The sequence below is a fragment of the Hypanus sabinus genome, chromosome 17 (genome assembly GCF_030144855.1).
Source record: "Hypanus sabinus isolate sHypSab1 chromosome 17, sHypSab1.hap1, whole genome shotgun sequence".
NCBI lineage: Eukaryota > Metazoa > Chordata > Chondrichthyes > Myliobatiformes > Dasyatidae > Hypanus > Hypanus sabinus.
The window spans coordinates 44,441,811-44,585,989 of record NC_082722.1 but is presented as its reverse complement, the minus strand read 5'-3'; the positions used below and the strand labels follow the sequence as shown (position 1 = coordinate 44,585,989).

The window sequence follows — 144,179 nt, the reverse complement described above, 5'->3', positions numbered from 1 at the left end:
TTTATGCCAACCTACCAATACTGACATCATGACTACCCAAATTTGCATGACTATCAGACAAACCTCATCATAAGGTGAGGTGTTCCTGTCTACCTGAAGTTGTTTGAAACCATTTTGTTCCAATAGTTATTTTATATTGGCAGTAATTTTGTTTTATTCATTCATGCTTACATCTGATTGCATCTTTTTACAGCTGGCAGGGGTATTCAAAGACATTCTCAATTTCTCATTGCTTCAGTTGAAGTTCCCACTAGCTTCAAAAGTGCAATGTTTATACTAGTGCCCAAGAAGGGTAGTGTGAGCTGCTTTAATGACTATTGTCCAGCAACTCTCACATCTACGGTGATGAAATGCTTTGAGAGGTTGATCATGGCTAGAATCAACTGTCTCGGTAAGGACCTGGACCCACTGCAATTTGCCTATTGTCACAATAGGTCTATGGCACATGCAATCTCAATGGCTATCCATGGGGTCTTCGATCATCTGGACATTACAAATACCTACGTCAGGATGCTGCTTATTGACTATAGCTCAGTGCTTAACATCATTATTCTTACAGTCCTGATTAAAAAGCTCCAGAACCTGGATCTCTGTACCTCCTTCTGCAACTGGATCTTTGCCTTCCTAACATGAAGATCGCAATTTGTGTGGATTGGAAATAACATCTCTACCTCTCTGACAATCAACACTGGCACACAACAGGGATGTGTGCTTAGCCCACTGCTCTACTCTCTCTCTCTATACCCATGACTGTGTGGCTAGGTACAGCTCAAATGCCATCTATAAGTTTGTTGATGATATATCCGCTGGCAGAATCTCATATGGTGACTAGAGGACGTACAGAAGCGAGATATACCAGCTAATTGAGTGGTATCACAGCAACAACCTTGCACTCGACATCAGTAAGACCAAAGAGCTGACTGTAGACTTCAGAAAGGGTAGGATGAGGGAACATGAACCAATTCTTATAGAGGTATCAGAAGCAGAGAGAGTGAGCAATTTCAAGTTCCTGGGTGTCAATATCTCTGAGGACTTAACTGAGTCACGGCAAATCGATGCAACTAAGAAGAAGGCAGGACAGTGGCTATATTTCAATAGGAGATTGAGGAGATATGGTTTGTCATCTAAGACATTGAGAAACTTCTACAAATGTACTGTGGAGAGCATTCTGACTAGCTGCATCAACATCTCATATGGGGGGGGGCGCTACTGCACAAGATCTAAGTAAGTTGCAGAAAGTTATTTAAAAATTATTCAGTTCCATCATGGGTACCAGCCTCTGTACTATCCAAGTTATCTTCTAGGAGTGGTGTCCATCATTAAGGACCCCCAGGCACACATTCAGTGATTCAGGAAATTTCCCTTCTGCCATTTGATTTAGATTAGATTAGATTATGAGGACACTCAGTCTTCATTTATTGTCATTTAGTAATGCATGCATTAAGAAGTGATACAATGTTCCTCCAGTATGATATCACAGAAACACAAGACAGACCAAGGCTAACTGAAAAAAACCACATAACTATAACATATAGTTACAACAGTGCAAAGCAATATAGTAATTTGATAAAGAGCAGACCATGGGCATGGTAAAAAAAAGTCTCAAAGTCCTCGACAGCCCATCATCTCACGCAGACGGTAGAAGGAAGAAAAACTCTTCCTGCCTTGATCCTCCAGCACCACAAAGCTTCCCGATGCAGCCTCTGGAAGCCCCGACAGCCATCTCTGAGTCCATCTGAAAACTTCAAGCCTCCAACCAGCCCTCCGACACTGAGCACCGAGCACCATCTCTGCCGAGCGCTTCGACCCCAGCACCGGCCGCCAAACGACAGGCAAAGCCGAGGATTCGGGGCCTTCCTCCCGGAGATTTCTCTGATCGCACAGTAGCAGCGGCAGTGAAACAGACATTTCAAAAGTTCCACCAGATGTTCCTCCGTGCTTCACACGTCCGTTTCCATCAAATCAGGATTGTGCATGGCATCCTACTTAACAGGTAACAGATATTCATCCTGAAGTGGCCGCTGTGCGCTGCTGTCGTGCCGCCATCCTATTTTGTAATACTTTCCCTGACATCTTCCTTTCTCTTTGATCCTTCCCTTACTGACCTGGTGCTTCAGTCCCCAGCCCCTGCAAAACTTGTTTAAACTTTCCTGAGTAGCTTCATAAAAGCTTCCTGCCAGGATATTGTCTCTTTTCCAATTCAGGTGTAACCTGTCCCTATTCTACAGGTCACCCCTTCCCCAGAAAAGGTTCCAATGATCCAAGAAATCGAAACCCTGTCTCCTGCACCATCTCCTCAGCCACTCTTTCACCTGTGCTCTTGGATTAATGAGTGGTGATGATTAAGCATGGTGATTAAATCCAAAAACCATTGATCAAAGATAGGAGTTTGATTTCTTCCAAAGCAGCCAGGATTGGATAACCATGAAAATAACAAGGAAGTTTCCGAGTGTCCTTCAGGGACGGAAATCTGCCATCCTTGCCTGGTCGGATCTGTGTGTTTGACTTTGCATTGTCCCACAGTAATTAGTTATTACGATAAGTACTCAGTCTTTGGGTTCAGATGGAAAGGTCTTTAAATGAAGTAGAACTTTGATCTTAAATACAGCGCAGACAGTGATTTGAACAGACTCCTTGGCTGTGAATATTCTGTGATTCTATAATTCTGCTGTAATGTAAAATGAATCTACAGACACTGAAGAACAGTAACAATTGTTTTTATTTTCCAGGTTCATTGTTGCTAAATCCAATGTTGCGCCTCCACTATGCCCTTAGATGAACTCGATTTTGAATCAGGCAACATCCCAAACCATATCATTCAGAAGTGCTTTCTTGGATTCAGTTCAGCATTAAACACTATTGTCCCACAGACCTTGGTGAACAAACTCCTACTCCTTGGTCGAAATACACCACTGTTCAGCTGAGTGTTGGACTTCCCAACCAACCGACCTCAGATAGTGAGGAGGCACAAATGCTCCTTCCTCCCCATCATCCTCAACATAGGTGCTCCCCAGGGCTGTGAGCTGAGCCCATTGCTGTATACTCTGTTCACACATGACTCCATGGGCAAAAACCCGAGTAATCACAGTGTCAAGTTCACTGAAGACATGACAATAGTGGAGCTCATCACCAACAAGGATGAGGCAGCCTGCAGAGAGGTGGTGGAAGAGTTTCAGGCCTGGGTCCTAGGCAAATAACCTTTTCCTCAATGTCAGTAAGCTTCAGGAGAACTCGTATCACCCACAGTTTCGTTTCCATTGGTGGCATAGCAGTGGAAACTGCAAGCGGCGTCAATCCCCTGGGAGAGCACATCTCACACAATTGCTCATGGTCCTAAAGCATTGCCAGCTCCAGCCCACCCAGCATCAAGGAGTAAGGTGCAGGGAATGGGTCAGTAACATCATGAAGGATCCCACCCACTCTGCTCATGGGCTGTTTGTCCCACTCCCATTAGGGAGGAGGCTACATAGCATCCACGCCAGGACCACCAGGCTCAAAAGCCATTACTTTCCCCAAGTAGTAAGGACAGTCAACACCTCCAACTGCTAACCTATCTCTCAACACCCCCACCGCCACTTTATCATTTCTTTATGTACAGACACTCTTGTGCCTAGCATCAATTTATGCATGTAAGCTATTTTATGTATTTAAATTTAGTGTTTTTTATTATTGGGTTCTTGAAATTATTGTGTTTTTTCATGCAGCATCAGATCAGAGTAACAATTATTTCATTCTCCTTTCCACTTGTACACTGGAAATGACTTTAAACAATCTTGAATCTTGAAATATACACAGCATCAAAATTACTTAAGTATTCACATAATTTTGTTCATCTTGGAAGATTTAAGGTGTGAATAAGCAACTTATCAAATTAATCATGTCTCTAGTCCACAGATTCTCAATTAGTAAATAAAAACATTCTTTGCCATGTAAAGCTCAGGATTACTTCTACTCAGGTTAGCATACATTGAAACTATAGTTTTAAGTTCAGTATTTTTCTGTAAAATTACTTAAAGCAAATTTCTTAACCTTTTGCTTTGAGCTTATGAAGCTGATTGTCTCTGATCAGGATTAAGTGTGGAAAGAGGACCAAGAGCAACCGGATGAGAAGAACTGCTCCTGCTCCTGCCATTGCTCTGTTTTCTCATCATCGCTGGATTTCTCACTATCTTCGTCATTGCTGGCCACCATAGCTCTCTGACCATTCACGCCATCTGCTTTTCTGCATTCCTTGCTCTTCTCTTCCATTAACTGATGGTAACATAGTGTGCATACCCTTAAAGGCTTTGAGGACTGCTGAGGCATAAGAAATTTGTTCTTCGAGCAGGAATGACACACCACAAAGCCACATTTCCGGCAGTGATGTCTCCGGATCACGGTACTGAATTTCTTTTGAGTGCACCGCATACAGATTTCAGTCATCTTGTCCGGTATCCAAGGAGCTGCATGATCAGTAGGTGGTGTCTTTCCAGTCTGTTCCAATAGCTGTTTCACACAGTTGCCAATATGCCTCATCCAGTCTTCTTTTTCAAGAGGTGTTGCAGCACTCACCACAAATGATTTCCGTGATGTTTTTATCAGCCATTGGTTTTTTTGCTCATAACTATCTTCAAGGTTTTGAACAGTAACATTCTCCAGAGGTATTATCTGCTGGCCTGCATATTTTGTTTTATGGATGATGACAGTTCCATACACCAGGATGTCATTAAACAAGAAAAACACTCGGGCCTTTGGTTTCTTGCGACAGACTTTTGTCAATAATCCCTCACCTACAAGCACCCGCCCAGGCAGGGCTAGAGGTTGGCCGTTTGCTCCGAAGCAATTTTCAACTGCAGCAATTCGTTGTGCATTTACCTCTGTATTTACCAGGTGATCTGCCATACTATTTCCAAGCCCTTGTTAAAAGCCTAATCCTGTTGTTTAAGAAAAGAAAAGATAAACAGCTTTTGGTTAAATATTTTCCAAAATGTGTGGGTTTCCTGTGGGTGCTCTGGTTTCCTCCCACATTCCAAATACGTACTGGTTAGTAGGTCAAGTCGTCACATAGGTGTCATTTGGCAGCACAGGCTTGTTGGGCTGGAAGGGCCTCTTACCGAGCTGTATCTCTAGATGAAAATAAAAATAAAAATTGTGAAAGTTCTTAGTGTTTGATTTACAACCGTATTACATTGACAAAAATATATTCAGCTGTTGCTCCCAAATTAATGAAGCTCTTTTGAAAAATCTATGCTAGAAGCAAAAAGATAGTCTTTTGACACTTTAAAGCTCCCACCTTCCCATAAGTCTGATTATTGTGGTGATGCTCGGCTGCCAAATTTTAGTGCACAGTTTTTTTGCTTTTTTTTGGTTCTACTTCCTTTTCTCTTAGACAGCATCCATCTCCATTTATTTGCTTTGTGATAAAGCGGTTGAGATTAACATCCTAATGTATTGGCTGTTATTTCCCAACAGGTACTGTGCTAATGGACTCTTTCCTGAAGGGATTTCTTGAAATGTCAAATGGTAATCATGTTCGAAGGCAAAAATAAAGAAACAAAAGATATCTTTGGCTTTGATATGAGCCAAGATTCGTGATCCTGAAAAAATTGATAAAATAGGTTTAAGAATAAATTATTCGTTTGACAAATGTTATATTTAATACGTTTTCAGATCTTTAGGTCAACTACAAGAAAGTGGCATGCATTGTAGCGCCTTCACTAATGGATTCATGTCTATAATGCCACTACTGAGGCAGTTACTGAATGAATTTCTCAAAAGTGAAATGCTGAACAAAATCTCCCTGTTGATTTTAAAGCGTATGAGATTATTGTCCCTTTCAGCTAGTGAAGCAAGGAATAAGTTACACCCAGTCTGAGTGAGATAGCTTTGTGGCAATTGTAGAGAGGAAATGTGAGATCTTATTTTACTGGTAAAGACTATGATGGATATTGCACTTGAGTGACTGGGAAAATATCTGTGGAATATGGCCAGGGTGCTTGTTCCAATTTTGCAATTTCATCCAGAAATAATTACCAGCACTGTCTATTCCAGGTAAAATCAAACTCTGATTATGCAGCTAATTGAGATCCTGAGACAGTTGGCCATCTGCCCTTGGATTGAGGTATGGCTTCCAGTTTGATCACAGGGGAGTTCTTCTACTGGGCTGTTTCATCCCATCTTATGAGCATGGTTCACAGAATAGGGCACCACAACCTCCTCCCAGTGCACATGACCAACTGCAGTCACCCAAAGAGGTTGATCATCCATGGCATCTTACTTCCAGTGTTCCTGTCAAAACTACCAACAAACGTGATTCTTTTTTCTGAATGTCATTAGTATTTTGCAAAAATCCCAAGTGGTAGAAAAGTAGAATCCATGAGCTGCAAAGATTTTAAAGCTGGTTCAATGAGATAAAACAAATGAGAATAATAGGTGTATATTGGTATAACTGAAAACTGTAGGGTATTTTTTTATCATAGCCTGCTCTGTCTGTAGTTCATATCAATGATTTAGATTTAGATGTAGAAGCTCTGATCAAGAATATTGCTGATGAATTGTTGCACCACCATTGATAGTGTGTTTGACAGTGACAAAGCTATAGGCCATGGGAAGATGTTGAAGTTCCTGAAGACTGCAAGGTGACTAAAGTCATTCCATTGTTTATGAAATGCAGCAAGGATAAGCCAGTGAACTACAGGCCAGTCAGCCTGATATCAGTAGTGGGTAGGTTACTAGGAAGAATTCTGAGGGAGAGGATCTACCAGCATTTGAATAGACAATGACTAATTAGTAGGAGTCGATATGGTTTTCTGTGTGGAAAGCTGTGCTTGAGAAATCTTTCAGAATTTTTTGAAGGAAACCAAAAATATAGGTGAGGGTAGGGCAGTGGATATGAATTTGTCTTTTACAAGGCTTTTAACAAGGTCTCACACAGTAGGCTGATCTGGAAGGGTAAAATGGAGGGACAGCTGGTTAGGTAGACTCAAAACCGGCTCAGAGGTAGGAAGAAGAGGGTAGTATTTGAAACTTGAATTTTGGAGTAGAGGCCAAAAACTAGTTGTGTGCCACAGGAGTCAGTGTTTGGGCTCTTGAAGGGAGTCAAGGCAAAATCACTTGAATCAAAATATACTCGTTCTCTAGAACTCTCTGCCTGAGAGGATGGAAAGAGTCATAAAACATTTAATCTTTGACTGGATGTGCACATTCAGGGACCAAAAGATGGGAAATAGGATTAAAACTCACCATGCCTATTTTGGTCAGTGTGCCCCACTGTCTTTATTTCTGTTATATATTTCATCATGGCTGATCCATTTCCCTCTCAGCCCCAATCCATTGCCTTCTTCCAATATCCCTTCATGCCCTGACTGATCAAAAATCTATCAATCTCTGCCTTAAATATAACCAATGACCCGGCCTCCTCATCTGTCTGTGGCAACAAATTCCATAGGTTCAACACACTCTGGCTAAAGAACTTCCTTTTCATCTCTGTTCGGATGGATGTCCCTCTATTCTGAGGCTGTGTCCTCTGGTCTCAGACTGTCCTAACATAGGAAACATTCTCTCCACATCCACTCTGTCGAGGCCTTTCAACATTCAATGTTTCATTAAGATCCCCCTTGATTCTTCTGAATTCCAGTGAGTACAGGTCTAGAGCCATCAAAAGTTCCTCATACGATAAGCCTTTCAATCCCGGAATCATTTTCGTGAACGTACTTTGAACCCTCTCCAAAGTCAGCACACCCTTTACTAGATAAGGGGCCCAAAACTGCTCACAGTGCTCCAAGTGTGACCACACCAATGCCTTATAAAGTTTCAGCATTACACTTTTTCTTTTATACTCTCATCCTCTTGAATGAATGCTAATAACAGATTTGCCTTCCTCACCACCGACTCACCCTGCAAATGATTTTTTAGGGAAGCCCGCCCAAGGATTACCAAGCTCTTTCAGACTCAACTTGCAAATTGACTTACAGTGAATCCTGCACAAGGACTCCCATGTCTCTTTGCACCTCAGTGTCCCTTTGCACCTCATTTTTGAATGTTTCTCTCCATTTAGAAAATAGTCTACACTTTTATTTTTTCTATCGAAGTGCATAGCCATACATTCCCTGACACTGTATTCCATCTGCCACTTCCTTACTCATTCTCCTAATCTGTCCAAATCTTTGTGTAGCCTCTCTGCTTCCTCAACACCATCTGCCCCTCTACCTATCTTTGTATTGTCCACAAACTTGGCCACAACGCCATCAATTATGTCATCCAAATCATTGACATATATCATAAAAAGAAGCGGTCCCAACACAGAACCCTGTGGAACACTACTAGTCACTGGCAGTCAACCAAAAAAGGCTCCTTTATTCCCAATCTTTGCCTTCTGCTATTAAGCCAATACTCTATCTATGTTGGAATCTTTCCTGCAATACCTTGGGCCCTTAACATGTTAAGCAGTCTCATGTGTGGTGCTGATGCACCATCAATAACTCTCTCTGAGACGTAAAGGCGAGATATTGGCTTTTATTGACTGGAAGAAGGAACAAGCAGTGGCTGACCACCATACTACATCCTGGAGACAGAGAGGCCGGGCTCAGACCTCAATCGCCTTTATACAGGGGTCTGTGGGAGGAGCTACAGGAGCAGCCAGCGGGGGGGGGGGCATGTCCAGACAGGGATATGTAGTTCACCACATTCACCCCCCACTTTGTTTTAAAAGAGAGTCCCCATGTGGCGAAGTTTCTTACAAGTATATTTACAGGTTAAGTCTATCAGGTGATCGAATCTGTTGCTGCGATCTACGTAGCACCGGCTGTGATTGCACAGATGCCCGTTTGCACCAGAGATGGAGATTGTGAGATTGTGCTGGTTCCGGCCTAACTGGAGGTGTCAGCCCACTAGGCGCCAGTGATCCCTCACGCGTGTGCGAGGCGCCTGGAACATACGCGTACGAGACGCCCAGTATATGAGTGTCGTGAGGAGTCTGTGTAGGGCTTGGTGTGCGCGGTGTCACCTCGGGTACAGGGTTCATAGTTACCGGGGAGTGTTCAGGGTAGTGGTCTGCTGCTCCTGCGGGTGACAGGTCGCGGACAGAGACCGTGTCCTCCCGCCCATCAGGTAAGACCACGTAGGCATACTGGGGGTTCACATGTAGAAGGTGAACCCTCTCGACCAGCGGGGAGTATTTATTGCACCTTGCATGTTTCCGGAGCAGCACTGGCCCTGAGGACGTCAGCCAAACTGGTAGGGTGGTCCCAGTGACAGACTTGCTGGGAAAAGAGAATAGACGCTTGTGAGGGGTGGCATTGGTGGACGTACATAACAGGGAGCGGATAGAGTGGAGTGCCTTGGGGAGGACCTCCTGCCATCAAGAGATCAGCAACCCTTTTGACTTAGGGGCAAAAGTGTGGCCTTCCACACTGTGGCATTCTCCCTCGCCACCTGTCCATTTCCCCGGGGATTATAACTCGTGGTCCGACTAGTAGCAATGCCCCTAGCTAGCAGGTACCGGCGCAGCTCGTCACTCATAAAGGAGGACCCTCTATCACTGTGGATATAGCAGGGATATCAGAACCGAGTGAAGAGCTGGCGCAGGGCTTTTATGACGGACATGGTAGTGGTGTCGGGGCAGGGGATGGCAAATGGGAACCATGAGTACTCGTCGATAATATTGAGAAAATAGACATTGTGGTCGGTGGAGGGAAGGGGGCCCTTAAAGTCAACACTCAGTCGCTCAAAGGGGCGGGTGGCCTTGACAAGTTGTGCCGTTTCAGGACGGTAGAAGTGCGGTTTGCACTCAGCACAGATTTGGCAGTCCCTGGTCATCGTCCTGATGTCCTCCAGGGAGTATGGCAGATTCCGGGCTTTCATGAAATGGTAAAATCGGGTGACCCCCGGATGGCAAAGATGTGCATGAAGGGTGTATAGCTGGTCAAGCTGTGTGCTAGCACATGTTCCCCTGGATAAGGCATCAGGGGGCTCATTGAGTCTGCCAGGCCGGTACAGGATGTCAGGCGAGATATCGGCTTTTATTGACTGAAAGAAGGAACAAGCAGTGGTTGACCACCATACTACATCCTGGAGACAGAGAGGCCGGGCTCAGACCTCAATCGCCTTTATACAGGTGTCTGTGGGAGGAGCCACAGGAGCAGTCAGCAGGGGGTGTGTCCAGACAGGTATATGTAGTTCACCACAGGTACTTTGTCAAAGGCTTTCTGAAAATCCAAATTCACAACATCCACTAATCTTTGTCTATCCTACTTGTTATTTCTTCAAAAAATTCCAACAGATTTGTCAGGGAATATTTTCCTTTAAGGCCTATGTGCTGACTATGGCCTATTTTATTATGTGCCTCCAAGCACCCCAAAACTACATCATTAACAATTGACTCCACCATCTACCACCATCTTCCCGACCACTGAGTTCAGACTAATTGGCCTATAATTTCCTTTCTTCTGCCCCTTTCCCATCTTGAAGAGTGGAGTGACATTTGCAATTTTCCAGTCCTTTGGAACCATGCTGAAGGAAAGATCATTATTAATGCCTCCACAATCTCCTCAGCCCCCTCTTTCAGAACCCTGGGGTGTAGACCATCTGGCCCAGGTGACTTATCTAACTTCAGACTTCTAAGTTTTCCAAGCACCTTCTCTCAAGTAAAGAAAACCTCACTCACTTCTGGTCCCTACCACTGTCGATCTTCCAGCACACCACTAGTGCTTTCCATAGTGAAGACTGATGCAAAATACCTACTCTGTTCATCTGCCATTTCGTTGTCCTCTGTTACCACGTCTCCAGCATAATTATCCAGCAGTCCGCTATCACTGGACAACAAAAATTTTGGTTTCTGGATACTTTGAGATGTATTTTATGGATTTTGGTTTGCTGATCATGAAAAATCACCATGAAATTTCCCTCTCACCCACCATCTTTTTTGAATCTGCCTGTATTGGCTATTTCAGTTCATAGATGAAGTCAATTAAAATACTGTCCACAACGTAAGCTGAAACCATGAAGTGCAACATGTCACTAAAGATTCATTTTCCACATTCCCATTTACACTTCTTTCCTGCAAATCGTGATGTTGTTAGTGACGGTACAAGGTCATGGCAGTCATGCAGAAACAGTACCAGGGTAACTGGAATCCATCAATGCTGGTTGATTATTGTTGGACACTTAAGCAAGAAGATTAATGAAAATTATCAACAAAACATTTTAGTTTAGTAGAACTATTGCACAGTTAAGCAATTAAACACATTATATTCAATAAAAGTTAATTTCTTGTTTCTCCAAATTCCTATGTGATACAAGTAGTCTGAAATTATAGTTGTGTTCAGCTTCAAGCGGTCTATCATAAACAAAAAATTGGTTTCTGAGGAACAAAACTTTCAAAAATATCTGTTGTCCAATGCATTTACTCCACCTCACTTGTACAGTATGTCTGAGGTAACTTTTGGTATTCTCTTTAATATTATTGGTTAGCTTTGTATTTGATCTTTTCCTTCATGACATTTTTAGTTGCCTTCTGTTGGTTTTTAAAAGCTTCCCAATCTTCTAACTTCCCACTAATTTTTACTCTATTATAGCTTTTATGTTGGCTTTGACTTCTTGTCACCCACGGTTGACGCATCTGCCTTTAGAATACTTCTTCTTTGGGATGTATCTATCCTGTGCCTTTTGATTTGCTCCCACAAACTCTAGCAATTGCTGCTCAGCCATCATCCCTGCTAATGTTCCCTTCCAATCAATTTTTGGCCAGTTCCTCTCTTATGCCTCTGTAAAACCCCTTTATTCCACTGTAATACTGAAACATCTGACTTTAGCTTCTCCTTCTCAAAATGCACAATGAATTCTGTCATATGATGATCACTGTCTCCTAAGGGTTCCTTTACCCTAATCAACTTCTGATCTTTTGTCACCTCTTTCTAATGATTTCATTTGGTTTTTTTTAAACCACAGAACCACCCCACTCCTCTGCTTACCTGCTGGTCCTTTTGATACAATGTGTATCCCTGGACATTAAGCTCCCAGCTACATATAATATGTGCCAATCTGTAACTGTGCTGTAAATTCATCTGCCTTACTCTGTGTACTGTGTGTCTTCAATCCTGTATTCATTATGCTTTTCAATCTTGTTCCTATTTTACATTACGACTCATCCTATTCACTGCAATTTTGCTGTATCATCAGCCTCTCCTTACTAACAATCTCACTACACCCTACCTCTGTTTGTAAACTAACTACACCATCTTCAGCCCTGTCACTGCAGTTCCCAACCCCCTGCCAAGTTAGTTTAGTCTCCCAAACAGCTTTAGCAAACCTGCTCACAAGGATAGTGGCCCCCCCTCGGGTTCAAGTGTAACCCACCCTTTTGTGCAGGTCGGACCATCCCCAGAAGAGATCCCAGATCCAGAGATCTGAAACCCTGCCCCCTGCACCAGTTCCTCAGCCACACATACCTCTGCCAAGTCATCTTATTCTTAACTCTCATTGGCATATGGTACAGGCAGCAATACAGAGATTACTATCCTGGAGGTCCTGTTTCTCAGCTTTCTACCTTGCTCCCTAAAATTTCTCTTCAGGACCTCCTCCCCTTTCCTACCTATATCATTTGTGTCAATATGTACCAAGACTTCTGGCTGCTCACCCTCCTGCTTTAGAATGCTGTGGACCAGATTGAAGACATCTAGGACCCAGGTAACACACCCTCTAGGTGTCTTTACTGCGTCCACAGGATCTCATCTCCATTCCTCTAACCATCAAATCTCCTTTTACTAAAGCAGATCTCCTCATCTCTCTTCTGTTCTCAGCCACAGCACCAACTTCTGTGGCGTAGACCCAGTCGCTGCATCTCTCCCCGGTAGGTGTCCCCCTCAACAGTATGCAAAGTGGAATACTTGTTACTGAGGGAAACGGCCACAGGGTTTCTCTGCTCCGGGTGCTCGTTTCCCTTCCTTCTCCTGACAGTCGCCCAGTTGCCCAGCACCTGCAACCAAGTGGTGGCCACTTCCCTGTAGCTCTTGTTTATCACTTCCTCAATCTCCCGTACCAGCCGAAAATCATCAAGCTGCAGCTCCAGTTCCTCAATACGTTCTTTGATTATAAGATAAGATGATTTATTGACGGTTGTTAAACTATAAACTTTTTTTCAGAATGCCAATGTAATGCTTGAAGGTGAAGTGTTTACCTGGTGTGCAAGAATTTAGAGATAGTTTATACAATAAGTCTTAATCACTGTCAAACCATAGTGAAATCTCATGGCTTCAGTGCTTAATCAGTTTTGGAATGACTACTTATAATTAACACCTTTTATTGCTTTCTCTCTTTCACTTTTCTTTTCTATTTCATTTTGTTTTTACCCTTCACTTCCTGCTTTAGATTCAGGGTCCTAAACAACAGACAATGTACTAAGCTACACACCCAAAATGCTGGAGGAACTCAGACGAGTCTGCATCTATAGAAAGGAATAAACCATCGTCATTTCGGATTGAGACCCTTCTTCAGGACTGGAACGGAAAAGAGAAGATGCCAGAAAGGGAAAAGTTAGAGAGAGGGGAAGGAGGACCAGCTAGAAGGCAATAGGTGAAGCCAAGTGGATACGAGAGGCAAAAGGCTGGAGAGAAAAGAATTTGATGGGAGAGGAGAGTGGACCATAGGAGTAAGGGAAGGAGCAGGTGGACCCAGGGGAAGGTGATAGGCAGGTGAGAAGAGTAAAGAGTCCAGAGTGGGGGATAGAAGAGGGGGAAGGAGTGAGTTTTGTTTACCTTAAGGAGAAATCGGTATTCATGCCACCAGGCTGCAGGCTACACAGATGGAATAGCTACTTATCTTCTGAGTCATGCTGTCAGTTAGTGCATATTGGACTATGTAGATTAAACAGTGTGAGGTCATGGGGCATATAATGATGATCCATTGCCAAGGATTGCCAAAATCGAGCTCAGTAATGTAGCTAAGTCCATTTGTTGAGCACACACAGAAGTCCAAGAAATGTATGTTAGGAAAGACTACCATACAAACTCTATCCCGTTAACTACGCAGTAAGAAAATACTTAATCAATTTCCAAGCTGACTGATGATCAATTTCCATTGCGTGCAAGCCTGAGTCAGTTAGTTTGGGGCTGGTATAATTTTAAACTGCTAAAGTTACAGGTAGCAACGTTCTGTGAGCTGACCTTGGGACTTTTCTGCGATAGATTTTGCTTCCAGATGTGAGTGCTTCAGGAGCTCTTCGTTTTTGAATGCAGCTCAACAGGCGGAACAAAGACTTAGCTGTATCTGCCCACTGCCCCTTCACCAGCTCTTTGGCCATACCCCAACCCTTTCTGCAGTTAAAGGATATCTCTTTCTATCTAGGCTTCAAGCATTGTGTTCCAAAGTCATAGAATCTGCTCTCCTGTGGGTGTAATTACTTCCAAAATACCACCTGCCATCTGCCGCAGCCAACTGCACATCTCCTTCAGAAGCAACAGATTGACTTGAACTGGAACAAGCTCCTTACAGAGTTGTGACAAGGCAGCTGATGGTGTGATTAGTGCTGGCTGGGTGCTAAAGTATGATAATTGCTGTGCAGAGTGAGTGCGGACAGCTGTAGCTTGTCTCAGCACTCACCATCCTACAATCATTTTCAGCTACAGTCCAATGGAGCCCAGGCAGCTCACGTGCAAGTCGAGGATGCCTCTGTTTCATTACTGAAGCCAAAATCAAAAGAAGCCTTATCATTTTGCATTAGTACTCCCTCTGCAAAGCCATTGGTGGTAACGCAGTAATCTGGGCTACAGGAAATCATAGACTAGCTTCAAATGATTGGGAAATGAACCTTTTATAAGCACCTCACTCCTTTGATAATGCACAAAGGTTAATAAGTTTGTTTGCTCTGTAAACAGGAAAGGAATTGACTCTTACCTCTGCTATTTTCTCAGTTGCCTAGAATGTACCGACCAGCTTCAGTATAATTTTTCAGATCTCACTGCCTTCTGAAAAAAAGTGTCAATACACAAGCATATATAAACTTGTTTACCTTACAGGGTTGATGAAGTAGCATGATAAATTTTGGAAAAACCTACCCTTGACCAAATTTCAACAGACTGGTTATTCCAGTTATGTTCTGCATACTTTGGACAGTTGCTTAGGTGAGCTATGCAAATTTTGAATGCCTTGCTCGAGAATCTGGTTTTGAATTTGAATATTGATTAAACTAACCAGGAAGGGACATGGGCAGCCAGTGCAGAATACCCCTGTGGCTGATCCCCTTAATAATAAGTATACTACTTTGGATACAGTTGAGGGACATGACTTAACATAGGGAGATGCAGTGAGAGGGTCCCTGACACTGACTCTAGCGTTGGGGGTCAGAATAGAAGAGAGGTGAAGAGGGCTACAGTAGTGATCGGAGATTTCATAGTTAGAGGAACAGAGATGAGATCCTGTGAATGTGCTAGAAACACTTGGATGGTATGTAGGAAAATAGAGGGCTATGGGTAACCCTAGTAATTTCTAAGGTAGGGACATGTTAGGCACAACTTTGTGGGCCGAAGGTCCTGTATTATGCTGTGGGTTTTCTATGTGTGTTGCCTCCCAGGTGCCGTGGTCAGAGATGTCTCAGACTGGGTCCACAGCATTCTAAAGGAGAGCGAGAAGCCTTGGTACATATTGGCACTAATAGGTAGGAAGTCTTGAAGAGAGATTTTAGAGAACTAGGTAGAAAGCTGAAAGCAGGACCTCCAGGGTAGTAATCTCTGGATTGCCTGTGCCACCCATCAGTAAGAGTAAGAATAGGATGATCTGGCAGGTGAATGATTGGCTGAGGAACTGTTGCAGGGGCAGGGCTTCAGATTTCTGGATCATTGGAATCTCTTCTGGGGAATGTATGACCTGTACAAAAGGAAAGGGTTACATCCCGACCCCAGGGGGACCAATATCCTTATGGGCAGGCTTTCTAGAGCCGTTTAGGAGAATTTAAACTAATTTGGTAGGGAGATGGGAACTGAAGTGATAGGGCTGAGGGTGGGGTAGCTGGCTTACAACAGAGGCTATCTGTAGTGAGACTGTAAGCAAGGAAAGGCTGATGATAGGGCAAAATGGCAGTCAATGGGGTGAGTTGCAATGTTAAAAAAAAACATAATAGAACATAGAATAGTACAGCACATTACAGGCCTTTCGGCCCACAATGTTGTGCCGACCATCAAACCCTGCCTCCCATATAACCCCACACCTTAAATTCCTCCATATACCTGTCTGGTAGTCTCTTAAACTTCACTAGTGCATCTGCCTCCACCACAGACTCAGGCAGTGCATTCCACGCACCAACCACTCTCTGAGTGAAAAACCTTCGTCTAATATCCCCCTTGAACTTCCCTCCCCTTACCTTAAAGCCTTAAAGGAGGACAAAATTGAAAAGGGTGATGAATATATGACTGAAGGCTTAATTTATGAATGCATAAAGTACACAGAAAAGGTTGGGAGATACAGGGAAGAGAAATCAGAATAGATAGCCGTAGGATTCAATCTGAAGCCCCGAAGAGCTGCCAGAGAGCTGAGTTTTGTATAAACAGTGGGTAAAGTTAGGTTGATTGAATGGCGGTTTGATCAATTGGCAGGTAAAGATGTCATGTTAGTCCTGACTAGCAGTGTTATGACTGAAGTTGTGTTGCCTGATAGGGTAGGGGCACCTATAGAGGCCATGGGCAGTCCATATTTTTAGAGAAGTGGGGCAAGTAGCTAAGGATGAGGACGTTACAGACTAGTTTTCATTTCTGTGATGTGAGGGGAAGGAGTTCTCTCATGTGAAAGGTCTAATGGATCCTTCAGTGGATGACGGAAACTGAGCTGGATTCAGCAATTACATCACTGGCAGATAAATGCCCAAATGTACTCATGGAGAGCCAAAGTTATTGTAGGCTGAGAACATTCTTTGGAGTCGCGGCCATCCCCGATGGGGAAGAGGAATATGAGACCTGGGTGGAGCAGACTTCTCAGTTACTGGATGAGTGGCAGTACTCAGATCAAATGAAAACACAGCAGCTGGTAGAGAATCTAAAACGTCAAGCTGCTGAGGTCCTTAAAGGCAGAGAACTCATCAGTCACGTCCATGGGCCACATGCAAGCATCAGGAAAAGTTTTTCGTTCAACAGACAGCCCAACAGAGCTTATAAGACCATAAGACCATAAGACATAGGATCAGAAGTAGGAAATTTGGCCCATCGACTCTGCTCCACCTTTCAATCCTGGGCTGATCCAATTCCTCCAGTCATCCCCACTCCTCTGCCTTCTCTCCATACCCTTTGATACCCTGGCTAATCAAGAACCTATCTATCTCTGCCAATGACTTGGCCTCCACAGCAACTCATGGCAACAAATTCCACAGATTTACCACCCCCTGACTAAAGTAATTCCTCCACATCTCAGTTCTAAAAGGATGTCCTTCAATCCTGGAGTCAAGTCCTCTTGTCCTAGAATCCCCTACCAAGGGAAATAACTTTGCCATTTCTAATCTGTTCAGGCCTTTTAACATGCGGAATGTTTCTATGAGATCCCCCTCATTCTCCTGAGCTTCAGGGAATACAGCCCAAGAGCTGCCAGATGTTCCTCATACAGTAACCCTTTCATTTCTGGAATAATTCTTGTGAATCTTCTCTGAACCCCTCCAATGTCAGTATATCCTTTCTAAACTAAGGCGCCCCAAACTACACACAATACTCCAAGTGTGGTCTCACAAGTGCCTTATAAAGCCTCAACATCACATTCTTGCTCTTATATTCTATAGCTCTAGAAATGAATGCCAACAATGCATTTGCCTTCTTAACCACTGACTCAACCTGTAGGTTAACCTTTAGGGTATCCTGCACAAAGTCCCTTTGCATCTCTGCATTCCCCCCATCTATAATAGTCTGCCCATTTATTTCTTCCATCAAAGTGCATGACCATACACTTTCCAACATTGTATTTCATTTGCCATTTCTTTGCCCATCCCCCTAAACTATCTAAGTCTATCTGCAGGCTCTCTGTTTCCTCAACACTACCCACTCCTCCACCTATCTTTGTATCATCAGCAAATTTTGCCAGAAATCCATTAATCCCATAGTCCAAATCATTGACATACATCTAAAAAGCAGCCGTCCCAACACAGACCCCTGTGGAACTACACTGATAACCGGCAGCCAGCCAGAGTAGGATCCCTTTATTCCCACTCTCTGCCTTCTGCCAATGCTCCATGCATGCTAGTAACTCCCCTGTAATTTCATGGGCTCTTATCTTGCTAAGCAGCCTCATGTGCAGCACCTTCTTAAATGTCTTCTGAAAATCCAAGTACACCACATCTACTGCATCTCCTCTGTCTACCCTACTTGAAAGTTCCTCAAAGAATTGAGTAAGTTTGTCAGGCAGGATTTTCCTTTCAGGAAACCATGCTGGCTTTGGCCTATCTTGTCATGTGCCTCCAGTACTCTGTAATCTCATGCCTAACAATCAATTCCAACAACTTCCCAGCTACTGATGTCAGGCTAACAGGTCTATAGTTTCCTTCCCGCTGCCTCCCACCCTTCTTAAATAGCAGAGTAGCATTTGCAATTTTCCAGTCATCTGGTACAATGCCAGAATCTACTGATTCTTGAAAAATCATCGGTAATGCCTCTGCAATCTCTCCAGCTACTTCCTTCAGAACCTTATGATGAGGTTCAGGCACATATTCCAGGAGTAAGGGGAGAAAATACCAACCTAAATTTTCAGGCTACAAAGACAGCTGCATTGCTTCTGCTCTAAAGGGACCACTCTTTGGGCTGGGATAAATCGATTAAGGATGGAAAGAGTTGTGGAGGGTGTGCTGTCATGCGACAAGATTGCTTTAAGCATTTGAATGTCTCATTAGACGCATCCCCCTCCCTCATTTGTTGAGCTGATCGGAGAAGTAAGAGTGGAGGAACTTACAATGGAGGAGTGGGAGGCTACCAACTGCAGGGTCAAGTCCTCAGCTGTAGCCTCTGTCGCTAAAGTGTCCTCTGATGCCACTCAAGTGTTCTCTGATGATGTAGTGAAAAATCTGCAAGCCAAGGTGTTTTGGTTGATGTCGGTTAGTGCTGCCACCAAACATAACAGGCCCAATAGGAAAGCTGACACACCTGTAGGACGTATTAAACATGGGCTGCTACTGACAGGGGTCACTTGATGAGAGAAGTGACTAGTACTTTGTTACAACTGTGGTGAGGAAGGAGTGTGAAGGACAGGAAAACCTTTGGTAAGTAACCCAATGGTTATTTAAACAGAAAAGGAATTTGGGAAACTTTGGAGAGAGCCAGTAAGAGGAATGGTTTGACATCTCAGAGAAAACACATTCCAATTAATGTATCAAGGAAAACACTAAAGTGCAGAACACTTTTCCTGAAAGCTTAGTGGGACCAAGCTTGACTGTATCCAAATGGGTTGAGACTGTTTATGCTAGAGCCATAATTGACACAGGTTCTTAGGTTACTACTCTACAGATCACTTTACAACCGATATTTGACGCATTTACCATTGATGCCCTAGAAATCTGGGGCCTTAGTACTGATGATTACCCATATGAATAGTTACTTGTCATTGCAGCTGGAGTTCTCAGAAGCAGATGTTGGAGTAGCTAAAGCCCTTGATAATCTAGGGTTCGTCTGTCCAGATCCAGCTGAAAATCATGAAGCTTCCATTATTGTGGAAATCATTGTGAGAAGGCTCAGGGGAGCCTGCAAGGAGAGAAACGGAGGGAATTTTTTGAAAACCTTGTCCATTCACTAAGAGTTCAGAGCTGTTTTTGACAAGGGGCAAGTTCCTTCTAAGCAGGATGATGAGCATAAATAAGGAACTATGTGGTATATTCAGCCAAAACTGGTGTGTTAGGTCCTGGGGAAGTAGCTAGAGTGACGGGAATCCCCAAAATTCCCCAGTATGCCTGATGACAAGGATTTCTTGGTGGATCCAGAGGATCATGAAGAGGAGTCACGCTTACTTGCTTGGGTGCTGGTGAGACCTGAGCTGCAGAAACCATTGGCTGTACATGTAAACAGGATGACAGTGATTGTCAGGAACACCTTGGAAAGAGAGGTCACTGTCAGAGATGGGATGCCAATGGCACATCTTTTCCCAGTGGCCGTAATGCCCAGTTTCCAGTGAGAAAACTGGGAGAGAGACAATCTCCTGGATTAGAAAGTTTAAAAGCCAAGTCAGTCAACTTTGGTAACTCCTCGGTATCCAGGGGATGGAAAAGGAGACTAATGGAGAAGATGCTGGGTTTGAAGATGTCTTTTCCACTGACGAGTTTGATGTGGGTTACTCCAAGCATACTTGTCACAACATCTGAGTGACAGTGTACATCCCTTTCAGAGAAAGGTCTCGATGATTAGCACCAGTGGAGGTGGAAGATGTTCGGCAGCTTCTGCTGAAACTGAAGGAAACTCGAATTAACACTGAGTCAAGGAGTCCCTATGTGTCATCCATAGTGGTGGTGAGGAAGAAGAATGGGAAGGTACAAAGGTGTGTTGAGGATCGGACACTGAATCCACATACGGTCCCTGACCAATATACTGTTCCTCAGATCAAGGATGTATTGGCCTGCCTGAGTGGAGCAAAGTGGTTCAGTGTGCTGGACCTCAACAGTGAGTATTATCAGATACACATGAATGAAGCCAATAAAGAGAAGACAGCATTTATATGTTCATTTGGATTCTTTCAGTTTGAAAGAATGCCCCAGGTCATATCAGGAGCATAGGCTACTTTCCAACTTGTCATGGAGAAGATAGTTATGGACATGAATTTGCATGAGGTACTGGTGTACTTGGATGATGTCATAGCGTTCAGGTCCATACTGGAGGAGCATGAGTCGAGACTACTGAATGTGCTAAACCACTTAGACACTGAAGTGTTAAAACTGTCACTGGACAAGGGCCAATTCCGTGAGACATCAGTCTACTAAGTCAGGCACATAGTCTCAGGGAATGGAGTAGTTACTGATCTGTCAAAGATAGATGTGGTGACCACATGGACAAGGCCCAAAACAAGTGAGAGTCCTATGCTCATTCCTTGGATTCTGTGGGTCCTACTGGAGAGTTGTGAAGGACTACTCCAAAGTAAGCCACCTTTGAATCAGCTTCTGTCTGGTTACCCTGCCATAGGGAAGAAAGTGAGAACGAAAGGGGAAGAAGATAAAGTTCATCTTTGCCCTTCGGAGCCTTTCGGAGAAAGATGGGATGCAAAATGTGAAAAGGCCTTTCTGATACTGAAAGAATTGCTGACTAAAGCACCTACGTTGGCCTCGGCAAACCGCTCATTGCTGTATGTACTGCATACCGACACCAGCCGTGAGGGTTTAGGGAGTGTTCTATATCAGGACCTGGGCAAAGGGTTGAAACCTATTGTATTTGTCAGAAAGAGTCTGACACCCTCCAAACGAAACTACCCTATGCACAAACTGGAGTTTCTGGCATTGAAGTGGGCTGTGATGGTGATTATCTACAGGTGGCCCTGCTTTTGGAACATTATCTTTACGACAACTTGCTGTTACGAAAGACTTACATTAGTACCTGTTTTCGCTAACCAAAGAGGATTTTCACTTTTACGAAAAAAAGACACCCGCTTTATACGTGTGTTTACTCTGAGAAAGACTACAATGGCTGTGAAGCCTTGTGCGGGCAGTTGTTTGCGCACGCGTGTACGTGCACACACATGGGCATAAGTATGCATGTACGTGCTGATATTTTTTCTCCAAATCGATTTTGGCTCACTGCCTTCCCGAGTTTGATAAGTGAAACTACCTACCTACCATATTTCTACTTTATATAGGGTGTAAATTTATCATATAATTCCTGCTTTTACTATATGTTAGTGTTATTTTTAGGTTTTATGTGTTATTTGCTTTGATTTGGTAGGTTTTTTTTGGGTCTGGGAACGCTCAACAATTTTTCCCTTATAAATTAATGGTAATTGCTTCTTCGCTTTATGACATTTCGGATTACAAACGGTTTCATTGGAACACTCTACCTTCGGATTGCGGGGGAAACCTGTATATGGTGCCAAGTTCGAAGTGAGGATGGACAACAATTCATTGGCTTATATCCTGACCTCGGTGAGGTTGAATGCCATAGGTCATCATTGGTCTGCTTATGATTTCAGCCTGAAGTATCGGCCGGAGGGCCGGAACATTGGTGTAGATGTGTTGTCCCGACATTTGTATGAGGTGCTGGATATGGATGGAGAGTGGGAGTGTTCTTGCCTCTGGTGTTAAAGCAATGTGCCAGTTTTCGACAGTGGGGAAATCAGTGGCAAGGCTTGGGCATGATAGAGCTGTGGATCATTTGGGAGCTTCTGGTTGTGCCATTCCACAAGCTTATTGCAACTTGACCGCTTTGGATACAAAGCAGTTGCCCACCTTGAGCCCTGCAGAATTGGCAGCAGCCCAGTGAAACAATACTTGTATAGATGCTATTTGGTCATCTGTTGCAGAAGGGGAGATGGCCCAAGCTGAAAAGATGAAACAGCCTTCCATACCCCTATTGATAAGAGAATGGGACAAACTGGAGTTGAGGAACCAAGTTTTATACAGGGCCACATCTCTTCCTGACAGACCACGGTGTTCCCAGTTGGTTTTGCATGAGAAACATCGGAGGATTGTGTTGAAATCACTTCATGATGATTCAGGTCATTTGTGGTTTGATCTGAGACCTACAGATTGATCCGAGATTGGTTCTATTGGCTCCGAATGAAGCCTGAGGTTCAAGAGTACTGTAAGTCGTGCATCTGATGTATTTGGAGGAAGGCACAGCCTACGAGTGTTGCTCCATTATCTTATTTAGTGCAGGACCACTTGATTTAGTGTGTATGGATTTCCTTTCCATAGAACCTGATTCCAGCAACACTGCGAATGTCTTGGTCATCACTGATCACTACACCAGATATGCTCAAGCCTTCCCCACAAAGGATTAGAGGGCATCCACAGTTGTCAAGCTGTTATGGGAGAAGTATTTTGTTCATTATGGTCTTCCAAGAGGAGTACAGAGTGACCAGAGAAGGGCTTGTGAGAGTTGGGTCAAACATGAGTTACTGAGCATGCTCAGAGTCGAGAAATTGAGGACCACACCCTATCACCCTTTGGGAAATCCCCAGCCTAAAAAGTTCAATTGGACATTGTTAAGACATACTTGGAACTCTTGATATCAACAAAAAAGAACAAATGGACTCAGCATATTGAGCTTTTTTCTCCACTGCTACAACTGTACACAGAATGAAGTTATCGGATACTCACCATACTATTTGATGTTCGGGTGTGAAGTGAGATTATCTGTAGATCTCTGTTTTGGAGCTAGAAGTGAAGCCTTGCCACAGAAGATGTGTCTCAAGTATGTGCCTGACATAAGAACTGCAAAAGGCTTATGAGCTAGCAGCAGTTTCTGCTACCAAGCAGAATCAAAGAAACAAAAGGAGATATGACAAAGGGTCTCGGCCCGAAACGTCAACAGCGCTTCTCCCTATAGATGCTGCCTGGCCTGCTGTGTCCACCAGCATTTTGTGTGTGTTGTTGTTTGAATTTCCAGCATTCACAGATTTCCTCGTACATGATCAAAGGATTAGGTTCTCTGAACTGATGCCTGGAGACAGAGTTTTAATAAGAAATTTGGTGCTACCAGCGAAGCATAAGTTGGCCGACTGTCGGGTGTCTATGCCTTATACTGTATAATAGGGAGCCAGATGCTATATGTGCCAGTTTTCCAGGTGAAGCCAGAATATGGAAATGGTCTGATCAAAATTCTCCATCAGAATCACCTTTTTCCCCTAGAGCAGGAGATAAGTATAGACCCAGATCCTGACATGGAGCCTACACTTAGGAGGAGAACTCTGCACAGGAGGAGGAGAATAGAAAAGCAATCAGTGGAAAGAACCAAAATGGACGGAACCACTGAATGCTTTGTGGACTCAGGATGAGGAACTAGGTTTGTGGTTTATGTTACCTTACGCAAACTCCCTAAGAATTGATGAAGAGATTCTTGAATCTCCCAACACTGACTCAGATGTAATAGGGAGCACTAGTAGTGGACGGGGAGAGGCATCTCAAAGTAGACAGAAAAGGTCACAAAGAGTGGCTGAAGCTGAAGTTGAGATGAGGAACTCAGAGAGTCAGGAAACCCCCGGATAGGCTGCCATATGACACACCAGGGAAACAGAGCGTTCTCACCCCCTAGTGAGATATGTTATTGCCATTTACAATTAGGCTGAGGGTTTTGAAATCATGGAATTTATTTGAATACTGTGTTATTAATAATGGTTTGATAACTTCCAAAGTCACGAGGACATGGCTATTTTTGATAGTGGTGGGGGGTGGGGTGGTAGAATGTTACGCCCTGGCTAAGATTCTACTACTAGTGCTGTGGTATGTTTCATTTAAAAGGTTTCTGTAAAAGCAGTGTGTCTTGCTGGTAGAATGTTTTGGCTTCGGCTAAAGATAAGGAGCTATGATGTTCAATTTAGGAATGTTGTGTCAGTCAATCAGGATGGTGGATTTGAGAGAAGGTGTGAGATATGTTACTGCCATTTATAAATGGGCTGAGGGTTTTGAAATCACGGAATTCATTTGAATATTATCACCATTACCCACAGCACTGAATTATCATCACCAATCACAGGTAAAATTTTCTATCATTGATTCCTTTTTCTTGCAAAACGTGCTGTGAGTAATGGTGATACCCAGCTTTTGGAAAATATGAGATCCGACGCCATGTGTACGTTTAGACTGTTTTTATCTGTAATGGGCCCTTTCTTCACTTTTAAAATTTTCTTTCTTTTAATAATTGTTTGATAAGCTGAAATTAGTAAATCAACTTTTAAAATAAATGTATGCGGTGTATATTCTATTATTTCTTGTCGACTGATAATTGTGTATGGGCAGTATGTACAGCGCATTCGCTCAAATTGAGATTTCTTTAATTGGAAAATCACGACGTTCCTGTTTGGTTGTGCCCCAAATCGTACCAATCCTAGACGTATATTGTTTGTGAAAGGTAGCCTTCACACCGCTAAGTCATGTGGCTGTTAACAGAGCCAGCTAATGAGCCAAATCTGCATACAAACCCAGTGAGGGACTACATACAAACTTCCAAACAGTCATAAAGATGCGATCTACAAATTACAAAAGGAGATAGAAAATACTTGTAAAAGGGCAATGTAAAATGTAAAATTTTACCATTGTAAAATGGTTGTGGGTGATTTCAATATTCAGGTAGAGTAGGGAAATCAGTTTGGTGCTGGATCCCAAGTGGGGGAATTTCTAGAATGCCTTTGAGATGGCTCTTAAGAGCAGCTCATGGTTGAGCCCACTAGGGGATCAGCTACTCTGGATTGGGTGTTGTGCAATGAACTGGAATTGATTAGAGAGCTCAAAGTAAAGGAACTCTTTGGGGACAGTGGTTACATATAATTGAAATCACCCTGCAATTTGAGAAGGAGCAGCTAAAGTAGGATGCATCAGCATTACAGGGGAGTGAGGAGAACAACAGAGGCATGAGACAGGAACTGTAAAAGATTGATTGGAAGGGGACACGGACAGTAGAGCAGCAACGGCTGGAATTTCTGGGAGCAATTTGGAAACACAGGATAGATACATCCCAAAGAAAAAGGACTCTAAAGGCAGGATGACAAAACCGTGGCTGACAATAGAAGTCAAGGTCAACATAAAAGATAAAGAGGGCATATAATAGAATAAATATTAGTGGGGTTAGAGGATTGGTAAGTTTTTTAAAACCAACAGAAAGAAAAGATGGAATACAAAGGTAAGCTAGCCAGTAATATTAAAGAGCATACAAAAGTTTCTTCACGTACAAGAAGTGTAAAAGAGAGGCAAGAGTAAATACTGGACTGCTGGAAAATGATACTGGAGAGGTAGGAATGTGGGACAAGGAAATGGTGGATGAACTGAATAAGTATTTTACATCAGTCTTCACTATGGAAGACACTAACAGTAAGCCTGAAGTTTGAAGAATGTCAGGAGGCAGAAGTGACTGAAGTTGCCATTACTAGGGAGAAGATGCTTGGCAAACTGAAAGGTCTGAAGGTAGATAAATTACCTGAACCAGATGCTCTACACCCCAGGGTTCTGAAAGAGGTGGCTGAGAAGCATTAGTAATGACCTTTCAAGAATCAATGGATTCTGGCTTGGTTCTGGAAGACTGGAAAATTGAAAATGTCACTCCATTCTTCAAAAAGTAGGTGGGTCAGAAGAAAGGTAATTATAGACCAATTAGCCTGACCTCAAATGTGGAAGATAGTGCAGTCGAGCGTTAAGGATGTGGTTTTGGGGCACTTGGTAGCACATGAAAAAATAGGCCATTGTCAGCATGGTTTCTCACGGGAAAATCTTGCCTGACAAAACTGTTGGAATTATTTGAAGAAATAACAAGTAGTATAGGCAAAGGAGAATCAATGGATGTTGTGTACTTGCATTTTCAGAAGGTGTTTTACAAGCTGCCGCACATGTTAACAGGTTAAGAGGCCATGGTTATACAGGAAAGATACCAGCATGGATCGACCAATGGTTGATTGGCCTTTTAAAGGGAGCCTTTTCTGACTGGTTGCTGGTGTCTGGTAGTGTTCCACAGAGGTCTGTGTTGGGACTACTTCTTTTTACGTCAATGATTTGGATGGTGGAATTGATGACTTTGTGGCCAGGTTTGTTGATGATACAAAGATAGGTGGAGGTGCAAGTAGATTTGAGGAAGCAGAGAGGCTACAGACGGATTTAGATTAGAAGAACAGGCAAAGACGTGGCAGATGGAATACAAAGTCAGGGCAAATATAGTCATGCACATTGATAGAAGAAATAAAAGCACTGGCTATTTCCTAAATAGAGAGAAAATTCAAAAATCTGAGGCACAAAGGGATTTGGGAGTCCTCATGCAGTATCCCCTAAAGGTTAATTGGCAGGTGAGTCGGTGGTGAGGAAGGAAAATGCAATGTTAGTCTTCATTTCGAGAGGACTAGAATATAAAAATAAGGATGTAATGTTTGGCTTTATAAAGCACTGGCTCGACCTCACAGAGTATTGTGAGCAGTTTTCGGCCCTTATCTAAGAAAGGATGTGCTGACATTGGAGGGGGTTCAAAGGAGGTTCATGAAAATGATTCTGGAATTGAAAGGCTCATCAAATGTGTAGTGTTTGATGGCTCTGGACCTGTATTCACTGGAATCCAGAAGAATGAGGAAGACATAGAAACCTATCGAATGGTGAAAGACTAAACAGAGGGATATAAAGAGGATGTTTCCTGTGATAGGGGAGTCCAAGACCTGAGGACACATCCTCACAATAGAATGACATTTAGAACGGAGATAAGGAGGAATTTTTTTAGCCAGAGAGTGATGAATCTGTGGAATTTGTGCCACATGGAGCTGTGGAGGCCAAGTGTTGGGTATAGTTAAGGCAGAGATTGATATATTCTTGATTAGTTAGGACATGAAGGGATACAAGGAGAAGGCAGGAGATTGGGGTTGGAAGGGAAATGGGTCAGCCATGATGGAATTGTGGAGCAGGCTCAATGGGCCAAATGACCTAATTCTGTTCCTGAATCTTATGGTCTTATATGCAGTCAGTAGCTGCTTTATTATGGAGGAGCAATTCAATGAATAAAAGCATGCAAACATAGTCAACAAGCATCAGAATGTGAAAGAAATGTGATCTAAGTGACTGTCACCGTAGAATGATTGTTGGTGCCAGATGGGGTGATTTGTGTATCTCAGAATCACTAATCTCCTGGGATTTTCATACACAACAGTCTCTAGAGTTTACAGAGATTGGTGCAACAAACAAAACAGTGAGTGGCCGTTCTGTGAGCAAAAACGCCTTGTTAATGAGAGGGGTCAGGGAGTACGGCCAGACCGGTTCAAGTTGACAGGAAAGCGAGATTAACTCAAATAACCATGTGGTGTGCAGAAGACCATCCCTGAATGCACATGTCAAACTTTTAAGTGGATGTGCTACAGCAGCAAAAGACCACACTAGGTTCCATTCCTGTACCGAATAAAATTGCCACTGAGTGTGATGAAATGAATATTTGTTACAAGTAATTTTAACCAAAAATAGTTCTGCAGTCTATGACTTTAGGGAAGGTCAGCTGTTAGACTTAGTACTAGGCATATTTACTTTCAGCTTTTGGAAATGATCTGATTATATTTTTATGCTTCTATACTACATCCATGGACAACACCAGAACTGACCTTGGATCGCTGGAGCTGGAGCTATCAAATAGCCGCCCAACCTGCCACTTGGATCAAGGATCTGGTAAAACCAAACTGATTACAGTCCAACTACAACACTGACATTCACCAGATCGTACTGGCCACATCTGGAGCACAAACTTACAGTCCTACAGATGGGATGTTGTCAGATCTTATAACTTGAGCTATGGCCAGAATTTTAAGTCATTTCTTGATATCATGTAGAATGAATCAAGTTGGGTGAAGTTGGGTTTATGTGACAGTGCGGATCCCAGGAAGTAGACAAAATGGATCATTGAATTGATGTCTCTGGTGGCAAGCAATTGGGTTGTTGGTAGAACAATAATAGGCAATGCATCCAAATTATTGCTAACCCAAGCTCCACATGTCTAGTTGCAGTTCATGTGACCTCTGCACTGGAAACTAAGATAGACAGACCAAGAATTTTCCATTCTTCATTCTTAATGTTCATTGAGATACCAACTATTCACAATAGCTCAGCATCAGTGGTTTAGGATAGAAAGGGAGATCATTCCTAGGTTATAGCAGAATTAAGAGGCATTAGGTAGAAACAAGTAAAAGTAGACAGTGGAGGGATATGGACCATGCATGGAAAGATAAGTTTTTTCGAAGTTTGTGCAGATTTGGCATGTCATCAAAAACATTGACAGTTCTCTATATAGTCACTGTGGAGAGTATCCTGACTGGTTGTATCAGAGCCTCATATGAATGCACCAATGCCTAGGAATGGAAAATTCTACAATAGTAATGGATACAGGCCAGTCCATCACAAGCAACATCTCCCCCTCCACCCCCATTCTTTGAGCACATTTACAGGGAGCACTGCCACACGAAAGCAGCATCCATTATCAAGGGCACCTATCATCCGAGCCATGCTCTCTTCTCACTATTTCCATTGGGCAGGAGGTACAGAGGCCTTAGGTCCCACACCACCAAATCCAGGAACAGCTATTACTCTACAACCATCAGGCTCCAGAACCCACTGAACTGATCTGCCTCCACAACCTATCGAGTCACTTTCAAGGATTCTTCAACTCTTGTTCTCAGTATTATTGATTTACTTCTTTTTATTATTGCATGACTAATCTTCTTTTGCACATTGGTTGTTTTCAGCATTTGTTATTTACAGTTTTTCATAAATTCAATTGCATTTCTTTATTTTCCCATGAATGCCTGCAAGAAAGTGAATCTCATTCAGCATCACCCAACAGGTCAGGCAGCATCTATGGCGATGACTGAACAGTCAATGATTCAGGCGGAGTTGCTTCATCAGAACTGGAGGGTGGTGGGGATGGGGAAGGGGAAGGAGTACAAGCTAGACCTGTTGAGATCCTCTGGCATTTTGTGTGTGATTTTGTTTGGATTTCCAGCACCTGCAGAATTTCTCATGTTTATTACTGTATCTGCAAATCTGTCGTGGGGTGGGGTGGGCGTCTATTGTACCTGGCTTCATTTTTCTCCTTCTAGCTTGTACTGCTTTTCCTCCATCCCCCTCCCAAACTTCTTATTCTTGCTTCTCCCCTTCCTTTCCAGTCTTGATGAATGCTCTCTGCCCAAAGCATTGAATATTCATTTCCATAGATGCAGCCTGACCTGCTGAGTTCCTCCAGCATCTTGTGTGTGTTGCATTTAATTCTCCCTACTTCTGCACCTGGTTTCAATCATTTTTCTCTGTCACAGAATCATAGATTTGCCATAGCAGTTGGCTCTCTGCCATTCCTCTCCTTTCGCACTCATTAGTCTTATTTGTTAAGGGGATAAATGGTTGTTTCCATTATTCACGACAGTCCCAGATGACTGAATCGCCTTGCTACATTCTTAAAAGCCATGACATCCAGTACATTACTGCGCAACAAGGGTGTAGAAAGAAGTCTAAACAAGAACATTTACTATGAAATTCAACACTCAAAGAGGATATGTCCCATAACATCAAAATGAAGATTAATTTAATCCTTTTAATTGTTGCATGAACAAATAATACATTCTCTGAAATAATCTCTAATCATGAAGTTTGTCCAAATATTGTCCCAGTTCTATATTGCCAAGTATGAAAGCAAACCAAACTATTTCTTACTGAGTGCTTACTGGTCATAGAGTCATAGATCACTACAGCACAGAAACAGACCCTTCGGCCCATCTAGACCACGCCAAATTGTTATTCTGTCTTGCCATGTCAAACCGCATGTGGATCACAGCCCCCATGCTTACCCAGACTGTTGCAAGTGAACTTGTGTCCACCACACCACTTCTGTTGGCAACACAACCTTCTGAGTGAAGAAGCTCTCCCTCAGGTTCCCTTAAATATTTCACCTTTCACCCTTAACCTATAACTTCTAGTTCTAGTCTCAGTTAAAAAAAAGCTTGTGTGCATTTATCCTACTTATGCCTCTTATAATTTTGCAGACCTATATCAAATTTCCCCTCACTTTCAAGGGGAAAAATGTCATAACATATTCAACCTTCCCCTACAACTTAGGTCCCAGCAACATCCTTGTAAATTTCTCTCTACTTTTTCAATCTTACTGATATTTTTCTTGTAGCTAGGTAACCCAAACTGCACATAATACTCCAAATTGGCCTTACTAATGTCTCATACAACTTCAACATAGCATCGCAACTCAATACTCTGATTTTATGCCAAAAGCTCTCCATACAACCCTGTCTACCTGTGACACCCTTTTCATGGAATTATGGAACTTTATGCCCAGATCCCTCTGTTCTGCCACACTCTTCAGTGCCTTTCTGATCACTAAGTCCTAACCCTGGTTTATCCTGCCAAAGTGCAACACCTCACACTTGCCTGCATTAAATTCCATCTTCAGTTTTTCCAGACTATTTTTCCAGTTGGTCCAGATTCTGCTGCAAGCTATGGCAGCTTTTCTCACTGTCCACTACACCGGCAATCTTGGTGTAATCCGCAAATTTGCTGATCTAGTTTTCTACATTATCAACCAGATCGTTGCTATAGATGACAAACAAGGGCCCCAGCTCTGATCCCTGTGGCACATCACTAGTCACAAGCCTCCAGTCAGAGAGGCAACCATCTGCTACAAATTTTTGACTACTCCCGCAAAGTTAGTCTTGAATTCAATTTACTATGTCATCCTCAATGGCAAGCAACTGAACCTTCTTGATCAGCCTCCCATGCAGGACCTTGTCAAAGCCTTGCTAAAGTCCATGCACACAATGTCTTCTTTTCCATGCCTTGTTGTCATAAATTTTCCTGGGAACCACCTCAAAAACACTCTGTAAGATTGGTTAGACACAACCTATCATACACAAAGCCATGTTAATTATCCCTAATCAGAACCTATCTATCCAAATACTTATATATCTAGTCACTTAGAATACCTTTCACTAATTTACCCACTAATGGGTAAAGCTCAAGCTCAGCACTATACAATTTCCCACCTGATTCTTAAGAGCCTTTTATAAAACAGTGGAACAACTTTAGATATCCTCTGGTGTTCCAGCACCTCACCCATGCTTAAAATGTTTTAAATACCTCTGCCAGGCCCCCTGCAATTTCTGTATGAGGTCCAAAGGGGATTTTGTTAGGCCCTGTGGGTTTATCCATCCTAATTTGCCCCACCCTAAAGATTATTTTCACTTAAGTGAAGTGCAAAAGAATGGAATTTTTTATTTCCCCATTGCAGCCTTGCCTGAAAGGCCACAAAGCACCACGGCTATTTCTGTTTCAAATCAATTTAATATGCTAGAGGGGAACATTCCCAGGTTCAAGGTGCTGCAAGCCGGGTATTTAATCTGTGTGAGTCCAGCCAAGCACTAATATGAAATACTAAGCTGACTAATTTCAGCAATACTTAAAAATTGAATGAAATGTTTAAAAAGAAACACGTACCTGTTTTGTGATGAAAATATTCTGCTTGTTCCTGCAATCAGCCTTCACGCTATTGCACAGAGCAGAAAGGTTGGTTGAGTAATGTTTGTTTTACTGCGTTTCTGTTAACACAAGAGTGCTCAGGAAGGAAGGAAGGAAATGCAAAGCTGGATTTAAAAAAAATAAGCCATACACTTTTCCCCTCCCGTTTGTATCTTACAATACAAGAAATCTGCAATGCCATAAGATCTATTTGATAATCAGGATTTTGGTTCTGTAAGTTTGAGTTTTTTATCGACTGCAACTGATCTTTTGCCAGGATTATTAAATCAGCTCTATAACAAGTGTCAGAAAAATTATTAAACAGGCAGACTGCTGAACATAAAAGGACTTGGGTAAGGTAGGGATGAATAACCTAAAAAGAGTAACAATCATTCATGCAACTTCGAAAAAGCCATCTTTGCCTTTTATTTCCTCCAATGCCTCCTTCATTGCAAAACCTTTGTAGCGTTTCACTGTAGAAATGATGTCTCCACTCCAACTACTACGAAATCCAAAGCCCACAAGCAGGTCTTACTTACTTCGGTTGGAATGTTGCTCAAGTAAATTGCTTGCATTAGATCTTTAGCGCGGGAACACTTACATGGTTTTCTCTGAAAGAGGGAAACATGAACTCAAGAAGGCTGGGTAAGGTTAAAATATCTATATTTGTACCTCTAACAAACAGTGTTTTACCAGTAAAATTCAGACAGTAACACCCAGTTTAGTAAATAAGGCCAAGCAGCTGACCTGCATATTTGACTTCTTTTCAATACTTAGGCATACAAATTTAAAAAAACATTTCCTGAGGAAACTTAAATAACAGATGGTCAAATGCTTCAATAACCATAGTGGTGACACATTGAATGATTTCAGAAGTTAAAATTATAATCAAAGTCCTGATATGTGTATTTCAAAAACCACATCTCTTGAAAGATTTTGTTGCTTGGGTATATGAAAAGCTTGTTTCCAAGTTCTCAGACTAAGGGACAGAAAAAGACAAAAAAATGCTATGATAAAAAAATGCACACAGATAAATAAAATGATTAAAATAGCACTAAAGATAACAGATATCTTTTTTTTAGAAATTAAAATAGATCACTGTACTGGGGAGAATATTTACATCAGTGAGACATTTATTTAAACAATGCCAATTTGATCAATAAAAGTTAAAAAGAGATGCAAACAAAAGTACTCAAGAAATGATCAATTAAAGTGACCTTAGGAGAATTTATTGAAGATGTTAGCTAGAAACCATTAGAGAAAAGAATCAACCGGAACTTGAGGTCTTAACATTGCCTGACAATGTTCTATAAAAGATTTTTCTGACATCACTGATGCAAGAGACCACATCAGGGCTGTTTTATATAGAAGATGAGCTACAAAGTCTTAGCATTGTTATCATTGAACCTTGGAGGACAGACTAAGCTTAACATAGAAAACATAGAAGCATAGAAAACCTACAGCAAAATACAGGCCCTTTGGCCCATAAAGCTATGTTGAACAAGTCCTTACCAGAGAAATTATCAAGGGTTACCCATATCCCTCTATATTTCTGAGCTCCATATATCTGTCCAGAAGTCTCCTAAAAGACCCTATCGTATCTACCTCCACCACTGTCATCAGCAGCCCATTCCACGCACTCACCACTATCTGCGTAAAAAACTTACCCTTGACATCTCCTTTGTACCTACTTCCAAGCACCTTAAAACTGTTCCCTCTAGTGTTAGCCATTTCAGCCCTGGGAAAAAGCCTCTGACTATCCACATGATCAATGCCTCTCATCATCTTATACACCTCTATCAGGTCACCACTCATCCTCTGTCACTCCAAGGAAAAAATGCTGTTCACTCAACCTATTCAAATAAGGCATGATACCCAATCCGGGCAACATCCTTGTAAATCTCCTCTGCACACTTTCTATAGTTTCCTGTAGTGAGGCGACCAGAACTGAGCTTAGTATTCCAAGTGGATTCTGACCAGGGTCCTATATAGCTGCAACATTACCTCTCAGCTCCTAAACTCAATCCCATGGTTGATGAAGGCCAATGCCCCTTATGCTTTCTTAAACACAGAGTCAAACTGTGCAGCAGCTTTGAGTGTCCTATGGTTCCGGACCCCAAGATCCTCCACACTGTCAAGAGTCTTACCATTAATACTATATTCTGTCACCATATCTGACCTACCAAAATGAACCACCTCACATTTATCTGGGTTGAACTCCATCTGCCACTTCTGAGCCAGTTTTGCATCCTGTCAATGTCTCACTGTAACCTCTGACAGCCCTCCACACTATCCACAACACCTCCAACCTTTATGTCATCAGCAAATTTACTAACCCATCCTTCCACTTCTTCATCAAGGTCATTCATAAAAATCACGGAGTAGGGGTCCCAGAACAGATCCCTGAGGCACTCCACTCATGACCGACCTCCATGTAGAATATAATCCGTCTACAACCACACTTTGCCTTCTGTGAGCAAGCCAGTTCTGGATCCACAAAGCAATGTCCCCTTGGATCCCAAGCCTCCTTACTTTCTCAATAAGCCTTGCAAGGGGTACCTTGTCAAATGCCTTGCTGAAATCCACATCTACTACTCTACCTTCTTCAATGTGTTCAGTCACATCCTCAAGAAACTCAATCAGGCTTGTAAGGCACGACACGCCTTTCACAAAGTTATGCTGACTATTCCTAATCGTATTATGCCTCTCCAAATGTTAATAAATCCTGCCTCTCAGGATCTTCTCCATCAACTTACCAAGCACTGAAGTATGACTCACTGGTCTATAATTTCCTGGGCTATCTCTACTCCCTTTCTTGAATAAAGGAACAACATCCACAACCCTCCAATCCTTCAGAACCTTTCCCATCCCCATTGATGATGCAGAGATCATCACCAGAGGGTCAACAATCTCCTCCCTCACCTCCCACAGTAGCCTGGGGTACATCTCGTCCGGTCCTGGTGACTTATCCAACTTGATGCTTTCCAAAAGCTTCTTTTTCTTAATATCTACATGCTGAAGCTTTTCAGTCCACTGTAAGTCATTCGGAGAATCACCAAGATCCTTTTCTGTTGTCAATACTGAAGCAAAGTACTCATTAAGTACCTCTGCTATCTCCTCCAGTTCCATACACACTTTTCCACTATCTTGGTAACTGATTTCACTTGTTCTAAATTTTCCCTCATGTGATATTAAAATGAGCTCTAAAATATTAAAATATGTTAATATTTTAAAATTTTTCTCTGTGATATTGAAATAACTATGACTCCCTTGACTTGTATCACTGATGTCTAGGGTTATAGCTGAATTCAGCACAGTGATGCTCTTGTGACTGACATGTTACTGTACGAAGATAGCTTCAATTTTATATTATTTTGTAAAGGATATGGATTAGAAAATACAGTGACTATGACACTAATGCTTTCCTTTACATTTCGAATTAAATTTATTTTGAATTTGAATTTTGGTTTATGTCATTTAGAAACCACAACTGCAGTGCAGTTAAAAAATGAAACAACGTTCCTCCAGAATGTTATCACAAAAGCACATGACAAAACAGACTACACCAGAAAGTCCACATAACGTTTGGCAATCCCCAAATCCAGAGTCCGGAGAGGCTGCAGTGTATTAATATCACGCTATCATCTTAGTGCGTTTCCTGGAAAGGAGCTCCAAACCCACCAGGCAACATAAGACTACCCAGACTCACCAAGTCAGGAGACCAACTCTACCACTCAACAAAGCAAAAACTAAAGCTGCAAGACCTACACAAAACCACATGGTTACCACAGTGCAAACAATACCAGTGTTACTATATACCACCTGCTGCATTTACAGAGAAAAAAAGAGATACCATAGAATTTTACAAAAATATACATAAACAGACAAAGCCTAACAAACACCAGTGTGCTGAAGGAGACAAAGTGTGTAAACAGAATAATACTGAGAATATGATTTGTAAAGGGTCCTTGAAAGTGAGTCTGTAGATCCTTCAGAGTTGTAGTGAATGGAATTATCTATGCCGGTTCAGGAGCCTGATGACTGTGGGTAATAACTGTTCCTGAACCTGCTGGTGTGGGACAGAAAAGATTTCTGTACCTCCTGCCTGATTGTAATAGCAAGAAAAGGGAATGTTTTCAGTATTTGTCTAGCCATGGTAGAAGAGGTTGATAATTCATGTTGGTTTATTACAGGACAACTATAAACAAATATGGCATTGTTTCTAAAACTTCTAATAAATAGAAGATTTCTTTCCAGTATTGTTATAACATTAGTCTGGGCCTTGTAACATCATGCATTTAAGCTTCGTGCGACAGTACTTGGATCTCTAAACTCAGGTTTGAAGCACACTTCAATTATTCTTATAGACCATCTGTTAAATTTGAATGAATGGGGAGATTTAGGTGTAACCCCCCGGTAAGCCTTAGGCTTGTTCAGCTCGCTTCCATCTCGGGGGAGCAGTCTTCGGCCCCACCAGACTGGGTAATTAGCTTGTGTAGACGCTGTGTGATGTCCCCACCGCGCCAAATAACAGACAGTACACAATAGGTGATTAAATGATTACACTTTATGGATCGTACTTGAACTATATACTTAATAGAGATACAATAGGAAAGTAAAAGGCGGCAAACTTAACAAAATTCAACCACTTCGTGCACAACCGTTGGAGCTCAGTTAACAAAGTCTTCTGGCCACCATTCGATCCCCTCTGATCTCCTTGACCTGCCGCCTGGGACCAACAACAATGGTCGACCAGACGTTCCACACGAATCTGTCCTCGTCTCCTCTCCTCGCCGAAACCCTGGACCTCGGACCCCCGCTCGGGGTCCATTCCATCGCCCAGCTTACAGCATCACGTCTCCTTCTCTCTCTAACCCCCTCGCGCCTTCTCCCCAAAAGTCCGCGCAACACTAGCTTACAGACCTACAAGAAAAAATAAGAGCTCTCCCAATTGGTTAACAAATAAATACAATCCTCGTTATCAGTAATTATAACCCAAACAAACTGCGAGAGAAAGTCCTCTCTCACCAGTTAACATAACAAAAGCCATTTTATTAGCCTTAGCAGTAACATAGAAGAAGAAACCCCTTACATAGGTAAGCAGAATAAGCATACACTATTGAAGGAAATCTCCCAAGCATTCCCCATGACTAGCATGCAATACATTTGTGAGGTTCAGCTGCCAAAGTGGTGTTTGTGTATCTTCTGAAGGGAAGTACTGAATGGGTCAATGTTAATATATTCGTTCAAGGCCAATTTCATTGTTTATTCATCGGTAAATACATAATCTTCCCATTATTAGGTTTCATAGACTACTGCATTCACAGAAAGTAGGTATAAAATACAGGTCCATAATCCCTTATCCGAAATCCTTGGGGTCAGTTTCATTTCGGAATTCAGAACTTTTTCAGATTTCAGAATCCCTCCTTATCAGTTCTGAGACCCCCCCCCCCCCCCCCGCAGATACAAAAAAAACACGTATGCTCAAGTCCCAGTCCCTTATTTAACCTGTCTCAGTGCAGGTGGACTTTAGAACCCGGCAGATCTCCAGACCTATGCACATCCTCCCGTATACTTTAAATTACCTGTAGATTACTTATAATACCTAACACAATGTAAATGTTATGTAAATAGTTGATATACTGTATTGTTTAGGGAATAATGACAAGAACATTTTTTATTTCCAACAAAAACATTCAATAAAACATAAAAATATACAGCTTCAAACAAACCGAATCAAACACATGGTAAATGACTTATTGGAATAAATGTACAACGTTACTGTCACTGTAAAACTTCAGTAACTTGTCTTTCTGTTTCTTTAAATCATATACAGTGGTAGTTCCGACACCATATTCTTCAGTAAGACACCACACAGACACACCACGATCAGGCTTCTGCAATAACTCCACTTTCTGCGTTATTGATAATGATAGCTGCTTCCTTCTCTTTTTCTCATTGTTACCCATAGGGGTATCTGCAGCTCTTTTTAACATTTTCACAGTGAAATTAAACACAAAGTCAACAGTGAACACAAAATATCAGCGAACAGCAAATGTTCATGTAACCAGTACGAGTGCTGAGCCACAACTGAAGTCTGGCGGCCTCTGCGAGTGCTGCCACGTCACACCTGAGTGACGTCAGCTGTTGGTGAAAAAAACTTTGGTTTTCAGAGCTTTTTGGATTTCAGAATTTCGGATAAGGGATTGTGGATATGTACCCCTTTTGTTTACTGAGGACATTTTTAAAAAGAAGTGCCAAGTGGGTCAAATGACAGTTGCAGTGAGTATGATTGAGACAGTTTTGGGTGTGGACTCTGCCTGTCTCACCCCAAAGTGAGATATGGTGAATGTAGTTGCTTGATGAGTAGATTCTTTAAGGCAAATTTCTGTAGCACAAGTATACTTTTGAATAATTAGCCTTAATTGTAGCAGTTGCTGATTTATATATAAAATGCTCATTAAGATCTATAAACACAACTAATAATTCTTCATTTAAATGAATACAAATTGTAGGCTGTTAAATTTCTCTTGGGAGCTTACCAACATGAGAACATAGACCAGTACAGCACATAAGGGTGCTTCGGTTGTGCCAACCATGAACCTACTTCGAGGTCAGTCAAGCACTTCCTTCCCACATAGCACACCATTTTTCTTGCATCCAAGTTGCTATCTAAGAGTCTCATAAATATCCCTAATGTATCTGTCTCTACCACCACTCTTGGTAGCATGTTCCATGCCCTGATCACTCACTGTGTAAAAAAAGCTTACCTCTGACATAATCACCTATTCTTTTATCTAAACATCTTAAATGTATACCTCCTCTCAACCCCACCCCTGCCTCATATTATCCATTTCAACCCTAGGAAAAAGTCTTGGGCTCTCTACTCAATGCATACCTCTTATCATCTTGTACACCTCTATCAAGTCTCTTTTCATCCTCCTTCTAGCCAAAGGTACGTGCTTTTGTTCGCTCAATTTAGCCTCATAAGACATTCTTTCTAATCCTGGCATCTTCCTGGTAAATCTCCTCTGGGCCCTTTAAATATTCCACAGAGATCCCACCTCTCCCAGAAGCCTCCCGCATGTTGATAGCGGCTCCCTGATGCCCGCAAATTATAAACAATATCCTGGAAATTGATTTTTTTGAGAGGGTGAGGGAGAGGAAGAGGAAGAGCAAGAGCGAGAGGGAGCTTCCTGATTGGTCTCTCTTTGTGCTAAGTAGAACTATTGGTTGTCTCTTTGGGCGGGCTTTACAGTCAACCCCTCTCTCTCTCTTTCATTGTCCATCAGTTCAGTTTAGTGTCCTGCTGTGCCATGGCCGGGTATTCCAAAGAAAGAAAAAAAAACGTACCTTACCCCAGACTACACTAAAGTGTACCCCTGCCTAATAGGGGTCAAAATAATGACAGCGTTGCTCACTGCACTGTTTGCAACAGTGACTTTTCTATTGCCCATGATGGGTTAAATGACTGTAAAAGACATGTTGAGGTGAACTTAACAGGTGTCATTCATTCACTAGCATAGCTAATATTATTTATACTAGCTGGCCAGCTGCTAAGGAGCTACTCTATTGATGTCCTACATGATGAGGCCAAACTCCCAGTAGACTTGCTTAAAGTTGTAATAGAATAAAAAACGACTCCATGATAATATAAGTACATATTTTAATGTCACATTTTGTGCACATACCCAATTTGGGTTACAGATTAGACAAAATCACTGAAGGAAGTGTTACAAGTGTTACATACACCCTTGGAGGTTGACTGGGGGGGGGGGGTAGGGGTGCTACTGACTGAAATGAGTTTTTGCAGGGTGGGATGTCTGCTTCCGCATTCTTCCTGTAACAAGGTGACCGGAATTGAACAGAATACTCCACGTGTGGCCTCGCTAGAGTTTTATAGAGCTGCAACATCATCTTGCGATTTTTGATCTCAATCCCCTGATTATTGAACCAGTAGGACTCGAGTCATAAGGAAAGATTGACTAGGTTAGGGACTATATTCCTTAGAAAGTAGATGATTGAGAGGAGATTTGATAGAGGGTCTTAGGTAGGGTAAATGCAAGCAGGCTTTTTCCACTTAGGTGGGTAGAACTACAACCAGAGGTTATGGGTTAAGGGTGAAAGGTGAAAAGTTGAAGGGGAACATGAGGGAAAACTTCTTCACTCAGAGGGTTGTGAGAATGTGGAATTTGCTGCCAGCACAAGTGGTGCATGTGAGCTCGATTTCAACATTTAAGAGAATAGGTATGGAGTGCTACTCTCCCGGTGGGAGAAGGCAGTATAAGTGGCTTTGGCAAGCACTAGATGGGCCAAAGGGCCTGTTTCTGTGCTGTACTTCTCTAAGACTCTTGAAGATTATGGAGTTGTTACAGGAAAGAGGCCTTGAAATAAATGAACAGATGACTGAATGCAGAACAGTCTCATGGGACAAAATGTTCTACTTCTGCCTTTATTTCCAATATTTTTATAACAAACCTTATGCTAGATTATTTTAACTAATCACAATGCCTTGGAACATAATAACTTTAAAAAGTAGTGATTTACTCTTTAATTGTATATTCTTCAAAGGATGGGGTTGAGATTATAAATTTTCCCAAAGGATTTGGATCAGCTATTCATCTAGTAAAGTGCATTTTTTAACATGCTGTTAAAAAAATTATTCCTTTGATGAAGAGACATGTTTGGCACAATTTCTGTAACTCAATAATACAGCTGAAAAGCAAAAGGTCCTTACAGTCCTTTCAGCATGAGATTCTCATGGCAGAACTCCCTGGCAGTTTCAACAACACTAGAGGCCCTTAATGCACTATATTAATTTTGGCAGTGTAATATCTGGTTTAAAATAGATAATGCATTGATAACTAAGTGAAAATTTTCTTGGACGAACAACACTGATGAAACTTTCCACTTATTGTATACTCACTGGCCACTTCCTGGTCATGATCTTCTAATGCAATAGCCCATCCACTTCAAGGTTTGACATGTTGTAGACCCAGAGATGCTCTTCTGCACACCACAAGAAGAAGAAGGCCATTTGGCCCATCGAGTCTGCTCCCCCACTCCACCATGAGCTAATCTATTCTCCCATCTAGTTCTAATTTCCGGCTTTTTCCCCATATATCTTGATACCTTGACTAATCAGATACCTCTCAAACTCCTCCTTAAAAAGCCTCAATGATCGGGCCTCCACAGCTGCATGTGGCAACGAATTCCATAAATTCACAACCCTCTGGCTAAAAAAAATTCTCTTCATCTCTATTTAAAATGGGTACCCTCTAATTCTAAGACTGTGGCCTCTTGTCCTGGGCTCACCAACCAAGAGAAACAAACAGCCTTTCCACATCTACCCTGTTTAACCCTTTCAACATTCAAAATGTTTCTACGAGATTCCCCCCTCATTCTTCTATACTCTAATGAATATAGTCCAAGAGCTGACAAACGCTCCTCATATGTTAGTCCCTGCATTCCAGGAATCATCCTCATAAACCTTCTCTGAACTCTCTCCAACATCAGTACACCCCTTCTAAGACAGGGGGCCCAAATCTGCGCACAGTATTCCAAATGAGGTCTCACCAGTGCCCATAGAGCCTCATCAGCACCTCCTTACTCTTATACACTATTCCTCTTGAAATAAATGCCAACATAGCATTCGCTTTCCTTACTGCCGATCCAACCTGGTGGATAACCTTTAGGGTATCCTGCACGAAGACCTTCAAGTCCCTTTGCACTTCCGATTTTTGAATTTTCTCTCCATCTAACTAATAATCTGCCCGATTATTTATTTTTCCAAAATCTACAACCATACATTTCTCAACATTGTATCTCATCTGCCATTTCTTTGCCCACTCTCCTAAACTGACCAAGTCTCCTGCAACCTTTCCGTTTCTTCAACACTTCCTGCTCCTCCACCTATCTTGGTGTCATCTGCAAACATAGCCACAAAACCATTTAATCCATCATCTAAGTCATTGATATACAGTGTAAAAAGAAGCGGCCCCAACACTGACCCCGGCAGACCACCACTAGTAACCAGCAACCAACCAGAATAGGATCCCTTTATTCCCACCCTTTGCTTTCTGCCTATCAGCCAATGCTCCACCCATTCCAATATCTTTCCTGTAATTCCATGGGCTCTCATCTTATTAAGCAGCCTCTCATGCAGCACCTTATCAAAGGCCTTTTGAAAATCCAAATACACAACATCCACAGCCTCTCCCTTGTCAATCTTATTTGAGATTACCTCAAAGTATTCCAATAGGTTGGTGAAGCAGGATTTTTCTCTTCATGAAACCATGCTGGCTTGGGCCTATCTTGTCATGCACCTCAAGGCATTTCATAACCTTGAGGATTGACTCCAATAACTTTCCAACTATTGATGTCAGACTAATAGGTCTGTAATTTTCTTTTTGCTGCCTCTTAAACAGCGGAACTACATTTGCAACCTTCCAGTCCTCTGGAACCATGCCAGAGACTATTGATTCCTGGAAGATCATTTCCAATGCCTCCACAAACTCCAGAGCCACCTCCTTCAGAACCTGTGGGTGCACCTCATCCGGTCCAGGAGACTTATCTATCCTTAGTCCATTTAGCTTCCCAAGCATTTTCTCTCTAGTAATCTTGACTGTACCTAATTCTTTCACAGTTACATCAGAGGAAACATAGCAAATAAATACTGCCAGTTGTGGGTTGTCTTGTATGTCTGTAGATTCATCAAGAGCTAAACTGAATGAAAGGGAATTCTTTACATCATTTTGCCTGCAACATCAGCACTGATCCGGGAGACAGTACTGTGGCGTGAAACTGGTGTTTGTGCCGTTAGTCGTTGAAGTTTTGTGTTATTTGGATCTAACACTGCACCAACTTCAGCTATATTCTTCTTATTTGCCATCAGAATATGGGCGTTTAGCATGAGCAATATTCCATGACATTAGGAAACTAGCTTCAGTCATTGTATCAGCTTCCTTACTGAATGTTGTCAACAGTGTCTGCTGGCTATTTAGAGATGATTTTAACAGTTAATTTGTTTTTCTGTAATTCGGATTTATGTGGATAATCAGTCGAAGAGTTTTTGTGATTTGTTTCATAGTGGCATTTCAAATTATTGGCTTTGTAATGACTGAGTGACACATTGCAGATAAGACACAAAGGTTTACCTCCTTTAACGGTGAATGCAAAATCTTCCTCCCACTGTGACTTAAAATGTCTGTTTTCATCTTCATATCTTCATTTCTTACAATTTGATGATGCCATCTTCCTTCACAAAATTTTCAGACACTTGTAAACAGAACTTTTATCCGCAGTGTACCAACTAGGTCTGCACAATTCAGCGTCCTGTGTTACACTGTGTTAATGTACATGACGTGAGTGAGGTCCAGCCTCGACTCACTAACACTTTGAGTGCCAAATGAAGTAGATCTACGTCTGCGCTACTTTCGCCTTCTGCGCCCAACGACATAGATCTACGTCGTGTATTTTGAAACACACGCATCTGTCTTCAGCGCCACGTAGCGATTCTCACCAACTCTTGAGTGATGGAATTAAGTCTCAAGGAATTTCCCACGGTTCTATTTATCGCCAAAATGCTTTCCCATTCATTTCTATGAAATGGCAGCATGTGGTAAAAAGGAGATCAACCAACCTATTTCCATGAGCCGCAGGTGGCTCGCGAGCCGCTGTTTGGCCATCCCTGCATTATAACTTCTTCAGCATCATATTCATTTGGTCCTATATCTACCCATGTCACTCTTTTACTCTTCATATATTTAAAAAAAACTTCTAGTATCCTTTTTTATGTTAATTGCTAACTTCTTTTCATAATTCATCTTTTCTTTCCTAATGACATTCTTAGTTTCCTTCTGTAAGTTTTTAAAAGTCATCCAGTCCTCAGTTTTCCCACTAATTTTTGCTTCCTTGTTGTAACACATGAGTATTTGAGTTACTGTCACCTTACTGTCAGCCTGAACTAGTCTGGCCGTTCTCCTCTGACCTCTCTCATTAACAAAGTATTTTCACCCACAGAACAGCTGCTCACTGGATGTTTTTTGACTTACACATTGTTCTCTGTACACTCTGGAGACTGTTGTGTGTGGAAATCCCAGGAGATCAGCAGTTTCTGAGATACACAAACCACCCCACCTGGCACCAACATGGTGACAATCACTTAGATCACACTTCTTCCCTATTCTGATGTTTGATCTGAACAACAACTGAACCTCTTTACCATGCCATAATAAAACAGAGCTTTCGCTGTTCTTCTATGAAAAACCCAACAGATTCACTCAGACAAGAACTTGGGAGTAAGGAGCTTTGAGTACATCATGGTATGTCTTTCTCACCTAATCGTACTTTTATACTTTTTGGGGTGTATGGGGTGTCTAGGGAGGGGCAGCACCTCTGGTGGGGGAGCCTGCCGTGCCTTTTTCAGGACAGCTCGTCCACCTTTGGTCCCCATCCGGCACTCAGCTCTCACCTGTGGCTCCAAGTAGCTGTAAGACGCGCAGCGGCCACACCCCGCTAAACCGTCTCGGCAGACGGGCCAAACCAGGTGAGGGTAGCCGACGTGTCTTCCACCCTCGGTGAGGTAGGGGGTCTGTCTATCCCAGCGCGTGACATCTGGCCCTGGCAGATTGAGTGGAGGAGACCAATTAATGGTCCAACGGCCAAGAAGGCGGGCCAGCAGGTGTTGTGGAGCGCTAAGAGCACGACAAGACACTTAGACGTCCTGGTCATCCACTGCAGCAGGAGAGGTCTCCGGCCGTAACGGTTGTCCGTGCTACTGGATCAAGGCTTCTTCTGCCGAGCAAGTGTTGTGGAGCGCTAAGAGCACGACAAGACACTTAGATGTCCTGGTCATCCACTGCAGCAGGAGAGGTCTCCGGCCGTAACGGTTGTCCGTGCTACTGGATCAAGGCTTCTTCTGCTGAGAGAGTGGGATTGCCCGTTCAATGGCTGTTCCACTTAAAACTCCATCGCACACAGGTTTCAATGTGTCTTCTTCGAATCTGAAGGACTACCATTATACTTTTATATCATTGTATTGACCTTTGACATGCAATATAATAAAAATCTCTTAAATATGTTTTTATCTTCCACATTAACCATATAAGTCCAGAATTAAGCTGCTGAAGAGAGTACTCTTCAAGCGAAACAGGCCAGCCTGAACAAGCAAGCTTGCTTCTGGAGATTTCGATAAAAGCACGCAAGTGCTTCATGGGCTGTTCTGTGCACCTTTCAGTGGAACCAAGTGGCAGGTTTGCACAATAGATACTGCTACGCATTTTAATCTATAAAATTAATTCAATCGAAGATTTGGATTTTTATGCCAGGCATTTTTCAATCTTTCCTTTCCAGCACTTGATATGTTATTCACCAAAATCCTAAAAGATAAAAGAAAATTAAAGAATTTCAGAAGAATACAATACTTATATCCACATTCTTGAGTTGCAAACCCATCAACTCCGGGTTATTTTTTAATAAGAGTATTTGAAGTTCTTACTTCCGCCATAGAGGCACTGATTTTGTTAATTTTTGTCTGCTGATATTGGGCAAGTAAGATACTTACATCTTATTCACCCAATTATAAGCAGAGAAAATTTTATTAGATTTTATTGTAACCATTAGCTTAGTGGTTAGTGCAATTGCTTTCCAGCACCAGTGCTCACTGATAGGGGTTCAATTCCAGCCACTGTCTGTAAGGAGTATGTATGTTCTTCCCATGAATGCGTGGGTTTCCTCTGCATGCTTCCTACCACATACGGTTAGGGTTATTGAGTTGCGGGCATGCTATGGTGACACTTGGCTGCCCCCAGCACCATCCTCGCTGATTTGATTGGATGCAAAATGATTGCAGTTCACTGTATGCTTCAATGTACATGTGACAAATAAAGTTAATCTCTAATCTTTAATCTTTCGATGCAGTTTCTAAAGAAAAATCAGAGAATTCCCATGCTCAATACAATACATCCAATTCTTTATTCAACTAAAATGAAGGAGAAGGAACAATTAGCCCATTGCATCATGGGTATTTATTATTTCCATTTCCTTCATGTGGTATATAATTGCTTTCAATGTCACACTGACCACAAATAAACAATATAATGACTAATATGAGAGGGCACAGTTTTAAGGTGCTTGGGAGTAGGTACAGAGGAGATGTCAGGGGTAAGTTTTTTATACAGAGAGAGGTGAGTGCATGGAATGGGCAGCCGGCAACAGTGGTGTAGGCAGATATGTTAGAGTCTTTTAAGAGACTCCTGGATAGGTACATGGAGCTTAAAAAAATAGAGGGCTATGGGTATCCCTAGGTAATTTCTATAGTAAGGGCATGTTCAGCAAAGCTTTGAGGGCTGAAGGGCCTGTATTGTGCTGTAGGCTTTCTGTGTTCCTTGGGCACTGTGTGCAAAACCATGGGAGACATTAAAAATAATATTTAAAAAAAATATACCTATCTATTTTATAGGTATTTAAGATGATTTTTTTTTTAAAAAAGAAGTGCATAACCCAAATGCATTTTGCTTGGTAACATTACAAGTTTTCAATGCAGGTTGGGTTATTAGATTTTTTTGTTGGCTGAAGGTAATAATCTTCCTTCAAATACCACTCAAGAGAAACGTTTAAATTTGCAGTGTTAAACAAGATATCTGGTTATTCAATAATTTAAAATTATTTTTGTATGTAATTCCACAATATTTTTCATAAAGAGCTTTTAGTACTCTTCACATTGCATAGCATTTCTTTCTTAGTAATGAGCAATAGGGACAAATTCAATTTATCTTTATTTAAACATATGATCTCCATCATAAATAGCAAACATCATAACACTGAAATCTGCCTATCTGTTGGATTGTTTTGTTCCAAGAAAATAAAAGCCCTGTGCATATGATCCCAAAGTGCAATTACATTATAAAAAATAAACTTTCAAATACATGGAAAAACAAAACATTTTTACCACAATTCTTCAAGTGCATCATTCACTTCTAAAGCACTTCTAAAGTAATCACTCCCCTTGTCAGTGATGTCATTATCTCCAAGTCTGCAAATGAGATACACCTATTTTATTAATCAGATCTTGTCTTAGAATTATACTGATAATATATATATATAAATAAAGGTCAAAATGTGAATTATAGAGAAAAAGACACAAAATACATATTGGTTAATGAATTTGTTACTGTGTTTTTTTTTTAACTTATTCACCTTTTGGAATATGCATGGTACTGACAAAACCAGCATTTAATGAACAAAAAGCAATGATTCAGTGAAAATGTTACAGATGTGAAAATAAGTCTTAAAGGTTTGATTAAGATTTTTAAAAATGAGATTGAAATGCAGTACTTAATTTTCTGTCTTAAACTTTTTTCTGAAGGGATTTTACACAATATAAACTATGTTAAACCTGCTAACCAAAGTAGTCATATTCAATTGAACTTAAAACAAAAACTGCTCATGCTGGAAATCTAAAATAAAACATAACATGCAGGAAATACTCAGCAGGTCACACTGCATAGAAAAATGGAATTCATGCTACAGGTCAAAACCCTTTGCCAGAACAGAGTTCTGAAGTTTTGATGAATGGCCCCCTCAGCCTGAAAAATTTTCATGTTTCTTTTCCCAAGGCTTGACCTGCTGATTATTTCCAGCTTTTCCTGTTTCTATTACAGTCAACAGTAATTATTTACACAATAATTACAGATACAAAATTTGACAATAAAAGCAATGATTTCTCAATCATATCTCTTGTGGAATTGAGTGGGTATAAGTAATGTTCATGATTATATTTGAATCTTATTAAAAGTATATTAAGCTACAAATGAATTATGAAATGAGTCACAGTGTAGGACATTTCCAAGTTGAAAAGAATAAATGAGCTAAAGCACTTCAATGTTTGTAGATCTGATCAGCTAGCCTTTAAGTTCTTCTGGCTGGACACCAAGGACAGACCTTATTTTTTTTGTGAATGAAACAGAGTACTTACCATGAAAGTGGAGAGCAAATTGCAGGGAGGTATCCAGGATTGGACCAGCAGGATAAAGTCATTTGCTGTTAGAGGTGTATCATAGCTACGAATTCTTATAACTGAGGACATGTAATATATAGCAACTATTCTGAATTACAAGGGAGCTGTCAGCGGAAGAGTGGATATGACAGCTGAAGTCTGTAAAATATTTCAAAGAAACAGAGTACTTGAGAGGTCTAAGCCTTGAGAAGAAGAATATGGCAACTAAAAGGCAGTAGGTTAAAATTGTTATAAAGTTGAGTGTGCCTGAGCAGTTGGTGTGGGATAGGATTTAATATGTGAGTTTAGATTTAATCTATACCGTAATTCAACCAAGCTGCGATTTCTTTCAACTGCTTGGGCCATGTACTTTGCACCTTCATCTCCAATCTTGTTACACTGCAAGCTGAGTTAAGACAAAGATACAAATATGTTAATGCTCATTTTTAAATTAAAGTTTTAAAAATTTTAAACTCTATAGAAACAGGCATAGGTATTGATAGGGAGGAATCAAAGTGATAAGACAATTTGTTCTTCTTGTTCCATGTTCTAATCAGAATCCACCGAGTCAGCTTCCAGTGGATCTTTATAAGTATCAAAAAGGCACACAACAGCTTAATGAACATGGAGCTTTTTGGGAACATAAAACTACGAGTCTAGCAATTCTCAGTTCAGTTCCACACCACTAGCCGACTGCATGCTGCAGAGCTTGTCTTCACCAAAGCGCCCCAGTCCACACTGAAGCACCCCGATCAATCTGCTCAAAAACAGTAAAAGAAGAGTAGCCAGAATCCAGAAAGACTTGCAACATCACACTCAAAATTTCTGAGAAAGGGTCCGTAACCACAAGCCTCGCCAATCAATCCTTGCGAATAGCTCCTGTGCCTTTCTCTGAGAGAAAGCAGCCAGCGAGAGGAAGAGGAAGACCAGTCAAATGCAGGCAGACAGCACTGAATACCCGCCCACCCTCGGCTCTCATCCTCACTGGCTTCAACCTTGCTTGAATTCCTGCCAATGAGAGCCCACTAATGTAGTTTGCTCAATCAGAAGTTCTGTCCCATATGAAATGAGCAAATGGTGAAGATTTGGCATAGTATCCATGCTCTTTAGATCACACAGATAAGCAATTCTAATGCTCTGTTCTAGCATTGTTTGAATGATGATAAAGCTGTGAGTACAGACACTTACTTTTTGACCTCTTGTTTTTAAAGATCTTGTATAATTACCGTAATGATATATGACAAGTTGAAAACATTTTTACATAAAGAGCATGAGCTGCAATGAGAGAATGTCAATCGAGTTTTCAAAATAAGCAGTAAACAGTGCTGCTCTGAAATCACACAAGCACAAGTGGAAGAGAAATGACAACATACCCCAAAACTCTCAGTGTGCTGTTGACTTCCAGGGCCTCGGCTATTAACTGAGCACCTTCGGCTTTGACAACATTTGCTCTCAACCTAATGAAGGCAAAGTTATTCAGTTAATATCTGAGATCTATCAGCAATACAGCTACTAAAACAACAATGTATTTAAGTCACTTGTTTGAGTCCTTGAAAGCTTCTAATCAGTAATGGTACCCAAGTGAACATAACAAAGGTAATTTTGTCTTCATCTTATTCTACCAAATTACAGCCTTTAGGACAGTTAGTTACATCATTGCCCAGTATCTTTTCATTGTTCTGATGGGTGGGACTTAGATTATCGGTTTCAGATATCACTTTTCCAGTCATGGTCACAGCATGAGCAGTGGTAGCTTGTCTGATGTTCTCCAACGATCTGTACTGGCCCCTTCTATTCCCCATCTACAACTGCTCCTAACCAACGGTATTTGAAACCCAGTAACTTACTCCATATCCATAATGACAGCACCTAGCTCCATGGTTTCTAAGTCATACTACTTGCTTGACATCAGTATTGTAAGAAACACACTTCCTCTAATTTAATATTGAGAAGCATTTGTTTTTGGTGTACTACAAATTCTCTTCTTTTATCATCATCCCCATGTCCCTCCTTTGCAAACATATTAAGTTAAATCAGACTTTACGTATTAGATGCCAAAATATATTTTGCACCAATGCACTGCTATTGTTCAGAATGCTTAGTTCTGCCTCTGTACAGTGGCTTTCTCAGTGAAGTTACTTGTAATGCTCTCATCTCTTCTATGGTATTGTACTTAAATTCCTCTACAAGAATTCCTTCTATTTTTGTGAGATATTATAAACAGCCCGTTTTTTTTCCCTTCTTTTTTGTTTTTTTTCCTTTTATATTACTTATTAGTTATAGTTATTAGATTAGATTAGCTAGTTCTGCATTATATAAATTTTTTTTTGTTGTTTTTTTTTTCTTTCTTTTTTGTTTTTTTATATTATACATTATGAAATATTTAGATTTACTATGTCCATACATATATCTTATGGCTTATGTCTTGGTAAACTCATTTATATTGTAACTATTATGTATGTTTTTTTTTCATATGTAATGGAATGTCTATGTTGGTAATTTCTTTATCAATATATCATTTGTATTCTGTCCATATTACTAATATTAATAAAAAGATTTAGAAAGAAAGAAAGAAAGAATTCCTTCTTCTCCACCTCTCTTACCCTTTCCCACTTTAAAAACTGCACCTTAAAATCCACCTTTCTGATTAAGATTCTACATAATTTCTCCCTTTGTGGTTCAGTTTAAGGTTCTTGCTCATTAGTGAAGTTAAGTGCTTTGAAGTGTTCTGATACATTGAATAGAACATTGTTCCTTACAAACGATCCAGAGGTTGTCAAGTGTTGAATCCAGTAGGTTCAATACATACCCCAATACTTTCAGGCTGCTGTTTGTTTTCATAGCTTCTGCAATTTGTGCCGCTCCTTTCTCCCCTATGGAGTTGTGCTTCAACCTGCAAAAATTCCAACTATTGAGTTACCAATTGATAAAATCCTGCTGGCTCCATGATGACCGAGACCTACTGTAATGATTTGGGTAGAAAGTAATGATGAGGATCTATTCGAAGAACGTAACGGAGGAATAATAAATAACTCAGAACACTAGTTCCTTCCTACTCCAAATGCAAGACTCAGTGATGAACACTATTCGTGACTAACTTAAATAATGCATATCAAAACCAAAACTCAACAAACTAAAAGCAGGATGCATGAGGAACCCCGCATTCAAAAAAACAAGTGGCATGAAAGCACAAAGAAAACTTAGTCACTAAACCAATTACTGAACAAGTCCTAGTTAAAACAAATCACTGATGCTTAGGTGGTTTGGAGCACTGAGGCTTGATGTTCTCTGATGCCCTGCGCCGGTTCTAAGAGTTCATGACAGTAATATACGATATGTGTGCACAATCTATACATTATATAGCTCAGAATTAATTACCAGATAGATTTACAGAATTAATTGCAAAGGAGATTCACCAGGATGATCCCTGTCATGGAGCAGAGGAGGTTAAGAGGAGACGTGACTAAAATGCGTATAATTGAACGGGAAACGGATAGGGTAGACTGCAGAAAACTTCTCTCTATATCACAGTAGATAAACCAGATAACGCAGGTTGAGGGTAAAGGGAAGAGATGGTAAAGTGCCTGAAATGCACTGGAAGTGGTTAATGCTGGTTTGCTGAGAGCATCTAAGAAATGTCCCAATGAATGTCTGGATGCATCACCTAAGCACAGAAGAGTGATGGACCGAGAGCAGGGTGATGGGTTAACACAAAAAGGTGCCAACTGGTTAGAGTGAATGAATTGTGCCCTTTCAGGTTTCTAAGAAATATAAAGTAAAAGATTTTAAATCCATGTTTACAAGGCCACATAATGCACAAGTGACCTTGTTAGAATGAAGCTGAGAAACTTTAACCTTATTGGTTTTCATTCCACATTCATTCAATTAATACCTCTGAAATTACTTGCTTAATCTTAATTTTACTAGTGTACAGCTCCTTCAAATAAAACAATACTTTTCGATATTGTGCATAAACGTGTAAGGAATTGGAGGTTTTACCTTAAGGTTTCTATTCTACATGTTTCATTTTTGAGAGCATCAGCAATAATCTCTGCTCCTTCATCTTCTAGCATGTTTCCCTCTAAACTGTAAAAACAAAGCAATAATTATCTTTTGCCCTGATGAAGGGTCTCGGCCCGAAACGTCAACTGTTTACTCTTCCTACAACGCTTCCAGGCCTGCTGAGATCCTCCAGCATCTAGTGTGTGCTGCAATAATATTTTGCTCTCTTTGTAAACAGTAACCGCATTTTTCAAGCAATGAATTATTCATTTACTGAGTTATAATCATGCTATTGATGTTTTGCTAGTATCTTCCCATAAACTAAATATGATAATTTATTTCTTCTTGCTCATTATTCATCTTCCTGGAGCGGAGGAGGTTAAAAGGAGACTTGATTGAGTTTTTATTTAAATTCTGAAGAGTGTAGATAAGGTAATTTTTATAACTAGGGGCATAAGGTATATGAGGGTTTTTAGGACATAGAAGATTTAGGGTATGGGAGAAAGGTTTTGGAGGGGATATGAAGGGACTGCCTTCACCCAAGGAGTGGTAAGTATCTGGAAAGCAGAGCATGAGAGAGTGCATGAAGCTGGGCCACTGACATTATTTAACAATTGTCTCGAGGAGCAAAGGAAATATCTAGGCATATCAGGATAAGCAAACCAACTTCACTGGATGATTTTAACTTTCCTAATACTGACTGGCATCTCCTTAGTGCAAGGGGTTTAGATAGGGTGGAGTTTGTTAGGTGTGGTCAGGAAGGTTTCTTGACACAATATGTAGATAAGTCACCTAGAGCAGAGGCTGTAATTGATCTGGTATTGGGAGATGAACCTGGTCAGGTGTTAGATCTCTTGATGGGAGAGCATTTTGGAGGTAGTGACCACAACTTATCTCCTTCACCATAGTGCTGGAGAGGGATAAGAACAGACAATTTGAGGAAACATTTAATTGGGGTAGTGGGAAATATGATGCTATTAGGCAGGAACTTGGGAGCATAACCTGGGAGCAGATGTTCTCAGGGAAATGCACGGCAGAAACGTGGCAAACGTTCAGGGAACATTTGCATGGAATTCTGCATACGTATGTTGCATTGAGGCAGGGAAAGGATGGTAGAATTAAAGAACCATGGTGTACAATGTATGTAGAAAATCTAGTTAAGAAAAGAAAAGCTTACATAAATGTTCAAGAAACTAGGTACTGTTAGAGCTCTAGTAGATTCCAAGGTTGCTAGGAAGTAGCTTAAGAATGAAATTAGGAGAGCTAGAAAGGGCCATGAGAAGGCCTTGGTGAGCAGGATTAAGGAAAACCTCAAGGTATTCTACAAGTATATGAAGAGAAGGAAGATGAGCCCTGAGAGAATAGGACCAATCAGGAGTGATAGTGGAAATGTGTGCATGGAGTTGGAGGAGGTAGTGGAGGTACTTAATGAATACTTTGCTTCAGTATTCACCAGGGGAAAAGACCTTGGCAATTGTGGGGATGGCTTACAGTGGACTGAAATGCTTGAGCGTATAGACATTAAGTACGAGGATGTGCTGGAGCTGTTGAAAAACATTAAGTTAGATAAGTCACCAGGCTTATGAGATATACCCCAGGCTAATGTGGAAAGTGAGGGAGGAGATTGCTGAACCTCTTGAGGTAATCTTTGTGTCATTAATAAGGATGGGAGAAGTACCGAAGGATTAGAGGGTTGCAAATGTTGTTCCCTTGTTCAAGAAAGGGACTAGAGATAACGCAGGAAATTATAGTCTAGTGAGTCTGACTTCAGTGGTGGGCAAATTGTTAGAGAAGATCCTGAGAGGCAGAATTTATGAGCATTTGGTTAGGGACAGTCAACATGGCTTTGTCAAGGGTATGTTGTGCCTTACGAGCCTGATTGAATTCTTTGAGGATGTAACAAAACACATTGATGAAGGTAGAGCAGTGGATGTAGTGTATATGGATTTCAGTAAGGCATTTGATAAAGGTTCCCTGTGCAAGGCCCCTTCAGAAAGTAAGGAGGCATGGGATCCAAGGAGACCTTATTTTTAGGATCCAGAATTGGCCTGCCCACAGAAGGCAAAGGGTGGTTGTAGATGGTTCATGTTCTGCATGGAGGTTGGTGTTCCAGAGGGATCTGTTCTGGGACCCTTCTTCTTTGTGATCTTTATAAATAACCTGGATGAAGAAGCAGAGGGGTGGGTTAGTAGGTTTTCTGATGACACAAAGGTTGGGGGTGTTGTAGATAGTCAGGAGTTGTCAGAGGTTTCAGCGGAACATCGATAGGATGCAGAACTGGGCTGAAAAATGACAAATGGACTTCAACCCAGATAAGTGTGAGGTGGTTCATTTTGGTAGGTCAAATTTGAAGACAGAATATAGTATTAATGGTAAGACTCTTGGCAGTGTGGAGGATCAGAGAGATCTTGGGATCCGAGACAATAGGACACTCAAAGCCGCTGTGCAGGTTGACAGTGTTGTTAAAAAGGCGTATTCATCAACCATGGGATTAAGTTCCAAAGCTGAGAAGTGACGTTATAGCTATGCAAGACCTTAGTCAGACCCCACTTGGAGTACTGAGAAGGCATAGGTTTAAGGTGCTTAGAAATAGGTAAGAAGGGAATGTCAGGGGTAAGTTTTTCACACAGACTGGTGGGTGCATGGAATGCTCTGCTGGCGGTGGTGGTGGAAGCAGATACAATAGGGTCATTTAAGAGTTTCTTAGATACGTATGTGGAGCTTAGACCAATAGAGGGCTATGCGCTAGGGAAATTGTAGTGAGTTTCTAGAGTAGGTTACATGGTTGGCACAACATTGTGGGCCGAAGGGCCTGTAATGTGCTGTAGATTTCTATGTTCTATTTCATTACCTCAGTGTTTTGATTCTGGGAAAAATAGACTTCAGTCTTTGGAAACCAACAGCTCCAGCTTTGCACCCGTCCAATTCGAGTGTTTCCATAGTTGTGTGATGGGAAAGGAGGTTTGCAATCACAGTGCAGTCAGTCACATTCAAAGTGATGTAAGAAAAATTTACACAGTCACTGGTTTGGGAAGCAACTAATTTTGTTAGATCTTCATTTGCTGCTTCATACAGACAATGAGAGGCTGTTAGTTTTTGTCTTTTGTGTGCTGTATATTTTTTGATATTTTCAGGAGTTAGTTTGTCTTCTTTTGGAATGTCAACAGCAGCAGCATTTTCAATAGCTGCAAAGACTTCCCTTTCTTTAACCTGGTGTTCAGGCACAAACTGTTTGACAAGTTTTCTGTTACTGCGAGAGACTAAGCCAGCAGTGAACCTCAGCACAATCTCAAAAGTGCTGCCCTTTGAGTTGAAGGCCTTGTGCACATGATCCACACCAGAAATACAATAGAGTGCTGCAAAAAATTCCTGATGAGTCAGGTGGAAAAACTGCCAAATATGACAATGCATCATTTCTAGGCCCTCTTTAGTGAGGATTTTCTTCCAGAAGGATTTTATTACTTTGGCCTTTCCAGAGATGCTTTTTTCAACGTCTTTAGATGAAAATATTATTGTTTTATTGATGACTCCGTCCCATGCAAGTTGTGCCAAGCTAATAATTTCATTCTTGTCTTCATCAGCTTCTATGCAGAAGGTCTCAGGGTCTTCATCCTCACCACTGGTACAGACAAGTAAACACTTGGTGAAACGGAGGAATAAATCTGTGATCGTTTTGGGAAATGAAGACAGATTGGACCACTTGCCTTTAGAGTGAAATGATTTCCGGAGATAGAAGCACAAAATATCACAAAATGCAGGGACATAACAGAGCCCATACAAGGAGTCAATGTTCTTCACTGTCTGGAAGGCACGATCAGCAAATGGCTTATTCTTGAGACACTTCTCAAAGTATTTTGCAATTTCATTCCTAGAAAACCCTAAAATTTCAGCACATCGATTAAAATAGGCTTTGTGATCTAAATCAATTGAGGTTGGGCGGGATGTGATCAGAACAGTTGAGTCACGAAGGAGATCTCCCTTGATGATGTTTACAATCAAGTGGCTAATGTGTTCAGAAACAGATGGGTTATCAACTGAATGAACACTAAAATCAAGAGGCCATTTGAATTCATCCAATCCATCAAATAAAAATAGAATTCCAGCTGGAAATTGCAGGAGTTTTTCGCATAATACAGTCAAATGAGGATAACTACGTATAATAAGCTCAGTCAGACTGATTTTCTCAGTGATAGTGTTTAACTCTCGGAAACTGAAATTTAGCAACATATAAAATCCAGTGTAAGTCGTTCCACATGCCCAGCTGTAGGCAAGCTTCTGCATCATAATGCTTTTTCCTATACCTGCCACTCCCTGCACTAGTGTGATTCGTGGTGGTACGTTTCCAGGTGCAGATGGCAAAAGAAGCTGCTGCAGCTCTGTATGCTCGCAGGCTGTATAGTCTCTGTGCTGCAGGAGCTCATGTTCAGTTTTGTTTCTTTCTTGGACATTGAGAATGACTAGGCTGGTAAAATGTTCCTGCAGCAACGGACTAGAGTTATCAAAAGCAAAGTATGGTTTTATTCTCTCCATCTGAGCTCTTAATATGCTCTTGTGATTCTCAGTTGCTTTAAGGATTTCTATAATTACAAAAGACAGAACATTAGAATGAATGCGGCATCCAAAGTGAGTAATAAAACATAATGTATAAGATACAGTAATAAAATGGGCACATTGTAGAATACAAATCATAAAAATTAAACTAAAGTAACACATGTCAAACGCTGGAGGAATTCTGCAATTCAGGCAGCATCTATGCAGTGGAATAAAGAGATGATGTTTCGGGTCAAAACCTTTAACAGGGCACGAGGACCTTTCAAAGGTCTTTGGCTGAATGTTGATTCTTTACTTCTCTTCACAGACTCTGCCTGACCTGCTGAGTTCCTCTAGCATTTTGTGTGTTACTCTGGATTTCTAGTATTTGCAGAATCTCTTACGTTTGAAATTAAATTAAACCTTTCGTATCTGTGAGGTTGATTTACAATGAACATTGTAACTGTAACGATGGGACAACATTTGTTGCGAGGTGATGCCTTGCAAGAATGAAGTCTTATACAAAAGGTAGATCATTGGAATCTAAGCACTAGAAGTTCTATTATACATAAATAAAACAAGACAAAACATGCTCAATAGAGTTTGTATACTACTTCTAGAATGATATGAAGGTGGACAACAATATTGCTCAAACAGTAATATATTCCTTTCCACAAAAATGGTAGGCAGACCCTATCACTAAAATCAATTCACAAATTGGATTCTTGTTAAGGTATAGCTCTATTTGAAAAACAATTAACTTCTCCAAAATTCACAGGAATACTAAGAAAAATTCATAAAAATCAAATCATTGCTAGAATACAATCTTGGGTACATTTTAGGTATAAATTCCACAAACATTTGGTGTAAAATTGCTCTACAAAACAGCTTTATATTCAATAAAAGTGAGGCAACAATGGCACATGAATTATTAATTGTGTAAAGTATGTGCAGGTAAACCTGGGACATTGTAAGGGAATGCGAGAGAGGTCCTTTACTTAATGAGCCTATTCATTCAGAAGCACTTTGCACAAATACACATTTCTTAATCAAATTATATTGAACAACTACACAACTTCCATCTAATCCAATCCACAAATTCCTGAGGAACATTATTTAAACTGAATAAAACTGTAAAAATGTTTTGCCTGGAGCTGGGGACTTGGCAAAACTACCTAACATGCATGTACCATTGAACTTGGAGTTGGCTGGAAGATTATTGATGGTGACTGGATGACTTTGCCTACATGATGAACTAAATTCAAAATGGAGAAGAGAACACTTCAAGAGAAATTATGTCCTTAGTTGAGGGTTATGTTTGGAGGCCTCTTAATTGAACAGTCCCATTAGGGGGTTAATTTTCATCTTTTTTTAAATGCATGAGGGCTTCAAACCTACAAGTACTCACCTCAGCCAGCTATATATCAAGTACTGTGACTCAGAGTATATCTGTATCACAGCAGTTTGATATATTATTATGGAATTTACAAACAGATGGGTTCAAGCTTTGCATGATACATTATTGTTAAACACAGAAATTAACCTTAATTTTAAATATGTAAGCACACTTACCTTCAGGAATATTGATCATTTTGGATTTTTCGTTGTTGACATGAAATAAATCCGGTGGTCTGTCTTCAAAGTGATCAAAAGCAGGTCTGTCATCTTTCTCAGTGTAGGATTCCCAGAGTGATGTTAGATACTTTCTGATGCCAGGATAAAGATCATCAGTATTCCGTACGACATTGAAAAATTCAACACAAGCCCGCTGCCCTCTGTAGCTCATCATGTCCAGAAGAGTCCGGCCTTTATCGATGTCTGGCTTAGCTTTTATATCACTCTGATCATTTTCAGAGATTATTTTCTTCTCCATTAAAATATCTAGGAGCGGATGGATGTTTGGACTGACGTAATTAACTATAGTGCGGCGTCCTTCTTCAATAGCCTGTAGTGCCCAGTCTTTGCACTTCATTTGTGTTGGAAAATATTCAATATCGTCATCAACACCTATTAGGAATGTTATTTAAGAACATAAAAGGATTAAAGAAATGTAATTTATACAGCACCCTATAACCTCCAGTTTAAGAAGGCGCTGGTGAAGCCCAGTGACTACTTGTTGGTGGCAAACAAAACACAGAATACAACTACAGACAAAAATTCTGCCAACGCTAAAAATCTAAGCAACACATACACAATGCTGGAGGAACTCAACAGGTCAGGCAGCATCTATGGAAAAGAGACGGATGACATTTCGGGCCAAGATCCTTCATCAGGAACTGCGATTAAATGCTTTATTGATAATATTCCTTCTCATAAGATTTCTGGTAAACAATCACTGCAAATAATGGAGAGGTGGGTGGAGGTGAGGAAGAGTCAAGTGTTGAAGCAAGCAGAGGCGAGGCAAAGCCAGGGCGAGCAGAGATGAGGAAAAGCCAAGGCCTGTTCACCTAAACCAAGAGCCAGGAAAGACCAATGGTTTAATTGCTCTAAGCGCCAGGCCAATTTGGAAAGGTTGGGTACGGGCTGAAATGTGCCGGCGGGGTCCCGGCCTAGAGTGTATCGAAGTGACAGGGTCTGGGTCCTACAGTGAAGAATGATGCAATGTTTGTATGAGTTAGACGCCAGGCCAGATTGCAATGGCAGGGTGTTGGGACCAGAAGAGATGGTAAGGCCGATTCTGCTTGCTGTTCCGCGAAGTTTACACAGATCTGTGATGAACTGAGCCTGCTCCAGCTACTCTGGGCCTTGTGTCTGTGGACTCACTTGTGTTCTGAATACTATTTGTTTACTTTTATTGTTTGCATGATTCGATTTTTCTTTGCACACTGGCTGTCTGATGGTCTTTTTTTATGGGTTGTTTTGTGGCAGCCTGTAAGGAAATGAATCTCAAGGGTGTATAATGTATACATATTTTGATAATAAATGCAGTTTGAATTTTAAACCATGGTGCACGGCAGCATAGGGATTAGAACAATCTAAGATTGTTAAAATCTAAGATCTAACAAACTTAGATCACAGTGCCAGTGATCACTGATTAATGTTTGATTCCCGTCACAGTCTGCAAGTATGTTCGCTCTATGATGGTATGGGTTTCCTTGGGTGCTCCAATCTCCTCCCTCAAGGTATATGGTTAGGGTTAGTGAGTAGTGGGCATGTTATTTTGCACCAGAAGTGTGGTGACATTAGTGGGATGACCCCAGCACAATCCATGGACTGAGCTGTCACCGATGAAAATGACACATTTCACAGTATGTTTTGATGATTTGAGGTACACGTTACAAATAGTGCAAATAGCCAGTACTGTACTTAAAACGGATGTCATTGCTGGAAGATATATCACAGGCAATTTGCATACAATAAATCCCCACAAATAATGCCAGATAATTTGCTTTTAATTATGTTGATTTGGACATAATCCCAGGGCTGAAATGGTTGCCACAAGAGGACACAGATTTAAAGTGCTGGGGAGTAGGCACAGAGGAGATGTCAGGGGTAAGTTTTTTTACTCAGAGAGTGGTGAGTGTGTGGAATGGGCTGCCAGCAATGGTGGTAGAGGTGAATACAATAGGGTCTTTGAAGCGACTTTTGGATAGGTACATGGAGCTTAGTAAAATAGAGAGCTATAGGTAAGCCTAGTAATTTCTAAGGTAGGGACATGTTCAGCACAACTTTGTGGGCCAAAGGGTCTGTTTTGTGTTGTAGGTTTTCTATGCTTCTATAAATATTAGCCAGTACACCCGAGGAAACCCCCCCGTTTCTCTGATTTAATAATAATAAATTTATTTATTCCGGCCTTTCGAGCCACACTGCCCAGCAACTCCCGAGATAATCTTAGCCTAACCACAAGTTACAATGACCAATTAACCTACTAACCAGTACGTCTTTGGACTGTGGGAGGAAACCAGAGCACCTGGTGGAAACCCACGTGGTCACGGAGAGCTCTTACAGTGATGGGAATTGAACATGGGTCGCTGGTACCATAAAGCGTTGTGCTGAGGACTGCGTTACTGTGCCGCCCTATCATGTCCACCTGAAAGAACGGACGGTAGTTCTTCTCACACTGCAGCACCCTCTCAGCACAGCACACAAAAGTATGGTCGATTTTGGGGCTCAGCTCTGGAGCAAGACTTGATTCCAAAACTTTCTCACCCTGAAGCAAAACTCTTTGATTAACTGCCTCAGAGTTAGATAAATAAATCCAAAATGTCTGTGTGATTCTCTCAGGGGAATTTAGTAAACCTCAGAAATAGTGCCTATAACAAACATGAGAATTTGTAGTTTGGCCTTGAATATATTCACCACGCATTGTGGACAGAATTTCAAGGATGTCATCCCTTCAGAAAAAAGAAACATCCTCATCTTCTTCTTAAACATGTCACCACTTACTCAAACACTGTGCTACTGAATTCTGGATTCTCCCACAAGGAGAATCATCTCTCGGAATCTTTCCTGTCAAGCTCAGTCAGTCTTCTACATAATCACTTAACATTCCTCTAAACACGGCCATTTCTCAAACAACAAGCCATTCATGCTATCCAACTACGTTGTTGTTCCCTGAACTTCTTCCAAAGTTTGTCGTGTGTGATTGGGTGAAGTCAATATATACTTACAAAAAAGTAATAATTTCAGACAGTGCAAAGTGTTGCATTTTAAGAAGCTAAATCAAGATCGGACTTGCACAGCAAATAACAGGGACCTGGAGAGTGTTGTGGAACTTTGGATGCAAGCACATAGTTTCCTGAAAGCAACACCGGTAGACAAAATAGTGAAAGAGTACAGCACACTTGCCTTCATCGAGATAGGGCACTGTCTAAAAGAATTGGGATGTTGAGATTTTATAAGGTGCTGGTGAGATCTTACTTGGAGTATTGCGAGCAGTTTTGGGCTCCTTATTTTAGAAAGAATGTTTTCTATGGAGGGAGAATCTAAGACCAGAAGACACAGCCTCAGAATAGAAGGGAGTCCTCTTAGAATGGAGGTGAGGTGGAATTTTTTTTTAGCCAGAGAGTCAGTGGAATTCTTTGCCACAGGCAGCTGAGAAGGCCAAGTCTTTATGAATATTTAAGGCAGAAATGGATAAACTGTTGATTGGTCTGGGAATGAAGGGATACGGGGAGAAGGTTGGGGCTGAGAGCATGAGAAATGGATCAGCCATGATGAAATGGCAGAGCAGACTCAACGGGCAAATGACGTAATTCTGCTCCTATCCCTTATGGTCACGGAGCTACTGTAACGTCCTGCCACCTTGCATGGCACACACCTTCAGAGATGGTTACATGAACAAATCCAGGAGTCCAATGCTACTGTGAATGGGTTTTCAACGATACGAGCAGACAAAGTTAATCTACAGTGTGATAAGAGGAAGGGAGGTGGGCTTGTTGTGCTTGTAAACAATAGATGGTGTAATCCCTGTTACATTCTATGAAAGAACAAAACTGCATTGAACTGCTTGCAATGAATTTGCATCCATTTTATCTGCTGCATTGTCTACATTCTGCTTTCATGATACAGTGAGATTTCATACACACAACCAGCACGGGACTCCCCACTCAACATCCCAATGCGTTCTTTGCAGTATCGGGAGAGACTTCAACCATGTTTCTCGCTTGACAACCCTACCCACCTTGGATCAGTTTGTCAAGAGAAAATAAAACATTGGATCTCTTGTATTGAAATGTTAAAGACACATACAGCTCCACTTGGAAGATCAGATCACAACCTGTTTCACCTCACAAGCCCAAAGTACAGCAACAGCTAGCTACCACCAAGGTAGTAAAGAAATGGTCTCCAGAGGCCATCGAGGCCCTGAAGGGCTGCTTTGAGGTTGCTGACTGGAATGGGCTTTGTGAACCATATGGGGAGGACATTAACAGACGTACTGATTGCATCACTGGTTGCATCAGCTTCTGTGTGGACACTGTAACACCATCAAAGAGAGTTCACTGCTTCCCTAACAACAAACCATGGGTCACCAGTGAACTACAGGCTCTTCTCAACCACAAAAAGAGAGTCTTTAGATCAGGAGACAGGGAGGAATAGAAACATGTGCAGAGGGAGCTAAAGGAGAAGATCAAGGTGACTAAAGAGGAATACAGGAGAGAGCTGGAGAACAAGCTTGGGCAGAATAGCACACGGGAGGTGAAGAGAGGCATGAAGAACATCACTGGCTTCAATCAGCCTAGCTGCAGAGCCCTGGAGTGCAGCTGTGAATGGGATAATGAGTTAAGTCAATTCTTCAATAGGTTTGACAATTGTCCTCCTGTTCACAACTCCTCAGCACACCAGTCCAGGTTCCAAGGTACCCAATGCTCGCTCAGCACCAACACCTCCCCTCCTCCCTCCTTCAGTCCAGCATGTGGATGAACAACATAGGCTACCACTGTCTGCATCACCTCTTTGCCCTGCACCTATCATCCACTCCTCCACATACCAACTACTATCGTCCCAATCTTCACCTCCCCCAGCTCCCACCTTCCACCAACTCCCCAGTCATCATGGACTCACCTTCACTACTAAGCAGGTGAGAAGGGCTCTAAGGAAACAGACACGGCAAAGCATTGGGACTAGATGGAGTGAACCCCACGGCCCTGAAGGAGTGTGCTGAGCAGCTATGTGGAGTTCTCCAGCTTATTTTTAATCTGACTCTCTACCCGGAAAGGGTCCCAACTGTTTGGAAAACATCGTGTATGGTTCTGGTGTCCAACAAGGGCCAACCAGAAGTCTTGAATGACGACTGTCCAGTGGCCCTGACCTCACACATCATGAAGATCTGAGAGAGGTTGGTCCTGGCTCACCTTCGACCCCTGGTCAGATCAGCCCTCAATCCCCTGCAGTTTGCCTACCAGGAGCACATGGGAGCTGATGATGCTGTCATCTACCTGCTGAACAGAGCCTGCTCCCATTTGGATAAGCAGGGCAGCACTGTGAGCAGCATGTTTTTTGATTTCTCAAGTATCTTCAATGCCATACAGCCCTCAATGCTGGGGGAAAAGCTCTGTTCAATGCAGGTTGGCACTTCCATCCTATCCTGGATAATGGATTATCTGACTGTCAGACCACAGTTTGTGCGGCTTCAGAGCTGTGTGTCAGACATGGCTGTAACTAGCACTGGGGCCCCACAGTGGACTATGTTGGCTCCCTTCCTGTTTACCTTGCAAAATTCAAACTTTAGATACCACACTCAGTCATGTCAAAAGTAGAAATTCTCTGATGACTCAGCAATAGTTGGGCGTATAAAGGGAGGATGGGAGGACTTTGTCAATTGGTGTAAGCTGAATCATCTGCAGCTTAACATCAGTAAGACAAAGTGGGTGGTGATGGACTTTAGGAAGACTAAGCCTGAACTGCTCTCTGTTACTATTGATGGTGAGGATGTGGAGGTGGTGAGGGTGCACCTGGATGACAGACTTGAGTGGAGCACTAACACAGAGGCTGTGTACAAGAAAGGCCAGAGTCACCTCTGCTTCCTGAGGTGCGAGGTCCTTTGGAGTAGGCAAGCCTCTCCTTCATGTTGTTTAACAGTCTGTTGTTACCAGTACAACCCTCGATCCAGTGTTGTGCTGGGGCAATGGCATCAATAGACTCAATAAACGGATTAGAAAGGCTCTGTTATAAGAGTCAAACTGGACACACTAGAGGCTGTGGTAGAACAAAAGACCCTGTGGAAAATCCTGGACAATGTCTGTCACCCTCTGCATGCCACCTTGGCTGAATCAAGCAGCATTTCTAGTAATAGACTAAGACAGTTGCGCAGCTCCAAAGAGTGCTATACGAGGTCATTCTTACGCTCGGCCATTAGGCTTTGCAATGAGTCAACCTGTAGCTGAGGAAGTGATGACCCCCTCCTGTTGGACTGTTTGAGGTAATTTATGTGCAGTGAAAGTTACAACTGAGAAGGGGCTAGGAAGCTTGATGCTCTGAGAGTGGATTAAATCTCCTGGACCTGATAGAATGCACCCTTGGGTACTGAAGGAATTTGCTGGAGAGACTGCAGAGGCATTAACAATGATCTTTCAAGAGTCTATAGATTATGGCATTGTACCAGATGCCTGAAAAATTACAAATGTTGCTTCGCTATTTAAGAAGGGTGGGAGGCAGTAGAAAGGAAACTATAGACCTGTTAGCCTGACATCAGTGGTTGGGAAGTTGATGGAATCGATTGTTAGGGATGAGATTACGGAATACCTGGAGGCACATAACAAGATTGGCCAAAGCCAGTATGGTTTCCTGAAAGGAAAATCCTCCCTGACAAACCTACTCAGTTCTTTGAGGAAATTACAAGCAGGGTAGACAGAGGAGATGCAGTAGACATGGTGTACTTGGATTTTCAGAGGGTCTTTGTCAATTTGTCACACATGAGGCTGCTTAGCAAGATAAGAGCCCATGGAATTACAGGGAAGTTACTAGCATGGGTGGAACATTGGCTGATTGGCATAAAACAGAGAGTGGAATAAAGGGATCCTACTCTGGCTGGCTGCCGGTTACCGGTGGAGTTCTATAGGAGTCGGTGTTGGGACTGCTGATTTTTATGATGTACAATATGTCAATGATTTGGACTATGGGATTAATGGATTTCTGACTAAATTTGCTGATGATACAAAGATAGGTGGAGGAGCAGGTAGTGTTGAGGGAACAGAGAGCCTGTAGAGAGACTTAGATAGTTTAGGGGAATGGGCAAAGAAATGGCAAATGAAATACAATGTTGGAAAGTTATTTCCCATGGTAGGGAAGACTTGGACAAGAGGGCACACCTTCAGAACTGAGATGCGAAGAAATTACTTTAGTCAGAGGATGGTAAATCTGTGGAATTTGTTGCCACGAGTGACTGTGGAGGCCAAATCATTGGGTGTATTTAAGGCAGAGAAAGATAGGTTTTTGATTAGCCAGGGCATCAAAGGATATGGGGAGAAGGCACGGGAGTGTGGATGACTAGAAGAATTGGTTCAACACATGATTGAATAACAGAGTAAATGCAATGGGCCGAATGGCCTACTTCTGCTCCTATATCTTACAGCCTTAATTTTTAATTCTTTCTTATTTCTCTTCTAATATCTGTATATCTGTAAACTTGTAATGCTACTGTGTCACTGTAATTTCCTTTGGGACCAATAGAGTATCTATCTCTTTTGGAAGATGGTGAGAGTGTGTGTGGAATATTGTGACTGCCATGGTGCAGACAGAATGAGATTAAGCTAGAGAAGGTGCAGAGAAGCTTTACAAGGAGGACTTGAGTTATAAGGAGAGACCGGGTCGGTTGGGACTGTTTTCCCTGGAGTGTAAGAAGCTGAGGGGTGACCCTATGGGGATTTATAAGATCACAAGGAGCATAGATGAGGTTGAGGGTCACAGTCCTTTTCCTCGGGTAGGGGTGTCTAAAGGGCATAGATTTAAGGTGTGTAGAGAAAGATTTAAAGGGATCTGTGGGGCAAGGAGGGTTATCCAGTTCAATAGTAAAAATAGAAAAGCACAATTTTCTTAAATAGAAAGGGACTGAGAACATTGGAATTTTAGGTGTACCTAGGTGGCCTTGTGCATGATTTATCTAATGTTAACTTGCCAGTGCAGTTGAATACATAGAGCACAGAACAATACAGCACAGTATAGGCCCTTTGGCCCACAATGTCGTGCCGACCTTTAAACCCTGCCTCCCGTATAACCCTCCACCTTAAATTCCTCTATATACCTGTCTAGTAGGTTCTTAAATTTCTCTAGTGTATCTGCCTCCACCACTGACTCAGGCGGTGCATTCCACGCACAAACCACTCTCTGAGTAAAAAACCTTCCTCTAATATCCCCCTTGAAATTTCCAACCCTTACCTTAAAGCCATGTCCGCTCATATTGAGCAGTAGTGCCCTGGGGAAGAGGCACTGGCAGTCCACACTATCTATTCCTCTTAATATCTTGTGGATATTAATATCCTCTTAATATCCAAGTGGAAAAATGGCTCTTATTACAGAAGGCAGTCTGAGAGTAAGGATCTATTGTAGCAGTGAGGTGCACTGAACAGTTCTCATCTTCTTTCCCAAGTGATGCCCTTATTTCAAATTTCAAAGTAAACTTTTTATCAAGGCATGCTTTAGTCACCATACACGACCATGAGATTAACGTTCTTTCAGTCATTCACAGGAGAACAAAGAAATACAACAGAATCAATGAAAAACGACACAGATACGACTCAGACAACCAATGTGTTAAAGACAAAACTGCACATTCAAAATAAACAAATAAAAAATGAATAGACAAGTAAATAAATTACTGAGACCATGAGTTGTAGAGTCATTGAAAGTGAATCCATAAGTTGTGGAATCAGTTCAGTGTGGAGGTGAGTGAAATTATTCACGCTGATTCAGAAGCCTGATAGTTGAAGAGTAATACCTGTTCTAAACTGGGTGGTGTGGGACCCTTACCTAAGTGAGAGATCAAAAAAAAAGTTGACTAAATAAATTTCTGGGGTGGAGAAAATTAAAAAAAAACAAAATCTGCTGGAAATCTAAAACAGAAGAATGTACTCAGCAGGTCACCTCACATCTGTGGATAGAGAAACATTTCAGGTGAGAGACCCTTTCTTAACTTGAATTCACTCTTTTCACTAGCAGGATATACTATGTGATTTATCAGATAATATTACATAATGAATACAACATATATGACATTCAAGGCTTATTGAGAAAGTAAGGAGGCATGGAACCCAAGGGGGCATTGCTTTGCATATCCAGAACTGGTTGTAGATGGGTCATAATCTGCATAGAGGTCAGTGACCAGTGGTGTGCCTCAGCGATCTGTTTTGGGACCCCTACTCTTTGTGATTTTTATAAATGACCTGGATGAGGAAGTGGAGGGATGGGTTAGTAAATTTGCTGATGACACAAAGGTTGGAGGTGTTGTGGATAGTGTGGAGGGCTGTCAGAGGCTACAATGGGACTGGGCTGAGAAGTGGCTGATGGAACTCAACCCAGATAAGTGTGAGGTAATTCATTTTGGTAGTGTACCATATAGCCTACAGTATAATAAGGGACTACCTTATGTTGTAGGGACACATCGTTGCATGCGTTATTAGGCATGTATTGATCTGTACGTGTGGGCCAAGTTTGGATTCTGCCAGTAAAGAAACATGGAACTCAGCTCCCATCTCCAGCATTTTTATTAATAGCATTGTTGTGTAACCAGGGCATATACACAACAAAATGGTGACGAGGTTAATGACCCTACATCGTATTGGAATGCTGGGTTTTAATTCATAACAACACGGAGGAAGAGCGCAAGGAACGAGACAAGAAGCAGGAGAACGAGGCAGAACGAGGCCGAGTCCAAAAGGAAGTGGGAGCACAGTCGGGGTCGAGAACATCTGGAGACCAAGAGACACGGTCGGAGCTGCAGCACATCCAGGCTAGACCACAGCTGGCGCTGACCCCCTGGGGCTGACGGTCTGCCTGCCTCAGAAGGGAGATAAAAAGGCACAACACACACATCTGGAGGGAGTGCGCTCGTGGTGATAGCAAAAAGGACATGTGAGTCAAAATGGGGCTAAGTTAACATAACAAAGATGGCGATGATTGGAACCATTACAGCATTTGATCTTGGCATTGAAGACTGGGCAATTTACATTTAAAGAGTGGAGTTATATTGTGATGCTAACGATGTTAATGATAAAAAGAAAGCAGCGTCTACTCAGTATTATGGGAGCAAAAACATATAGGCTGCTACGGAGCTTGTTAACCCCTGAAAAGCCAGCTGTCAAAACGTTCAAGCAAATAGTAGACACTCTCCAACAGCATTTAAACCCCAAACCACTGGTCATTGCTGAAAGATGTAAATTTCACAAACGGAATCAGAGCAAAATGAATATGGTCTGCCTCAGGAATTGCTGCTGCAGTTCTACACTGCAGTCATTGAGTCTGTCCTGTGCACCTCCATCACTGTGTGGTTTGGAGCCGCCACCAAGCAGGATAGAACCAGACTACAGCGCACAGTGAGGACTGCCGAGCGCATCATTGGAGCCTCCCTGCCCTCTATTGTGGACCTGTACTCTTCCAGGTTGAAGGAGAGGGCGGGGAACATCATAAAGGACTCCTTCCATCCTGCGCACGGACTGTTTGAACTGCTTCTGTCTGGTAGGCGCTTCAGATCCCTCCAGACTAAGACTAATAGGCACTGGAGAAGTTTTTTCCCTACTGCGGTCACTTTGCTGAACAGTTAACTGCCGGTTAACTGTCGGCTTGTAGCGACCCATTTCCTGGCACATCCAAACCGGCTCACAATTAGCCAGCGTTCCGGCTAAGGGAGATAGCTTACGGGGGTTTGCGAACACAGAGCTTTGGAGCCTCTGCGCCATGGGGGGCAGGTTGAGGGAGGCTTAAAAGCAAGGCTGGGTATTTTGAATAAAGCTTTTTCTTCGACTGCAGTTACCGGCTCCGTGTTGTAATTTTAGCGCTGCATGTAGCACACCGCTACAATTGGTGACCCCGACGGTCCAAACGATTTTTGGACCAGAAATGACTGATGCCGCCTCTGTTCATGTGGTTTCGTTGAAACTGCTGGGTTTCTGGACACAGTGACCGAACCTATGGTTACAGCAAGCTGAAGCCCAATTCCACGTTCGGCAGATCACCTCAGAAGCCACCCGCTACTACTACGTGGTGAGCTCCCTCGACCAGGACACAGCAGCCCAGGTCGCGGAGTTCGTACAGTGGCCCCCAGCGGACGGCAAGTACACGGAATTCAAAGCCCTGCTCCTCAGGACTTTCGGACTCTCACGGCGCGAGCGGGCTGCCCGTTTACTGCACCTGGATGGCTTGGGAGACAGACCTCCATTGGCTTTAATGAATGAGATGTTGTCTCTGGCCGACGGACACACACGTGTGTTTGAGCAGGCATTCCTGGAGCAGCTGCCCGAGGACATACGCCTGCTGCTGTCCGACGTGGATTTCAGTGACCCCTGGAAGGTGGCAGCCCAGGTGTACTTGCTGTGGAACGCCAAAAAGGTGAGTGGGGCGTCCATCGCACAGATCACCCAGCCACGCTCCCAGCAGCAAACCAGTCCAGGCCCGGCCGCAGAGCCCGCCAACCCCTGGGGCAGGGGTGGGGGGCCCAACGAACACTAATGCTTCTACCACCAGCGGTGGGGCGCAGAAGCCTGCCGTTGTCGCCCGCCCTGCAAGTTTCCGGGAAATGCCAGGGCCAGCCGCTGCTGATGGCTACGGCGGCTGGCCATCGGGATAGCCTCCTGTATGTGTGGGATAGAAGGTCGGGACGCCGGTTTTTGGTCGAAACCGGTGCCGAGATCAGCGTTTTTTACCTCTGACGAGTTACGACACCCGCAGCAGGGCACCGGGTCCCCCCCTGAGGGCCGTGAATGGCAGCACAGTAAGGACCTATGGCACCCGCCAGGTGCAGCGACAGTTCGGCTCCAGCCAGTTCACGTGGGACTTCACACTGGCCGCCGTAGCCCAACCGCTTCTGGGTGCGGATTTTTTGCAGGCTCACAGCCTACTGGTTGACCTGCCCAGGAAGAGACTGGTATACGCTGAGACCTTTCAGACGTTCTCCCTGGGTGCAGCCCAGTTGCCAGCCCCTCACCTCGGCTCCATCAAGCTGTGCGACAACGACTTCACCAGGGTCCTGGTGGATTTCCCATCGGTTCTGGCACCGCAGTTCACAGCAGCCATGCCCCAACACATCGTACAGCACCACATCCCGACCCAGGGACCACCCCTCCACGCCCGTGCTCGGCGGCTTCCCCTGGACAAGCTCCGACTGGCGAAGGAGGAGTTCAAGAGGATGAAGGAATTGGGGATCATCCGGCGGTCCGACAGCCCATGGGCCTCCCCCCTGCACATGGTGCCCAAAGCGACAGGGGGCTGGAGACCGTGCGGCGACTACCGCAGGCTGAACGAGGCTACCACACCGGACCGCTACCCTGTGCCGCACATTCAGGACTTTGCAGCAAACCTGCACGGCACACGGATCTTCTCCAAGGTAGACCTCGTCCGAGGGTACCATCAAATCCCGATGCATCCTGACGACATCCCCAAAGTGGCTCTCATCACCCCGTTAGGCCTTTTTGAGTTCCTCCGCATGCCGTTCGGCCTGAAGAATGCCGCACAGACGTTCCAGCGGTTAATGTACGCGGTGGGACGGGACCTGGACTTCGCGTTCATCTACTTGGACGACATCCTCATAGCCAGCAGCAGTCGTCAGGAGCATCTGTCCCACCTCCGTCAGCTCTGCGCCCGACTGAGTGAGTATGGTCTAACAATCAACCCCGCCAAATGCCAGTTCGGACTCGATACCATTGACTTCCTGGGCCACAGGATTACTAAAGACGGGGCAACCCCTCTGCCCGCTAAGGTAGATGTGGTCCGCCACTTCCCCCGACCCACCACGATCAAAGGCCTTCAGGAATTCGTAGGTATGGTCAATTTCTACCACTGTTTCCTCCCTTCAGCTGCCCGGATCATGCGCCCCCTGATCGCCCTGCTGTCTGGTCCGGGCAAGGACATTACCTGGGACGAGGAGTCCGCCGCCACTTTCGTTCAAACGAAGGAAGCTTTGGCGAACACCGCGATGCTAGTACATCCCAGAATGGACATCCCTACCGCCCTCACAGTGGACGCATCTAACACGGCAGTCGGTGGGGTACTGGAGCAACTCATCGCAGGTCGCTGGCAACCACTGGCATTTTTCAGCAAACACCTGCGGCCAACCGAGCTCAAGTACAGTGCTTTTGACCGGGAACTGTTGGCGCTCTACCTGGCAATCCGGCATTTCAGGTACTTCCTAGAAGGTCGGCCCTTCACCGCGTTCACGGACCACAAACCGCTTACCTTTGCGTTTACGAAAGCGTCCGACCCCTGGTCATCCCACCAGCAACGCCACCTGTCCTACATCTCTGAATACACGACGGACGTCCGGCACGTCTCGGGTAAGGACAATGTCGTGGCGGATGCGCTCTCTCGCCCTAACATTCATGCCCTTTCCCAAGGAGTAGACTTTGAGGCACTGGCAGAGGCACAGCAGGCAGGTGAGGAGATTCCGAGTTACAGAACCGCAGTCTCTGGTTTGCAGGTCCAGGATCTCCCCATAGGCCCAGGTGTGAGGACCCTACTCTGTGATGTCGCCACCCGCCAGCCCCGTCCCGTCGTCCTGGCACCTTGGCGGCGACACGTTTTCGACTCCATTCATAACTTGGTGCATCCCTCCATCCGGACAACTGTCTGGATGGTTTCCAGCAGGTTCGTTTGGCACGGACTCCGCAAGCAGGTCAGTGAATGGGCCAGAACGTGCATGCACTGCCAGACGGCCAAGGTGCAGCGGCACACCAAAGCCCCACCACAGCAGTTCCACCCCGCCCACCGGCATTTCGACCACATTCATGTGGATATCGTGGGCCCCTGCCAGTGTCGCGAGGAGTGCGGCACCTCCTGACTATCGTGGACCGGTTCACAAGATGACCAGAGGCAGTCCCGCTCACCGACACCACCTCCGAATCTTGCGCCCGGGCACTGATCGCCACCTGGATATCTCGCTTTAGTGTACCGGCCCACATTACCTCCGACAGAGGCGCCCAGTTCACCTCCGGCCTGTGGTCAGCTATGGCCAGGGTTCTGGGGACTCAGCTGCACCACACAACTGCCTACCACCCACAGTCGAACGGGCTAGTGGAGCGTTTCCATTGTTACCTGAAGTTGGCTCTCATGGCCCGCCTGCGAGGAGCTAACTGGGTGGACGGGATTCCCTGGGTCCTACTCGGCATCCGCACGGCACCCAAAGATGATCTGCATGCCTTGTCAGCCGAGTTGGTGTATGGCGCGCCCCTGGTCGTCCCCGGGGAGTTCATACCAGCCCCAAGGGGGCAAGAGGAAGAACCCGCAGCAGTCCTGGGCAGACTACGCGAGAAGCTCGGTAACCTGGCCCCCATACCCACTACGCAGCATGGGCAGAACCCGACCTGCGTACCCAAAGACCTGCAGAACTGTAAGTTTGTGTTTGTACGAAGAGGCGGGCATCTGCCACCGCTACAGCGGCCCTACGAGGGGCCGTTTAAGGTGCTCCGGAACAACGGGTCCACATTCGTGCTGGACGTTGGGGGGAGAGAGGAGGTTTTCACGGTGGACCGACTCAAACCGGCCCATGTGGACCTGGCGCAACCGGTCGAGTTTCCAGCACCTCGGCGCAGAGGACAACCTCCCAAACAGGTTCCGGCCCAGACTGTGGACATTGGGGGGTGTATCGCCGGTTCTGGGGGGGGTTATGTGGCGACCTATTTCCTGGCACACACTGGCTCACATTTAGCCAGCGTTCCGGCTAAGGGAGATAGCCTATGGGGGTTTGCGAGCACAGAGCTTTGGAGCCTCTGCGCCACGGGTGGGGGGGGGGGGGGGGTCAGGTTGAGGGAGGCTTAAAAACAAGGCTCGGTATTTCGAATAAAGTTTTTTCTTCAACTGCAGTTACCGAATCCGTGTCGTAATTTTAGCGCTGCATGTAGCATACCGCTACAGTATAACTATTACTTGGATTGCACTACTTGTATGTATAATCTATATTTTCATTTATATTTATCATCTGTTATGAGCAGAGAGACAATCTGCCGGAAGTAAATTACCTGTATGTGTACAGGTACTTGGCAATTAAAGTCTCATTCTGATTCTGATTCTGAATTGCGCAAATTATCAGAACATTGTCAATTTGATGCTGGTCTATCGAACACATTGAGGGACAGGTTAATGTGTTGCATGCACTGTGAAACCACATAGAAGCTCCTGGGTAGAAAAGACCTTACATTAGAGAAGGTGCTGAAAATTGCTGAAACAGTAGCACAGGGTGCATCAGAAATACAACAAAAATCTCTGGAATACGCTACAAATAAAATGTCACTGAGCAGAAATGAAGAAAAGAAATGTTACCATTTTTGGAACATGTCACATGACTTTGACGTCTGTTGGTTAAAAGACAAAGAATGCAGAAACTGTGGAAAACAGGGCCAAACTGGCAGAGTATGCAAACAGCAGAAAAAGGACAAAATACAGAGAAACAAGAAACCCCAGAAAGAAAAACACAACAATGTACAAAAAATGGAAGAAAGCAGTTCTGATGAAAATGCCTCAGACAAAAGTTGTCTTGTCTGCAACTTCACAGCATGAAAGAGACAGATGATCGAAGAGTAATAAGGATCACTCCACAACCCCAAGATGGCAGCACGACGCAGCGCGCGGCGGCCACTCCAGGAATGAATATCTGTTATCTGTAAGTAGAGACCATGTACAATCCTGATTTGATGGAGACGGACGTGTGAAGCACGGAGGAACATCTGGTGGAACTTTTGAAATGTCTGTTTCGCTGCTGCTGCTACTGTGTGATCGGAAAAATCTCCGGGAGGAAGGCCCCGTATCCTTGGCTTTGCCCGTTGCTTGGCGGCCGGTGCTGGGGTCGAAGCGCTTGGCAGAGATGGTGCTCGGAGCTCCCAAAGTGCTGTATCAGTAAGCTGCGGCGCTGGAGGTTCATGGCAGGAAGAGTTTTTCTTCCTTCTACTGTCTGCGTGAGATGATGGGCTGTTGGGACTTTGAGACTTTCTTTTAAACCGTGCATGGACTGCTCTTTATCAGATTACAGTATTGCTTTGCACTGTTGAAACTATGTGTTATCATTATGTGGTCTTTGTCAGTTAGTCTTTTATCAATTATGGTATTGTCTGCACTGTTGAAACTATATGTTAACTATAAATATATGTAACTATGCAGTTTTGTGTATGTAGTTTTAGGTTTGTCTGATGGGTTTGTAGTTCCTTTCCGGGGAATGTGCTAAGACGGTAGCGCGATATCGATACGCAGCAGCCTCTCCGGACACTGGATTGGGGATTACCAAATGTTACGTGGTTTTTCTTGTATAGTCTGTTTTGTGCTTTTTCATGATATCATTCTGGAGAATGTTGTCTCATTTTTCAACTGCATTGTATTTGTGGTTTATTAATGACAATAAACTGAATCTGAATCTGACAAGTGGCAGGCGTGAGAGTGAAAATGGGGTTGGTCACAGGCTCAGCTTTAACAGTGATCTCTTTACACAACTACAAATGACTGTTCACTCAGATACCTCTGAAACGAACAAAACTACTGCTAAAGACATTAGAGATTCTATGGAGGTGAAGCCAAGAATGACTAGGAAACTAAGGAGGGAACCTGATGACCCTGTTCCAATTACAGACAAAAGACAAAAACCTGCAGCTGCACAGTTAAATTACTCGTTAACAGATGAACAGATAATGGAAGTTCTGCAAACTCTCAATAAACTTAAATCTCTGAAAAGACCAGCATCTCCATCTTCTCCTAAGCATCTTCCCAGCACTCCGGCTGAATCACCATCACCAGGATATGAAGCACAAATGGAAGATGGAAAGTTATATTAAGAGATGGCATCATAAAAGTCAGGCTATCTATTTTGAATCTAAGGAGAATATGAAGATTGACTGTGTAATTAGCTCAGTTGGATCAAATGAGATATGGGTAAGGAAGACAAATGATAGCACAAAGATGCGCATATATCTAGGACAGCTGCACAGAGGAGTCTTCATTATACAGAGGCGATCTGCTGCCTAGAACTCACACTTTCTTAACTCCCTATGCTCAGAGGTCAACTTTTCATGACTTTTATATGGAAATCTGTATTAAAACAAAGTTATTGACAGACGTTACCCGGAGAGGCAGAGAAGACCGGTTCCCCCCTCCCCCCCCCCGAGACTTGAGTTACAAATGGGTCTTAGACAAAAAGTAAAAAAAAGGCTTCTTATAATTTGATATTATTACATTATTTTGTTATAATTTTATATTATTAAGTTACTAAGTAAACAAATGGTAGGTGTTTGTATGTTAAGGGTAAACATATTTGTTTAGCATAGTGCCCTAGTAAAAAAAGTTGATACACTATTAAAATAAAAGGGGAGGAGTGTACCTTATAGACTACAGTATAATAAGGGACTACTTTATGTTGTAATGACATGTCATTGCATGTGTTATTAGACACATCGTTGCATGATTAGGCACATATTGAGTACGTGATATTAGGCACATATTGATATGTATGTGTGGACCAAGTTGGGATTCTGCTGGCAAAGAAACATGAAACTTAGCTCCCATCTCCAGCGTTTTATAATAACATTCTTGTGTAGCCAGGCCACGAACACAACAGGTAGGTCAAATATGATAGCAGAGTATAGTATCAATGGTAAGACTCTTGGCAATGTGGAGGATCAGAGGGATCTTGGGGTCTGAGTCCATAGGATACTCAAAGCTGCTGTGTAGGTTGACTGTGGTTAAGAAGGCATACGGTGCATTGGCCTTCATCAATCGTGGGATTAAGTTTAAGAGCAGGGAGGTAATGTTGCAGCTATGTAGGACCCTGGTCAGACCCCACTTGGAGTACTGTGCTCAGTTCTAGTTACCTCACTACAGGAAGGATGTGGAAACCATAGAAAGGGTGCAGAGGAGATTTACAAGGATGTTGCCTGGATTGGGGACCATGCCTTACGAGAATAGGTTGAGTGAACTCGGCCTTTTCTCCATGGAGTGATGGAGGATGAGATGTGACCTGATAGATGTGTATAAGATGATGAGAGGCATTGACCGTGTGGATAGTCAGAGGCTTCTTCCCAGGGCTGAAATGGCTAACATGAGAGGGCATAATTTTAAGGTGCTTGGAAGTAGGTACAGAGGAGATGTCAGGGGTAAGTTTTTTTACGCAGAGAGTGGTGAGTGTGTGGAATAGACTGCCAGCAGCTATAGATTGTACAGAACAAAGAATCCCAAAGGGTTTCTATTTCTTATCAATGTCTATTTCGGTATAGTTTAAAATATTTCAGATTTTATTTTGACTTATTCTGCAATAAAATAAGAGCAACTCACCTTCCATTTCTACAATAACCGATCTTAGAATGTTTTGCTTCAGTGAGTCATGCTGGACATTAAAATAGTACGCTTGCTTTCCTTCTGCAGCTCTTGCACGTCTGAAGGTGAGCTGAGATATTAAACTGTACATTCCACTACTTCTTTGGCTTTTCCAAGTCACAGCAATATCATATGTTCCTTCAAGGAACAACATTGCTTTATCTTCTTGTTCAGTCTGAAAACACCCTTCTGTCCTCCTTTTTGCACACTGTGAAGTGTTGTCCCATTTACCAACGAGGACTCTCTGGAAGTTACCCACTTCCTCCCTGTACCAAGACACAACAATTGGCGTTGGTCCGAACCAGTAAACTGCACAGGCAAGAGAATGCGTAGTGTTGGTGTTCCAGTGGTTTGATTTAACAATGTTTGTCACTCTGGGAGTAACTGAAAATCAAAGAGAAACATAATCAATTTGTTGTTCTTTACTAAAGAAAAAAGGCTCTGCTATTTATAATATTCTCCCCATCAGAGTAATAGAACTATACTGCATGAAATACAGGCCTTTCAGCCCAACTGGATCATGTCAAACTGAGGTGTCCCATTGCCCTCTAAATCTTTCCTTTCCATGTACCTGTTGAGCTGCCTTTTAACCATTGTAACTGTACCCACTCTGCAGCTCGATCCATACAGGACCACCCTCTGCGTGAGATCGTTGTCTCTTAGGCCCCTTTTATTTTTATTTTTTTTCACTCACTTTAAACATAGGCCCTCTCATTTTGAACTGCCCTATTCTGCAATAAAGATGGTGGCAGTTCACCTCTTGATTTTATTGATCTCCATCAGGCCACCCCTCAGCCTCCAATGCTCCATAGGACAATGGGCTAGCCTATCCAGCCTCTCATTATAACTCAAACCCTCCAGTTCAATTAACATTCTCCTGAATCTTTTTTGTATCCTTTTCAACTGAATGATGTTCTTCCTACAGCTGCACAACCCGGTCTGCATGCAGTACTTTAAATGTGGCCTAACATTTTGTACAACTATAACATGATGTTCTCAATTATTCTATTCAATATCCTGATACCTTCCTCAGTATATGTCTATGTGTGTTGCCCCTTCCACGGAACCATGCACCTGCACCCCTGGGTCTCTAGTCCCCAGTAATCACTAGGACCCTATCATTTACTTTGCTGCACTTTTTGTCTTTCTCATATGTAAGACTTCGCATTTATCTGAATCAAAACCCATCTGTCATTTCTCGGCACACTGGCTCAGTTAATCAAGACTTGACTGCAATCTTAGATATGCTAACTTACTAACCATGCTGCCAACATTCTCATCCAATTGGTTATCTCACCTTGGATCTCATTTGATCTAACCTTCCAGATCATTTCTCACTCCTTATTTATTTAGCTGATCCTCTTGCTTTTTTTTAAGGAATGCTCCTTTACTAATCTGATAGATGGACAATGATCAATTCCAGTTCAAATATATATAAAAAAGATGCAGATACTGAAGATCTAAACTGAAAGCAGAAAATGCAAAGAATACTCAGCAGGTCAGGCAGCATGCGTGAGGAGTGAAACAGAATCAATGCTCCATGTGGAAAACCCTTGGATGTGAAACGTTTGCTCTGTTTCTCCTCCCACCAACATGGACTGACCTGCTGAATATTTCCAACATTTGCTGCTTTTAACAATCGCAGTGAAGTTAATTTTTTCAAAAGCAGTCAAGATAATAGATGGACTGAACACTAAAACACATCAAGTATGCAAATCTGATCAATCTCATGCTTAGTTAAATATTGTGCAACTGAAAAAAATATTACAGTACAATAAAGCACAAGGGACAAGAGGAAAGGATCACTGTCAGAAGCTTGGTATCACTTAAGTATTTTACTCAAACACACTGAGGTAACATCACCATCAGTATCATCAAACAAACCCGAATTAATCGAAGAGATAGGACACCATCACCTTCTTGGGAAAATTAAGGGTAAGTAAATGCAGCCTTGGTAAACTCAACCTCATCCCAAAAATGAGTCTTAAAAGTTCTATTACTTACCTGTCCCTTTATTGTAGAAAAGGCAAGTTCCAAAACAGACAACTGCTGTGATCAGAGACGTCAAAACCACTGTGAGTAATACTCTTGACCTGCTAGTTAATTTGGGTCCTATGAAGACAAAAAGCCAAGCAGGCGTATTGATTATTTGTTATAGTTTCTTTGAGCTGACTGCTACCTGAAAACACAGAGCGGAATTTTAAACGTTGTTGCAGCACAGTACAAAACACCATTTGCAATGTGACAACAGCAGTATGTTAAAAGACATGTCATTGGCTGTAACGTGCTATGGGGTGACTTGAAAGAGATGTGTGTGTTATATCAATATAGTTGTTCTTTTTGAGGAATGTACTCCAAATATAATTTAATGATAGTTGAAAAAACTGAGACTTAAAGTATCCAATGCTGGAAACTATACTCTCACATTTCTAAACAATATTTAATATCATTTGTTCACAAAAAGGCAATTATTCCTCCTTAAGCTATTCCAGAAGTAGTGCTTCATGTTTTGACTAGGAGGTTAATGGCAAACTACTCACCATTATTTTGACGTTTCTATTGCTTGATTCAACGCATTGCAAACCTACACACAGGCATTACGTGTAGCTGGTGACCCAGGACCGGATAGGACAAAGTCAGCATGACTTCCTTAAGGGAAAATCTTGCCTGACAAACCTGTTGGAATTCTTTGAGGAGATTACAAGTAGGATAGATAAAAGGGATGCAGTGGATGTCGTAAATTTGGACTCTCAGAAGCCCTTTGACAAGGTCAAGATGAAAATGTTTACCAAGTTAAGGGCCCATCGTATTACAGGAAAGTTACTAACATGGTTAGAGCATTGGCTGATTGGTAGGAGGCAGCGAGTAGAAATAAGAAGATCCTTGTCTGGTTTGGCTGCCAGTGACTTGTGCTGTTCCACAAGGGTTGGTGTTGGGACCACTTCTTTTTACGCTCTATATTAATGATTTAGATGATGGAATAGATGGCTTTGTTGCCAAGTTTGCAGATGATACAAAGAATGGTGGAAAGGCAGGTAGTGTTGAGGAAACAGGTAAACTGCACGAGGACTGAGATTAGGAGAATGAGCAAGAAAGTGGCAAATGAAATACAATGTTGGAAAATGCACTTTGGTAATAGAAATAAATGTGCAGACTATTTTCTAAACTGGGGAAAATCCAAAAATCTGAGTTGCAAAGGGGCTTGTGAGTCCTTGTGCAGAACATACTAAAGGTTAACTTGCAGGCTGAAACAGTGGTGAGGAAGGCAAATGTAATGTTGGCATTCATTTCAAAAGGTCTGGAATACAAGAGCAAGGATGTGAGGCTTTATAAGGCACTGGTGAGGCCTCGCCTAGAGTATTGTGAACAGCTCTGGGCTCCTCATCTACGAAAAGATGTACTGGCATTGGAGAGGGTTCAGAGGAGGTTCACAAGGATGATTCCCAAATTGAAAGGATTATCATAAAAGGAACATTTGATGGATCTGGGTCTGTACTCGCTGGAATTCAGAAGGTTGGTGGGGGGGGGGGGGATCTCATTGAAACATTTTCAATGTTGACAGGCCTAGACAGAGTAGATGTGGAAAGGATGTCTCCCTTGGTGGGGGAGTCTAGACAAGAGGGCATAGCCTTGGGATAGAGGTGAGTCCATTTAAAATAGAGATGTGGAAAAATTTCTTTAGCCAGAGAGTGGGGAATTTGTAGAATTTTTTTACCACGTAGAGCTGTGGAGGCTAGGTCATTGAGTGCATTTAAGACAGAGATTGGTAGGTTCTTGATTGAACATGGCATCAAAGGTTACAGGGAGAAGGCCGGTAATGGAGTTGAGGAGGGGAAAAAAAGAATCAGCCATGACTGAGGGGCGAAATAGACTCAATGGGTCATACGGCCTAATTCTGCTTCTATGTCTTATGTTCTTACTATTGACAAAGTTTAGGGAAGAAACTTGAAGAGAAAAGTGATTCAGAATGAAATCATATTATCAGTAACAAATATTGATCCCATATTTGATCAATATAAATGCCAAAGATATGATGTTGATAATTTTTCAGCTATGTTGGCTTGGCAATAAAGCTCTGGGACCTGGGAATTCAATTGGTTTCATATTTATGCAGAGCAAGTGGATGAGTATCGACTGCAGCAGTAAGTATCCCTGTGCAAATTTGAGTTTCCCCTAGCTCTGGTTCCAGCAACGTTCACTTAAACGCTCCAAAAGAAATGAAGAATTTCATTGGTATGATATTTTTGCATCACTTTCAGAACATTCCAAAGCATTTAGCCACCAATGAAATACATTCAAACTGAAATCTTAGATGCAGGAAGCAAGACTATCAATTTCAACACAGCAAGCTCCTTCAAACAGCAAATGATGATGAGCACAAAGGATTCTGCAGATGCTGGAAATCCAGATGCTGGGGGAGTTACTCTAGAACAGGGGTTCCCAACCTGGGGTCCATGGATCCCCTGCTTAATGGCATCGGCCCATGGCATTAAAAAAGGTTGGGAACCACTGCTCTAGTATTTTGAGTATGACAATGAGCAGAAAAGTGCTTTTGGTACTGACGGAACATCCTGGGGAGGGACAAACATTGACCATGTCATGAAGAGACATTGAGCTCTTCTTTAAAACGGTGTAATGGTATTCCTGGAAAATAAACCACACTTTAATATAGTACCTCATTCAAACATTAAGGGAAATGCATCCCTCTCTGGGAGATTATGTCCACTTTACATTAATATTTCCCATGTAGTTTGGTTCAGAGGCTCCTTCACATTAGGTCAGAGAGCTAACTGATCAAAATTTTTTATTTAATTATTTACTGAGTATAATTTTGCAAACTATCAGATGCTCATGTCAAAGGACTGTCTTGCATAATTTGACAATGAAACAGCAGAAATAATTTAGAAACCACATGATTCAGATATGATATCAATAGTCTCAGTGAAATGCAGCTATAAAACTGTTTTATTGCCGTATATATTTCTGATAAAGTGAGTTCAAAGGTTGGCAGTTTTTTCCTATTGGAATACTGCGTAGACATATTGCAAATAAGTGACAAAAACTTGTTTTAAATGAAACACAGCAAACAATGTAACGGTGTTAACAAGTCAGACTAATGTTAAGGAACTGATTTACCATTAGACAAGGGACTGGATGATGTCTGTTCCTTACAGTCATGTGGCTCAGTTACACAAAATTTTAACCAAGCTTCCCTAAATAAGAATAAACAGGGCATAACCAACCTCATTAATTGTAACTCACCCTTTGTGGTCAAACTAATGACTCTTCGCACTGGTGACTTTAAGGCTTCATGATTGACTTGACAGATATAAAAAGATCCATCATCTGATTGGTTTCCTTTGATGATTAGGAATGAAATCAGATTAAATGTCCCATCTTGATTTTGCTGAGGTGTTCCGAAAACTGCTTGGGATGTGATATCGATCTGGTTTCCACTGTCTTTTGAGCCACTTTTTAACCAAATGACAGAGTGGTTCTCTGGGTAAAAGTCCCGCATCTCACAAATAATTGCTTGTTCTTCACCAGGTTCAATTGTAATACTTACAGTGTTTACCCAGACTGCAGGAGGTGCTACAATAATAAAAGAAGCAGGATGTATATTGCATTTCCTTCATAAGCTTTCTCATTTGATATCACTTCAAATATAACATGTTCATGGTGCTTTGCAATGGAGCAAGTTAATACCCTGCCCACTCCTCCCATTTTCCAGAGTGTGTTGCTGTTCAACAAAATCATGTTTGTTCAGTGGCCATCTGTCCACCTTTGCCCAGCTCACCCTCCTTAGAATTTTTCTAATGAAGAGACATTGCCCTGGAATGTTCACTTTTTTTTCTCTTACCACTGATATTATCTGATCTACTCAATGTCTCCAGCAAGGAATGACTGAATCAGTTTGGAATTTCTGCCCTGCAATGTAGAAGATCGAGAGGAGATTTGATAGAGGTACACAAAATTATGAAGGGTATAGATATGGTAAATGCAAGCAGGCTTTTTCTACTGAGATTGGGTGGGACTACACCCAGAGGAGATGGGTTAAGTGTAAAAGGTGAAAAGTTTAAGGGGAACATGAGGGGAAACTTCTTTACTCAGAGGTTCATGAGTGAGTGGACAGCACAGGTGGTGCATGCAAGTTTGATTTCAACGTTTAAGAGAAGTTTGGATAGGTACATGGATGGTCGTGGTATGGAAGGTTATGGTCCTGGTGCAGGTCGATGGGAGTGGGCAGTTTAAATGGTTTGGCACAGACCAGATGACACTTGTTTATATTTTGGATATTGAGCTTCTTCAGAGTTTGCTTCAATTATTCTTAACGCTATTTCTACTCTCAATAACATAATTAGTCTCAGATTTAAAATTAACAATGGATTTCAAATCACCACCATTATGCAGATGAGCACTGAAACTCTTTGGTATGTGGGTGTATTTTCACCAAACGCATGTGGTAATTTTTATCATTATTAACATTTCAAGTTTTAAACTAACACAGTTTTGACAGATTTCAGATATTATCTCTGTACTCACCTGAAATCGACAAAGTAACTCTCCCCACTTTTTTATCAGAAAATATTGTAACTGTGCAGGAGTATGATCCAATGTCACTAATAGTAACATTTTTTAGGAGTAAAGATGCATTTCCTTTGCTTATTTCATTTAAAGAGAGACTTGAACCAGGTCTATAGCTTTCATATTCTCCAAAATCAAACAGGCAAATAGCCTTTTCATTATCTCCTGTTCTCTGGTTCCATTCAATCACAATGTAGCTCAAGTCAGGTTTAGTGTGGTGTGAAAATAAGCAACTTAGTAGGACTTCTTCACCAATTGTGGCATGCAACACTGTTGGGTTGACTTCCAAATCCAATGTAGCTATATTAAAAAGATGAAAATGCAAAAGGAAGTAAGTTTTAAAACATGTCAGTTTATCAGCCTTGACAAACGTCTACTCTTTTTCTCCCCACAGATGCTACCCGAGTTTCCATCATTTTGTGTCTTTTTTCAGATTACCAGCATCTGTAATTTTTTGATTGACAACAAATCATTAATTGGTTAAAAAAGAATAGTTGGTTTGTAAAATTCTACAGGAAAGAAATATAATTCCTATCAGCTTCATGGCTTAGAAATACACAATGTTTGCATTGGATTGGGGCCACAAGTCTCGGGGGCTCCACTTTATGTCAGGAAGGTGTATAACATGAATTGCCATGAACAGCTGGGAAACATCAGGTGCCATTTTACTCATCCCAATGGAAGTGTTTAATTTAATTTGCAACTGATACAAATTCAACTGAAAATGTTAACTTTGGGTTACAATGATTTTAAATCATTACCATGCAGTATAATTTCAAAGCAGCCAATGATCATTTTGTTAAGTTCCTCTTTTATTTGGTTCAATTTATTTTATTAGTTCCCTTTCAATAAAAATTAACAGTACTGTACTACCACATTTGGTTACCTATTTCCAGTTTCACTTTCTCACCACGCATTATCCTCAAAGAGCTATATTTTTCTAAATGATAGAAAAGACCTTCACAATATAATTTTTTCCTATTAAAAATTGAAACATAAATCACATTTGTTGATTGACATAAATTTATTTATCACATGTACAGCAGTGAAATATATCATGTGTTAACAGTCAACACAATCGAAGGATGTGCTGGGGCAGCCACAAATTCTGGTACCAACATAGCAAGCTGAAAATGTTTGGCAGAGTAACACAAAACACAACAACCAACAAAACATGCCCCATTCCTCTCTCCCAGCCATACAGTCCTCCAACACTACGACAGGCCGTCTCTGTTCTCAAGTCTCCAGCCTCTAGTGGACTGGTGGATCCACAGAGGGTGGGCTTCATATTCCTGAGTGGACTCAGGACCTGTTATTCTGCTAAACTACCCATTGCAAAATCTATGATAATTGTGCTGTTTCCTTCTTTGTGCACTGTTTAATAATGTTACGCAGCTGTTATGAGCAAGACCCGCATAGCATTCCTTCCCCAGGACTGCTGCAGTTTCACAAACTGACACGGTACTGTTATACACATAAAATGCCAGTGGAACACAGCAGGCCAGGCAGCATCTATAAGAAGCACTGTCGACGTTTCGGGCCGAGACCCTTCATCAGGACTTCTCCCTATAGATGCTGCCTGGCCTGCTGTGTTCCACCAGCATTTTGTGTGTGTTTCTTGAATTTCCAGCATCTGCAAATTTCCTCGTGTTTGATGGTACTGTTATGTTTGTTCTTGATAAAAGATAAACTTAGCTTGGGTAAAACCAACACATTTTTATTTACAGAATAGTTTCTGCTCAACACAAGTGCACGCCACCAGCATCACTTCTGGTTCTGGGGTGAACTGCCTACTTTGCATACTGAGAACTGATATTCTGTACTATGTATACACATAACAACACATCTTATCCCTTTAAAAAAAAACAGAATACTATGTCCTCATAAACCTGCAAGAAACATTAATGCCTTCCACAAAGGTGTTTACATTAACCTCAATTGTAATGAGCAAATACAGTCTCTTATTCACTCAACACCTTTCAGTCAGTCTCTGCAGTGGTCTGGTGATCCTTTTTGGTCTGCTATTTATTTTCACAGATGTATTGCCTTCCTTTGCTGTATTATTATTAGTGCCTTTCTGAAAACTCTGATCAATAAGTTTATTTTTCACATATGATAGGCCCATTGGTATTCTAAAATGTGACGTGTCACAGCTATGGGTTGGACTTTGTGGTCATGGATCCACACAGTTCCTTCTTAGTATTTCTATTCTGACTGGGTCTGGTAGGAATGTGGAGCAACTTCCTCTTGCACAGATCCTTGCATGGATCACCTGTTGGAATTGCGGTCTCAGATTCACACTTGATCTGCAGGCTTCAGGACTGGTAGGCTTTTTGCAGTCTTGTCGTCATACTGTTTCTGTTTTTCTTTAGCCAGTTTGACCTTGTGTGCTCCTTTAGGTGTCGGCCATCAATATTTGGGCTGGTGAAAGGCCAGTCTAAAGTGGTAAACTTCTGTTGAGGAAGTCCTCTTGTACATCTTCTGCAATCTTCATGAGGCCCTTCACTACCTTGACCACACTCTACTCGGCCATTAGATTTTGGGTGATGTGGGCTTGAAGTTATACGTCAGATACCACTTCACATGGAACTCCATGCCTCACAAACACAGCTTTCAGGAAGGTGACAACTGCTTTACAGGATGTTGATTGAAGTGTTGAAACCCTGGGTAATTGGAAAAGTTGTCTCTTACAACAGTATGACTCTTCCCCTAACATTCAAACAAATCCACTCCAACTTCAAATTACGGCCTGTCTGGTACAGGGTGTGGTGTAAATGGTTTTGCTTTCTGCTTTGGTCTGTAGATGAGACATATCTCACATGAAGCTGTGGTCTGGCTAATGTCTTGGTTCATTCTTGGCCAGCACATCACTTCACAAGCTCTACATTCATATTTTTCCTCACCAAGATGCCCTTCATGTATCTTTTGGAGCATTTCCGTGTGCAGTGACACTGGATTCACAAACCTGCTCCCTTTGAAGACCTTATCTTCCTGTAACCCCCTGGGTCGCCTCAGGCTCGCTCAGCTCGTTCTCGTCTAGGGGGAGCAGCCTTCGGCCCCGCCAAACTGGGTAATCAGCTGGTGTGGATGCTGTGTGATGTCCCCGCCTCACCCAAAAACAGACAGTACACCATATGCGATTAAATGAGTACAATTTATAAAGGTTACTATAACTAAGTGATTAATAACGATACAGTATATATGAAGAGAAAATTAAAGAAAAGGCCCCAAAGTCCAAACCACTTCGTGCACAGCCATTGGAGCTCAATTTCTGAAGTCTTCTGGCCACCATTCGATCCCCTCCGAACTCCTCGACTCGCAGCTCAGGACCCTCCGAACTCCTCGGACTCTCCAAACAGCTCAGGACCCTCCGAGTGGTCAACCAAGCACATCTAGCTTCATCCCCCCCCCTCCTCGGAGAATCTCCCGGCCTCGGACCCCCCTTTGGGGTCCGATCCTCGCCCAGCTTAGAGCATTGCGTCCTCTCTCTCGACCCCCTCGCGCCGATCTGCCCAAAAGCCCGTCAACAAAAGCTTACAGACTCAGAAGAAAGAACATTAATCCCCATTTGGTTTACAAAGGAATACCATTCTCGGTATCAGTAAATTAGCATTCCTGCTAGTTAACAAAAAGAAACCCTTTCCCAACAGTAACAAAGAAAAAAGAAGAAACCCCCTTTACACTCTCCCTCCACCAAATAAGTCATGTCCTCATGACTACTAAATAACTCGCCACCTTTCCTGCCAACACACCGTAATCCAAGCACAAACAGTGACATCTCCTCCCCACACAGTAACCCTCACGCCCTGTTCCTCAGGCGCTACTTAGGCCAACTATCTGGGAGTTCCCTAACCCTTCTGAGGCCTCTGTACCCCCTCACCTAAACCCTTCAGGCTTGGACACAACTGGGAATACCTTGGGCCCACTACCAACTCCTCTCTCAACCTCTCACTCATGCCCCACACTGCACACAGCTAACCCTCCCCACTACACCTGACTCAATGGGAGAAGGGCCAAAGGTCTCTTCCTCAATCGAGGGAAAGTCAGCAAAAGGCAGCATGTATCACACATCCAGCACATCATCCATGGAATCTGTATTCTTCCTCATTCCTGTGATCGGTAGCTGCTGTTTGATCTTCTCCAAACGGAAACATGTGGCCTGCACTGCTCCCGCAGTCTCTTCAGCCTCCTGTTCAGTATTCACTGCACTTCTCTCCAGCTTTTTCTTCCTCATGACTTCTTCCAGATCAACTTTCAGGTTTCGCACTTCATTTGAACTGTCGATGGTCATCTTCAGGTTCCCTTCAAGCTTCCGCTTCTCTCTTCTGAGACTCGTCTGTAATTTCTTCACCTCCGCAAACTCCCCTCTCCGGGTTCTCAGTTTGCTATTACCCTCAGTCAGACAACTTTCTTCATTCTCTCCAACTTGTAAATCTTCCGACTGGTTCCAGATCGCTTTCTCCAGTCTCTCCGTCTTCATTTCAAACTTGATTCCGTAGAGACAGTCACTCACGAGCTGCGACCTTCGCCAGCCCTGGCACGTGTCCAGAAAACACTTTAACTCTGTAGTTCTCAGCTGCTCCTGCAACGACCTCACTTCATATTCTCCTGAGGCAAATCCAAATACCAAGAGATCATCCACATACACCAAAACTCCCCTATGGTCTTCCACCTGCCCCGCAGGAAGGTTGCAAGGGCTCCAGATATACCCTGTGGCATCTTTTCGGACCGAAGACTCCTAGGGAATTTATAACGGCCGTCTTGTCCTTGTCGGCCCCACTCATCGGGATCTGGCAACATCCACTCCTCAGATCCAGCACCTTAAACCACTTCACACCACTCAGACAGGCCATCGCCTCTCTGGCCCTCAGGACCATATTCTGGTCACTGACAGTGCGCCTCTTCAACACACTATAATCCACACACACGCTGCCTACGTCTTCCACGGCTGTAGGGGCCAGTCGCCGCAACCTCTCTCTCTCCGAGGTGTCTTCAGCAGTCAACTCCTCTCCCTCGTGGTATTTCGCAGCGTCCACGAAGAGGGTCTCACCCTCAGATACTTCCCCCAGGCCATACCACCACTGGCTCTTGTTTGAATTCGGTATCGGCCCAATGCTGCTGCACACGTCCGCACAAGCAGCTCGAAACTCTGGGTGCATCGACAATGCCAACAAACAGCGCTCACCCGCCTCCTCCGGGCAGGCTCCCAAGCGCACCAGCAGGATATTGGTTCTCTCTAGAACAGAAACGCTGCCCGTCTGAACAGTGTCCGGACACATCAGCATTAACGATTCATGAACCTCAGTCTCCTCCACATTTGCCTCCAAGAACTCCATTTTCACTGACCAACAACCGTCGTCTGGATAATCACCGGCACTGGTACCCCGAATCTCCAGTGTCCTCAATGTTGTCAAGGGTAAATGCTTCCAATAACGGTTATGAAACAAACTGTACAGCAACTTAACCGGCGCCCCGGTGCCGAGGATGGCTTTAAATTGACTTCCATCCATCCATAACAACACCTGTACGCGTGGCCCCTCTAAGCCTTCAGGAATAGGGTCTGCTCCTTTCGGGAGTTCCTTGGTACATTGCTGGGAACGTGCTCCCCCAGAGACCCCAAGCCGTTCCCCCACTGGGCCTCCTCTAAGTTTCCCGACACCTCTCGAATCAACGGAACAACTGATCCCCTTGACAGATCCCCTTGGCACCACAAGCAATTTATCTGCCCCCCTAGGCAAAAAGGGATACCCTAAAAACTTCCCACCAATCTCCTGCCACAGATATAATAAGCCCCCCAGCTGCGGCATTTGACTTCCAGTCAAACCACACGCATTTTCCCACACTTTCCCAGAACTGGCAGCGGTCACTTCGAGGTAATTGCGCCCGACAGTTCTAACAAAGTCACCAGCCCGTCCCTGTCGCTTTTCCTCAGCCAAGTACTGCCACTCACCCAACAACTGAGGGGTCCGCTCCGCCCACGCTTCCGCCCCTTTAGGGCTGGACATTATTCCAATAACCGGGCGGAACTCACCACTGCTGAAACATCCCAACCTGTCACTCCTCACTCTCCAAACAGTACGGACAACCCATGGTCCCATCACCATTTCGTCAGCACTAGTTGGAACTCGAACAACGACCTCCGGGCTACCAACAGCAGCCACCCCACCCAACACACACGCAGCGATAACCAGCAATCACACACCCACAAAGGCACACCAGCTCTTCGCCGCAGACACAATTTAAAGAGGGTGATCACACAGCTTCCACAGAAATCAACCCCGGACGAGCACCCCACAATGTAACCCCCTGGGTCGCCTCAGGCTCGCTCAGCTCATTTCGTCTAGGGGGAGCAGCCTTCGGCCCCGCCAAACTGGGTAATCAGCTGGTGTGGATGCTGTGTGATGTCCCCGCCTCACCCAAAAACAGACAGTACACCATATGCGATTAAATGAGTACAATTTATAAAGGTTACTATAACTAAGTGATTAATAACGATACAGTATATATGAAGAGAAAATTAAAGAAAAGGCCCCAAAGTCCAAACCACTTCGTGCACAGCCGTTGGAGCTCAATTACTGAAGTCTTCTGGCCACCATTCGATCCCCTCCGAACTCCTCGGACTCTCCAAACAGTTCAGGACCCTCCGAGTGGTCAACCAAGCACATCTCGCTTCATCCCCCCCCCTCCTCGGAGAATCTCCCGGCCTCGGACCCCCCTTTGGGGTCCGATCCTCGCCCAGCTTAGAGCATTGCGTCCTCTCTCTCGACCTCCTCGCGCCGATCTGCCCAAAAGCCCGTCAACAAAAGCTTACAGACTCAGAAGAAAGAACATTAATCCCCATTTGGTTTACAAAGGAATACCATTCTCGGTATCAGTAAATTAGCATAGCATTCCTGCTAGTTAACAAAAAGAAACCCTTTCCCAACAGTAACAAAGAAAAAAGAAGAAACCCCCTTTACATTCCATTACTGACAGTTCAATAATCCTGAATACACATTGGACAGCCATTTTTATTTGCTGGCCATCTTTTCTGTACTGTCTCTTTAAGTACTTTCATTGTTTCTTTTGTTCCTGCTGCTGTCCTAATCTCACCTGTTCTATGGGGAGATAATGGAATGGAGACTACAGTCATGTCGACATAGGCCTCTGTATCAGCATTAATCTCTTGGTCACTCTTTTCTTTCTTGTTGACTGCTCAAGACAGCACATCAGCAGCAAACATGTATTTTCCTGCTGTGCAGGTCATCTTCTTATCGTATTTCTGCAGCCTTATCAACACGCACTGTATCCTCATACAACAGTCATTCTGTGGTTGGGACATAATTAAGACATGGGTTCGGATCGTGCTTCTATTACCATGTTATGCTTGTTCTTGACAAACTTAGCACGGGTAAGACACATATTTATCTACAGGATGGCTTCTGCTGGACCTGAGTGTGTGCCACCAGCTCATCAATGTCACTTCTGGTTCTGGGGCGAACCTCCTGCATTGCACACTGGAAACTGAAGTTCTTTACTATGTATACACATAATACCACCTTCTCAAGGACAATAAGAGATGTGTAATAAATGCTCTTCTTGCCAGTGATACCAACAGAATAGAAAAAAAACACATTAATCCATAATGCAGATTTTCCTCCGGTTATGGTAGGGTCCTGTTACTGAAGATTATTTGTAACTCGGACAGTTCACAAGGTAAAGGTGCAACCAAGAATCGAGTACCCAGGCAGAAGGTGCAGCAATGAGAAGTATGGGCTGTACCTAAAACTGCCAGAATGGACCTATAAAAAAACAGAAACTGAAACAAAACATTGCAAGCTTCTCATCCAGTCCCACAGATTGCCAACCTTTGTATAGACTTGGACTAACAAAAAACTGAAACAAATCTGACTGCACCTCAAAGGGTTAATCAAAGTCTTCTCCCCTTCCCTTCCCTTTCACTCACAAAGGGTTAATCAAAGTCTTCTCCCCTTCCCTTCCCTTTCACTCACAGAACAAACGTCGATGGTGATTTGGTATTGGAGCATACAAGAATGTAGATTTTTCCTTTCAAATTAAAATAATCAGGAAGTTTAGCAGTGTAACTCGACAGCCTTTACGGAGAAGGTTCCAAACCTAATGTACAAGTCCTTTGCTGTAAAATTTGCTTGCAGTTCCTCATTAACTGTATTTAACTGGAGATATCCACTTACCCACTAAAGAGAGAATGAGAATGTAAAATATCATCAGGTCACTCAGCAAACAATTCATTTTTCCTCTTAACTTGAAGGCCATTTTGCAGAAGTAAAAACAATGTATATGATCTCATCTTAACTGTCACAGCAATGACCGGAAAACAGAAACTGAAACAAAAAAAAACTTGGGACAATTAAAGGGGCAATGTTCTCAAAGTATGTATGACAAGATTATTTATGAGATGTTATATAACTGAACAGTAATTGATACATTTTACTGTATATTTAAAAATAAAAAGAAATAAGATTGCCAAATACCATGAAAATTGGTCTTTAATGTAGAAACATTACTGCATACAGGAAGAAGAAATAACCACTTTAATTCTAATCAAAAAATTGACTAGTACAAGTCATTACAAAAACATTAAATCCAGAATGATTACTGTAAACTATAGATTTGGCCAGATTATGCATATGTTGTATAGAAACTTTAATGTTAAGGCTGGAAATAAACTTCCTTTACGTCAATCCATAAAAAGGCTGTTGGAAGACAAATGGAATGCCATCAGGAAAAATAGGCAGTGAACATGCATTAGTTGAGGTTGTTTCAGAGGCAAACGCTGAGCAGTTCAGGGTGACACAGTGGTGCAGTTGGTAGAGTTACTGCCTCACAGTGCCAAAGATCCTTGGGTTCCGTCTGCACGGAGTTCACACATTTTCCAAGGGACTACATGGGTTTCCTCTAGGCACTCCAGATTCATCTAACGTCATAAATGTGTAGGTATGTAGGTTAATTGGCCACTGTATATTGTCCTTTGTGTCAAGGAAATGGTATAATCTGGGAGAGCTGAGGAGAACGTGAAGATTGGATTTATGTAGGACCACTGTAAATGGGCAGATAATGATCAGCATGGGCTCTGTGAGCTGAAGAACCTATTTCTGTGCTATACCTCAAAATGACTCTAGAAAATCTAGATTGGAAGACCATTTTGCCAAGCACTTATGCTTTGTCTGCCAGGAAAAGTGAGATTTCCCAGTGGCCAACTATTTTAATTCTTTTCATACATCAATCCATGGCCTCCTCTACTGTTGATGAGGCCACACTCAGGGTGGAGGAGCAACACTTTATATTCTGTCTGGGTAGCCTCCAACCTGATGGCATGAACATAAATTTCTCAAACTTTCAGTAATGCCCATTCCCCCTCCTCCTTCACCATTCCCCATTCCCGTTTCTCCCTCTCACCTTATCTCATTACTGGTCTATCACCTCCCTCTGGTGTTCCTCCCCCTTTTCTTGCTTCCATGGCCTTGTCTGCTCCTATCAGATTCCCCCTTCTCCAGCCCAGCATCTCTTTCACCAACTTCCCAGCTCTTTACTTCGCATCCCCCTCACCCAGCTTCACCTATCACCTTGTGGTTCTTCCTCCCCTACCCCACCTTCTTACTCTGACTCCTCATCTTTTCCCCAGTCTTGAGGGACATTGGCCAGAAACGTCAACTGTACTCTTTTTCCATTAATGCTGCCTGGCCTGTGGAATTCCTCCAGCATTTTTTACGCGTTGCTATAAAAAATTTGAAAGGGGAGTGTGTAAATTTTTAAAAGGATCACAATTTTCACGCAATGCTGGTAACCCTAGTGAGAATGCATGCTTGGAATAGCTGTCAAGCACTCATTTGCCAGCACTCAACAGCACTCCCAACCCTAATTATATAAGGAAGCAAAGCATTTGATTCCCACAAAGTAACTGTTACGTCATCTTTGTCAAATGTCAACCTCTAATCCTAGGTTCTGTGACCACAAGCATTGTAATTACCTCTAATAACTTCAGCAAATATCCATAAAAGAATGGGTGGGGGAGGGGCTGGTACTGGAGTGGTAAGAATACAAACTTAGCCATCTGATCCTTCGATTGATTTCTGATTAGAATGTACTCACATCCCTCTGGACTTACCTTCTCCCGAGTGCAGAACTGCTTCATCTCAGTCCTCATTGGCTTGCATCTTATTGTCAACTCTGCACAACGGTCAGTTGCAGCAAATACTCTCCCTGAATTTAGCCTGACATGGTTTTCAAGAAATTAATATGGCTCGCTCCCCTTCTGATTTCTCTAAACTCTGGATAGTCACAGTCCATTCAATCTCTCCTTATATGAGACCCTTGCCATCCCTAGAACTATTCCAGTGAATCCATGCCAAAATTATACCCAATACTCCATGTGAGGTTTCAGCAAAGCCTTTGCAATTACAATAAGCCCTTTTTAGTTCTTGTATTCATATGCTCTTTATAATGGATAACATAAAGTTTGTCCAAATTGTTGCTGTACTTGTATGTTGGTCATCAGTGAATTGATCACCAAAGTCCCTTTGAACATGAACATGACCTAGCTTCATACTATTCAATGCTCTACCCGTTTACCTAAATGGATCATCTCATATTTTTGCATATTATATTCTATCCCCTTTGTTTATTATCTCAGCAAACTTGGAAATGTGATGTTTTGACCCTTCAGCCAAATATTTATATAGATTGAGCATAGCTAGGACAGAAATGCTCTAACATTAACTCTACCTGCTTTGCTCACACTACCATTCATGTGAAGCAGAAGTCTGAACAAGGGACTTAAGGATCTTGTCAGCTTTCATTATGTTCCTTTCTCCTCAGAATTCGAATCAGCGTGTGGAAAAGAGACAACCAGCACCTTACAATTCCATGATCTTTTGCTGAGATAGAAGCAACTTGTATTAGTTGGCAGACCTGTTAGTAATTGGCAAGGTTGGGGATCTGCTTCACACCACCGCCCCTCAGTATTCTGTCTATTTCCCACAAGTGCATCTTAGGCCTCCCAGGCAATGCAATTTCCATTCTTAAAAAAATCCTCTTCTTTATTCAGTGCTCCTAAATACATATTATTTATATTTGCCAAAAACATGTTTTCAGTACCCAATTAGAGGTATTTAAAAATTACCAGGCAATGGGTTAAGTTTTCTTAAAATCAGCTGGCAGTTTTTAAATACATTATATTCCACATGAGCAACCTTAAATGATGAAATTATCCAACTTTTAGATTCATTTTCTGGAATGTCAAATGATGACAATTTGAAGACATTTTTATTCAGTACTCTAGTTCATTTGGATTTCACTTGTGAAATCCAGGGGAAAATCCAAGTGCTTAACAGACCATAAATATATGAACTGCTTCTAGGTAATGGGGAATTTTGTCATCAGATCTCAGAACAGTCCAAGAAATCTGCTGGGTTATTCCTTTTTTTTTTGACAATATTTATTTTGTAATTTATAATACTTTTAAAAAAATATTTCCACTGTACTGTTGCTGCAAAACAACAAATTCCATGTCATACAAGACAGTGATAATAAACCTGCTTCTGCTTCATACTTTCACTCTGCTGCAATATGATCAATTATCAAACATTAGAATGTCCTTACTGTGAAATATGCATTTTCACTCAGCAGCATTTCATGTAATTTCAATAGTAAGTTATCTTCAATTCTTTTTAAAGTCTTTCTTTATAAACTACTATGATTTTAGTGCTCAATTTGACTGTCTACTTCTCTCAGACTTGTACAATTATAATCCTTGTGCAATTATGGCAAATGAACTAGCTCAGAAACTTCCCCTTGCTCTGAGGTAGTGAATGTTTTCATCAAATAGTCAATCTGTTGCAAGACTGTGAAAGCAGGACTTTTCATTATTGTAACACTCTTTTTCTAATGATGTATCTATTGCAGAAAAATGTCAAATTAATTTGTTTTTTGGTAAAATTACTTCCCCTGAGTATTGCATCATTAAAATGAATCATAAGTCACAATGTATTCAGCAACAGTGACAAACATTGAGTTTCTTTCCATTAAGTAGGATTTCAAGTCACATTTATGGCTGAACTCCACCATTCTCGGTCTCAATATTCTCCTTGACACAGTAAACCAGATTTTCTATCATCTCCATCACAAAGACCTTATCTCTGTAACATTCCCCATCAGATGCTGAGATAACCAGCTACAGGTGTCACTTTCAAATTTGCTCTACTGTTCCTCTTGCAGTCTCTATTCTATTACTGTAATCTATCAAAAACTGTTTTTTTCCACATTCTAACCTGAACCAGTTCCACTGTCTATCATTTTACCTACCCTGATGTTCAATCTCTTCATAGATCATTCTGTCAATTTTAAACTGTTTAAATTCCTCCTTATACTTTATCCTCTGGGTCATATCCCTCTCTGAACACACAGATTCCCTGTCTTCAAACTTGCCATCCTCAAGTGCATCCATATTCTACAGCTATTTCAATTTCCATGTTAAAAACCTCCTCTTTAAAACACATAACTCTAACCAAGTTTATGGTCACACTCTTAATGATTGCTTTATTGGTCCAAGATACATTTCTTCTTCATTGTGAAGTGCACCGTGACAAATATATTTGCCACAAATACCTAAACGCAAATTACCCATTGAACTAATAAATTTTGCTGTTGAATGTTGTGATAAAATTACCAGATTTAAAAGAAAATTATGTGTATTCATTCATAGTTTATAAGGATTACAAATGAGAACACACATATCTAACGTTCTGGAAAATCCTTTCATTGCCCAGTATTTAAAAGCAATGATCTGACAGATTGTTATACAAGGTTTTAAACATCTGAATTGCATCATGTTGATGCTGGTTGAGCCAAACATACAGGGTTCCACTGTTCCTTGCAATGCTGAATCAAGAGGTCAATGCTGCAGTCGATAAAGTGCACCAGTGATTCTTCCTTTGACTTAAAGGTCTATGCTTCCTTTTCCTTTAAACTTCTTCACAGAGCGTTCACTTGATCTCAGTTGAAACATATTGCCGTAGATATAGGAGACAAATCCATCGATTTCCACACTGAAAATGTTATTTTGCTTTGGAATTACTATGGTTGCAAGATGTTTGAGGGAGGGGTGGAGAGAGGATAAAAAACAGAGTACATTATAATGTGAAATCAAATTTAAAATATTATTCATTTTGCCCACATTGGTTCATAAATAGAATTCAGGTCTACATGTTTGTTTACAGGATTGTTCATGGAAAACCACACTCCTAGAAATTTTCTTCAATGCCGTGTGTTCACTTGCACCATGACTTTCACTGATGCTTAGCTGGGAGAACATTGCCTGCAGGCAAGCCTCCACACAGGAGCAACTCTTCTTCCTCCATGAATGTTCAAGGTGAAACAAACCATGAAAACAAACATGTAGAGCCCAATCCTATTTATAAGCCAATGTGGGCAAAAATCCAGATCACAATGCATGGAGTTTGCCCCGCAGCCTCAGTGATGAGATTTCCTCCCCACAATTGAGTTTCTAAAATGATGACCAATCAGCTGATTGAAAAGTATCTAAAGGCCAAGCATTTGGAGGACACACCAAAATCAACAGTGCACTGGTGATCTCTCCTCGCAGAGTGTCGATACATTTGCAAGTAATTTGCCATGATTGGAGAACAACTCAACCCAATCATCAACCACCCAAGCTACACACCTTTCAAATTATTTCCAGTTTCCAACAGTGTCCTGCCCAGATCATCCTCCTCCTCTATATCTTTATTAACTTTATCTTTATCTATTTCAAAGCACTTCTAGGCAGCCTTCTCGTTCAAATTCCGATAGATTATATGTTAGAACAAAACTTCATGCCATCTCCTAAATTGCAGTGTCCTATTTCGGCCATCATCTTTCTGTTTGCTGATAGTCAAGTTTCCTGGTTCAGCAAACCTTCACCTTAATCTTCTCACACAGTCGGCCCTCCTTATCTGCAAGGGATTGGTTACGGGACCCCTCGCGGATACCAAAATTTGCGGATGCTCAAGTCCCTTATGCAACCTGTCTCAATCCAGTAGACCTTAGGACCCAGCGGAACTCCAGACCTTATTTAACCGGTCTCAGTGCCGTGGACATTAGGACCACATTAGAGCCAGAGCTCTGAATCTGCAGTGTTTCTGTTCACAAAAATAATCACTATCATGTTTGAAAATCAAGTGGAAATAATAAAGCGATTGGAAAGAGGTGAAACGCCATCGGTCATTGTAAAAGTGTTAGGTTACGTCGGTCAACAATTGGAACAATTTTAAAGGATAAAGTGAGAAAGGCTCTGCCCCAATAAAAGCTACAATTATTACCAAGCAACGCAGTGGTTTAATTATTGGGTTTTGGGTTTTTGATCCTCCACATCAACCTGGCACGGTGGAGAGCACATTCCATAGTGATCTGTCACTAGATCGAACACGGGAACTTCCCGAGTCCAGCGCTGAAACATACGTTCTTAATATACGTATGTATAAAACATACGTTTTATATGCATAGAAAGGTAAAATATATATTATATACTAAGACAAGCGTTTGACTAACTGACGTTAAATAATACCGGATGTACCTGTTCCGACTTACTTAGTAAGAGCACTTCCGATTTTTTCGATCCCGATGCACAATAACCCACGCACATCTTCCCGTATACTTTAAATCATCTCTAGATTACTTATAATACTTAATACAATGTAAATGCTATATAAAATGGTGGTTACACTGCATTGTTTAGGGAATAATGACAAGAGAATAAAGTCTGTACATGCTGGAACAAGAAGTGCTGGAAGAGCACTTCCGGGTTTTCACAAATCACGGTTGGTTGAATTCTCGCATGTGGAATCCATGGATAAGGAGGGCCGACTGTACTTGTTTCCATATCCCTCCTATGTCCTCTTCCTAATTTTTGTATCTTGTTCCAGTCTTGTATTTTGCTAAGATAACTGCCTTCTGTAATTCTGATTTCTTACTCATCCATGAATTAAACCACTCCACCACTTGTAGCTATGCTTCAGCTGTCTGCACAATAGTCCCTAAAATTCTTTCCCTCTCTAAATCTCTTCAACATCTTTTCCCTTTTCTCTTTTCTTTTTCTTTTCTCTTCTACCTCTTTTCCTTGTTTTTAAGGTGTTCCTTAAAATCTACATCTCTGACCAAAATTATGATCAATTACATTGATAACTCTGTATGGCTCAGCATTATTTTCCTCTTTCTGTTAATGTTCTTCAGGAATGTATGCTACTTTGAAGGTAATATGTAAATGGACATTACCAAAGGCTAACAATACAAATATTACTTTGAAGTTAATTTTAATCAAAAAAACCTAAATCACTTTTAAAGCCATAAGGCAAGGGGAAGCTGAAAACCATGTCAAAGCTAAAGTGGCTAGTCTGGAGTTCTCTCACTTCAATGAGGTTTTCTACATTAAAACAATTTTGATTATGACAACTCCGTGGGATTGGGGTTTCTGGCTGGTTTGATTAAATACTACAATACAAGGAGAAGTTCAAAGGAACAGAACAAATTATAATCCCGCAAGTTTTGTAAGAGTATCCATAGCAAATAAATGCATTTTAAACTTGGAATTGGTCAGAAACATAAAATGGATAAAGTTGGGAAAATAAAAAAGGAAGCATGTAGTAGTTTAGTAGGTAATTCACCAAAGCATTTTATTCTTATCTCAATATTGTGCTATCGCTCAGAGGACAGTACAAAACCTTTTATGTAAAGACATAGGATTTGTAACATTACCTTTAAGCTTATTTTCCACAGTGATAATCTTGAATATATGTTTCATTTCCTGCAGGATAATTCCAGTAATCCCTACAAAAGAGGGGCATTTGGACTTGACCACTGTAATACAAATAGATATTCAATACATGAATGCAAATCTCAAAAGAAGTAATTTTTTTAATGCTTCTATAGTGATGAGTTAAAATGACTGCCAACAAAACCTGCTTAGGGAATAGAAAGATAGGAGTTTGGTTTAAGAGTCAGTTTATGGAGTTCTCTCACCAATTAAGTTATTGGTGATCTAGACGTCACTGACAGTGCAATAATTCCCTTTGCCTAAGTATCATTAGTAGATGGGGGGAGGTAGTGGTTAGCACTATGCCTTACAGTAAGGATGACCAGGTTCAATTCTCACCATTGCCTGTAAGGAGTTTGTATGTTCTCCACATGATCGTGTGGGTTTCCTCTGGGTGCTCTGGTTTCCTCCCACTTACTAAAGACGAACTGGTCGGTAGGTTAATTGATCTTTGTAAATTGTCCTGTATCTTGGCAAGGACTACATCAGGGGATTGCTGGGTGGTGTGGCTCCAAGGGCTGGAAGAGCCTACTCCATGACATATGTCAATAAATAAATAAAAGTCAATGTCACTGCAGGTGCCAAAATATTTAGTTAGATGGAAAAAGTTCCTGAAGTGTTCTTCCATCATTGATGGAAATTCCATTTTAATTCTTCCACTTTTATGTCATATTGCAGCACTTGTGGAGTGATACAACACAGAAGAAACTCTTAACCACCAATTGAGGACCTGAAGGCAAGATTACTGTTTCGAAGGGAAATGGGAGATTGTTGTGTTCTATGCTTAACTGAGACGTGGCTTACATCCAGTAAGCCAGATGTGGCAATCAGACCCAAAGGCTTCTCGATTCACAGAATGTACCAGACAGCTGACTTGGAAAAGGCAAAGGTGTGTGTTTCATAATAAACTCGGTGGTGCTCTGATGTGGCGGTTTTGTTGAACTTATGTTCCCTTGACCTTGAAAATCTAACAATCAAACACCATCCATTCTACTTACCTCGGGAGTTCTCATCTGTGATCTTCACCAGAGTTTAGATACCACCAGCAGGTGACTATAATCAAGTGCTTGAGATACTGCATGATGCTGTCTCCAAACAAGAAACAATCCATCCTGGTGCACTTCAAATCTTGGCCGGGAACTTCAACCAGCCTTGTTTGAAGAAATCCCTGCCAAATCACCACCAGCATAAAACCTGTAGCACCAGAGGTTTCATCCCACTAGATCACTGTTACAGTAAGATAAGGGAAACCTACCATTACATGCCCGGACTGCATTTCTGGAAATCCGATCACCTGGCTGTCCTTCCCCTGCCTGCATACAAGCTGAGGCAAGGCTCCAGAGATTACAACAAAGAGATGGTAGTGGGAGGCAGACGAGTATCTATGGGTTTGCTTCGAGTCGGTGGAATGGGCCACATTCAAGGACTCATCTGTGGTTCTGAATGAATACACTATGGTTTTCACGGACTTTCTAGAAACAGTTGTAGATGAGTGTGTCTCGACAAAATCATTCAGTGTTTCCCCAACCAGATGCCTTGGATGAACCATGAGATCCACAATATGCTGAAGACCAGTTCAGAGATGATCAAGTCTGGTGATCAAGAAAGTTACAAGAGGTCCAGGTATGATCTGCAGAAAGCGATCTCAAAGGTGAAGTGACAATTTCAGACTAAACTTGAATCAACAGAGGATGCTTAACATTTGTGGCAGGGCTTGAATGCTATCACCTCTAATAAAGTAAAATCAAGCCACACAGGTGACAACCAGGTTTTGCTTCCAGATGAGCTTTTATGTTCACTTAGACTGGCAAAACACGGAGGAACTATCATGAACCCCCACAGCCCCCGATCGTCCTGTGAGTTCACGCCCATGTGCAAGGATCCTTCAGGAGGGTGAAAAGCATCTGGCCCAAACGGGGTACCTGGCTAAGTACTAAAGACCTGTGCCGACCTACTGGCTGGAGTGTTCAGTGAGATCTTTAACCTCTCACTTCAGCCATCTGAGGTACCCACCTGATCAAACAAACTTCAATCATTGTACCGGTGCCTGAGAAGAACAAGGAAGACTGCCTCAATGACTATCATCCAGTCTCACTTACATCCACTATTTTGAGACATCAGTGATGAAAGAGGTCCACAGATGGTGCCAACTCATTGGTTCTTCACTCAACCTCAAAACATCTGGACAGCAAAGATGCATACATCTGGATGTTCTTTAGGCCCAAACGGGGTACCTGGCTAAGTACTAAAGACCTGTGCCAACCTACTGGCTGGAGTGTTCAGTGAGATCTTTAACCTCTCACTTCAGCCATCTGAGGTACCCACCTGATCAAACAAACTTCAATCATTGTACCGGTGCCTGAGAAGAACAAGGAAGACTGCCTCAATGACTATCATCCAGTCTCACTTACATCCACTATTTTGAGACATCAGTGATGAAAGAGGTCCACAGATGGTGCCAACTCATTGGTTCTTCACTCAACCTCAAAACATCTGGACAGCAAAGATGCATACATCTGGATGTTCTTTATTGACTGCAACTCAGTATCCAATATCAACATCTCTTCAAAACTAATCAATAAGCTTCAAGACCTTGACCACTTTACCTCCATGTTCAATTGGGTCCTTGATTTCTTTCACTTGTATACCCCAGTCAGTTTGGATTGTCAACATCACCACCACGATCTCCATCGGCACAGGTGCCCCACAAGGCTGTGTGATTAGTCCCCTGCTCTACTCACTTTACCCTTATAACTGTGTGGTTAAGCACAGCTCCAATGCCACATTTAAGTTTGCTGATGACACTACTCTCAATCAGCCGAATCAAAGGTGGTGACGTATCAGCATATTGGAGGGAGATAGAAAATCTGGCTGAGAGGTGCCACAACAACAACTTCTTACTCGATGTCAGCAAGACCAAGGAGCTGATCATTGACTTCAGAAGGAGGAAACCAGAGGTCCATGAGCCAGTCTGTATCACAGGATCAGAGATGCTGAGGGTTCAGCAACTTTAAATTTCAGAGAACCTATCCTGTGCCCAGCACGGAAGTTCAATTACGAAGAAAGCATGAGAGCACCTCTATTTCCTTAGGAGTTTGAGAAGATTCGGCATGACATCTAAAACTTTGACAAACTTCTATAGATGTGTGGTGGAGAGTATATTAATTAGTTGCATCACAGTATCACAGTTTTGTATGGAAACACCGATGCCCTTGAACAGAAAATTCTACATAAAATAAGTGGATACGGCTCAGCCTATCACAGATAAAGCCCTCCCCACCATTGAGCACATCTACACAAATCGTTGTCGCAACGAAGTAGCATCCATCTTCTTCAAGGACATCTCTTCTTGCTGACACCATCAGGAAGAAGGTACAGGAGCCTCTGGACTCACACTCCCAAGTTCAGGGACAGTTCTTACCCCTCTACCATCAGGCTCTTGAATCAAAGGGGGTCTTCACTTGCCATCACTGAAATATTCCCACAACCTATGGACTCACTTTCAAGGCATCTTCATCCCATGTTCTCGATACCTATTGCTTATGTATATTTATTATTATTTTCTTTCTGTACTTGCACACAGGTCAAAAGCCCATTTGCTGTGGTCTTTCATTGATTCTGTTATAGTTCTTATTCCATTATGGATTTACTGAGTATACCCACAAGAAAATAAAGCTGTTTTACCCATATACCTGAGTTGTGAGAAAAAAAGTTCTGAATTGTCTTATTGCTCATTTCTCATGAACTATCAGTAAGAAAAAAATCACTGCTTTTTGGAAACAAACACAATTGATGACATTTAAACAAACAAACTGCTGGAGGAACACAGCAGGCCAGGCAGCATCTATAGGGAGAAGCACTGCCGACGTCTCAGCCCGAAACGTCAACAGCGCTTCTCCCTATAGATGCTGCCTGGCCTGCTGCGTTCCACCAGCGTTTTGTGTGTGTTGTTGTTTGAATTTCCAGCATCTGCAGATTTCCTCGTGATGACATTTAAAACTATTTGTTCTAAGCATAGTGTAGAGTCTAACGCTCAAACAAATGAATGTGACTGACGCTAGTTAGAAACTGTTTGGTAACAGTCTTCTGCCCAATTAAGTGGCACAGCGTCCCAAATAAATAGCTGCCCTGATTAATGTAAGGCTCAATTGACCAGAATCCACTATATTTTCTACACCTTAGGGTTTCTCTTCCACGGCAAGAGTTTTTTGCACTTTTGCTTATTACAGAGTAAATTCTATGTACCTGTCACAATGGCCCCATGAAAGTCTGCCTTCATCAGCTTTGTCTGGATCATATTCGTTGACCTATGAATGTTTTAGAAATATTGAATAACAACCACAAAAGCACTGATATCATTTACATGTCAGCTGACATTCAACAGGTTTTACTAAATTACTACTTAAAACACCCTTGTTAGTACTTAAAACATCTTAGTTTTAAAAATTTTAGCTATGTGCATCAATAAATTTAAAAAGATCTCAACATTGATGAAACACAGCAATAAAAACTTAGAACCTCCTTTACACCATTGTAATTTATCTCATACCACTTCCATAAATGAGATACTTACCAAAAGTAAAGGACATGTTGGGCTCATTGTCAGAAAATAAATTATTTCTGATTCATATAAAGTTGTGGGATTTGAAAAAAAAGAACTTATTTAAAATAAAAAGATTCAACGTCCCTTTGTTCAATGACCCTGAAAAGGAATATAACAAAATGAATGTATACCTATCACTGTCTCTTTCATTTCAGTAGTATGAGTATCATAGCCAAAGTACCTGGACATAGGGGACGCCACGGTAGTGTAATGGTTAGCGTGACACAATTACAGCTTGGGTGCTGGAGCTCAGAGCTCAAGTTGAACATAATCTGTAAGGAGTCAGTACATCTTCTCTATGGAATGCATGGGCTTTCATTAGGTGCTCCGGTTTCTTCCCACAGTCCAAAGACATACTGATTAGTAGGTTAATTATTCATTGTAAAATTATCCCGCAATTATACTAGGGTTAATTGGGAGTTGCTGGGTGATGAGGCTCAAAGGATCAGAAGGGCCTATTCCCTGCAGTATCTCAATAAATATATATTGACTTCCACTTAATTTTTTTTATAAATACTTTCAAGCAACAGTTACAGAACTGAGTAAAATTGAAAGCAGTATCCCTTAAGCTGTAGTGCTTGATAACTTAAACTTCTTTTATGTACTTGTCCTTGAAGGAATTGAATCAATTTAAGAATAAAAGCTTTGTGAATTTGTCTACTGATAGACTGGTGTCTTTGTTTCCAGACAGGCTCCATAAATTCCTACTTGTACTTTTATTCCATTCATTTATGAGCTGTTAGTATCACTGGCAAGGCCAGAATCAACGCCTACTTCCAAATGATCTTGTGAAGGTGAAAGTAAGCCACCTTCTGGAACACCGTAAGACATGGGAGCAAAATCAGGCCATTCAATCCATCAAGTCTGGTCTGCCATTTCAACATGGCCAATCCATTTCCCTCTCAATCCCATTCTCTTACCTTCGCCATGTAGCGTTTCACTAATTAAGAAGCTATCAGTCTTAAGATATTAATCCAATAACCTGGCCTCAAAAGCCACCTGTGGCAATGAATTCTAAAGATTCACCCCACTCTGGCTTAAGAAATTCCTCATTTACATTCAAAATTTACGTCCTTCTATTCTGAGGCTGTTCCCTCTGGTCCCAGACTCTCCCATTATAGAAAACATTCTCTTCACATCCACTCTTTCAACATTTGATTGATGTTAATGAGTTCCCCTCCCCCATTCTTCTAAATTCCCATGAGTCTAAGTGCAGACCCATCAAACACTCCTCAATGGATAACCCTTTCATTCCTGGAATCATTCTCACAAATCTTCTCTGAACCCTCTCCAGTGTCAGCACATACTCTCTTAGAAAAGGGGGTCCCAAAACTGCTCACAATACTCCAAGTGAGGCCTCACCAGTGCCATATAAAGCCTCTGCATTACTTCCTTGCTTTTATATTCCAGTCTTCTCGAAATAAATGCTAACATTGCATTTGCCTTCCTCACCACTGACTCAACTTGCAAATTAATCTTTAGGGAACCCTGTTCAAGGACTCCCAAGCCCCTTTTTGGGCAACTTTATTTTGGATATGAGATGTCCACATGTCAGAGGGAATTGAGCATTTGGGGAGCAATTCTAGTAGTTTTGTTGTTTTTATATTTTCAAAATATCCAGTGACTAATCATTTGTATTTCCCTGCATAACAGAATGGCGGTTTGTGGTTTGAGATCCTCTTATACATTCCTGTGGGTGGCATTTGAATTTGCACACTGGACCAATGGGTTAGATTACTGAATCTGTATGAAGGCTCCTTATTACAACTCAGAAGGCATGCCATTGACATCGATCTCTTTGACGATGAAGACTGTTGGGGGAAATTATCTGGTTTCTTGCATTCTGTTATGAGGGAGCTGGAAGGTACTAGTCCATTCCAGTCAACCTTAACCTAGGGTATGGTAACAGCCTTAAGGGACTGGGCCCTTAATAGCTCTGGTGGAGTGAGTCCTTTAAGGGCTGGTATTTTTTTTAAAAACGTAGCATTTATATAATTGGAATGTCCTGACTCATAAAGTGATTTCCCCACCTGACAGGGAGTGCAATGTAAGTGCTATGCTGAGGGAAGTGCTTGGCAAGTGTGAGCAGAAGCAGTATCCTGGGACGGCTGTGTCTATGCTAAAAGGTGTTGTGAAGCTGGGCACTTGTTGGATGGAAGCTGAACGGCACTGATATGCAATTCCTAAGCCTACCCATTATTCACACAGGATGGTGTGCTTGATATGTAGTGCTGTATGTATGCCACCCCAGTGCCCTTGCCCATGCTGGTTGATCAGAGGGGTATTACAAAGGAAGGAGTTTTCGATGGCCTTGGATTACCTGCTGAAAAGGAAGGTGGCACTTATACTGTTACTGGTCACGAATGTTACACGAAGATTCCCAAGCGGTCGGGTAACATCACTCACCTGGTCGATCACATCTCAGAGTATAAGGTTAAGTGCAGGACCAGCTCATTGGCTATTACACACTGGGGCAGGGCTAGTGGTCTTTTGGGGCACAGAGAGCCTGGTGGATTACTATAGCATACTGGGAGATGACTATTAGGTTGACAGTATTGGGTACTGTACTCGTCACTTATGTATAACTTAGTTCGGAGTTCGTGAGTCATAATAGTCTGTGGGATGGAACATCATACTCACAAATTTTGAGAGGTGGAGTATTTTATTCTGATTGTTGAAAGTCGCTTCCTTTGTGATTGATTAGTTTAGAAGCTGCAGCTGCTTTTCACATTGGATAACTGCCCGGTGTCCAGTTTCAAATATCCTGGGTATATAAAATAGCACGTGGAAGGGGCTTGCTCTCTTCTTCTTCCTTTGTTTAATTTGTGCGCACTTGGTTCAACGTACGTAAGTTTGTTGAGTATTCAGCTTTGAAGTGTCTGTAACTTGTGGAACATGAATGTTTGGTTGAAGTTTTATTGTTTGTAAATAAATGATTAATATACCTATCAGAGTCAGTGCACTTCTTATCTCATTTGTTGGAGCCATGAATCTGATTCAACATTTCAACCCTGAAAACTCATCCTTAATAATCGACTCCAATATCTTCCCAACAACTAAGATCAGGCTAACTGGCCTATAATTTCCTTTCTTCTGCCATTCTTGAAGAATGGAGTGATATTTGCAATCTTCCAGTCCTCCAGAACCATGCCAGAATCTTGAAAGATAATTACTAACGCCTCCACAATCTCTTTAACTACCTCTTTCAGAACCCTGTGGTGTAGTCCATCTGTTCCAGATGGCTTATCTAGCTTCAGACCTTCCAACTTCCCATGCACTTACTAATAGCAACTGCACTCATTTCTGGCCCTGACACTCCCAGATTTCCAGCATACTGCTAGTGTCTTCCACAGTGAAGACTGATGCAAAATACTTAAATGGTTCATCCACCATTTCCTTGTCCTCCATTACTACCTCTCCAGCATCATTTTCCAGCAGTCCAATGTCTATTCTCACAATTCTTTAACTCTTTATATATCTAAAAAAAACCTTCTGGTATCCTTTTTGATAATAACTGGCTAGTTTACCTTCATATTTCATTTTTTCTCCTCCATTTTGGCTTTTTAGTTGCCATCTGTTGATTTTTAAAAGTTACCCAATTCTCTAAATCCCCACTAATTTTTCCTCGATTATATGCTCTCTATTTTGCCTTTGGCATCCCTTGTTAGCCACGGTTGTGTAATTCTGCCTTTTGAATACTTCTTATTCTTTGAGGTGTATCTATCCTACACCTTCTGAACTGCCCCCAGAAACTCCAACCATCGTGGCTCTGCTGTCATCCATGTTATTGCCCCCTTCTAATCAACTCTTGCCAGCTCCTCACTCATACCTCTACATTCCCTTTACTCCACTGTAATACTGACACATTAGACTTTAGCTCCTCCCTCTCAAATTGCAGGGTGAATTATATCATTTTATGATTATCGTCCCCAAAGGGTTCATTTGTCTTCAGCTCCCTAATCGAGATATCACCCAATCCAACCTAGCTGATCCGCTAGTAGGTTCAAATACAAGCTGCTCTAAAAAGCCACCTTGTTGACATTCTACATATTCACTCTCTTGGGATCCACTACCAACCTCAAAGGTATCCAAAGCTGTACACATTATTGAGGAACAGAGACACAGGGATACTGGCTGCCCATTTCCTTGCCCTCTCCTGAATGTCATCTGGGTACCTGCCTCCTGCAACATTTAGGGGTGATTATCTCCCTGCATTTACCTTCAGACAAAGAGTTTCCACAGTGGTATTGACTGAAAGGTTCCTAACTTGGCCCACCAAAGATGAAGGATAAACAAAATATTGCCATGTTGGAATGGTGTGTGGCATATATCAGAATATGCTCCTGACCAATGGTGCCTTGTACACCCACACTCCACAAAATTCTCAGCTCTTGAAAAATGTGATTCATCAGCAATAATGCCAATGTTAAGAAGATGGTCACACTGTTATCTGTAGAGCTCAACAGGCACCAGCTTTTCATGTGTTGTTCTACATTTCTGAATGATATGGTCTTGTTGCAGTTAATCACACAGGTCCTTCAAATTCACATATAGAGTACTAATGTGTGCATTTTGCAAAACAATGACAGTACTTACGTTTGAGGTTTCAAGCCATTACATAGATCTCGAATGTACTGTTTCCATAGCTCATGCAGAGGGAGAAACAATTCATACCTGAAAAAAACAGCAAAATGGTTCTAATTAGTATTTTAACACCTACAGCCTCATATAAAGCTGATGGGTGAAAATGAATTTCATGGAAACTCTATTTGAAATAATAGAAAATGCATAGAAAAGCCTACAAAACTGTTCAGTTTGCAATGTATTGCAAGTATTTCAGCAAATACTTGACATTTTGAATTGCCACAGAAAATGGAAGGATTACTACTTTCCACATTGAAGTGATGTTTATTTAATGCAGAGACTGCGCTAAACTTGCCAAACATTTGCTGAAGATCTACCATAAATCAATAGTGGTAAATAAACAGAAATGGTGTTTGATCAAGTACACAATAAGAATTTTTAGAATGTTTACTTTGTTATTTCCCTTGTCAGAGAAGGACCCCACTAGAATTTGAATACAAATTATTTGTGCACAAATATAAAATATATCATTGTTTTCATTAAAAATTTCTATCCTTTTCTCAGCTTTCAAGGATCTTCACCTAGAACAGCAGTTCAGAAAGTGGAGCTCACCACCTTCACTACCTTAGCTAATTATCAGAGGACACAAGACACATAGTGGATTCTGGTTAACTGGGACACATCGAGGCCAGTACATTTTGGCCCAATTAAGTGACTGCCCCAATGAGCTTAAGTTTCATGGAAATAGTTAAAAAGGTATAAAAAAATCAAACTACCATTTAACTGAGTAACAAAGAATGTAATTAAATGAAATACAGAACAAATTATAATGTTACCAATATTACTACAGTACTATAAAACTCTGCATTATTTCCTAATAGTTATGTACAGAGGAATTCATCCAGTGTAAGCTGCCATGTTCTTTTTATTGACTAAATGAACAAAATCAGTGCAGATAACACTAGACAATGATGATTTTGCTTCCTGAATAATTTTGTGTGTATCTTATCGAGTTTAGGCTGTTGATCATGAAAATTACCTTGACATTTTCCAATATTGCATCACTTTTTTTGAAATCACCTATATCTGTTATTTCAATTCATAACTGAATAACTGATGCCAAGATGAATAAAGGACTTCTAGTGGGAATTGCATGGAAGGCATTCAAAGTTGTTGAAAGTTTTCTTGGCAACTACAGAGCACCTAACTACGAGTACCTGGTTGACACCATGCTTCGAGCATATAAAACCATGATGGCAACATATCACTAAAAATTCATTTTCTGTATTCTCATTTATACATGTCTTCTCTGCCAATTCTGGCACTGTCGATGATGAGCATGGTATATGGTTTCACCAGACATTGCGATCATGGAGAAACAGTATCAAAGCAACTGGAATCCATCAATGCTGGCTGATTATTGTTGGACACCGAGTACTAACAAAAATCAACAGAACACTTTTAGCTTAGTTGAACTATTGTAAAGCATCAGCACCATTATGTAATTCAATAAAAGTTAATTTTTTGTTTCTCCACATTCCCTCATGATACAAGTAGTGTGAAGATTATAGTTGTATTCAGCTTCAAGCAGTCTATCATAAGCAAAACAAAAAAAAAATTCCTGAGGCGGCAACCCTTCTGAAAACATTTGTAGTCTGGTGCAATGGACTGCCTTCATTGCCTTCCTGCATGAAGTAGTGTCATAATTCAACAATAAATTTCCTGGCATCCTGTGTAGGCACTAGCTCAAGTTCAGATGGCTTTTAACTTGGTCCAGTGAGGTCATTTTTTCAGGTAGTGTCAAATCTTTTTGTGGCTTCTTGACAAGGGTCTGAAATTGTTATAAGTCAGAATGAAAAACAAAATGATCAAAAACCACTGCTTTCTGTCAGCCCAAATGGATAACATAACGCAAGCACATACAACTGATGTTATTTAAAAACCGATCAGTCTAAGAATGGTGTAGTGTCTAATGGCCACACAAGTACACGCGACAGATGCTAGTTAGAAACTTTTCGGTGACTACTGTTTCCATCCCAATTAAGCGGCATAGTATCCCAAATTAACAAAGGGAATCCCAGCTATTTTCTCAATTAGTTTTCGTTCTTTAAGATTCGTTCCAAATAAGTGGCTGCCCCGATTAACTGATGGCCCAATTAACTGGAATCCACTCTATTAAGAATGAAGTGCATCTCTGTGGAATCTTGGACATGTCATCCAGATACCAGATGATGAAACTCCAACCAGCGAATAAGAGCTGAAGCTGGAATTTATAGGAACTCAATAACCTGATGCTCCACATACACATATACAGATTTTAAATACCCATTTCTTCAGTGTTTTTCTGCTTCTTAAAATAATCTACAAAATTACATAAAAATCAAATGGAGACAAATATTTTAACATAAATAAGGCAAGCGTACCTTTGTTGTTCTGGTTTGAGCTCAAATAGCCTCAATTCCCGCCTTTCTTTAGCAGACAAACACTTTGCTTTCCTCTTCTTTTTCTTGAACTTTGTTGTAACACCAACAACAGTAACATTTTTATACAAATATTTCTTAACTTCCTCAGGGCTTAATTGCGGTAAACTGGATCGGAGAAAGGATGCGACAAACTTTGCAGACTGTTTGCCTTCTGGAAGCTGTCAGAAGGAATTTATGAATATTTGAAAATTTTGAAAATAGAAGGTTGACAATTGCAGCCCACCAACAAAAGAAACTGGTTTGATTAGCAAAAGATGTTGCCTAGGGTAGTATAAGAAGTATATGGGCAAAATTTTAAACAATTGAACCTTGATATAAAAATATTGGGAAGTAAAACCCAAAAGGTGATTTAGAAATAAAGTGCAAGATTATAACAAAAGAAAGTACACAGTCTATTAGAGATTCAGAAGGTATTCTGTCTGTGGGGAAACCTGATAAAACCAAGGTAGATTCACTTTGGAGCATAAGGGAATTAAGGATTACTTTAATCTAGCAGTGAAGTGGAATTGAGCTCAACAATCAGATCAGCTACAGAATAGGCTCAAAGGATTTATTGTCTATTTTTACTCCCACTTCCCTTGTTCTTATATTTTGCATCTACCTTCACAAAAGAGGGATATAACACATATATTCTGGTTTGGAAAAAAAGGATGTGGAACATTGAAAACAGTGGAGAAAGAAATATTAAAGAACTTGGCATCTTCAAAATCAGACAAATAAGCACATTTGGAAGAAATGAATCTGGGCATGAACTACCTGGGATGAAGGGCCTGTTTCTGTGCTGTAGTGCTCTATGACTTTATAAAGAAAGGATCAAGTAGCAGAGGCTTTAACCAGAATTTTTCAATTCTCTCTTTTACAGAAGTAGTAGTTAGTAACATGATAAGATTCTTTCAAAATGGGAGAGAAATGCTTAGACTAACTTTGTCAGTCTGTCTGATATTGATGATAGGCAAATTGATGAGGAAAAATTCTGAAGCATGGAACAAATTATCATTTAGCAAGTTAAAGATTAGGCAGAAGCTTCAAAGTGAATCTCTTAAAGAGAAAGAGCACTGATTAAGCCATTTTTAAAAAAAAATATTCTAAAATGGATGGCTCATGCTATCAGCACTTAGATCTACTCTACATGGAAGACTCATATTCTGGCCAATCAGAAAAGTACATGGATTCCAAATGAAACAGAATGTCGAATACAGAAATTGGCTCAAGGAAGGAAGAATGTGTTCTGGACTAAAAGCCCACTTGTATTGGGGCCCCACAGAATTCACTACTAGGTGTCTTGGTTTCTATGGTAAATAGCAATAATTTATACTCAAATGGAGAAACAATAATTAAGAGAACATAAAGTTTGGACAGGTAGTTGACAATGAGGAAAAAAGTTCTGCACACAGAAGAGTATTACAATAATAAATTACTTATGCAGGTGGATGAGAGAATTCAATTAGAACAAGTGTGAGGTAGAGTATTCATGAAAAGCAGATCTCTGAACATACCAGGATAAGCAGAGAGGACAGCTAATAAAGCTAGTAAGATAGCTTTCATTATTAGCTGAGACACAAAACATAAAAGTAGGCATGAAAAGCTGCATTACATTACAGCCTAGTTGGATTGCAACCAGTATAATGCATACAGTTCTTATCACCATATTGAAGAAAATAATAATACTATACTACAAAGTTACAGATCAGATTTACATTAAACTTATTGAGGCTGGAGAAATTTATTTATGAAGAATGGCTAGATAGACTGGTGTTGATTTTGTTACAACAGAATTGTTGAGGGGAGATTTAATTGAGATGTTTAAAATTATGAGACCAGACACAGTGATAGGAAGGATTTCTTTAAAAGAACAGGCAATAACAAGTGATCATTGTTTTAAAGTACCAGGAAACATAATTGGAAGTTGAGGATTTTGTTGCTAACCTAGAGAATGTTGGGAACCTGGAACTCACAGCATGAAAGAGTAGAGGAGGTAGAAGCCCTCATAACATTAAAAAAAAATTAGATGAGCACTCCATATACCATAGCTTACATGCTGATGGATCAAGATTATAAAGAAGAATTGGGCTGGACCATTCTCTCTTTTTTTTGGCTGGCATGGTCTAATATAATAGCTTCCTTCTAGGTCATAAGTTTGAATAATTTTATAAACTTCATTCACTATTAAAATTTAATAAATACAATCATTGCTGTATTAACTATATAATTACAAATAAAATGGTGCAAAACAATATATAAGTCACAGTGAAGCCTCAAACTGCAGAGCAAAGAGGCTAAAAAATATGATGGCTAATACATGGAAAAAAAGAATATTAACATTATTGTACTTGGAAATAAAGATTTGGTGTATAATATATCATGAATATCACTGAATGTGCATCAGAACAGGTCAGGTTGCTTACACACTGCTAAATAAACTGTGCGATTTTATGGATTGTCAATATAAAAACACAAGAGGGCGACAGTGACCACTGAGTAGCATACCTTCACATCTGCCTGGTCTTCTGCGTCAGCACGGATTCTGCTGTATATAATTCCTTCAACAGCAAAAACAGAACTTTATTACATTGGGTAACAAGACAGTGAAAAACAAAAGAGACAGCTTGCTATTTTAATTCACAGTTACTTCAAATTATTTTAAAAGTGGGTTATTACCTCAGTTTTCCACTGCTTATATTTTTATATATTTCTTATTGAAACTTACAGTATTTTTAATGCATTGCACTGTACTGCCACAAAACAATAAATTTCACAACATATGATTTTGATTATGAAATAAAAATATGAAAATAATAGAAAATGTAAGCTACATATAACTGGAAAATCAAAATGTATTGTTTGAATACATTGAATGTCAGTGCAAAATTCTACAAGTAGTCTAAAACACTAATGTAGTTATTGAGTTGCAAAGACACAAGAGTGCAAAATTCCTCTAAAACTGCACAAAATTTGTGAACAAGGCAAATCTGTAAAGTTGGAAATAAATAAGTTATTATTTTCACCTGAAGTTGTCTGCTAAGTTATTACAGGCAGCACAATTACACAAAGCAAGTTTTTAATCTATTTGATTTAGTAATGTAATAAACAGTAACTACACCAGATCAGTGATTCCCAATTAGAGTGGTTACGTATCCTAAGGGTGCATTAGGAGAAATAGGAGTTGTCAGGGGAGGGGGGGGGGGGTTAAGCAACACCTTAACTTGAGGTATGAAACCTGACCAACCATTAGTAGGGCAGGCTCTTCCAGGGTGAGAAAGGATGAAGTCCTGGAACACAGGAAGAACCGTAGCTGTGCAGGCAGTGAGCACTCGTCACGTGTCTGAAACTCTGCAATCTCATCCGACCTTACCAACCAAACAGACGTTATTAGAACCAGAGTGCCCAACAGTCCCCCTTGACTCGCAGCATGGAACAAGTTCATGCAACTTAATAGTTGGTAAGTCAAATGCACCCTTTCAACTTTCTGTACAGATCTATGGAAAACAGGTCACGCAACAATACAGTGCAAAATAGAGTCAGTGAACCTGCCAACCCTGAGGATTCCTCTTGAGGTGTTCAAAGTGACCTCAACTTCATATGCGCAGTCAAGGACCATCCTTGGGGATTATAAGACCTTATGTGTTTGGTCAATAGCGCCAACTAGAATAGTATAAAGTTAACTTGCCAAACACCAGTTCTATCCTGACTATCATTCAGATTCCAATCTAAATTCCTGTCAATGTAATTTTCACTGTTGCGACCGCCTTCATCTTCACCTTGCTGTTCCTTTACATGCTGCTAACACCATTCCATCCATGTCAACTCACTGCCATCGTCAGCATCCAATAGGCATTCCCTGTGTGTTAATTTTTTTATTTTAATTCAGCTCTGTTAATGATAGATAAATACATGACATGATCTCTGTGAATCTGAAGGTTCTAATCCTGCGAAGAACCAGAAACTAGAGAAAGTGCATCAATACAATGTTACACACCTGGTGTATGGTTTTATTCCATTCCCATCAATCAGATCAGCGATGCTCCATGTGTCTTATTTGGAAAACTATTCTGTCTAATAAAGCCATGAAACCATGAAGATTGCAGGTACACTTCCATAAAAGAAACCCTGAAAGGGTATGGTATTACTCTCTGTTCCTGAAGATGAAAGAAGTGTTTGCAAAGTGCTGCACACTGGAGTCATTTGCCAAGAAAGCTAAAAATGACCTTGATAGCAGTCTCATTGTTTCTGGTAATACTTCCAAAATGATAGCAGGATGGAAAATCTCATACAATTGGTGAAAGATTTCTAATGGCAGCTGTATCAGAAGTGCTCACCCACCGTTCTCAAAATGGATACCAGTATCTTAAAATCAATTCCTCTGAGTAATAACTCTGTAGCTCATCATATTGATGAAACGAGTGAAGACATTGAATATCAACCATGCACAGAGCTACAAATAAAAACAGAATTTGGGATACAACTGGATGAGTCAACTAAATGTGACGAGGCATTGTTAATGGCATATGCACAGTTTATCAAAAATAGACAAGTTTACGAAGAAATTCTCTTTTGTAAAAGGTTAAAAACAAATATCAATGGAGAATAAATTTCCGACGAGCTCAAAATATATATTGAGGATAAAAGTATTCCAATTAGGAATATGATTTCTTCTGCAACAGATGGAACTCCGTATATGACAGGTTGCCATGCTGGTTCAGTGGCATTTATGAATAAAGAAATTCCACGTCTGTTTGCAATCCATTGCGTAATTCATCACCAACATCTCGCAGCCAAAAACCTCAGCCAGCAACATTTTTCAAACAAGACTCTTGAAATACCTGCTAACAAATTAAAGCTCATTCATTGAATAGCAGAATATTTCACCAATTATGCCAAGACAATGAAGTATTTGAAGACTTGATTCTTTACACTGAAGTGCATTGGCTATCAAAAGGCTGCTGCTTAAAATGTTTCTTTGATCTTTTTGATGCTGTGGTTGAATTTTTGCTCAAAGTCGACAAGCGCTTGGGAAACAAGATTGAACTTCTATGTGAAGATGAGGCAGACCTAGCTGATTTGTATGACAAATTGAATATTCTAAATATGAAACTACAGGGTAAGAATTTCAATTTAATCCAGGTAAAAAGTACAGTGTCCACTTTTATCACAAAATTGAAAATATATAAGCAAAACATTGGGAGAACAATGCTCTCAGTTTCCCTCATGGAAAGTATGGCACTCTCTTTCACAGACAGTGATTTGCAAGAGAACTACTTACACCTGCAGTCACTGAGGAAGGCTTTTCAGAATTATTTCAAGGATTTGAACGATCTGAAAATTCCTGGCTGGGTAATTAACCCATTTTTTTGCAAGATGGAAGAACAGGAAGTGAGCTTGCAAGAAGAAATTATTAAGATTCAGAATGATGAAGCAAAAATGCTTTTCAAAAATGTCAGCTTTTGTGGTATGTGGCTACATTGTCATACGAAGGATTACTGGTCTTTGGAGAAGAGAAAAACTGCTCTTCATTGCATTTCCATCCACCTATCTGGTAGAAAGATGCTTCAGGGCAGTGAACCACGAACTCAGAAAAAACAGAAGCCATTTGGACTTTGTTACACGTAGGGACTTAAGGAGTTTGCTTTCATGACTTGAACCAGATATTTCAACACCTGCTAAAAACCATCAAGCTTAAGGATCACATTGATATCAAAGCTGCTGTACAGCTCACAAGTATTGTGTAAGCTAGATTTAAAGACAAATAAAAATTAAAAGCAGAATCATTTTTCTCATGTTAGGATATGGTAGACATGTTTTTACACTATAGGGGTGCTGGAAAGTACATTGTGCCTCAGAGGGGCATTGGCAAGTATGAAAGCGCTTTTTTGGGGGGGGGGGTGTTGGCAAGTATGAAAGTGCTTTGGGCTAAAAAGGTTAGGAAGCACTGCACTAACTGAATCATCAGAAAGATTTTATTACATTTCTAGGAAAATACTGAAAGGTAAATTATCACCTATGAACGGACCTGTTTAGCCTGAAACCTCTTTAGTGGATGGAGGGGGGGAGGGGGGAAACAGAAGCAAAATAACTTTTGGTATAGCTTTAAGCCCAATGTAACTTTTCTGGCAAATTACATAATGCCAAAACATTTGGGCATTTGCCAAAACAAATTAAAAACATCTAAATAAATCCCAAATAATATTGGCTGTTCCTGCAAATGACTATTCTTTGGAGTGAAAGGTTTTTGAAACTTTCATTTCTGTCATTTGCTGAAATGAATACACATATTGCATTTACTGACTGAAAAGATAAGGCAAACAACTCCTTAGACATTTTGCTAGAGCAGTTCAGTGAAATGAAAATCAATTCACAGCTGAAAAATCAGGGCATAAATCCTGATTTTACTCCCAATTAACTCTGTCTTTAACTAATTATAAAGCAACAATCACATCAAAAAAATTCCAGATGCATTAACATATATTTTGACAAAATCTAACTATGGTCACGCTGACTATTGTAATTGAACAGTCAGATGTGTTCCTACTACATGAGCACAGTTTTTGGCATTATTCTCCGAAAGCTAAAGCTTGAAACATTTCATATTTTTCTACGTTGTACTAGAACAGCCAGATCTAATGCAACTAGGTTTAAAAAATAACAATCATTATGTGGTATACTTATTAGACTAAATCATAACAGTATGATTAGGTCTAATAAGTGTAATGTACTATATGGCTGAGGATGTGAAGTACTTCAGGTTCAAAGTAGCCTGTCTAATCACCCAGAGGATTCCATTTTCTTTTAATCACATTGAAACTATCATAGGCTGAGGTACTACTATTTACAAATCCCCAAATACAAGAAGATAAAGAGAACAAATTAAAAGGTTGAACTATGTAATTAAAAGAATGAAATTATTCACATTACAACATATAAATATTCCTCAAAGTAACTAAAGGAGAGATCAAAATTATCACAATGCTTTGAAAGAAAACCTCAGTTAAAATGAACTGTATCATCATTCCGGAAGTTATTGTTTCGTATTTGCAATGCTTTACATCTTGTTTGTTCTGGTAGACACTTTCTGGCATTTTACACAAGGAGAACTAAGCTCTTGTTGTATACTCATTTTAATTAATTTTCTTCAGGGATAAAATTTTCATTATGAAACAGACCCGTGTTTTTGAGGACATACTTTCAGAGTATATTTATAAATAAGGTTTCAGCTTATCAACAATCCCTCTCCAGAAACACCCTCAGTGGAAAAATATAGGAAGGATCTGGAACTTTTGAGAGGGTGCAGGAAAAGTTTACCACAGTTCTGCCTGGAAGGAGAAGTTGGGACAAATTTAGGTTACTTTCTCTGGAGTGCTGATGGCTGAGGGGGGAGACTTGATAGAAGTTTAAAGAATAGACAGCCAGTATACTTTCTCCTCAGAGTCAAAATATCTCATACTAGAGGGCCAACATTTCAGATGAGAGGGGTTAAGAAAAAAAACACACACATGGTAGTGGGTTCCTGGAATGTGCTGTCAGGGCAGGAAGTGGATACGAATACATTAGAGATGTTTAAGAGGCCCTTAAACACAAGGATTTGCAGAGACTGAGGTATACAGATATTGCGTAGGCAGAAGAGATTAGTTTAGCATGGCAGTTAACTATTAGCTCAATTGGTTTGCACAATACTGTGCCCTGAGGAGCCTGTTCCAGTGCTGTACCATGCTACTTTCTTACCAACCACTGAACACTAATTATGAAATCTACCAAGAGCTAAAGTGGGGAATGATAAGGGAATAGGAGGGACGGGAGTTCATTTTAACTGAAGGTTTCTTATAGGGAAACAAAATTTTTTATTTAATTTCCAAGTGCCTGCCTTTTGGGGACTACTATAGACCAAAGGGTTTTATTTAGTGGGCAGCACGACAGTTCAGTGATTAGCCTAACACTTTACAGAGCCTTTCTCAACCGTTTTGACCTGGAACAACCTTTGAAATAATTGTCAGGTCCCAGTGAACCCCATATGAAAAATATTATGTCTACAGCTGACTTTATGTTAGCATGATCAGCAATAATCCAAAAATAATGATCAATGCTCTTTCGAGTAGAGAATTGACTTTTAGCCAACCTTTCTTGACATTAATCTCGTTCTTTCCCTTTCATAAAATGTTAAAAGCTCATAAGGCAAACGTAATAAATTTTTCTTAAAGAACTGGCTTAAGCCAAAATGGGATTTAATTTTTCTAGAGGTAGGTTTGGTGGATTTAATTTAAATTTTTGTAAATTGATTTTAATTAATGCTATTTACAACATGAAAATTTATTTGCAATGTTGAAGCAGTGTGTGGTGACAACATCAGGATTTTCTTTTTTTAAACAAGAGAAACCAAACCTCTCATGGTACCATCAGTACAGATGCCAACACAGTTCCTCCAAGATAGACCTTTTGTTTCCAGATATGAAGAGCAAACATTAAATATATCTTGGCCATTGCTTGTTTTGTGCAGCTCTTAGCAACAAGAAAAAGTTTTCTTGAATCTCCCCATCATTTACAAATCTTACAAATGCTACAACAGGACATTTACTGGTGATAGAGAAGCTGTTGTTTTTCAATTTATCACACAAAACCTTTTCAGCATCATGTGACATGTCATCAATATGTTGACCTATTGTACCATTTGAGAATGAAATCTTTTCAATTTCTCAAACTGCATCTTGCCCTAGCATTTTACACACTATAATTTTACATGCTAACAGTACCTGTGTGACTTTTCCTTTTCTGGGAAGTAAGTTCTGCTACTAAATAACTTGCATCCTGATTCTTTGCTGACTGTGACTTTATTAACAAAAGTTTTACTCTGTTTTGAGATTCCAATAGTTGTTTAGAACAATCAGCACTTTCACATGTCATATGACTGTGATAGTAGTTGAGTGGCTTCAATTATGCAGGAGCCATTCCTGGATTTGTAAGTTGTCTGCCACAGACTAGGCACAAAGGAATCGGACAACTTGGATCACCAGTCCACCTCAAACCCATTGATAAGTGGCTTTCATTGTAAAGGCAGACTGTATAGGAACAACGGCATAATAAATAACTGAACAAAAACTGCAAAAAATACGAAAACTTCACATTACTTCTAACCTACACAATCCATCTTTTGCAACGTTTACAACAGCAAAGCAGCAGGCCAGCAGCTGAGTGAAGGAGTGCAAAAATTCCTTCTTTAGAATGAAAATTTCCCTCCAACTTTCTACTACACTGGTAGAATTTGTTTGATCTAATAAGTCAGCCAGTGGCACGTAAGGGAAAGTTGGGGGAGGTAATTTGGGAGGGAAGCTGACGACACAGCCTAAGTTGGGCGAGTCAACTCAATGCCCAAAAGATGCACTTCATGCTCCTTATCAGTCTACCATCCCTCCCATCCGTACAATACAGCACTCAGCAATTATCAACAGCCTCAACCATCCTGCATCAAAAACTGAGGATGGACTCAAGCAAATAAACACGGCCCTACTCCGCACTGCCATACTGGGCTGAAAGACTCTAACGAGATTGCTAATGGGGCTGCTCGGTCACTGACAGCCTCTGTGAGCACTAGTGTTGCACATAGTTTAAAAGAACGATGCTTTTTTAAAAAAAAATCACGATCTCTTGTGGAACCCCAGTTGAGAAACCCTGCTTTACAGCATCAGCAATCATCAACCGGGGTTCAATTCCAGCGCTGTCTGTAAGAAATTTGAGCATTCTCCCCATGACAATGTGGGTTTCCTCTCCCATTCCAAAAGACGTACAGTAAGGTAAGAGTTAGTCAACTGTACACATGTTATAGTGGCACCGTAAGCTAGTTGGCTGCCCTCAGCACAATCCTCAGTCTGTGTTGGCCACGGATGCACTGTATGCTGTGAGAGAGGTGTATTCAGAATTGGCTCGATGATAGGAAGAATGGCTGATGGTCTGTGGCTACTAGGGACCCCTTCAGTGTTGGCCGTTATTCATTATTTATTTAGAATGTATATGGCTCAACTAGCAAATTTGCTAATGATTGTAAACTAGAAGTCTTGTTGGTAGTGAAGCAGGTTACAATGAATTATAAAGAGATCTTGATCAGTCAGGGAAATGGGCTGAGGAATGGCAAATTCATTTCAATTTAGATAAGTGTGCGGTGATGCATTTTGGACATAGAAACCAAGTAGGACGTATAGAAAAACGGCAGGGTACTGATAAAAGCTGTGGAACAGAGGGACATGGAGAACTAGTACACAGTCCACTGAAAGCAGCTGTAAGTAGTCAAAAGGAAGGAAAGAAGGAAATTAATTTATTTCGGTTGGTACAAATGTAACAAAAAGCATCATTTACAATGATGATTTCATAACGGTGATTTCATAGGACAAAATTACAGCAAAAAGCATAGATATTTTTTAAATCAGACTGAAAGGGTGCAGGCTGAAGCTACAGCTTATTACGCCTACCCCTCTTACTTATACAACAACATATTTGGCATTAATCATCACATCAAAAACAAAAAAATTTATAATCTTTTAACACAAAAAGAAGGCATTTAGCATGCTGGCCTTCTTCAGTTAGGGCATCAGGATTCGGAGTAGGGACATTACATTGCAGTTATATAAGCCACTGGGGAGAATGTACTTGGAGTATTGTTTAGTAATGATCACCCTGTAAGAGAGAAGATATTGTCAAGCTGGAGAGGGTGTAGGAGAGATAAATGATGATCCTGCCTGGATGAGAGGACCTGGTTTATACGGAGAAGTAACACACAACTGGACCTTTACTCCTCACAGCACAGGAGAATGAGAGGTGACTTCACAGAAGTTCATAAAATCATGAGTGGTATAGATATGGTGGACAGTCATTCCTTTTTCCCCAGGGCTGGGAATCCATAACTAGATGGCTTGGATACAAAATCAGAGGGGAGAGATTTAAGAGAATTGAAAAGCAGTTTCTTTACACTGAGGGGAAGGAGTAAAAATGTGACATTTATGAGATATATAGAACAAGGAGGGAGACAGGCCAGTTAGCCTGACTTCAGTGTTTGGAGTCCATTATTAAGGATGAAATTTCCAAGTTTTTGAAGGTGCTTGATAAGGTGCCAAAGTCAGCATGATTTCTTTTTAGAGGAAATCTTGCCTGACAAATCTGTTGGAATTCTTTGAAGAAATAACAAGCAGTTAAGACAAAAAAAGAATTGGTGGAGGTTGTGTACTTTGATAAGATGCAGCACATGAGGCTGCTGAATAAAAACCCATGGTATCGCAAGGAGATATCAGCGTGGACAGAAAATTGGCTGACTGGCAGGAGGCAAAGAGTGGAAATAAAGGAGAAGATGTAAATCTTCTCATGTCTTATGGTCTAATATCTGCCGAAATGTAATGTGAGCAGAAAAAGCACATAGCAGCACCCAAACTTCAAAATCCCCAGTGGTGGACAGCTTCCAATTTTACACTTGTTTTTACTCCCAGAAGTCAGATTCCCCTGTAGTTATGAATCTGTGCTAACTAGACAATAGATGTGACTATTTGCTCAGAGGGTATTTGAATTTGATGAGCATTGATCGTAAGTATACGATGACAAAGCTTAACGTTCCCTTAACTTGGTCACTGAGAATAGCTAAGCTCTCCTACAGGTATATCAGCACACAGCACATATTGTAGTCTATTCCATCCATTTGATTCTGGTTATTTTGCCAGTCCTTTCTCCCTCTTCTGATTCACCATTTCCTTGCACATTTCTCTTTTCCAAGTGTATCAAATTTATAATTACCATTGAAACTGCCAATATTCACCGGCGTACTCCAAATTGCACACTAGTTGCGCACAAAAAAGCTCACATGTATCAAAATATTTTGCTACCAAAGTAGTGTAAAGGGGGTTTACACAAAGTAGTGTAAATTTACTGATAACGAGAATTGTATTCCTTTGTAAACCAATTGGGATTAATGTTGTTCTTTCTTCTGAGTCTGTAAGCTATCGTTGGCGGGCTTTTGGGGAGATCGGCGCGAGGGGTTGAGAGAGAGAGGACGCGATGCTGTAAGCTGGGTGAGGAACAGACCCCAAGCGGGGGTCCAAGGCCAGGAGGTACTCCGAGGAGAGGAGATGAAGCTAGATGTGCTTGGTTGACCACTTCGGATGGTCCTAAGCTGCGAGTCGAGGAGTTCGGAGGGGATCGAATGGTGGCCAGAAGACTTCAGTAATTGAGCTCCAACGGTTGTGTACTAAGTGGTTTGGACTTTGATAAGTTTGGCGCCTTTTCTTTATTTTTTTCTTCATATATACTGTATCGTTAATAATCACTTAGTTATAGTAACCTTTATAAATTGTACTCATTTAATCGCGTATGGTGTACTGTTGTTTTTGGGCGAGGCGGGGACATCACACAGCATCCACACCAGCTGATTACCCAGTATGGCGGGGCCGAAGGCTGCTCCCCCTAAACGAGAACGAGCTGAGCAAGCCTGAGGCGACCCAGAGGTTTACAATAGCTTAAATTCAGAAAGTGAAGTACTATTTCATCTAATCTAGAACGTTCTACAGATGAACAGTGTCATGGTCAAATTTATAATTGACATTTAAAACTGGTTAAAAAGGCTCAACGAGTGATTTCTCAACCCACACACCTCAGGTTTTCAGATAGGCAATTGGCAAGTACATAAATCGATGAATTGAGAGGCAAGCCTGGTAACAGCACCGTACACACTGAAGCCGTATCCGTACGTACACATTTTAGAATACGAAAGCAATTAATAATGATGGAAACAGAGAAAAAATAACATGCTCGTGTTTAATTTGGACCATCTAAACCTGAGAAATTTGTGGGATCCCTGTATGGCCAATTACTTTGTAATAATGTAAAGGACAGCGACAGAACCAGCTTCATTTTCCATTTCATGCAGTACCAGGCTGGGACCGATGACCAGTAGGTATCGCAGAGAGCGTGGGCTGTATATCCTATTCCCATGCGCCATGCCTTTATGAATCTGGTGCAGTGACCTGAGCCTTGCACTGTTGCGGGTGAAGGAAGCACAGTATTTACGCACGCAGCAATAGGAAAAAGAAAACACTTACCCTTTATCGCAGAGGAGGTCGCCATGATGGCCAACCCGACGCATAAAAATGACGTCAGGACGGGCGCCAACCGGATCACCGAACCGGGGGCAGATCCGGCTCTGTAACCATGGGGACTTCCTGGCAACCGCGGTGCAAGCGGACAATGTTCCAAATGCTGTTCCTGACGGGCACTGCAGCCGGAACAGTGATGGCATCGATCTGCTGTCTCAAAGCAAGACTACATTGCTTTAACCCGATCAAAGCATCTTCTTATTAGCACTTTCTATTAATTCCTGGCATTGTTGTACCCTGGAATAACATTGCGCAAATAAGCCAGTCAAACCCCAACACTGATGTCTCTGCCCCTCTCTAGAAAGGGAATAACGTAAAGTGTTTAAATATCTACCTGGTACTTTTTCTGCTACCTGAGCCAACTACAGTCACCCTCCTGGAGAAAGTGAGCAGTATTGTAAAACTTCCAGAGAGATAACACTCTTTTGCTAAATTACCGTTCATTTTTAAGGAAATGCTGAAGTTATCACAAGTGGGACAGTCCCGACCTGTAGTTACAAAATTAAGGGGCTAGTCATTCAAATCTGAAGTGTGTAGAAATATCTTCTCCAAGTGTAGTAAATCCCCGCCACTGTGGCAGCAGAGACCAGATCATTAAGTATGTTTAAGGTGTGAAAATATAAATATTTGCAAGTTGGAGAAATTGTCATTTATAGGGAACTGGCAAGAGGGGTTAAGTGCAGCATTGATCAGCCATTAGGATACTGGTGGCCAACTCTTGCTCCTCTACTTAAGTTCTTGTGCAATAGATCCAGTATATGACTGCAAGGAATATTTGTGTTCTATTGAGGATACTCCCATGGTCATCAAAATCAGAAACAATACTATTCCACAGGGTAATAAAAACCCTATCCTGTACCAAGATACTTAAATTACAGCTTTGGCAAGAGAATACCAAACTTTATAGAAATATAGCTTCATCTCCTTTTGTTACAAATTTGATAAACATTGGAGTTCTTTGAGGATAGAATAAGTGTAGTGGATAGTGAGGAGCAGGTGCATGTTGTACACTTGGATTTTCAGAAAGTGTTCAATAAAGTGCTGCATACCTTCAAGATGAAGATGCTGGAGTTGGGGGTAATGTATTATCATGGATAGAGAGTTGGGATAAATGTGTATTTCTTCAGTTGGCAGTCAGTGGTGAGTGGAATGCCACAGGCCTTAGTGCTGTCCTATTGCTGATCACGATATACATTAACAATTTGGAAGAAGGGACCAAGTGTAGCATATTTAAATTAGCTGCTGACATTAAAATGAGTGGAAAAGCAAATGGTGCAGAGGATATGGAGAGTCTGTGCAGAGATATTGATAGGTTAAGTGAGTGGGCAAGGTTCTGGCAGATGGAGTACAACATTAGTAAACGTGAGTTCATGCAGTTTGGAAGCACGCTGTTTTGTATAGGGACTTGGGAGGGCCTGTGCATGAATCACAAAACATTGCTTTGCAGGTGCAACAGGTTTATAAAGAAGGCAAATGGAATATTGGCCTTCACTGCCAGAGGGATTGAAATTAAGAGCAGGAAGGTTATGCTGCAACTGTACAGGGGAATGAGGAAGCCACATCTAGAGTACGAGATGCAGTTCTGGTCTCCTTGCTGGCTTTGAGGCGGTGCAGAGGAGGCTTACCAGGTGGATTCTGGAGGTGAGGAGTTTAGCCTGTGAGGAGAGATTGAGTCACCTGGGACTACTGTATATTCACTGGAATTCAGAATGAGAGACGATCTTATAAAAACATATAAAATTTTGTAAGGAATAGGTAAGATAGACCAAAACAGTTGTCTGTAGTGATAAGTGAGACTTGAACTAGGAGACATAGCCTCAAGATTCAGCAGGATAGATTTATGATGGAGATGAGGAAAAATTGCTTTTCTCAGAGAGGCAGTGAATCTGGAATTCTCTGCCCAGGGAAGCAGTAGAGGCTTCCAAATTAAATATATTTAAGACACAGTTAGATACATTTTTGCATAACAAGAGGTTTAAGAGATATGGAGAAAAGGCAGGCATGTGAAACTATGTCCACAGCCAGTTCAGCCATGCTCTTACTGAATGGCGGAGCAGGTTCAACGTGCCAGATGGTCGACTCCTGCTTCCAATTTTTATGTTCTTGTGGATTAGTTATGTCCATTTGTAAGAATATGGTTGAAGGTTTCAGGAGCAGATGATTTAAAGAAAGTGTAGAGTTGAATTATTTTTAGAAGAGAACATTGACAGCCTTATGTAGAAAAACACTTATCTCAGGATTAAATACAATACGGTCAGTCTGAATTTCAGACGTATGTCAGGAAATGGATGCAGCTGTAAACTATGGAACAGAGGTTAAGAGGAGATTGAAAATGCATAGTCTTCCCAATACTTATTGGCAGTAACTTACTCTTCATTAAATATTAAAGCAGGGGCCAGGGCTCTGACAATTTAATGGTAATATAGAAGTCTACAGGAGCTTTTGTGAGGTACAGTTGGGTTTTACTGAGCACATACAGTATGTGTACTGGATAGTTCTTGACCTGTTGTGTTCCGTCATCATTATCCTTCACCACCCCCCCCCCCCCCCCACCCCACCAACACCGTTCTTTGCAAGATAATCTTGCCATTTGGGTCCTGTTAGATCAATGGGCCTTAAGGCCTGGTTGCCATGTATTATGGCCACAGGTACAGATTATTCCTCAGGATAATGTAAATTAGAAAAATACAAACAAGTTCAAGTTCATTGTCATCTGACCGTACATAAATACAACCAGACAAAACAATGCTCCTCCGGACCACAGTGGACCCACAAAACTTAACTCTCTAACACACACACACACACCAAAACATTGCCATAAATAAGTTCATAGAATATAATACAAAATATATGCGGCACAGATAAACAGCAGACAGTAACCAGCACACTGACCTAGTGACAAGACCTCGGTGGTGGCTGGGTATTCATTAGTCTCACGGTCTGAGGGAAGAAGCTATTAGCCAGTCTGGCAGCCTCAGTCCTGATGCTCCTGTACATCCTTCCTGACTGTAGTGGGTCAAAGAGATCGTGGTGCTTTGTCTGCAATGCTCCCGATAAACGGGTAGGGAGATCCGGGAGATCCTGGTGATCCTCTCAGTGGTTTTACCATCCTCTGTAGGACTGTCTCCAGACCACACAGTGATGCAGTCAGAGAGGACACCCTCAATGGTGCTCCTGTAGAAAGTTGTAAGAATGGGGGCGGGGAGCCTTGCAAGCCTCAATCTCCTCAGAAAGTGTAGACACGACTGTATTTTTTTGACTAGTGAAGAACTGTGTTGTGGGTCCAGGTTAGATCGACCATTATGTGCACATCATGGAACTTTGTGCTCTTCACACTCTCCACCGCAGAGCCATTGATATGCAATGCAAACTGGTTGGCCTGTGCCTTCCTGAAATCCACAATCATCCCTTTTCCTTGTCCACATTGAGACTCAGATTGTTGTTCTCACGCCATTTGACAAGACTCTCAACTTCCTCTCGGCCAACTCACCATTGTTGCTGATGAGGCCAACAAACTGTAGTATCATCAAGGAACTCGATGATACCATTTGAGCTGGATCCGGCAGTGCAATCATGAGTCAGCAGCATGAACCACATTGGGGGGCACCAGTCCTTAGTGTGACAGAGCTTGAGATGTCAGACTATCTAAGGTCATTCCATTGAGAGGTCCAAGATTCAGTTATAGACAGGGATCTGAGCCTCAATGAGGGTGGTTTACTCACCAATATCATTAAATGCTGATATTGTGTATTTAATATTTCCGTAATATTTGAATAACATTGTAAGTATATTGTTTGTTCAAGCATTTTTGTTTACATAATTCATTAAAGGTTATTCATAAAAATACGTGAATACTCATGTCATTATGCCACCACATCATATTTGTGTGCCTTACTAAAGTAAGAATGAAGTAGACACATTATTCCCGGCTCTGTTTTTCTTTCAAATAACTTTGTTTTGGAGTTACAACACATAACAGTGGCAGTGAAAGTGTTAAAATGATCTCAATATTACTACCTCACTGTGGAAGCACAGGCAGACATCCGAGTTAAAAGAAAAGTGCAGCACATGATTTCTTGGGAAAAAGACAGAGACAGTTGAGTTTAAAAAAAGGCAGAAAAGAGATGAAATTCGCAGCTTCATAAACAATGTGTACTGGGTGATAATAATAATAATAATAAGTTTAAAATGCCTGTGTGTTGTGACCAGAGGTGAGGGTCAGGCTGATTTCACTCGCTCTGCTGTGATGTTCATTCCTCTCTCTATGGCGCCAAGGCTGTGAGCTAGTCTGGCTGTTGTGCTTTGTGGCGATTTGCTCTGCTATATGATAAACTGAGACCAAGGCTGGGGCCTACACCGGCTGCTCCGGGAGTCGGATCTAAAGACTCAATTTGGTTCAGAATGCTGTTGTTGTTGCTCACTTCTATTGTTTGCATGATTTGTGTTTTTTCCTCTTTCTGTGCGCACTGGGTGTTGGTCATTCTTTTTTTAAAATCGGGTTCGTTTGGGCTTCTTGCTTTGTGGTTGTATGTGAGCTAACAAATCTCAAGGTATATGACTTAGATATACTTTGATGATAAAGGCACTTTAAATCTTTGAAAAAAGCAGAAATGGCTGACTACCTCGGAAAGGTAGACGCCCTTGTTTGCACAAGAGATAACTGGGTGATGTATGCTCAGTGAATTGTTACTGACTGCAATAGGTGGAAAGGCATAAAAATTGCTTAGAAACTTGAAAGCTGAAATTAGCTTTGCTGATATCATGAAAGTAATGTTGGAACATTTAGAACCAAAACCATTGTTGATTGCAGAACACTTTAGGTTTCATAAGCAGAATCAAAAGGAAGGGTGGTCCTTTTCAGCTGAATTGAAAAGATTGACTGAGTACTTCTAGTTCCGTGATGGGTTTAATGATGAACTGAGAGATTGCTTAGTTTGTGGGATCTTACAAGAAAGCATTCTGTAATGGTTCCTAACTGGAGCACAACTCACATTTAAAAGAGCAGTTGAAATTGCTGTATCAACCAGAGATGAAATTGAGTTGCACTCAGGAATGAAGGTGAGCATGAACAAAATTGCAACATCTAAACAGAAACCGGCCTGGTCAAACAAATTGTGTTAACATTGTGGCAGGGGCTCACATTCACTAGATCAATGCAGATGTAAGGTGAAACTAGTAGAGAATGCAGCAAGTAGGACATGAGTTGGGCAGACAAAAATACATGGACTGCACAGGGAAAAGAAAATGATAAGAAGTCAAGCTTCAGATTCAAAAGGAGCACTCATCTGCATGCTGTTGATGAAAAAAATAATCAGATCATGAAGAGACTGTCCACAAAATTATTTTGAACGGATTTCAAAGAGACTGAACTGAAGCCTTCAGATATTCAACTAAGACTTTATTCTAGAGAAAATATAGCTTCCTGTGGGAATGACATTTGTAACAGTGAAATGCACCAACTAACAAACCACATTGGGCTTGCATGTGAAGCCCAGCATTGCAGATGCGTAATTGGCTGAAACAATACATTAAGGAAGTTACTGGATGGAGCCACAGCAGTGTTCAAGGATAGATCGGAAAACTCAAGCTTATCAGAATCAGGTTTATTATCCTGGCATGTGACATGAAATTTGTTAACTTAGCAGCAGCAGTTCAATGCAATACATAATCTAGCAAAGAGAAAAAAATAATAAAATAAAACATAATAATAATAAATAAATAAACAAATAAATAAATTACATATATTGAATGGATTAAAAAACATACAAAAACAGAAATACCATATATTAAAATAAAGTGAGGTAGTGTCCAAAGCTTCAATGTCCATTTAGGAATCGGATGGCAGAGAGGAAGAAGCTGTTCCTGAATGGCTGGGTGTGTGCCTTCAGGCTTCTGTACCCACTACCTGATGGTAACAGTGAGAAAAGGGCTTGCCATGGGTGCTGGAGGTCTTTAATAATGGACGCTGCCTTTCTGAGACACCACTCCCTAAAGATGCCCTGGGTACTTACTAGGCTAGTGCCCAAGATGGAGCTGACTAGATTTACAACCTTCTCCAGTATCTTTCAATCCTGTGCAGTAGCCCCTCCATACCAGACAGTGATGCAGCCTGTCAGAATGGTATCCACGATACAACTATAGAAGTTTTTGAGTGTATTTGTTGATATGCCAAACCTCTTCAAACTCCTAAGGATAGCTGCTTTCATGCATTCTTTATAACTACATCAGTACGTTGGGACCAGGTTAGATCCTCAGAGATCTTGACCCCCAGGAACTTGAAATTGCTCACTCTCTCCACTTCTGATCCCTCTAAGCGGATTGGTATTCGTTCCTTCATCTTATTCTTCCTGAAGTCCATAATCTTTCTGACATTAAGTGCCAGGTTGTTGCTGCAGCACCATTTCACTGGTTGGCATATCTCACTCCTGTACACCCTCTCGTCACCACCTGAGATTCTACCAACAATGGTTGTATCTCCAGCAAATTTATAAATGGTATCTGAGATATGACTAGCCACACAGTCATGTGTTTATAGAGAGTAGAGCTGTGGACTAAGCACACACCCCTGAGGTGTGCTAGTATTGATCGTCAGCAAGGAGAATATGTTATCACCAATCCGTGGTGATTGTGGTCTTCCAGGTAGGAAGTCGAGGATCCAATTGCAGAGCAAGGTACAGAGGCCCAGGTTCTGCATCTTCTCAATGAGGATTGTGGGAATGATGGTAATAAATGCTGAGCTATAGACAATGAACAGCATTCTTACATAGGTGTTAGTGTTGTCTAGGTGGTCTAAAGCCATGTGGAGAGCCATTGGGATTGCATCTGCCATTGACCTATTGTGGCGATAGGCAAATTGCAATAGGTCCTGGTCCTTGTTGAGGCAGGAATTCAGTCTAGTCATAATCAACCTCTTGAAACATTTCATCACTGTTGATGTGAGTGCTACCGGGAGATAGTCATTAAGGCAGCCCACATTATTCCTCTTAGGCACTGGCATAAATGTTGCCTTTTTGAAGCAAGTGGGAACTTCTGCCCATAGCAGTGAGAAGTTGAAAATGTCCTTGAATACTCCTGCTAGTTGGCTGGCACAGGTTTTCAGAGCCTTACCAGGTACTACATTGGGACCTTCTGCCTTCTGAGGGTTCACTCTCTTTAAAGACAGTCTAACATCAGCCTCTGAGACAGAGATCACAGGGTCATCAGGTGTAGCAGGGATATTCTCAGCTGTAGTTGTGTTCTCCCTTTCAAAGCAGGTATAGAAGGTGTTGCTTCACTGCCAGATGAACTCATCACTGCCATCCATACAACTGGCTTTCACTTTGTAGGAAGTAATGTCTTGCAGACACTGCCAGAGTTGCTGTGCATCTGATATCACCTCCAACCTTTTTCAAAATTGTCTCTTCACCTTTGAAATAGCCCTCCACAAATTATACCTGGTTTTCTGGTACAGGCCTGGATTGCCAGACTTGAATGCCACAGATCTGGCCTTCAGCAGACGACGTACCTCCTGGTTGATACAAGGGTTTTGGTTTGAGAATGTAAAGTAAGTCTTTGTGGACACACTCATCCACACAGGTTTTAATGAAGTCGGCAACAACTGCAGCATACTCATCCAGGTTCTAAGATGAATCCCTGAATACAGTCCAGTCCACCAATTCAAAGCAGCCCTGTAGGTGCTCCTGTGCTTCCCTTATCCAAACTTTCTTGGTCCTCACTACTGGTTCTGCTGTCTTCAGTCTCTGCCTGTACTCAGGGAGTAGAAGTACAGCCAGGTGATCAGACTTCCCGAAGTGAGGATGTGGAATAGCATGGTAGGCTTTCTTGATGGTGTAACAATGGTCCAGTGTGTTGTTTCCTCTGGTATTGTAAGTGATCTGTTGATGGTATTTACTTAGTGATTTTTTTAGCCTGGCCTTGTTAAAATCTCCCAAAATGACGGTGAAAGCATTAGGGTGCGCTGTTTCGTGCATGTTGATCCCATTGCTCAGATCATCTAAAGCCTGCTTGACATTGGCCTGAGATGGAATGTAAACTGCTCCCAGAATGACCCCAGAGAACTCCCATGGTAGGTAAAAAAGGATGTCACTTTACTGCTAGATATTCCAGGTCTGGTGAGCAGAGTTGGGACAGCACTGATATATTTGTGCACCAAGAAGAGTTCATCATGAGGCATACTCCTCCACCTCTGCTTTTGAGAGACTCTATAGATCTATCTTATCAATAGATCCAATAAATCTCTGTAGATTTACCTTATCAAGGGTAAAACCCAAGTTTTATGAACCCTGTCCAATTCCTTATACCATCCATGATAAAGTAGCCAGCAACCCAGATCACATGGAGGCTGAAGGAATTCTTTCCAAGGCTGAGTGGAACCCATGGGCATGCCAGTGATCCCGGTACCTGTAGACAAGAAGGATGGGTTTGTCGGGATCTGTGGTGATTTTAAGGACATGACCAACCCAGGATAGAGGATATCTTTGCAAACCATTCTGGAGGGAAACACTTCAGCAAAGTGGACTTAGCTGAGGCCTACCTACAGATGAAGGTGGAAGAAGAGTCTAAAGCATAGGTGACAAACTCAAGGCCCGTGGGCCATATCCAGCCCGGTGTACAATTATATCCGGACCGCGAGATCATTTTAGATAGATCTATTATTTTAATTATTAATGGGCCGGCGATATGAAGCCTATGATTGTAAGTTAATACCAATCATAAAAATACTGCTTGCTCAGCAGTCTTCTTCATAAGAAACGGAATTTGTGAAGTGAAACACTTTGTAGTTATAGCAGAGACTGAGACGCATGAGAACAGGCTGAAAAAACGGAGGCAATGAAAGCTGCGTTCACACGCGCCCGACTGATCCGGCCCGCATGAAGCTGCATTTTGCCCAATCCGGCCCGTGATCTAAAATGAGTTTGACACCCTTGGTCTAAAGTGTTTCTCAATATAAACACAAAGGGCTTTATCTCTATAACAGGCTTAGATTTGGAGTAGCATCTACACCTACACTCTGGTGGAAAGCTATGGACCCGGTGCTTCAAGGCACCTGGATGACATCATCATTGCTCGTAAAGATGACAAAGAAAATCCCCAAAATCTCTTTTCTTTTTCAATCTTTTTATTGAATTTCATATATAAAAAAAACATATTGTGATATTGAATAGGTTATGGGTACATTAGACAGTTAAATTAGTAATAGAATAACAATATCTTATTAAAATATCAGCAAAAAAAATAGTACATTAATCAATGTAACCTATATTAATTATACATGAAAAAAACCAAGAATAATCATCAAAAGAAGAAAAAAAAATTTTTTAAAAATGCAAGAAAAAAAATATATATTGAAAAAAAATATAACCTAAACTAAACTAACATGGGCAATAATAACAGTTTATATATATATGATAGTGTCAAAAACTCCAGAACTCCATACCAGAACAAGAATAAAAAGAGAAAAGGTCTGGAAGAGATCAAATTAATTCATATGAAAGTGTCGAATGAACGGTCCCCAAGTTTCTTCAAATTTAATTGATGAATCGAAAATAGTACTTCTAGTTTTTTCTAAGCTCAGACAAGAAATAGTTTGAGAGAACCACTGAAACGTGGTAGGAGGGTTTACTTCTTTCCAATTTTGTAATATAGACCTTCTGGCCATTAATGTTGCAAAGGCGATCATTCGTCTAATTGAAGGGGAAAACCAGTTACCATCCTCATTTGGTATACCAAAAATTGCAGTAATAAAATGAGGTTGTAAATCAATATTCCAAATTGAGGAAATAATAGCAAATATGTCCTTCCAATAGTCATGTAAAGTGGGACATGACCAAAACATGTGGGTCAATGAGGCCACATCTAAGTGACATCTGTCACATTGAGAGAACATCCCCAAAATCTCAAGACACTGTTTAAAAAAATTAGAAGGTTATGGGCTCAGAGCACGACACACCAAATGTAAATCCTTTAAACCAAGCATTGTCACATGTTATAAGTGACGGAAGTGAGCGCCTCAAAGCCTTTGCATCGTGCTCCCGTAATGCTGCTGAGGAAAATCCTGCACAGATTGACAGAGAGGCCTTGAGTCTAGTTTTGAGCGTAAAACATTTTAACCAGTATTTGTATGGAAGCGAGTTTACCCTTCTTACTGATCGTCTACCAGTAGTGTCCATTTTCAATCCACTGAAGGGTGTTCCACTAACAGCAGTGGCATGAACGCAGAGGCGGGCTCTGTTTCTCGGAGGACACAATTACAAGATCGAATTCAAGAGGACAGCTAATCATTAAAATATTGATGTATTGTCCCATTTACCATTGGAAAAGGAAATAGCTGAAAAATTTACAAAAGAGGACAGTCTTGACCTATGGTCCCTAATGAAAATAGGAAGTCTCCTTAATGCAAGTAGAAAGTCACCCTGCTTTGGTAGAGATGATCCAAAGGAAATGCAGCAAAGACCCACACTGTCTCAGGTCTACGTGGCAACACAAATTGGCTGGAATATGTGGTGATATCATGAGTCATGTGTCAGAACGTGATTAGACCGAGTTCGGAGCATGAATGATCAAGAAGCTTGTATATTAAAACCTGGTTGCTGTTTACTGTTAAATAAAAGTTCTAGTTATGTTCTTCCAGAATACATTTCTTTATGAGTAACCCATGGTATGTATCAAGAACACAACATGGTGTCAGAAGTTGGTCTGGAAGAATAATACATTTTCTAAACACGGGAGAAGTGAAGATAATCAAAAATAAAGAGCACAAACTTTTTTGTTGTTTGCTAACAGCTTTACAAATGGAAGTTTTGTTACCCTCATTGACACTTCAGCTGACTGGAAACGTAGCTGAAAATTGGAAAAAATTTAAATAGCATTTTGAAATTTATTTATCGGTGATCAGAGCAGAAAATAAATTGGAAAAAATGCAAGCTGCCATTCTACTCCTCGTGATTGGGGACAGCGCAATTGAGGCATATAACCATTTCACTTTTGAGAATAGAGATAATTTGAATCTAAAAGCGATAATGGGGAAATTTGATGCATTTTGTATACTGAAGTGCAATGTGACAGATGAGAGGTAGAAATTCTTTACCTGTCGGCAGAGAGCTGGTCAAACAATTGATCTATTTGTTACTGAGTTGAGAAACCACAGTAAAACATGTGAGTTTGCAGAGATGGCAGACTCTCATTAAAGACAGAATTGTTTGCGGCATTCTGGATGATGAGAGAAAGACTCTTAAGAGAACCAGATGTAAATTTGAAAGCAGCTTTGATTCTCTGCAAAGCTTCAGAGACCGCAATGTCACAGGCGAAAGAGCTTTTTTTTTATCGAGAATGGCAGTATAGATGCTGTAAAGCACAATCCTTTTAGAAAAAAATAATGAAACAGCAACGAAACCGACAGAGAGCAAGACATCATCTGAAAGAAAAAATCTTTGTGATCACTGTGGGGGGCAACACTGAACTAAAAGGTGCCCAACGTATGGAAAAATGTGAAATCAGTGCAGTAAGAATAATCATTTTTCACACTGTTGCAGAAGTAGAAAGGAAATAAAACATGTAAATGCAGTGCTTGGAAATGAATGTGAGGACTTTTATATTGATGTGCTTTGTGAAAATAAACAAAGCAAGAATGACAGGATTATTCCATTACAAGTGAACCAAAACAATATTCTCTTTAAACTGGATACTGGAGCACAAGTATCTGAGTTTAATGCATTAAATCCAAGACCAAAGTTACATCAGACAAATATAAAAGTGACTGGGTATTCATGTGCAGACATTCCAATTAAGTGAACATGTGTGGCAAAAGTATCACACAAAAATATGGTGCACATGCTTTCTTTTGTGGTGGTGCCTAAGAATGTAAAGTCAATATTGGGTTTATCTGCCTGTGAGAGACTGAATTTGGTGAAAAGAGTATCATTCCTGGACAGTGACACAGAGTCAGAATACAGTGACTTGATGAAAGAGTATGAGGACTTGTTCAAAGGGCTTGGTTGTCTTCCAGGAGAGCACACGATTAAAATTGACAACACAGTGTCACCTGTAGTACATCCATGTAGAAAAGTACCTTTTGTATTACGTGATCAACTCAAAACCGAGCTTGACAGAATGGAATGGTTAGGAGTCATACAAAACATTGATGAACTGACTGAATGGGTCAATTTGCTTATTATTGTTGATAAGAAAAATGGAAAACTGAGGATTTGCTTAGATCCAAGAGCCTTGAATTGAGCCATTAAAAGAGAATATTTCAAATTGCTTACTTGTGAAGGGATTATGTCACAGTTTGCTAATGCAAAGTACTTTAGTGAATTAGATGCACCCTCTAGATTCTGGCAACTTAAACTAGATGAACCGAGTTCAAAGTTGTGTACCTTTAACACTCCTTTTGCCAGATACTGTTTTCTTAGGCTTCCATTTGGAATTACATCAACTCCTGAAGTGCACCATAAAACTATTCACATGCTATATGAGCACATTGAGGGCATAGATACTTCCACGGATGATATTATTGTTTGGGGATCATCCAAACAAGAGCACGACACCAGACTTAGACCTGAAATTGAATGAAGAAAAATGTCAGCTAGGAGTGATGGAACTTACCTCTGTGGGTGATATCATCAGCAAAGAGGGTGTGCGTCCTGATCCATTGAAGATTCCTGCTACTGAGAACATGCCAAGACTGCAATGTTAAAAGGATGTTCAAAGGTTTATGGGAATGGTTAACTACAAGGGAAAATTTATACCCAATCTTTCAGAACATCTTGCTCCATTGAGGCAACTAACAGAAAAGAAAAACGAATGGAGCTGGAATCATGAACAGGAGAAGGCGTGCAAAATCTCAAGAAAGTGCTCATTAAGGAACCTGTGTTGAAATTCCATGATGCTGAGGGACCTAGCAGCCATATCCTAGTCCTCGGAGACCCTATCAAAAGGTAGGTGTTGATCTGTTTGTAACTGACAACAAAGATCATCTATTAATAACAGATTACTGCTCCTTGTGTGGTTTGGGCAGAACAACAGCAGAGAATGCATGAAATCAGTTTTTTTCAGACACGGTGTACCTGATGAAGTTTTCACAGACAATGGTCCACAATTCAATGGTGAAAGCATGAGACATTTTTTATAAAGCTTTGTTAGCCTATCGTAGTACTCCACTCGAATGTGGATTCTCACCTGCTCAGCTCTCGATGGGACGCCGTTTGAGATTCAATCTGCCAATAGGTGAGAGCCTTCTGAGAACAGAGGGGGGTGAACAAGATGGAAAGATGAACACAAAGCAAAGCAGAAAACATACTTCGACAGAAGTTCTTGTTCATTACCTGAACTGTACCGAGGAGATGAAGTGAGGATACAAGACAAAATGAACACATGGACACAGAAAGCTACAGTACTTGAAGAAGTACAACCCAGATCATACGTGGTCCAAACAGAAGAAGGAGCAGTGTTTAGAAGAAATTGCAAAGACCTCAAGAAAGAGCCAACTTCAGAGTTTCCATTAGCTGATGCAGACAAAACATGAAAATAACAACGAAACACAAGAGCTGTGTGAACCATTTAGACGGTCTACTCATGCTCGTAAACCCCCGGAGAGACTGATAGAGACATGTTAAACTTTGCATTTGTTTTGATTAATATTGCTAATTGTTTTTTCTTTTTAAGGAAAGGAAGATGTGGTGATATCACATGTCACATGTCAGAATGTGATTAGACAGTTCGGAGCATGCACAGAAATGACAGAATGATTGAGAAACTTGTATGTTAAAACGTGGTTGCTGTTTGCTGTTAAATAGAAGTTCTAGTTATGTTCTTCCAGAATATGTTTCTTTATGAGTAACCCATGGTACCTATAAAGAACACAACAGAATGCACAGAAGAAATTCCAATTCCCACATTTTTACCAGCGCCAGGATGAACTAGCCCATGACGGGGTTGCCTCGTGAGGACTGAGTGTTGTTGTACCATCCCAACTGAGAGCTACATGCCAGTCATCTGTAGGAATGGCCAAAATGAATGTGTTGGATCAAAGCTTTGTCTGGTGGTTTTTGATAGATTAGATGATTGAGCAGCTTGCTATGTACTGTCTGGGATACCAAAAAGTCCAGAAGAAAGGTGGTCAGAGCTGTCAGAACCACTTCTTGCAGTCCCAGAGTCAGCTCCTAAAACCACCATCGAGGAGGCTGCAGAACCTGAGATTGTTTCCCAGTCGCAAATCTCTCCTGCCAAGCATAGTGATCCCCCTTGCCAGTAAAGATGTTATCCCACAAGTGTAAGAAATCCTCCACAGTGATTAAATCTTTAGGCCTGAATGGGATAATTTAAAATTTACTATGCTTTGTATGTTTATATGGCTGTTCGGTTGGTTGGCATCTGTCTGTCTCGAAGGAAAATGGGTGATGATGAGTGGGAGGTATGTAGATCCTGAGATGCCCGGTTGTCGAGAGCCCCTCTCAACCTCAGTAGTGTAGTCCAAAGGAAAGCTTTTGAAGCAATACGCTTGGCACCAGCTTGGCTGCAGGAGCTGCAAGAAGGATGTTCAATGATGCCCAACCTTCTTATGGGCTGTTCGCAAAATTCATTATGGGTTACATGTAAAAGTATTCGAATGGCACACGTCATTACGCCACCACGTCATAAGCACAAGCCTTACTAAATGAAGTACAAAGTGGACATATTATTCTCAGCTCTGTATTTGCCTTTCAATTAGTTTTATGTTTTAGGGTTACAAGTTGAAGTTGATGAGCAATACTGATTGCTTTCTAGGACGGAGCGGAGGGCTGAGGTTATGGCATTATCAGTGCACCAGCTGAGTGGTAGGTGAACTGGAAAGGAGCCAATGTAGCTGGAAGGTGGCATTTTATATGATCCATTACCAGCTGCTCAAAGCACTTCATGATTGTTGAAGTCAGTACCAATGGGTGGTAGTCATTTAGACCAGCTACCATTGCTCTTTCGGCAACCAGAATGATAGTGGCTGCCTTGAAGCCTGCAGAGAGAGTGTACTATTTCAAAGAGATGTTAAGGATGTCTGTTGAAACCTATGTTAGCTGATCCACCCAGTCCTTCAGCACCTGATCAGGTATGTTGTCTGGCCCCACAGCTCTGCTTGGGTTTACCTTGGCTAGGATCCACCTCATCTAGCTGGTGGTGGTGGGGGGTGTTGTGGAAATGTAAACAACAATAAACACAATGGCAGTGAACTCCCTCATTAAGTAGACAGGACTTCACTTCATTAAAAACTCGATCTGTGGTCAGCAGTCTGCCATTACTACTGAGGCAGGCACACACCAGCTCTTAACGGTGAAGACACACAGTCCTCCTCCACAGGTCGTGCCATAGCTCGTGGCATTATTGGCTGCCCAAAAGGAGATTAGGCCTTCTAGCTGAGTGGCTGAGTCTGAAATGGTGTCTAGAAGCCACGTTTCTGTCAGGATGAGTATGCAGCAATCTCTCATCTCTCACTGGTTCAGGCACAGATGTAGGTAATCCTGAGGAAATCTGCAGATGCTGGAAATTCAAACAATACACACAAAATGCTGGTGGAACACAGCAGGCCAGGCAGGATCTATAGGGAGAAGCGCTGTCGACGTTTTGGGCCTTTATCAGGATGAAGGGTCTCGGCCCGAAACGTCGACAGCGCTTCTCCCTATAGATGCTACCTGGTCTGCTGCGTTCCACCAACATTTTGTGTAGGTAATCCTCTTTATTTTGTAGTGATCAGACATAAGCAAGTAGAATTGTCAGGAGCCTGCGTCTGCAGCAAACCACATTTAATACCAGCACTCTTATTGTGCTTCAGGTTTTGAGGGCACCATTTCCGACGACCACTTCTCCAAGTAGCTGCCTCAACCGCAGTGTGGAGTGGGAGCCCTCCCCCAGATTAGGTCACAACTGTGCAGCACCTTCGTTATTCTACTCACCAGTGAAGTAGCCCTGCAGAGTTCAGTGTTCTTAATGTTTTTTCAGTCATAGAAAGTTGAACAGGACACGTAATTTCACCATTGGCTGGAGCCAGAGTGGTTGCTGTTCCCACAAGTGCCGCCATCTTGTGATGTCTTACCAACACACTGACAGCCTTGTTTAAGTTAATGGGAGTTACACAAATTATATCAGTTATGTTCAGTTGAAAAAGAAAATTACCTCAGGTATTTCTTCTGACAAGAACAAAATAATATAGATGCAAAACTTTGTGTAAGTTCAGGGGGTAGTACAAAATAAACTAAATTCACAATTAGAGAATTTTCTCTTTTCCTATTTTGCAATGTAGATTTGTAGAACAAACTGTTACATGAATTAGATTAAACATTTATTGTAATGACTTCTAAACAAAGTAAGTAAATAGCTGTTTTGAGGTTTCATTGCATAAACATGGGCATTGATGCCCCACCTTTTGTAATTGATAAGGTGTAAAATGCAGATGATGGTTATGGAGTAGTGTGTCTGCCTGTCCCAAGAAAGCTGACAGTAACCTTCTATTCTCATTGGCTGATTAACTGCCAATCACTCGAGCTTTAGCCACACCAGTGCCCATTCATCACCAGTTTAGCTGACAACAGCCCGACATTCCCATTGATTAATACTCTGGAATCTTGCTCATCTGTCCTTGGCTCCAACAGATATTTGGAAACTTACTTTCTTCTTGGATATTAGCTTGCGTTTGTTTGCCTCACCCAAGAGGTGTCCTGTTTTACGTGGAATATATGATAGATTAAGCAGTAATGGAGTTTGCCGGCCAGGCAGTGAATTCATTGTATTGCAGAAATATCTGGTCATTTTTTCATGAATATAATCAAGTTATTGTATAAATTTCTTTCCAATAGATTTTGAGCAAAATGCCATCTAAACTGGTTTATTGACCCCTTAGATCAGTCCAGCATCTTTCAAACAAGTTCTAAATTAATCTGATATGTTTTTAAATAACAGCTATTGGAACAAGAATAGGCCAAACCCATTCAGTTAGATTCTGGCTGAGTTTTTAACCTCAACTCATTTTGTGACTTGGTCTCCATTATTTTTGATTAAATCTAAAAACATACCGATCTCAGCCATGAACATATTGGATAACTCGGCCTTCATAATTCCTGTAGAACAAATGAGGCTTAAATTCAGCATTATTTTTTTGGGGGGGCATTGGACGCACAATGCTTAGGCATCTGCTATGCTCATTTTTTCTGGATTCTGAATGTGTTGCACTAATTATTAAATTGATTATCTAAATTAGGACCAGGTGTAGTCACTTTAACATTTGACAACAAAGTTCTGATGAGAAGATTATGCTTACTACAGTACTGGTTATGATATAGGAAGTATATGAAAGTAAAACAGTACCAGTGCCACTTGAAAATCCTGCAGCTATTAAATATTATTCAGAGATTACATCTGAAAACACAGGCACCTTAAAGGATTCGAAGCATTAATTAGAAACACCATCTGATAGCACCATGATAATATGTTATTCAGCAATACAGGCAGCATTATATCAAATATCTTCCTCAAAGAAGTTTTTGAAAAGATTACGGCTTATTTGCTGATTTTTTTCCCCTAAAGAAATAGGAATAAGTCACTTACACAGCATGAATCTACAGTGATTGATTGTAACATCAGCATGAGAATACTTTTAACTTTCTTCTGATCCTAACAATTCTGGACTGGACAGGTCTGACAGATGGCCTCAATCACACCTTTATTAATTGCTAAATGCAGATTGGCAACCTCTACAGTGCTTGTGGCATTGGATAAAAGGGCTCACAAATTACTTCAACATGACTAAATTACACAAACTAGAGACAGGCAAATCTGCATTGACCAAATAACCTCACAAAAACTGGCAGTAAAGTTCTTCACACTTTTCATGTTTTCATTGGATCCTAGTTATGCAACTCCCCATTTTTTAAAATGCCCATTGCTAAATTAATTGGCAAGAGAATGGGTTTGGTCAGTTCATGGAAGGAAAATGTCATTACTGTTGAACTTCAGGTCAAGGTTTTGTGTGATGTCCTAGACTCCACAGAAGTTTTGCATTGTGAGCTCTGCATATGTATGAACACATAGGCCCATACTCCATTGGATGTCCTGAGGATAAAATTAGGCAGAGTGCATGCGATACATTTGTTCCCATTGAAAGGAGTATGTGTATCTTTCCAGATATTCCTAAAACCTGGGAAAGTTAAACATACTGATGAAGTTCTAACATACACAAAATGCTGGAAGAACTCAGCAGGTCAGGCAGCATCCATGGAGAGGAATAAAGAGCAGATGTTTTTGGCTAAGACCCTTTATCAGTGCCTAACCTGCTGAGTTCCTCCAGTGTTTTGTGTATGTTACTCTGGATTTCCATCCTCTGCAGAATCTTATGCATTGAGGATGAACTTGTAAAACAATTCTGCAATTAGGAAACTGCTGTAGAGCAAGTTAACTGCACAGTTAATTATTTTGAATTGGTGTGTCATTGACCTGGTTAAATTAGTGCTAGCAGGCCAATGGTGGCCTTAAAACAAGCTTAAAAGAATTACTGCCAGACCCCCATTTCTTCTTTTAAATGGGACAAGTTCAGATATTTATTATTGTCAGACTCTTGACTTTGCAAATGTGTGATATTGTCAAAGCACAGTTGATATGTTATGGGATGGAGGTTAAAAGAGTACACTGATGTTTTCATGGAATCAGTAGTGGTGGTGAGATTTTTCTGGATGAGACTTGATTCTGTCTCTGTTTGAGCTATCTACTGTTGGCCTGACTTGGAGTCATTGACCTGTAGTGCAAAACACATTCACTGAGGTGATTTAATTCAGATCCAGATTTATAACAGCTGTAGCTTAATCATCACCTTAATCTGTTTGGGAGCTGATCTGCACTGCACTCAAAATAACAATTGGCCACTGTCTGAGATTTTTCTCTTTATACTTGATGTGTTGTTTACCCTTTGAACAGTATGTGTAGACCTGGAACTCAGCTAATAGCAATTACATGACCAACCATGCATAGGCTGAATTAACATGCGCAGCTGACTTGTTAAGCTTATTGAAGCACATTGGGATAATGACTATCTTTACTGATGTTAGTTCAACTCCATCAGACAATTTAGGCTGAATAATTATTCAGCTACTTCCCTTGGTGACACTTATCACCAATTATTTAAACATAAATATTTCAAAATATAAACAGAAATGAAAAGAAATGAAAATAAATTAAATCACAGTGCCTTACAATTGCGTGGATTGACTGTGAAGCTCTTTCTAAAAGGAATGCCGGAGACTTATTCTTAATTTCATCTCTATTATATCTCTGACTTTTGCCATTCATAGCAACAGAACTGGGTTTATTGTACTGATAACCAGCAAACTTCTTCTTTGGCATTAAGGACAAATAGGAAAGCTTCCTCTAATGCAGGAGACCAGCACTACCTCTGCACCCTCCCCAACCCTATCTCCCCCATGAACCCCATTCTATAGATAATTAAACTGCCAAATCCTTTTGAGCCAAAGGCTTTTTTGAAAGTGTCATACCAGCAGTAGCATTTGAAGGAGAAAAAACACAGTAAGTGCAAACCTGGGAAAATAGTAGAAAATGTTTGAAATATTTAGCACTCTGAGAAAGAGTCTTCAACTTGAAATGTCAGTTCTGTCTATTTTTTACCCATAATGCTGCCTAATCTTCTGGGTTTTGAAAATTTCCATTTTTGATTTCAAGGACACATTTTGTTTCAATGCTAAAATGTACCAGCTCCAAAGAATCTCTTGGTCTGTAGGGCCAATCTTGGTTGCGATATCTGAATTTACCTGATTTGAGTGGATTGGGAAGCAGGAAATGCTGACTCCAGGTAGGCCAAATAATGGATGTAATGACAAATAAAACCTAAATTATGTCAGCCAATAAAACTGTCTGAAGGTTCTGAATCCTGTGATCTATTGCGCCTGCTGCCACGTCCAGGAAAACTCTGCTCAACGACCTGGCTGCCTCTATGCCACCAACATTGTCTTTTCCAACCTTGCTAGTTTTCAGGCTTCACTTCAAGGAGATCCTAAAGGAAGTTGGTAGGTCCTCATCGACTCATGGATTTTTATTGATGCACCACAGAAAGTATTATTTCTTGACGCATAACAGCTTTGTATGCAACTGCTCTGTACATGTGCACAAGAAACTGCAGACAGTTACGGTCACTGCTCAGCACTTCCCAGGGACCACCCATTCTTTCTGTGCTTCCTGGGTGTCAATATCTCTGAGGACCTAACCTGGACACAACATATTGATGCAGCTACAAAGAAGGCATGACAGTGGCTATATATCATTAGGAGCTTGAGGACATTTGGTTTGTCAACTAAAACACTAGAAAACTTCTACAAGTGTATTGTGGGGAGCATTCTGACTGGCTGCATTACCGTCTGGTATGGGCGAGTGGGGGCTACTGCACAAGATCAAAATAAGTTGCAGAAACTTGTA

At 41.5% G+C, this 144,179-nt stretch overlaps 3 protein-coding genes across 10 annotated transcripts; all 3 read right to left on the bottom strand.

The window, feature by feature from the left end:
- Positions 1-2,685: 2,685 nt before the first annotated feature.
- Positions 2,686-32,637, bottom strand: plekhf1 (pleckstrin homology domain containing, family F (with FYVE domain) member 1). Of its 8 annotated transcripts, none has more exons than XM_059992945.1 (4): positions 32,623-32,637; positions 32,063-32,111; positions 14,869-14,939; positions 2,686-5,105 (listed from the first exon to the last, which is right to left on the bottom strand). In XM_059992945.1, exon 4 carries the CDS (start codon positions 4,879-4,881, stop codon positions 4,072-4,074), a length of 810 nt encoding a protein of 269 aa, XP_059848928.1. In that variant the 5' UTR covers positions 4,882-5,105; positions 14,869-14,939; positions 32,063-32,111; positions 32,623-32,637; the 3' UTR covers positions 2,686-4,071. The 8 variants fall into 8 exon arrangements, with proteins under 8 accessions (XP_059848928.1, XP_059848927.1, XP_059848929.1 ...); XM_059992944.1 differs by lacking the exon at positions 32,623-32,637 and having other exon boundaries at positions 2,686-4,913; positions 5,021-5,105; positions 32,063-32,198; XM_059992946.1 differs by lacking the exon at positions 32,623-32,637 and adding an exon at positions 18,889-19,000 and having other exon boundaries at positions 32,063-32,099.
- Positions 32,638-36,658: 4,021 nt separating this feature from the next.
- LOC132406865 (nucleotide-binding oligomerization domain-containing protein 1-like) lies at positions 36,659-91,406 on the bottom strand. Its single transcript, XM_059992942.1, has 14 exons — positions 91,325-91,406; positions 89,083-90,438; positions 83,091-83,432; positions 81,810-82,139; positions 78,552-78,659; positions 76,506-76,931; positions 58,185-58,619; positions 54,934-56,659; positions 52,080-52,166; positions 50,890-50,973; positions 49,454-49,537; positions 48,403-48,486; positions 47,034-47,117; positions 36,659-45,462 (listed from the first exon to the last, which is right to left on the bottom strand). The coding sequence occupies exons 2-14, from the start codon at positions 89,234-89,236 to the stop codon at positions 45,378-45,380; spliced, it is 4,029 nt and encodes a 1,342-aa protein (XP_059848925.1). The 5' UTR covers positions 89,237-90,438; positions 91,325-91,406; the 3' UTR covers positions 36,659-45,377.
- Positions 91,407-91,660: 254 nt separating this feature from the next.
- Positions 91,661-123,770, bottom strand: pop4 (POP4 homolog, ribonuclease P/MRP subunit). The gene is made up of 7 exons (XM_059992941.1): positions 123,687-123,770; positions 113,116-113,168; positions 110,569-110,786; positions 108,158-108,235; positions 103,204-103,265; positions 98,901-99,002; positions 91,661-96,224 (listed from the first exon to the last, which is right to left on the bottom strand). Exons 1-7 carry the CDS (start codon positions 123,709-123,711, stop codon positions 96,088-96,090), a joined length of 675 nt encoding a protein of 224 aa, XP_059848924.1. The 5' UTR covers positions 123,712-123,770; the 3' UTR covers positions 91,661-96,087.
- Positions 123,771-144,179: the final 20,409 nt, after the last annotated feature.

What these genes read in the sequence shown, in the direction of transcription:
- plekhf1 (XM_059992945.1), bottom strand. Translation starts at nt 4,881, where the DNA reads ATGGCAGATCACCTGGTAAATACAGAGGTAAATGCACAACGAATTGCT.
- pop4 (XM_059992941.1), bottom strand. Translation starts at nt 123,711, where the DNA reads ATGGCGACCTCCTCTGCGATAAAGG. An exon ending in GACCTCCTCTGCGATAAAGG is followed by an intron (nt 113,169 to 123,686) that starts GTAAGTGTTTTC and finishes TTGCTGTTGAAG; the next exon opens with GAATTATATACAGCAGAATC. An exon ending in TCATGGGGCCATTGTGACAG is followed by an intron (nt 99,003 to 103,203) that starts GTACATAGAATT and finishes TTTGTATTACAG; the next exon opens with TGGTCAAGTCCAAATGCCCC.
- LOC132406865 (XM_059992942.1), bottom strand. Translation starts at nt 89,236, where the DNA reads ATGGTGATGGGACCATGGGTTGTCCGTACTGTTTGGAGAGTGAGGAGT. An exon ending in GGTTATTGTAGAAATGGAAG is followed by an intron (nt 58,620 to 76,505) that starts GTGAGTTGCTCT and finishes CATTCCTAATAG; the next exon opens with GTGTTGATGACGATATTGAA. An exon ending in TGTAGAATAGAAACCTTAAG is followed by an intron (nt 50,974 to 52,079) that starts GTAAAACCTCCA and finishes GAATTTTTGCAG; the next exon opens with GTTGAAGCACAACTCCATAG.